The sequence below is a fragment of the Neoarius graeffei genome, chromosome 3, assembly GCF_027579695.1.
Source record: "Neoarius graeffei isolate fNeoGra1 chromosome 3, fNeoGra1.pri, whole genome shotgun sequence".
NCBI lineage: Eukaryota > Metazoa > Chordata > Actinopteri > Siluriformes > Ariidae > Neoarius > Neoarius graeffei.
The window spans coordinates 92,961,657-93,105,835 of record NC_083571.1 but is presented as its reverse complement, the minus strand read 5'-3'; the positions used below and the strand labels follow the sequence as shown (position 1 = coordinate 93,105,835).

Sequence of the window (144,179 nt, the reverse complement as noted above, 5' to 3'; positions counted from 1 at the left end):
GACAACATCATCCGCAAAAAGCAGAGATGAAATCCTGTGGTTCGCAAACAGGATTCCCTCCGGCCCCTGGCTGCACCTAGAAATTCTGTCCATAAAAATTATGAACAGAACCGGTGACAAAGAACAGCCCTGCCGGAGTCCAACATGCACTGGGAACAGGTCTGACTTACTGCCGGCAATGCGAACCAGACTCCTGCTCCGTTCGTACAGGGACCGGACAGCCCTTAGCAAAGAGCCCTGAACCCCATACTCCCGAAGCACCCCCCACGGGATACCACGAGGGGCACGGTCGAATGCCTTCTCCAGATCCACAAAGCACATGTGGACTGGTTGGGCAAACTCACATGAACCCTCAAGTACCCTACGGTATGAAGGGTATAGAGCTGGTCCAGTGTTCCACGACCAGGACAAAAACCGCATTGTTCTTCCTGGATCTGAGGTTCAACTATTGGCTGAATTCTCCTCTCCAGTACCCTGGAGTAAACCTTCCTGGGGAGGCTGAGAAGTGTGATTCCCCTATAATTGGAGCACACTCTCCGGTCCCCTTTCTTAAAAAGAGGGACCACCACCCCAGTCTGCTACTCCAGAGGCACTGTCCCCAACTGCCACACGATGTTGCAGAGGTGTGTCAGCCAAGACAGCCCCACAACATCCAGAGACTTGAGATACTCAGGGCGGATCTCATCCACCCCCGGTGCCTTGCCACCGAGGAGCTTGCAAACCACCTCAGTGACTTCGGCTTGTGTAATGGATGAGTCCACCTCTGAGTCATCAGCCTTCGCTTCCTCAATGGAAGATGTGATGGTGGGATTGAGGAGATCCTCGAAGTATTCCTTCCACCGCCTGACAATATCCCCAGTCGAGGTCAACAGCTCCCCACCCGCACTGTAAACAGTGTTGGCAGAGTACTGCTTCCCCCTCCTGAGGCGCTGGACTGTTTGCCAGAATTTCCTCAAGGCCGACTGATAGTCCTCCTCCATGGCCTCACCAAACTCCTCCCAGTTCTGAGTTTTTGCCTCCACAACTGCCCGAGCTGCGGCATGCCTGGCCTGCCGATACCCGTCAGCTGCCTCAGGAGTCCCGGAGGCCAACATGGCCTGATAGGACTCCTTCTTCAGCTTGACGGCATCTCTTACTTCCGGTGTCCACCACCGGGTTCGGGGATTGCCACCACGACAGGCACCGGAGACCTTGCGGCCACAGCTCCAAACAGCCATGTCAACAATGGAGGCAGTGAACATGGTCCACTCAGACTCAATGTCCCCCGCCTCCTTCGGAAGCTGGGAGAAGCTCTCCCAGAGGTGGGAGTTAAAGACCTCCCCGACAGAGTGCTCGGCCAGACGTTCCCAGCAGACCCTCACCATACGTTTGGGCCTGCCAGGTCTGTCCGGCTTCCTCCTCTGCCAGTGGATCCAACACACCACCAGGTGGTGATCAGTTGACAGTTCAGCCCCTCTCTTCACCTGAGTGTCCAAGACATAGGGCCGGAGATCAGATGAAACAACAACAAAGTCAATTATCGACCTCCGACCTAAGGTGTCCTGGTGCCACGTGCACTTATGGACACCCCTATGCTCGAACATGGTGTTTGTTTTGGACAAACCGTGACTAGCACAGAAGTCCAATAACAAAGCACCACTCGGGTTCAGATCGGGGAGGCCGTTCCTCCCAATCACGTCCCTCCAGGTGTCACTGTCATCACCCACATGAGCGTTAAAGTCCCCCAGTAGAACAATGGAGTCCCCAGTCTGAGCACCTCTCAGTACCTCTCCCAGGGACTCCAAGAAGGCTGGATATTCTATACTGCTATTCAGCCCGTCGGCACAAACAACAGCAAGAGCCCTCTCCCGACCCAAAGGCGCAGAGAGGCGACCCTCTCATTCACTGGGGTAAACTCCAACACATGGCAGCTGAGCTGGGGAGCTATAAGCAAGCCCACACCAGCCCGCTGCCGCTCACCGTGGGCGACTCCAGACAAGTGGAGAGTCCAGCCTCTCTTGAGGAGCTGGGTTCCAGAGCCCAAGCTGTGTGTGGAGGTGAGCCCAACCATCTCTAGCCGGTACCTCTCAACCTCCCGCACAAGCTCAGGCTCTTTCCCCCCCAGCGAAGTGACATTCCATGTCCCAACAGCTAGCCGCTGTGTTTGGGGATCAGGTCATCGAGGCCCCTGCCTTCGACTGCCGCCCAATCCACACTGCACTGGCCCCCTACAGCTACCTCTGTGGGTGGTGAACCCACAGGAGGTCGGGCCCACGTCACCGCTTCGGGCTGAGCCCGGCCGGGCCCCGTGGGCAAAGCCCCAGCCACAGGCGCTCACATACGAGCCCCAACCCCGGGCCTGGCTCCAGGGTGGGGGCCCGGCTGCGCCATACCGGGTGACGTCACGGTCCTTGATTTTTTTATTTCCATAAGAGGTTTTGGTGAACTGCTCTTGGTCTGGCCTGTCACCTAGGACCAGTCTGCCTTGAGAAACCCTAACAGGGGTGTAATGCCCCCGACAACATAGCTCCTAGGATCATTCAAGCACACAAACCCCTCCACCACAATAAGGTGGCAGTTCTAGGAGGGGCAATCTACAAGATGATGAGTGTAATTGATGATGGTATGAACATCAAATTTCAAGCTTTGGAACCTTATCTGTTTGAGCGCAGTGTACAGATGACATTGTCAGAGAGCTCGGCAGACTCGCTTTAGGTAGAAATGAAACAAGCTAAATTCCTGCTCAGCAGGCAGTTATATGGCATTGTGGGTAATATAAGGAACCGCTAACCAAAATAAAAATAGACCAACATGTCAATGAAACTAGTGACACCCTTGGACATCATGAAAATCGTGTTAATTATAAAGATCAATATGCAAGTTGTTCAGGGTTAATTTTTTCCTGTAGGAAGACTGTTTTATACTATGACACAATAAATCTGTGTGATTCCTAAAAAATAAATAAATTAATTAAATCAGAAGTGCCCAGAATTGCAGATTGATTGATTATTTAGTAACATGCACCAGTCATCATTCCCATTATTTACACTGAGCTGAGATATTACACTCATGACAGGTACAGTTGTGGTCAGAAGTTTACATTCAGTGATGTGAATGTCATCTTGGATATGAATGTCATGGCAATATTTGGGTTTTCAGTAATTTCTTTGAACTGTTCTTTTTCTGTGGCAGAATGATTGTACAGTATACAGCTTTAATTAAAAACAACACTAGAATTTGGTGAACAAGTTTTAATTTTCTTTGGGTTTTCTGAAATCAACACAGGGTCAAAATTATACATACATGGTCAAAAATATCCATACAGCACACCTAATATTTGGGTAAAATGTCTCTTTGCAAGGTTCACCTTGACCAAACATTTTTGTTGACCATGAACAAGCTTCTGGCAGAATTCTGGTTGGATATTTCATGACTCTTCATGGTAGAATTAGTAGAGTTCAATTAATTTTTTTTCTTGGCATGGACTCGACTTATAAGCACGATCCATATATTTTCAATAGGGTTAAAGTCAGGACTTGTTTTAAGTTTAAATATTAGCCTGCTTTATCCTCCACAACCAGCTCTGATGCGTGTTTGGGTTCATTGTCCTGTTGTAAGTCTCAAGTCGTGTTCAAGTTTCTGATGGTTTATGCTGAAGAATTCTGAGGTAGTCTTCCTTCTTCATTATTCCATCCACTTCATGCAATGAACCAGTTCCACTGGCAGCAAAACAGCCCCAGAGCATGATGATACTACCACCACCACCACCACCAGATGGTACAGTGTCCCCCTGTACGTGGTGTTCATTGTGGCCAAGCAACTCAATCTTTGTCTCATCTGACCATACAGCTATCCTCCAGAAGGTTTTTTCTTTGTCCATGTGGTCAGCTTCAAACTTCAGTTAAGCTTGAAGATGTCAATTTTGGAGAAGGGGGTTATTTCTTGGATAGCAGCCTCTTAGTCCATGGTGATCTGAACTGTAGACAGTGATCCATCAGCTTCCAGTTCATGGCAGGGCTGTGCCATGGTGGTTCCCAGGTTGTTCCTGACCATTCAAACCAATTTCCTTTCCGCTGAGGGTGACAGTTTGGGTTTTCTTGAAGCAAAGTGGCTTGGCAAGGTGACTACACCTCACAATAATTTGGATACAATTGTTTGAACTGATCTTGGAATTTGCAGATGTTTAGAAATGGCTCCAAGAGATATTCCGGAGTTGTGTAGATCTGTGATCCTCTTTCTCAGATCTGCACTGAGCTCCTTGGACTTTCCCATTTTACTGTGTGTTGGTCAATCCAATGAGTGCTGTAATCAAAACCCTTTTTATGAAGGCACAGAGAAGCTACCAGCTATAGTCAATCATGATCACTAACAGGAAGTTAAGAGACCTCGGCCTTGGCAAGATACCGTAAGAGACGTTTTGGAAGTTTCAGTACCTCGGAATTAATAATCTAAGTGAGCATATGTAATTTTTTGACCCTGTATGTATCAGAGGTGGACAGTAACGAAGTACATTTACTTGAGTACTGTACTTAAGTACACTTTTTGAGTATCTGTTCTTTACTTGAGTATTTTTTTAAACTTATGACTTTAACTTCACTACATTTGAAAGGCAAATATCGTACTTTTCACTCCACTACATTTCTATCAAGGTCCTCGTTACTTGTTACTATGAAGCAGCTTTGAAAGTGGATGATTTTTTCTTTTCTAAAACGTGATTGGTTTTTTCACAGATGACACTGAGACAGACTATCAGTAATCACTAGGGTCACATCACGTCCATAGACTGGATAAAATCAAGTTCAAGGATTTCTCAGCAGCATTATTTGAACAGGATCAGTTGATGACAGAATGGAAGAAGGCGGTTCTTCTGGAGAATGCACACACCCATGGCTATAGCTATAACCCATGTTTCAGTTTTCTGAAAGGATTAAAGATTTGTTTTGTTTTAAATGTTTGCCGAAAACAATCCACATCACGGCCTACAAAAACTCACCATCCAACCTGCAGAAACATATTGAAGAATATAAACATTTTATTCCAAGAGAAAGCTTGCAACGAAGTTGTCTGTGCTTTTAGAGCTAGCGATAACATTGCAATAGCTATGCAGTCTGGTTAGTCAAATGACTTTCTATGGATTTGCCCGCCAAGTTGCCATAGCCTTGTCCACGGTTAACTTTTACACATAGCTAGTTATCTTGGACACTGTTAGTTAGCACGTAAAAACAGAGTTATGCTAACATGAATAACGTTAACTTATCTGAAGTCCTTTCAGAAATATGTTTTAGCATAATCTTGCCAAATAAACAGAATGTAGAAATCTCTCTTTTCTAGTAGCTTTAGCTACCCCATATGATTGAGTTTGAAAAGAGTTTGCTAGCATGTCAGATGGAGTTTCACTGACTAGCTAGCTTAACATTAAACCACCATGATGGCACAGCATGTGTTCATTTTGTGAATTCACATTTCTGTCTTTGGTCACGGCGTTCGGTTTTGTAAGCATTGTGGCAATAATACAACGATGCGTTGACAGAAAATGTACTTTTAATACTTAAGTATTTTTAAAAGCTAGTACTTCAGTACTTTAACTTAAGTAAAAAATTGACTGGAGAACTTTCACTTGTATCGGAGTAACATTTGACCAGTGGGATCTGTACTTTGACTTAAGTAATGAAGTTGGGTACAATGTCCACCTCTGGTAGCTATGTATAATTTTGACCCAGTTTTGATTTCAGAAAACCCAAAGAAAATTAAAACTTGTGCACCAAATTCTAGTGTTTTTTTTTTTAATTAAAGATGTATGCTGTACAATCATTCTGCCACAGAAAAAGAACAGTTCAAAGAAATTACTGAAAGCCCAAATATTGCCATGACATTCATATTCAAGATGACATTCGTGTCACTGTATATAAACTTCTGACCACAACTGTATCTTCAGTAAATCACTTCCTTAAGTTCCAGACTTCCTTTAATACCCGCACTGTATGATGTTTATCATACTCATTTCCAGACAAGGCCCCATGCTACCATTCAGTTTTTCTCCACACCCAAGCAGGCATGGAAATCAGAGCCCAGGCCAGTGTGTCTCTAGTCGGGATGTCATTAAGCATGATCGCCTCTCCCTGAGGATACTTAATATTTTAGCCAGATGCGTTCACCAGGGCCTCCCACACACTGTCACAGCATCATGTACCTGCAAAGGTCACCCTGTTTATTTGCTTGGTGATGTGACGTCACCATGGGGGAAACAGGAAATAGTTGAGACTACCTGACAGTCTGTGACCTGACATTGGACCTGATCCAGGGAGCAATCATGGAGAAAAAAACAAGAAAAGGTCATTAGAAAAGGGAAATTTGTTTACTCAGCCTATTTCCTGCAGACACAAATGCGGCACATCTTAAGGAGTTTAAAATAAATATGAACGTGAATATATATTATATATATATAAACAAGTAAAATGTAAATATGAAAATAAAGGTATGTGAAGAATTATACAGTATGTTGTAATAATTTACAGTTTAAAAATATTTTCTTTAAAAGAAGAAAAAGAGAGACTAACGACAGTGGATATACAGTACCAGTCAAAAGTTTGGACACACCTTCTAATTCAATGATTTTTCTTTATTTTTATGAATTAAAAGACACGTCGTGTCTTAAAGTAATGATGGATGTCGTTTCTCTTTACTTAGTTGAGCGTTTCTTGACATAACATGGATTACTACAGTTGTGGAATACACTCTTAAAACACATGTGTTGAAAATAACACAACTTGCGTTGTTTTTTAACACATCTCTATGTCCAGATTGGGACAACAGAACTTTTGTTCATTTTAACACATTATTTGTTATTTGTGCAATTTTGGTGTTAAATATTTCTGAAATATAACACAACTCTTGTTGAAATTAAACTTGCACAAAAGATGTGTTGATTTCCAACACATTCGTTTTAAGAGTGATAGGGCTATTTACTGTATATTTATTATTTACTGTTTGATCTGAAACGCATTAAGGCAAGAAATTGCACTAATTAACTTTTGACGAGCCACAGCTGTTAACTGAAAAGCATTCCAGGTGACTACCTCCTGAAGCTGGTTAAGATAATGCCAATAGTGTGCAAAGTGTCATCAAGGTAAACAGTGGCTACTTTGAAGGATCTAAAATATGAAACACTTTGTTTTTTAACACTTGTTTACCACATAATTCCATATATGTTCCATATGTTATTTCATAGTTTTGATGTCTTCAGTATTGTTCTATAATGTAGAAAATAGTACAGAATAATATAGAAAAAGCTATGAATGAATAGGGGTGTACAAACGTTTGACTGGTGCAGAATATATTAAGGTGTTGCAAATTATTGTTCAATATTGTTATTCAGATCACTTTGAGGATGTGCTTAAATTATTCAAACCCACTGACAAGTTATTGTTCTGCATTACAGTAATTTGTAACATTTACTGTTCTCAGTGGTGGCATGGTGGTGTAGTGGTTAGCACTGTCACCTCACAGCAAGAAGGTTCTGGGTTCGAGCCCCGGGGCTGACAGGGGCCTTTCTGTGTGGAGTTTGCATGTTCTCCCCATGTTCGCGTGGGTTTCCTCCGGTTGCTCCAGTTTCCTCCACAGTCCAAAGACATGCAGGTTAGGCTAATTGGTGGCTCTAAAGTGACCGTAGGTGTGAGTGTGAATGGTTGAGAGGAGAATACCTTCATAATAAACCAATACTGTAATGTTCCCTAGAGACTTTGATGGCTGAAACCGTCAGAGTGGCCACATCACTGTAGTGATATGCCAAAATGGATGGATGGACTGTTCTAATCAGTATCTATCTGTATGTAATCTATAGGTATCTAATCAGTAACATCCATGCCACGATCAAACTCACAGAGAGCACACTTTTTCTTCATGCTGATGTTTGATGTGAACATTAAATGAAGTTCTTGAACTGTTTCTACATGATTTTTTTTGCATTGCACGGCTGCCACATGATTGGCTGATTAGAGAACTGCATGAATATTCAGGTGTGTAAGTGTTCCTAATAAAGTGGACGCTGAGCATATATACAGTGGATATAAAAAGTGCACACACCCCATTAAAATGACAGGTTTTTCTGATGTAAAAAAAAAAATGACCATGATAAATTATTTCAAAACTTTTCCCACCTTTAACGTGACCTATAATCTGTACAATTCAACTGAAAAACAAACAAATCTGTTTGGGGGAAAAACATAAAAAATAAAAAATGTACAATAAGCTGGTTGCATAAGTGTGCACACCCTTAAACTAATACTTTGTTGAAGCACCTTTTGATTTAATTACAGCATTCAGTCTTTTTGGGTCGGAGTCTATCAGCCTGCCACATCTAGACTTGGCAATATTTGCCCACTCTTCCTTGCAAAAGCGCTCCAAATCTGTCAGATTGCGAGGGCATCTCTTGTGCACAGCCCTCTTCAGGTCACCCCACAGATTTTCAATTGGATTTAGGTCTGGGCTCTGGCTGGGCCATTCCAAATCTTTTTTGGGGTCATCGTCGTGCTGAAAGATGAAATTCCTCTTCATCTTCAGCTTTCTAGCAGACACCTGAAGGTTTTGGGCCAAAACTGACTGGTATTTAGAACTGTTTATAATTCCCTCCACCTTGACTAAAGCCCCTGTTCCAGCTGAAGAAAAACAACCCCAAAACATGATGCTGCCACCACCATGCTTCACCGTGGGTATGGTGTTCTTTTGGTGATGTGCAGCGTTGTTTTTGCGCCAAACATACATTTTGGAATTGTGGCCAAAAAGTTCAACCTTGGTTTCATCAGACCATAACACATTTTCCCACGTGCTTTTGGGAGAGTTGATGTATTTTTTTTGCACAATTTAGCCGGACCTGGATGTTTTTCTTTGACCCTACCTCATAGTCCAGACATATGGAGAATACGCGAGATTGTTGTCACATGTAGTACACAACCAGTACTTGCCAGAAATTCCTGCAGCTCCTTCAGTGTTGCTGTCGGCCTCTCGGCAGCCTCCCTGACCAGTTTTCATCTTGTCTTTTCATCAGTTTTGGAGGGACGTCCAGTTCTCAGTAATGTCACTGTTGTCCCATAGTTTCTCCACTTCTTGATGACTGTCTTCACTGTGCTCCATGGTATATCTAATGCCGTGGAAATGTTTTTGTACCCTTCTCCTGACTGATACCTTTCAACAATGAGATCCCTTTGATGCTTTGTAAGCTCTCTGTGAACTCTGGCTTTTGCTGGAGGATGCAACTGAGTAAATGTCTGAACTTTATTTGGGGTTAATCAGAGTCATTTTAATTGACGGCAGGTGTGAACCCAAAAAGACTGAATGCTGTAATTAAATCAAAAGGTGCTTCAACAAAGTATTAGTTTAAGGGTGTGCACACTTATGCAACCAGCTTATTGTATGTTTTGTTGTTGTTGTTGTTGTTGTTGTTATGTTTTTCCTCCTAACAGATTTGTTTGTTTTTCAGTTGAATTGTACAGATTATAGGTCACATTAAAGGTGAGAAAAGTTTTGAAAATATTTATCATGGTCTCATTTTTTTTACATCAGGAAAACCTATCATTTTAACGGGGTGTGTACACTTTTTATATCCACTGTATACTTCATTAACCAGTGCTTTTCTTATTTTGAAAACCATCATCTGGTACTATTGGATCAAAAATTGCCATGATCAATAATACCACCACGCAGACACTGCTTAAGACAGGCTGTCCTCAAAACTCAGCATCCAACGAAGACCTGGACTTAGGAAGGAAGTGACAGACAGATAGGCCATCAATCACTTTCATGTTGGAAACATCTTAACTTTGTGGTCAGTTCAGACCAAAATAAAGATTTCTGCATTCTGTCAGGCTGCATTTCGTCTGAAAGGACAAGCAATCTTTGTAAAATGAAAATGAAGAGTGGACAGATAAACTACAATGATATACTGCAAGAGATCTTATCTTCTAATAAAGTCAAACCTGAGTAAAGGTCCACCATTAAGCATGTAAAAATGCTGATGTGGACAATTCCAAGGTCAGTGCAAGTGTCACAAAAATAAGAAAGTGAATGTCCAACAGTCTTATCTGACCTCAGTTGCCCTAAGGGTCTATTCTAAATTATCGTCCACAAGCATCATCCAAACAACCTGCACAGCTTTCTGCAAATCTACCTAGTGAAGGTGGTGTACATTCACTCCCAGTCAGTGCAGAAAGTCATATATCTGTTAAATATTAATAAGTGAGGTTTGAATACTCATGCAAGTTGAATATTTCTTTACTATTAAAAGACAAAAAATATTTAATGCTATTAAATTCAAAATTAGTATACTGATTGGAAAATACTGTCCCCCATTTGTATTCTAGAAAATGATCATACTTTATGTTAATATATAAAAAATGTTAGCTTTTATTATTATTATTATTATTATTATTATTAGCTATTTTTAGCCTATATAAAGGATGTGGAAATAGGGGCCATTCTTAAGGTGACACTGTGAATAGTGTATTCTCGGTCCATGTTGTACTGAGCCAAGTCTGACAAAGACTAAAGCAGATGAGCTGAACGTTTGCCCTCATTTCCTGAGAATAAGCAGGCTCCTTGATATCCTCTATACGATTTATGCATCAGTGGCTTGGTCATGAGTACCAAGCAGAATTCTTAGTCATTTCAACAGAAAACCTATTATTTGAAAAATTAAAGCTTTAAGTCGTAATTACTGTTTATACATTTCCTATTAGTTGCACTAGTTTCTGAATAATTGATACCGAATGCTTTATGATCAACAACTGAAAAATAAGATGCAAGTTTAAGGGATAGATAGATAGATAGATAGATAGATAGATAGATAGATAGATAGATAGATAGATAGATAGATAGATAGATATTTCTTATTTAGTGTTTAAAAGTGAATTATACTGTCCATTTATAATAATACCTATAAAAATCCATTTATAATAACTACTATGTAATTTAAAAATAATATACAGATGCATGTGTTGTCAAGAAAAAAAGTATGTCCCTGGTCATTAGATTGTGAAAATATTTGCTGCTTAGTATATCGCAAGGCCTTACCCCCCGAGGCAGTGAGCGCCTATGAGATGTCTAGGTTTTTAAGCCATGAGTGCGATGCAAGCCTGAGGCTCCCTGACCCAAAGTCCGCTTTGCCCCAAACACCATCTTCTTTTAAGCATGTAGCCACAGGCAAGAGGGATAGCTATCTTTCTCGGCTGAAATAATTTTCCTATGTTGGCATGTGAATGTCATTTAATGTACTGTAATCGGAATGACCAATCGTGATCAGAAACTTACAGTGAAAAATGTGAATATTCTTCACCATATTAAACTGTCTTTGATTGGAAGAAATTAGGAGAATCTGTGCTGAGTCCACAGTGCATGGCCAGGCCACAGAAGGGTCAAATAAGAACCCTAAAAAAAACACCACAGTGTAAGATATTAATCAGTGAGAGCCATGTTTCCTCCCAGCTAAAATGAACAGCAGGTTCCCTTTCCCTTGCCATGGGCTCTTTTAATGCATGGACCAGCCAGGGCCCAAACATCCTGACGGAGAGAGGCTTTACTCTTATCAGGCAGGAAACACTGCTCCTCCGCTACATCCTCTTTACAAGGAACGCGACTCAACCATTCCCAAAAAATGCAGGAAGACCAAGCCAGACTCCAGGATTTGTCAAACGCCCGCCACCACCCGCTTCTCTCCCCCCTCCAGATTCCTTTTATCGAAAAAGAAGAGGAATTTTTTGGGGAAAAAAAGGCAAGGAGAATAAGAAAAACGATGAACGTGTAAAACAGTCAATGGGGCTGAGGTGCATTTATTTATTTCATGGAGATTATGAAAGTCTGCATCAGCAAGATAGTAAGTGGGGAGCGATGTGTTGAGGGGGGTTGAGTGGGCGAGGGTGGGGGGTGGAGTAGAAGGGGAGTTTCTGCTTATGAAAGACACCCCGACTAAGACACAGTGAACAAAAGCCAGTGGAAATGGAGTCGGCAAGGCAGACAGAGCCGAGACTGTTCTACACCAATCCTCTGAAAGTGTGGAGGAGTGAAACTGACCAGGTGACATGTTAGTCATACCAAACTGGGAACAAAGGGTGGGTACCATCAGCTCCATGATGCATACGCCATCAAAACTCCAAGCAAAGCTCGATCTCAGACAAGGCAAATTCTACCAAGGAAGGAACCAAATGTACAGTTAAATTGCTAGAAGAGCGGGGGGAAAAAAGACGGCTGAATTTGTGTGAGAAAGAAAGAAAATTTCTTATGAACTATTGTAAACTCAGTTCACACAATTAACTGATTTCCCATGCACAAACAAAATGTATGTGGGTTTCGAACATGGAAAAGAATGAAACAAGGTGTAAAATATGGAAGACGTAGCAGTGATAAAGAAGACTGGCCTATATGACAACCAAAACAAGAGTCTTTGTTATACCTGTGTTTAAATGTTGTTTTTATTTGCTGGAGCCTGTTTTGTCTGGCTTCTCAGAACATTCATTTGAACATTTCACAAAACGCTAGAGTATCTACAAAGCATTATTTTTTCAGGTCGTCCAAAACAATAGGCATTGTCAGTGTGCTGGGTTTACTTCGACATACACAATGCAGTTTGTCAAGGAAAAATGCCAATGCCCAATCCTTCATAACGATCATACAAGCATCCCAATCTTTAATATACATCATCCTTCTTTGTGAACTACAGTCTTAGATATCGCACTGATATCTGTGCAGATATGAAATTAGAGATTTGGTATTTTATTCAAATTAAATTAATGCCACAAACCTAAATCAGCATACAGTAATATTCATTATTATTATTTTCTTGGTAACAATTTATGAGTATAATATATATTCATATGGATGTGGATAGAAAAGGGAGACTACAGAATTTCCTTCATGAAACACCAAATTCAATGGAAAAGAATTGCAGAAGAGTCCAGGCTCATTTAAATATGGTGTCTTGAGGTAAAAAATGAGGTTTGTATTAAAGATATGATTATTAGAAAAGAAACAGCAATACAATATGGATTAATGCAAAATACTTAGATACATAAATAAGCTGTAGAGCAAATATACAAGCATCTCTGGCAAAGTCTGAGAACACTTCAATACGACTAACAGTTAGTCCAGTCACTTTATTCTCATTCTCTCTCTTTTTGGAAACAAAGAAGGGAATGAACGTTAGAGCATTTATCTATGCATCCCTGAGGTGTCCAGTGACTTCCTGCAGCTTCTCCTTTCCTCTCTCCATCACTCCTCCTTTGTTCACCTGCCAATCACATTGCTGACCCATTTGAAGTCCATGGGCTTTGTCTGTATTGACTTTTATATTATTGTCTATTGGTTTGTTTCACTCTTTAAGAAATGCTGTAATTGTTGTAGTAGGCGGCCGTTGCATCGGCCAGTACAGAGATGAGACTGGTTTCTGTGGTGCTGCTGGGGCAAGTAGATGCTGGTGTTACCTGGATGTGTCCTGTGACGGTCATGCTGCCCTGTTCGGCATGATAGTTGGTGGAGTTCAGGTACTGGTCAAACTCATCGCGGTCCACCTCACCCAGTAGTTCAGCCTGGCTCAGCTGGTCCAAATTCTCCAAGTGACCCTGCTCAGGTGGGGGTGAGAGTTGCCCTAAGTGACCCTGGAGGCCATGGTGCACTGAGACTTGAGGGAAAGAAGGGCTGTAGTAGGACATTGGAGGAGTGGGGATAAGGGTAGTTCCACTACATTGGTGTGGCATGGGGATGTGATTCAGATGTGTGCTACCACAGTGGAGAGAAGACTGATGGGAATACTCAGGGTGGTAAGGAGGAGGGCTACCCATGTGAGCTGGGGTGGGACGCTGCTCCTCTGGAGCCGAAGCAGAGGATGAGCAGGAGCTGGTGGGGGGGACAGAGCTGGACGCTGGGTAGTAGGACGGGTGATCATGATCTACCACATCGAGAGGGGACATCTCAGGTGGAGTGGGAAGGCCATAAGGATAAGTGTCAAAATTGCTGCTGGAGTTTGCAGGGTCCCTGAAGACCCTCACACCAGGCAAAGTTGCACTGGGGGAAGAGAATCCATTGCTCGCACTGACAGTACTCTCTTCTTCTTTGTCCAGGGGGTGACAGCAACCTCGCAGATCTGACAGTGAGCTCTGGTCAGGGCCAATGCCGGGAAGGAGGAAGCCTGGGTCGACACGCTTACAAATTCGCTTCAGCTGCTTCTTCCTACGAGGACGGTACTTGTAGTTGGGGTAGTCCTGCATATGCTGCACCCGCAGCCTCTCAGCCTCCTCCACATACGGCCTTTTCTGCAAAGGAGTCAGGGCTTTCCATGACTTACCTATCACAAACCGGACAAAAGTACAAATATTAGACACATTGTTATTTCACTCGCATAAAGAACTGTACTTGGTATTATCACACTAGAATTCTAACATCTTGGAAATATATTTCATGACCTGTCTTATAGTCGTATTTAATTTTAAAAAAATATATATTGCTTTTAGAAAGATATTGAAATACAGTGTTAGAAAAAACATATCCATGTAGTCAGAACAAAAGATCCAAATGTCTTGTAAATCACTAAAATGAAAGGAATTCTCACCTTTTACTTTAGTGATTTACAAGATAATTGGATCTTTTGTATTTGAGGGAGTATGAAATGTTGCTCCGTATCTTTCAACCTATATATATATATATATATATATATATATATATATATATATATATATATATAATTTTTACTATTGTTAGTTATAGTAATATTGTTACTATAAGTAATCCATATTGGGGAGGTTTGTTTGTTTGTTTGTTTGTTTTATATTTTCTGTTCAGTGATATATTACAGGGTAAATACAATTGCTGTTACAAGACAAGTTTAATTTATATTAATACCGACTACAAAGCAACATCTTTAAACCATATTCAAAAGTAAAAACCTAAATAGACGGGAGTGAGAATAGAAACAGGCCTACAATATAATAATAATAATAATAATAATAATAATCTTCTAGTTTCTCTGATTTAAACTGATGATCCTGAAACCCCGCCGTAAACTTCACATCATCAACATCATCATCATCATCATCTCAGGAGCAATAACATACCATCTGATCATAGGGTTGATTCAGGTTCAGTTACAGCTGCAAATAAATTAGAAAGTTTTGTCCAACAGACAAAGAGGTGTTTGTTTGTTTTTTTTTAAAGCTTCAAAACTTTGCATTTTAACCAAAACTCTTGGAGGGGTTGTTATTGGGTTGGTTTTTTTTCGCAAATCCGACTGAATTTAGTTCACCACATGGGCGATTTATTACAGATTCAGGCCTTTATATACACCGTTAAAACTGTAATAATAATAATAATAATAATAATAATAATAATAATAATAATAATAACAACAACAAAATATGTTGTTTTAAATACAGAATTTTTTATTTATATAAACTGTGACATTAACTTAAAAGAGGCCAGTATTAAAACTTTGATCAATGTCATCATGTGAGTGGAAGAAAATTTCTTGGAAAACGTATCGGAAAATATTATTATTATTATTATTATTATTATTATTATTATTATCAGTAGTAGTAGTAGTAGTAGTAATAATAATAATAATAATAATAATAATAATACAAGATTTTATAGACAATTAAGAAGAATAAGTAAAAGATTATTATTATTATTATTATTATTATTATTATTATTATTATTTTAAAAATAAATCAATCTTACCCAGCATTTTGCTGAGCTCTGCATTGTGAAGGTCCGGGTTTTGCACCGCCAGTCTTTTGCGCTCGTCTTTAGCCCACACCATGAATGCGTTCATGGGTCTGCGGATGCGGGGTTCGGGGGTTTTATCCGCCGCTCCTCGGTGGCTCGTGCGGCCGTCGGCTGCGTCTCCATCCGCAGATGTGCACTCGAAGCTCTCCGGCCATGACGAGTAGGCGCTAATCAGGGCGGCCATGTGCGCACTCCGCTCTCTCACTCTGCCCAATCTCAAAACTTTACCTGCGGTAATTAGTCTCAAACTCTCTCTCTCTCTCTCTGTCTCTCACTGAAACTTTCTAATGCTTGGGTTTCACCTACAGATGCGTTGATGAGGGGAAAAGCCCCAGTAAGAGCTGCCTGTCAGTGCGCTGCTCTGCTCTGCTCTGTATCTGTCCTTCAGTGTCCTCAGTGATGAGTCTGTGGACTGGGTGAGAACGGTGTGCTCGGTGCGACTCCTCCTCGAAAGCAGTGATTCACTCTTTCCCTGTGCATGGGGAAGCGCTTTATATTCGAGCTGCAGGTTCCAGCACAGGCCCCGCAGGACACACAGCTCCTCCTTGATTGCAACTTGAGACATGCAGGGAAAAGGATGGCGGAAACTACAGAAGAAAAAAAAACCACCCTTTGCTCCAACATGAGTTTGTGCTTGTGGTGGTGGTGGTGTTGTGGCACATTATTAGGATTATTGAGGTGTAATGACAGAGCTCATGTTCCATTCAGCGTTCCAGTGAATTAATTCATCTCAACACATCAGTGTTTTCTATCACTGGGGTAAAGTTTAGGATCTCATCACTTATTCACTGGAACTTTTTTTTTTTTAGGATTTTTATGGCCAGATAACAGGCATGCAAACAATCTCAGAAAAGGGGTACTAGATTGTACTTTGCAATAGAAAGCACAAACCTAGAAAGTTTTGAAACATGTATGTTTCAAAGCTTTATTCGACAAATACCCCTTGAACTTTTTCACATTTTTCCACCTTACAACCACGAACTTAAAAGTTTTTTATTGAGATTTTATATGATAAACCAACACAGAGTAGCACATAATTGTGAAGTGAAACGAAAATGATAAATGGTCTTCAAAATTTTAAACAAATAAAAATCTGAAAAATGTGGTGTGCATTAGTATTCAGCCCCCTGTACTCTGATACCTCTAAATACAATCCAGTGCAATCAATTGCCTTCAGAAGTCATCTAATTAGTTAATAGAGTCCTAATGTGTGTAATTTACTCTCAGCATAAATACACTTGTTCTGTGAAGGCCTCAGTGGTTTGTTAGAGAACACTGAAGAACAAACAGCATCATGAAGACCAAAGAACTCATCAGACAGGTCAGGGATAAAGTTCTGGAGAAGTTTAAAGCAGGGTTAGGTTATAAAAAAATATCCCAAGCTCTGAACATCTCAAGAAGCACTGTTCAATCCATCATTCAAAAATGGAAAAAGTGTGGCACAATTGCAAACCTACCAAGACATGGCCGTCCACCTAAACTGACAGAGCGAGCAAGGAGAGCACTGGTCAGAGAAGCAGCCGAGAGGCCCATGATCACTCTGGAGGAGCTGCAGAAATCCACAGCTCAGGTGGGAGAATCTGTGCACAGGACAACTATAAGTCATACACTCCACAAATCTGGCTTTTTTTGGAAGAGTGGCAAGAAGAAAGCCATTGTTGAAAGACAGGCATAAGAAATGTAGGGGACACAGCAAACATGTGGAACAAGGTGCTTTGGTCAGATGAAACCAAAGTTGAACTTTCTGGTCTAAATGCAAAGCGCTATGTGTGGCAGAAAACTAACACTGCTCATCACCCTGCACACACCATCCCCACTGTGAAACATGGTGGTGGCAGCATCATGCTGTGGGGATGCTTTTCTTCAGCAGGGACAGGGAAGCTGGTCAGAGTTGATGGGAAGATGGATGGAGCTAAATACAGGGCAATCCTGGAAGAAAACCTGTTGGAGGCTACAAAAGACTTGAGACTGGGAAGGAGATTCACCTTCCAGCAAGACAACAACCCTAAACATACAGCCAGAGCTACAATGGAATGGTTTAGATCAAAGAATATTCATGTGTTAGAATGGCCCAGTCAAAGTCCAGACCTAAATCCCATTGAGCATCTGTGGCAAAACTTGAAAATTGCTGTTCACAGATGCTCTCCATCCAATCTGGCTGAGCTTGAGCTATTTTGCAAAGAAGAATGGGCAAAAATTTCAGTGTCTAGATGTGCAAAGCTGGTAGAGACATACCACAAAAGACTTGCAGCTGTAATTGCAGCAAAAGGTGGCTCTACAAAGTATTGACGCATGGGGGCTGAATACTAATGCACACCACATTTTTCAGATTTTTATTTGTTTAAAATTTTGAAGACCATTTATCATTTTCGTTTCACTTCACAATTACGTGCTACTCTGTGTTGGTCGATCACATAAAATCTCAATAAAAAACTTTTAAGTTCGTGGTTGTAAGGTGGAAAAATGTGAAAAAGTTCAAGGGGTATGAATACTTTTGCAAGGCACTGTATGTTCTTTAATCCACTCTATATCCAGGTGAAATATATAGAGCAAAGATACAGTGATAAAGTACTGTATATAGTTTAAAAATTAAAGGTGCAACATTCAATATTTTTCCATCCATCCATTATCTGTAGCTGCTTATCCTGTCCTACAGGGTCGCAGGCAAGCTGGAGCCTATTCCAGCTGACTACGGGCGAAAGGCGGGGTACACCCTGGACAAGTCGCCAGGTTATCGCAGGTTCTGACACATAGAGACAAACAACCATTCATGCTCACATTCACACCTACGGTCAATTTAGAGTCACCAGTTAACCTAACCTGCATGTCTTTGAACCGTGGGGGAAACCGGAGCACCCGGAGGAAACCCACGCAGACACGGGGAGAACATGCAAACTCCGCACAGAGAGGCCCCCCATCGGCCGCTGGGCTCAAACCTAGGACCTTCTTGCTGTGAGGCAACAGTGCTAACCATTACACCACCGTGCCACCTCAATATTTTTCCTTTCTTCGTATTATGGAAAATTATGTAGAAATGCAAAAATAATATTGTAGTAATAATAATAATAATAATAATAATAATAATAATTCAAACTGTTCTCTCAGACCAAGTGTATTACACAGCTGGGGGAAAAATACAATTTCAAAACCTGCCTCCCAGACCGGAATGTTTGTATTTGGATTGTCATCTTGTCAGTCTTTTTTTTTTTTATTAGATACGCCCTTTACGCCCCTTCACTTCCTCTAAAATCATGATAAGTTGCACGTTTATAGAGTTACTCAGTTTTCAAGTAGGTGTGTGCTTGAAAGTGACGGTCCTTGCTAATGTTAAATCTTGTTGAACCATCATAAGTTTTGGAGTGGAGCTTTGTGTATGGAAACGGGTGGGCTGAGTGAGTGAAAAAAAATTATTCAAATCTCATTCAATTCCACCCATTTAACCATTAGAGACCTATTTGTTTTCTACAAATCTCCCTTAATGCACCCTTAAAGCTGGAACTCAGACAGTCTTATCTGATTTTAGAGTCTTGCGAGCTGCTTGGTGTATTAAAAGCATGAAGTCAAAGATTTGAGGTTAGTTACCAAACCTGTTCTTGAATACATTCACAACTGGTACTGTTGTGTAAGACTCAGCGGTGTAGTGACGTCAACCAGTCCCATCAGCGTCATCATTCCTTCAGCTGTCAATTCAGCATTACATGAAACTGGCTTTTTTTTTTTTATCTCATCTCATCTCATTATCTCTAGCCGCTTTATCCTGTTCTACAGGGTCGCAGGCAAGCTGTAGCCTATCCCAGCTGACTACGGGCGAGAGGCGGGGTACACCCTAGACAAGTCGCCAGGTCATCACAGGGCTGACACATAGACACAGACAACCATTCACACTCACATTCACACCTACGGTCAATTTAGAGTCACCAGTTAACCTAACCTGCATGTCTTTGGACTGTGGGGGAAACCGGAGCACCCGGAGGAAACCCACGCGGACACGGGGAGAACATGCAAACTCCGCACAGAAAGGCCCTCGCCGACCACGGGGCTCGAACCCGGACCTTCTTGCTGTGAGGCGACAGCGCTAACCACTACACCACTGTGCCGCCTGGCTTTTTTTATAACAAGTTTATTCGTAGCTCTTATAGGCAGCTAATATCTTACAAGATATCTTCAAAGTAGCTACTTTAGAAGTCCACATCAAATGCTTCTTATACGTTTAGATAGAATATGTAAATACTGAGCAAAGGAACGATCAGCTCAGCTTGTGCTCGCAAAATCAAAACGAGCTACAATAATTATCTAAAAATGGTGAACTCAAAAATGTATTAGACTGACCTTGTTGCTGAAATACTACCTTCAAGGGTATTGTATCTTTAAAGCTTTACATTTAAAAAAAACCTTTATGTGAAGACAACACAGTGGTCCTTAATGTTCAATTACATATATTAAATCACTTTTAAAGGTACACTACATTCATATTTCCAGGTAAACTAAAATATATACTTTTACAGTGACATAGAAAGGTACCCTTTTCTTCTGAGAGTGTAGAACCCTGAACAGCTTTTCAAGCTGTCTTTTAAAAACCCTTATGGAACCTGATTTCCGAGAATGCATCACCGGTTACTGAAATGTTTACAAGTAGCATAGACACTGTAAAATCTGAAGCTGGAATGAAGTCAGTTTCCTCACTGTCAGCAAAGCTCTTCTTATCAAACAGAGGGTTCCTGCTGACAGAATCTTGAAGTAATGGCCACCCCATGGAAGCTGTGGAGCAGACAGGAAGTGATGGGTGAAAAGTGCAGACCACGCTTACACCCATGAATTCTGGTACTCGAGGAAGGTTCCAGTTGTCGCCAATCCAAGATATGTTCAAGATTTTAACATGTTCTTTATCCAAACAAGATCAACTGTGAACTACTGCTCACTTACGTATCCCCCCGGTCTCACTTATATCAGAATGCAGGCAATCGAAGGAATAGGACGCTTAATGTATTATGAATGTTGGCTTTAGCAAATAATTAAACCTGAAACAAGTAAGTAAAGAGCAGTGTTCTCCCCAGGGATTTCAAATAGCATCCTGGTAAACTGTCATTTTGAAATAGCATTTTGCTTCTTGAAACAGCGTCAAAATCCACCTTATATGTTTCGTAAATACAGTCAGTCAGTAAACAGGAAGTCGATGTGCGACAGACCTGAAAACGGTATACATGGTATAGAACATCAAGCTGAAGTTTGGTACCAAGTGGCTATGATTTGTGGTTGCTGAGAAAAAGGGTGTTTCGGATGGACGGAGATACCGACGGATGGACGGACAGAGGTAAACCAGTATTACCCTCCCCCCCCCCTTGGAGCGGGGGTATAAAAAGTTTGAAAAATAAGCTAATATGTATATAGTGGACCCTTAAAGTGTAGTCTTTGTAAAGCCTGTGCTCTAACCACACACAGGAACAGGAAGTCTGTGTAAATTTGCCACAGAATAAGGTCCTTCACTTCCTGTTCTCACCCCTCTGAACAGAGATGACAGTCAGGACATCTGTTTGGGTGTTGAAAGATGCGCATAGGTAATTCCACTTTTTTCCTTTTTGCTATTTTGGTATTGATTTCCTCTGAAGGAAACTCAAGGTGATCACAAACCTTTTCTTGATGGGAAGTACAGGCATCTTCAAGCTCTACTATCATTTCAACTGAGGTACAATTTAGCATTCACTTGTAAATTGGGTTTACTGTAGTTCAACAAAATCTGGACTCGCCTGTCTTTAGGTGCACAGTTACAGAACTACGAGGCAGCAAACTGTGGTATGACTAATTATCTGATCACAAGAGCTCTGTGCAAACTACTTTAGGGTTCTAAAATAAAGAGAAAAACCCAGAGGAAGACCTTGCATTTTGTTAAAACTTTTTGCCAAGATAAAACTCTTACACTAGAACTATGATCCTCGTCTTGTCGTCATCGTCGTAGGAGTAACTGCTCACATGAGTCGTGGAACTGGTTGCGAAATCCAGAACCATGTGGACTTGGCCTTGAGATCTCTGACCCCATGGCACAGATGGGTACTGCGACAACGGAGAGGTCCTTTGGTTGCAATGGAGTTGCTGAGTCATTCAAGGATGATGAACATTGCCATTCAGCCAGTACAACAGTCTAACGTTGCCCACCATCCTGACCCACCATGGGACAGGGTCATGTAGCCATGAGGTTTGTACAACCATCGGCAGCATCAGTCTTGCCATTTAAGCCATGACTGGTCCAACAGTTGCCTCACCCCCAGGGCATGTCTACACATTGATGGACCATTCAGGGTGAGATTTAAAGGAGCTGTTGGTCTTCCCTCACCAGAGCCTCATTAGCACCAGTTTAGCAACCGGAGGTCCCAGGATGCCCCATGTGGAGGTGTGGTTGACTTGATGTAGAGCTGGTCAGGGTACTATAATTTCCCTTTTCTGCCCTGCTTGCACAGACCCTAGACCACATGCAATGATCCGCGATGTGACAGGCTGGAAGTGAGAGGTGAGAACCGCCACCGCAGGCACCACCATAGTCGATCCTCATCTATTCCATACACAAGATGTACAAGGAAGACATGCATCACTGGCTTTTCTCTGTACCGGTACTCAGGAGCTGGATGAACTTCTGCATGCTGAATGAGTAGCTGAGACACTGGCTGACTCATGAAGAGTGACAACTTACCTCTTCATGAAGTACTCAAGCAAGGATTAAAAAACCAAAAAGAATGAACTTGTACTGTTTTTGTTGCTATACAAACACTGACAACAGTATAAACTGCTGTGAAAAAAGGAGGGTTTAAGTCAGTCAACATGGCTCAGATTTACTTTAAGAAGTAAATATCGCCATCAAAGGTGTTCTTGAGGCATAATGACTAAGTCCTGTCAGTCAGTCATTCACAGCGATACAACAAACATACTGTATCCATCCATCCATCATCTGTAGCCGCTTATCCTGTTCTACAGGGTCGCAGGCAAGCTGGAGCCTATCCCAGCTGACTGTGGGCGAAAGGCGGGGTACACCCTGGACAAGTTGCCAGGTTATCGCAGGGCTGACACATAGAGACAAACAACCATTCACACTCACATTCACACCTATGGTCAATTTAGAGTCACCAGTTAACCTAACCTGCATGTCTTTGGACTGGAGGGGAAACCGGAGCACCCGGAGGAAACCCACGCGGACACAGGGACAACATGCAAACTCCACACAGAAAGGGCTTCATCGGCCGCTGGGCTCGAACCCAGGACCTTTTCACTGTGAGGCGACAGTGCTAACCACTACACCACTGCGCTGCCAACATACTGTATTTTTTTTTTTACCAATTTATTTTCCTCAATATTTTCAATGGAATAAAATTATCTATTCCCTTCTAGCAGATTTAATTCCTTTGGTTTGATAGCATACGATATTGTTAGCATATCGCTTATCCTACGTGTATTACGCCACTCTAGCATTGAATATAGTTTACGATATTGCATGGTTGTTAAGACGTGATGTCACATGTCGGAAACGTAAAACTTCCGCGCTAGGAAGCAACTGTGACAATATGCAAACAAACATGGCCGCCAGGTTTGCTTCGTTAAGCACAGAAGATTTTGAGAGAATTTTGAAAAAGACGTGTTGAACACCTGAAAGGAATGTATAATAATAATAATAATAATAATAGCTGGCTTTTTTTCATGGTTTGATAGCATGCAATATTATCATATCGCTTATACTACGTGTATTACATCACTCTACCCAATGGCGAATGAGCGTTGAATATGGTTTACAATACTGCATGGTTGTCAAGACAACATGGCATCACGTCGGAGATGTAAAACTTCCATGCTAGCAAGCGGCTGTGACAATTTGTAAACAAACATGGCCAGCAAGTTTGCTTCATTAAATACAGAAGATTTTGAGAGAATTGTGAAAGATGCGTTAAACACCCGAAAGTAATGTGTTTGTATAATAATAATAATATTGGCTGACTTTTTTTTTGGTGATAAATCAGATATATTCCATTCAACTAGCATGATATTGAACTTGTCTTCTACTCGTTCCATATCATGCTAGCTGAATGGAATATATCTGATATACCATTCAACGCTAGCCAATTTTATTAATTATATTTATTTTAGTCCTGAAAAATTATTCACCTAGCCTTAGACAAGCCGAATAAGTGTCTCAGTGAGATATATTAGAGTTGACTTATGCTATAGGAGAATTTTCAGAATAACCCTGTAAGTAGGCAGTTGAAGGTCAACAACAGAGTCATCCGACATACAGTCCAGTTGCACTTTTCACACGTTGAAATTTATGGATCTGGTCAAATTCAGAACAGCACAAATAATGTATAAAGCGAGAAATAATCTATTGCCAAAAAAATATACAAGGAATGTTTAGAGAGAGAGAGGGGGGATATAATCTAAGGGGAGACCTAAATTTTAAAAAACCAAAGGTTTGAACAAATATGAAAAACATGTGCGTATCGAGCTGTGGGGTGACTTTATGGAACAGACTGGAGACAGAAATAAAACAAAGTGCAAATATAAATCTGTTTAAAAGAAGGTACAAAAAAATATTTTTAAACAAGTATATAGAAGAGGAAGTGTGTCAATGGAGGATGATGAGGGATTAATAGAATAGAGTTGATTGTTATATTAGAACTAATTTAGTATATGGTATATATGGTATGTATTTATTTATGGGGATAGTTTATATATTCATATTTACAGGGATAGGTATGTAGTAGATATTTATTTTTGTAATTATATATTTATATAGATATTTATGAAGTGTATATATGGTATATAGTATATATATTTTTTGTAATTATATATTTATATAGATATTTGTGAAGTGTATATATGGAATGTAGCATATATTTATTTTGTAATTAAATATTTATATAGATATTTAGGAAGTGTGTATATATATGGTGTGTAGTATATATCTATTTTTGTAATTATATAGATATTCATGAAGTGTATATATGGTATATATTTTTTTAGGTGTATTAATGAAGTTTGGATTTCGGGGTAGTTAAAAAGGGGTGGGAAATTAAAAAAAAGTATTGTACTTCTTCCCACTCCTTTTTCGAACAATGTGCGGTGTATTGTAATGTCTGAGCTCTTTATGTATTTTATTTATTAATTTTTTTGTCACTTTCTCGTGTTCTTTCTTTTTGTAAAAAAAAACTTTTCTCAACTGTGTTTGATACAGTAGGTGTTTTTCCGCCCATCTTCAATGAAGCACACAGAAGAGTGAATAATATCATTGACCAGGGTAACCAAGATTCAGCAAAAAGGCCTTAAACCACCCCAAGAAAAATTTGGGTACCGGAAAAAGGAGACGTTATTTGCCGCCTTTTCCTCAGCATTTGCATGGGAAATTAACAAATTCTCTGCATTTACAATTTGCCTTGTCTGTAGAAATGTATTGGATTTACTTCGATTACCTACTATAAGCCAAGACCTTGGAGGCCATGAAGTGTTTTAAAATTAGACCAATTTAGCCTAAAAACATGACTCTGGCAGCCCTCTTACAGGCTTTTCCTCTGCTGCTCCACTGTACACGGGGTAGCGCGATTCCTGCCCCAGTGGGCCTCTGTTCGCGCTCAGTGCAGTTTCCATTTTTGACCACTAGGTGCAATAATATGTCTATGGAATCTAGAAATGAGAGCAAATCAATGAAACACTAGCTCATATCTATCAAATAGGAACTTATATATTTAACAGTTATTCCACGAAATCGAGTTGTACACGGCTTATAGTGCCTCGTCGGCTATAAGCCGTGTACGACTCTATTTCATGGAATAACTTTTTTTCTCCTATCCACTTTCACTGGATTTTGAAAAACCGAGCATTTTTCTTATTTTTTGCAAATTTGATAAATAAAAACTTTATACAAAGCATCCACAAAATCATTTCCGCTTAGAATGTAAACAAACCGGTGAAATGACAGTAGCAATTTGTGAAAAAATACTATAAAATAATTCTTGATTTAAAAAAAAAAAAAGATACATTCTTACCATCAAATACTTTCATTCCATATTTTGTTGCTTTTTTTTGGAGTTTTGTTTTTGACTAGTTTTTATTTCGTCCTCGGATGGCTCAGCAACACGCGCCGCCATTTTGTTTTTCTCTACTTACGGTACATGAGCTGATAGCCTAGTAGTAGAGTAGCCAATCAGAGCATGCGATTGCTCATATCCAGTGAATGTGGATAGAATAAATGAATGAAATTTTATATACATGTCGCTGATCAGTCAAGACAGTTACTCAGTATTCCAACAGAATTTAAAAAGTGCAGAGGTTGTTAAAGCGGGTTTTATTCACATGTTGAACAGCTGATATGGACAGATAATCATTGCCACTGGGACGATCACTACTAGTTAGTTAACAAACAAGTAAGGCCGCAAGATCCTGAGATACTTTCTTGACTATTTGAGAGCAATCAAGGCTGCATGTACACTATAAATATCTTACACTATATAAAGCAAATAATTTGACATGCTTTGCAATGTCAGTGAAAACTCTTTTTAGCCACAGTGAACAATAAAAAGGCAAACAAACATTCTCCACTGAAGAATCAGCCAGTGAGAAAGAAATCATGTTCAGCACTCTTTAAAATGGTAAGACTCCAAATTAAATTCCACGGTATAATTTTCAAACTGGTTGACATTTTATTTTATTAGTCCATGTGTAAAATTCATAAAACCTAAAATCATAGCACCGTAGCATAGCAGAATTCATGGTCTTGGTATCTAGTATCCAGTCCCTTCACTAATGGGCAACCAGGAAATTAGTCCTAGACCCAGGGGATCCACTGACGTGTGAAACGGGTCCATTTCATCACTGGACAAATCAGTGATGTTAAGCTGGACATTATAACAGTGGGCCTGGAAGTACAGTAACATAACTGTTCAACATAATTCAAAGAAACTCCCATTTTGAAAGTCAAATTAAGGAAAGACATTTGAATTTAGCATCACACTTATGCTGTCCATCAGAGGTGCAAATCTCACATTAAAGGAGAACTGAAGACAAATTTTTTATCATCAAAATTCTATTCCTCTCATTTTATTAAATATCGGAATGCATTTTTGATAGCCATTTTGTCACTACTATAGCAAGTTATGAGTGTTTGAAATATGCTATGGAATATACAGTATATATCAGTCCATATGTCAAAGCAATGGCCGTAAACGAGATTCGCTGAGACCTGTGCGAGTCATCGTAGGACGGAAGTAAAACGTACAGCGAAAATCAAAGTGACCAACATCTGCCAACGTTGTCAAAAGACGCGCGCGCCCTCTTTCGAATGCTGATGTAATCAAGCCGGAAGTTTTGTTTGTTTGGATAGCAATCAGGAAAGTTTGAAAAAAGTAGGCAGTAATCGTCATTTAAACTTGTTTTTGTGCAATATTTCGTTTGGAAAACAGTTTTCAAAATGGTGGCACTGACACCTGGCTGACACTTCACGTTTTGAAGTCTCGCACAAGCCTTGTGAAGATCGCGCGGATAAGCGACGCCTGCCGTGGACCAAACGAACTAAATTCAACATGGCTAAAAACCAAATAGGCCGATAAGTATAATATTTAATTTCAATTAGTTGCCAATACGAGTCACGATACAAGGTTACTAAAACTGAAAACGTAATTGAATAACACGTTAATTAAGAAATAAAGCAAGTTTAAAAATGACTTCAGTTCTCCTTTAAGGCAAAAAAAAAAGGATTGTAGTTTAAAACACCAAATATTACATTTGAAGTTGACTGCTCGTCAGCTTCTCATGGGTGAGATATGTTTTAACACTTAAGTGTGAGCTGCAATCCATCAGCAGCTTCATACATCACACCAGGAAAGCTGACAGTAAGAGAGGATTCAGGACTATTTTAAAAACAAGACAACTGAAAAATTGATTCAGATTGCTGCACTGGTATGACACGCTTCCCATATGCCTATAGACATTCAATAACACATAGGCAGTGAGATTTATGGTTTTTAAAAACCTTTAACAGAGGTTGCATAGATTTTTTTTTTTTTGGGGGGGGGGTTGTTACATTTGGGATTACTCTTGGAGCAAATACACAACTGAGACGTATAACGCGACTTAAAATTAAAAAAATAAGTAGCGTTGATCAAATAGTGTAATTTTATGTTCATATATAATAGTGGAATATGTGGCATGTACACAGATTCATAAAATTAGTTTTTGCTGTACAAATTGATTTCCATGGCGAGACATCCAATCAGATAGACAGAATGAGGTTAAAAAATCATAAACTTTAAAAAAAAAAAAAAAAAGTCAATTGCTGCTGTTCAGTTTATTGAGGAAAAAATCAGATACATCTACCCCAATCAAGTATAAAGCCCTAATTTTCATTTTTCTTCTTTCTCTTGTCCTTTTTGGATTTCTTTTCTACTACTACTTCTTCTGTGTGCGCTTCCTGTTGTTCTCGCCGCTTCCTCTTCTTTCTCTTTTTATCCAAAACCTCGGCGTCTGCGAGGTCACCTGCTTTATCGTCTTCGTTAGCGGAATGTGTAGGTGTGCGAAGAGGCGTTTCTTTGTTTTTCCTTTTCTTCTTTCTCTCTGTAGAAAGGGCCACTAGATCCCCAGCTGTGTCTTGTTTTGCTACTGGGACACAGCACTCCTCCACTGAAACCTCCTCTCTAGCCTGTCGCTCTTTCTTCTTTTTCTTCTTCTTCTTGCTGTCCGAGTCAGCCTGCTCTACAACAGTAACCTCTTCTGTCACTGGGGCTTCCTCGATTTCTTCCACCTTTTCCTCATCGTCGTGTTGGTCATTCTTTCGGTCCTTTTTCTTCTTTTTCTTTCTTTTTTTGCTCTCCTCTATGTCGCTGGTGTTGGGAGAGTCGTCGGTGGATTTGGGTGTCGCTGACTGGGATTGTGGGTTGCCGTTGGTTTCAGGAGTGGAAGCAGAGGACTGGATCTCAGCACGGCCTTTCTTTAACTGAGCCATCCGCTGCGCAAAGTACTCCTGCATGGTCAGCGCACTGGTCACGGTGTTGAGCTCCACGTCTGGGTTTGATGGACCGTTCTTGTCATCACGGTCCTGTTCTTGCTCCTCCTGAGAATCAGTACTGTTGCTTGCCTGTGAAACAATGAAATAAATCCTCAGGTTAAGCATGGCATTATGGATGGAGGTGTTCTCCTGGATCTGATGCAAGAATTTCTACCACTGTAACCATAACCACAATCTTTATTTAGAGCATGTTTCATTTTCAGCCTGAAGTGCTTATTTTTACACACACACACACACACACACACACACACACACACATATATATATATATATATATATATATATATATATATATATATATATATGGAAGGAGTCAAAAGTATTTAGAATCATTAATGAACCAACTATGAGATTTACTACAAATAATATGCATATTTATCGAGATTATAAAGCTGGTGTCCTTAATGTTCTCTGGAACACTGTTCAGTGTGTTTAGGGGTGATTAATTAAAAAAATAAAAATTAAAAAAAACAACACACACCACATCTTGCACCACTTGAGCTGCAACTGCCTGCTTCATTTAAATTACGCTCATCCCAGTCACTTTAATTTTGTTGAGGAAAACTACAAAAAAAAAAAAAAATCAGCTTTTTTCTCCCCATGATGAGAAATAATTCACCCTTCTACTCAAAATCTCAAACAAAATATTCTCATCTTCCTCAGTAAAAACTAAACAAAAATGTCAGACCGGACAAAAGTTAAAATCCACATCTTTATACACTCACTACACTGGAGATTTTAGAGGGGAACGCTTTCAGACTCCAGGCTCCTTCCGTTAGACAACTTTATTAAACACAAGATCCACTCAGTTGACGCTGGTTCCCATTGGAGACGTGTATAAACTTATGCTAATAATCAGACTTGTAGTATTCAAGTCAGACTCATGCCCTAATTTTAAGGACTCATGACTTGACTTGGACTTGAGCACTGAGGACTCAGACTCATAAATTGGAGACGAGGACTCGGATTTTTTCTTTATTTTTTGTAACATGCCATAAAAATTTGGCAAGAGATATTTATATTTATATCTACATTCATTTTTATTCTAATTTCGTGCAAGAGAATGCACAGTCACCTGTTCATACGTCATGTTCAGGACCAAACTAACGTTAATGGCGCTAAAATGCCTGGAGAGAAGCCCCTAGGATTGTCTGCTTTGCTTATACAGACTTCTCGTGCAGTCAGAAAAAAAAAATGCACTGCTACAGTATGTGTTCCATATGTAGAAGAACTATCAAGGAGATGACAGAGACAACCTCGAACTTCAATCGTCATTTGGTAAGACTCCACCCAGAGAAGGAAGTGACACGCTATGTTCATTGCTCTGTTGATAGCGGGGCTTGCTTGGTGACTGATGAACTAGTGAGTGTTAAAGGAACAGTCCACCGTACTTCCATAATGAAATATGTTCTTCTCTGAATTGAGACGAGCTGCTCCGTACCTCTCCAAGCTTTGCGCGACCTCCCAGTCAGTCAGACGCGCTGTCACTCCTGTTAGCAATGTAGCTAGGCTCAGCATGGCCAATGGTATTTTTGGGGGCTGTAGTTAGATGCGACCAAACTCTTCCACGTTTTTCCTGTTTACATAGGTTTACATGACCAGTGACATGAAACAAAGTTCAGTTACACAAATTGAAACGTGGCGATTTTCTATGCTATGGAAAGTCCGCACTATAATGACAGGCGAAGGTGTTAGTACGCCTGTCATTATAGTGCGGACTTTCCATAGCATAGAAAATCGCCACATTTCAATTTGTGTAACTGAACTTTGTTTCATGTCACTGGTCATATAAACCTATGTAAACAGGAAAAACGTGGAAGAGTTTGGTCGCATCTAACTACAGCCCCAAAAAATACCATTGGCCATGCTGAGCCTAGCTACATTGCTAACAGGAGTGACAGCGCGTCTGACTGACTGGGAGGTCGCACAAAGCTCGGAGAGGTACGGATCAGCTCGTCTCAATTCAGAGAAGAACATATTTCATTATGGAAGTACGGTGGACTGTTCCTTTAACCCTCTCTCATGTTATTTGCCCTGTTCATAGCGGGGCTTGTGTTGGACTTGACTCAAAATTTTCTTTAATGACTTGGACTCTGGGGACTCAAGACTGGACTCGGACTCGAGGTTTAGGGACTCGGCCACAACACTGCTAATAATCTACATCTACATTATAAAATTCATAAAATATATCAGATAAATAAAAAATAAGTAATATATAATATAGTGAGACAAACATATTATTAAAATTTATAAAGTGTATCTAAATACCAGAAAAGTGTTTCCGATAGTTAATTCTAAATTTATTTATTTTTGTTAGTGTTGTAGTCAAGACCACCTAAACTGAGACCAAGTCATGACCAAGACCAGAGTGTATCGAGACTGAGACAAATCCAAGACTCTGAGGGGTTTGAGACCAAGTCAACACCAAGACCGAGGCAGGGCGAGACCGAGTCAAGACCAGGACCAGACCAGTGTGTGTGAAGGGGGTGGGGGAGGGGTGACACTGTTAACAGTAATGAAAATTTCGAATTTGCAAAGATTCACGATATTGGTCGCATTTGAACCAGAAATTTTACATCCAATCACAGTAACGATGTAAACAAATAAATCAGACAATGCAAAGGCAAGTTAGTGAAATAACCACAGTTGTGGTCTTGAAATAAAATCCAGAGTCCTGGACGTCCGAGTCCGAGACAAGACTGAGTAAAAATGCCGTCGAGTCCAAGACGAGACCAAGACATTCAAGAAGTGGTCTTGAGGCCAGTCTCAAGTACTACAACACTACCTTCTGTGTTTGTAGAAACATGCTGTCATACTCCCAGCATAGGGTTAGACAATATAATGATCCACAATCTGTTTTTGCAGAGAACTCATGAGTACTGCGATGCACACATTTTTTAGCCGCGCTGAAAACACTCGTAGTGTCTTATTACAAGCAGATTTAAAACCAAACAAGTGCTAGGCTTTCATCAGAGGTTAAGAGATGGAAAACGGTTAATAAAGGGGAACTGAAGGCAAATTTTTTATTCTCAAAATTTTATTTCTCATTTTATTAAATATAGGAATGCATTTTTGATTGCTATTTTGTCACTGCTATAGCAAGTTATGAGTGTTTGAAATATGCTATGGAATACATCAGTCCATATGTCAAAGCAATGGCCGTAAACGAGATTCGCTGAGACCTGTGCGAGACATCGTAGGACGGAAGTAAAACGTACAGCAGAAATCAAAGTGGCCAACATTGTCAAAAGACGCGCGCACCCTCTTTCGAATGCTGACGTAATCAAGCCAGAAGATTTCCCTGTGTCCAAAATCGCTCCCCACTCACTACATAGGCCACTATATAGTGGGGACGTGGTGGCACGGTGGTGTAGTGGTTAGCGCTGTCGCCTCACAGCAAGAAGGTCTGGGTTCGAGCCCCGTGGCCGACGAGGGCCTTTCTGTGCGGAGTTTGCATGTTCTCCCCGTGTCCGCGTGGGTTTCCTCCGGGTGCACCAGGTTAGGTTAACTGGTGACTCTAAATTGACCGTAGGTGTGAATGTGAGTGTGAATGGTTGTCTGTGTCTATGTGTCAGCCCTGTGATGACCTGGCGACTTGTCCAGGGTGTACCCCGCCTTTCACCCGTAGTCAGCTGGGATAGGCTCCAGCTTGCCTGCAACCCTGTAGAACAGGATAAAGCGGCTAAAGATAATGAGATGAGATGAGATGAGATAGTGGGGACGCCATTTTGTAGTGCTGTCCGAAACCTTAGTGAGGATTATGTGGGAAATGCGCTCAGTATAATAGGTATTGATCACAAAAATACATGCATGTATTTATTATTTTGAAAACCCACCAGCCGCCTGATCTGGCATGTTTTAATTGTGCGACAGTAATGACGCAAATACCAGCGCGACGAACCAGTCGTCTTTCCAACTCTTCTCTACTCCACGTTGGTTCGAAGTCGTATGGAATAATCTCCATCACTGATGAAGCTGGCATATCTCGAAATTAATCTAAATTGGAATGATATGGCGATCTGGCCGCTGTGTAAACAGTTTTCAAAATGGCGGCGCTGACACTTCACATCTGAAGTCTCGCACAAGTCTCGTGAAGATCGCGAGGATAAGCAACGCCTGCCGTGGACCAAACGAACTACATTCAACACGGCTAAGAACCGAAAAGGCCGATAAGTGTAATATAATACACCAATACGAGTCAAGCTATAAGGTTAATAAAACTGAAAACGTTATTGAATAACATGTTAATTAAGAAATAAAGCACGTTTAAAAAATGACTTCAGGTCCTCTTTAAGATACAATTTTGAAGCTTACGGTCTTTCTTTGGTAGACGGAAATATTAGCAAAGGCTACGACAGACCACTAAACATCTCTGCAGCGCACCATGTAGGAGGAGTCCTGTTCTTTTCTCTTGCGTGAACTATTCTAAAAACCCACAAACACATTCAACATGGTAACATTTCACTGGCTACATGTTTTAATCATAAGGCCTGTGTGTCTGCTAAAAATATAGAGAGACCATGACTCCATATGATATGAGCTTTCTATACAGAAAAAGATTGACAGCCAAGCAGAAATTAAGTTGTAATTTGAGACAAATGTACCCATCATCACTCGCTGTCACAGGATACACAGGGTCCTGCAGAACTCGAGCTAGCGCGTGAGGGAGAATGACAGTTAACAACAGGATTAACCTGTCTCACACACACCCACGTTACCACTCCCAAAGAAGACATGGCACAGTTTAGGGGACATTAAAAGTTCGTTTGCTGCTAGGACTGGGTTGAAGTTTTAAAAACTGATGACACAATGCTTATAAATGAACTTTTATAAAATCAGTAAGCTCAAGAGAACGCATCCAAAATGAATCAAACTGGAGGTAATTACAGTTGTCAGAAGTTTACATACAGTGACGTGAATGTCATCTTGGATATGAAGGTCATGGCAATATTTGGGCTTTCAGTAATTTCTTTGAACTGTTCTTCTGTGGCAGAATGATTGTACAGCATACATCTTTAATTTAAAAACAAAAAAGAAAATAAAAAACATGAGAATTTGGTTCACAAGTTTTAATTTTCTTTGGGTCAAAATTATACATACAGCACACCTAACATTTGGGTAAAATGTCTTTTCGCAAGATTCACCTTGACCAAACATTTCTGTTTGCCATGAACAAGTTTCTGGCAGAATTCTGGTTGGATATTTCATGACTCTTTATGGTAGAATTGGTAGAGATCAATTATTTATTTATTTATTTCTATAGGGTCGCAGGCAAGCTGGAGCCTATCCCAGCTGACTACGGGCGAAAGGCCCTTGTAGAACAGGATAAAGCGGCTAGAGATGATGAGATGAGATTTTTTTTTCCCCCCTTGGCATGGACTCGACTTATAAGCACGATCCATATATTTTCAATAGGGTTGAAGTCAGGACTTGTTTTAAGCTTAAAGTTAGCCTGCTTTATCCTCCACAACCAGCTCTGATGCGTTTTTGGGTTCATTGTCCTGTTGTAACTCCCAAATCCCAAGTCGTGTTCAAGCTTCTGATAGTTTATGCTGAAGAATTCTGACGTAGTCCTCCTTCATTATTCCATCCACTTTGTGCTATGAACCAGTTCCACTGGCTGTAAAACATCCCAAGAGCATGATGACCCTACCACCACCACCAGCTGGTACAGTGTCCCTCTGCACATGGTGGTCATTGTGGCCAAGCAACTCAATCTTTGTCTCATCTGACCATACAGCTTTCCTCCAGAAGCCTTTTTCTTTGTCCGTGTGGTCAGCTTCAAACTTTAGTTAAGCGTGAAGGTGTCAATTTTGGAGAAGGGGATTATTTCTTGGATAGTAGCCTCTTAGTCCATAGCAATCTGAACTGTAGACAGTGATCCATCAGCTTCCAGTTCATGGCAGGGCTGTGCCATGGTGGTTCCCAGGTTGTTCCTGACCATCCAAACCAATTTCCTTTCAGCTGAGGGTGACAGTTTGGGTTTTCTTGAAGCAAAGTGGCTTGGCAAAGTGGCTACACCTCACAATAACTTGCATACAATTGTTTGAACTGATCTTGGAATTTGCAGTTGTTTAGAAATGGCTCCAAGAGATATTCCGGAGTTGTGTACATCTGCAATCCTCTTTCTCAGATCTGCACTGAGCTCCTTGGACTTTCCCATTTTACTGTGTGTTGGTCAATCCAATGAGTGCTGTAATCAAACCCTTTTTATGAAGGCACAGAGAAGCTACCAGCTGTAGTCAATCATGATCACTAACAGGAAGTTAAGAGACCTTGGCCTTGGCAAGATAAGATACATTTTGGAAGTTTCAGCACCTCTGAATTAATAATCTAAGTGACTATATGTAAATTTTTTTTTACTCTGTATGTATAATTTTGACCCTGTGTTGATTTCAGACATAAGAAAAAACCTCACCATGTAAATTCAAGTATGGTGCAAAACATGAGAAATGAGGAAGAAAATGGGAAACTGGAGCATTTGGTTCCTCTGATTAATCTTGGAGGACTTTTGCATTATCTGTGATTCTAATCTAATCTACACTGATCATGTTTTTGTTTCCATCTTCAAATAGGCATATCAGACGCTCGCTGGCCATGCTGTGAAAACTGTGCATGCAGACGCTCATCTAAGTTTCCAAATCTGTCATTGCTTAACTCTTGAATATTTTCTGTCATGAACACTATCATTAAAAGGCTTATAAATCTCTGTTTTCGAAAGAAATTTATCTCATTAAGATCTGTTCAGTACTCTGGGAGTAATGACAGGTTGAAGTTGGTACAACAGAATACACTCTCTGCTCGCGTGATGTCAGGAAACCGTTGGTGCTTTTTGAGTCACAGGAAAGTGCTCAGCCTCTCTCATGATCCGTTTCTGACTGGATTACTCATGAATATCACTCAGATAACTTTTATAGGGATGTTCTCTCGCTCTCACTTTCTGAGCAAAATTTTCCATCTGCTAGTTTTGATGTTATGATTTACAGGAGACCTTGAAGTGAGTTTTCATAGCTTTACCTACTTATTTTTTCAAATCAGACTGATTCATGTAAATAAATAAGAATATAACTGTAGTTGTTTTAATGAAAAATATCGAGATTTTAGTGGTCGGAATGATATTAAAAAAAAACAGAAGTCAGAAACGCGAATGTCAATTTCAATTCATCTCATCTCATTATCTCTAGCCGCTTTATCCTTCTACAGGGTCGCAGGCAAGCTGGAGCCTATCCCAGCTGACTACGGGCGAAAGGCGGGGTACACCCTGGACAAGTCGCCAGGTCATCACAGGGCTGACACATAGACACAGACAACCATTCACACCCACATTCACACCTACGGTCAATTTAGAGTCACCAGTTAACCTAACCTGCATGTCTTTGGACTGTGGGGGAAACCGGAGCACCCGGAGGAAACCCACGCGGACACGGGGAGAACATGCAAACTCCGCACAGAAAGGCCCTCGCCGGCCTCGGGGCTCGAACCCGGACCTTCTTGCTGTGAGGCGACAGCGCTAACCACTACACCACCGTGCCGCCCTTCCATGTAAATATCTTGGAAAAATAGGAAAGTTATTAAGAAAAAACATTTGATCTCATTGGTTAATGAGGCCCATTTTGGACCATGTGATCCTCATACAGAATATTTGGGCAGTTTTCTAAAAATTATGCCGTTTTTTCAATCTTTGATTTGTAATATCTCAACAACAGATAAACATTTTATTTCTGTAAAAAGTACGTTGTTCTGCATTCAAGTCCGAATTCAACGAGAGCAGTTTCAAGCCATTTGAATTGAATTTTCATCTGATATGCCTACTTTGAAATATTAACAACCTCAATGTTACCCTTTCTAGAACAGACAATATGTACATATTTGAGTAGCACACGGCAGGTTATTTGATTTTCAATTTTTTTTTATTAATAATTAATGACAAATTTGTTTACTTGAAAATACAATACCACAACTTCACATGAGCTGGCTCCCAAGATATTTCTCCTTTTTAGTCTTTATAATCGTTTTATAGAAAAAAAAGAGAAAGAAAGAAAGAAAGAAAGAAAGAAAGAAAGAAAGAAAGAAAGAAAGAAAAAGACTTTATTCATCACACACTTGTGAAATTTCCTCTCTGCATTTAACCCATCTGAAGCAGTGAACACACACACAGAGCAGTGGGCAGCCATGCTAACAGCGCCCGGGGAGCAGTTGGGAGTTAGGTGCCTCGCTCAAGGGCATCTCAGCCCAAGGCCGTCCCATATTAACCTAACCGCATGTCTTTGGACTGTGGGGGAAACCGGAGCACCCGGAGGAAACCCACGCGGACACGGGGAGAGCATGCAAACTCCATACAGAAAGGCCCTTGCCGGCCACTGGGTTCGAACCCAGAACCTTCTTGCTGTGAGGCAACCGTGCCTCTAACCTAATTTTTTTTAAATAGCTGTATGAGAAAACTCTTAGCTAATTTAATATGGATAATTAGTATTCTGACATACAATTGCGAAAGACCAACATTACAAAAGGTCACGTTTCGAGACCTTTACATGCAGATGTATGGAATTTGAGCAAATGATGATGATCCTGGAAAAAAGTGTCCACAGAAAGTCAGTGTGTTAGCATTCAAGTTAAAATAAATAAATAAAAACTAAAAGGGGGCGGCGATCCGGCAGCAGTGTTCGAGCGAAACCTTTTTATTTAGCGCTACAAGCTGCCGAGTCACAGCAGGTCACAAAGCGGTAGACACAATGACTATGTTGAAAAGACCACAGGAGTGCGCTTCAGATTAAACTGTACCCAGCCAACACTTAGTCACTGCAGCACCTCGGGCCCATTCGTCTTCATTTCGCTAATGGGCTGCTCAATGCATAATGATTTGGGGTGAAGAATACCCACTCTGAAGCTTGTGCTAAACAACAGCAGAGCTCTACATTATGTCACAGGCAGCCATGAAAACGGCATTTTTCAAAATTCCCATCAAGGGACCAAGGTTGTTTATGTGCTCCTACTGTAAAAAGAGCAACAAACGTAACAAATGGAAACACTTTTTCTTGCCTTACAGACTCGCACTTCTACATGGGCTGTGGCAGATTAAAGCATGTACACTAATTCCAGGAGACAAAACATATGGTAGTCATGTGTGGTATTTATGCTCGCTCAAACCTAGCAAACTCATAGCTCATGCTCGATGTACAAAGTTTTCTAGACTAGCCGTGATCTCTAACGTCTGGAAGAAGGGAAAAAAAACCCCGAACACAAACAACGCCATACCCACAAGCTTTCCCACTAAATCCAGCCTCATGGCAATTTTGCTTCCCTTTTCCTTTCTCTCTTTTATTTCTCCACTGCTATGCTTGCATTATTTTTTTCTCTCTTCGTTCTTTTAATATTGAAAATATTAAGTGGACAAATGGGAAAATTATGAGCCTAATGGTTACACTGCAAAAAATAAAAATCTTAGGAGGTTTATTTGTCTATTTTCAAGTCAAAACATCGAGCCACCCTTATTATAAGACATAATTGCCCAACAAGCAAAACCTCATTTAGCTAGAAAGGCTAGTTTTTAGACAGTCCATCTTGAAAATCTTGTACAGACAAAATGTCTTGAAAAAGTCTTATTTGGAGCACCTTTGAAAATAAAACAAGTTTTTTTTTAAAACAAGTAAGTACTAGGGCTGTAACGATATGCGTATCGAAATCGCGATACGCAGAGCCACGATCCGTATCGCGATACAAGAAGGCAGAATCGCGGTACACCCTTTCAAACTTCTCCTCAGCCCAAAAACAGAGGCGCTTCCAAACTTCAATTTATGAATACTTTACTTTTTATTTAAATTACATTTTAAACTTACTTAAATTACTTTTATTTTTTTATATCTATTAGTAAGTCGTTTTTTCGCCGACCTGCGACAACCTTCTGCGAGTCACGCAACGTCCACACTCGCCACTGGCAGAGCATTCATTTCTTTTAAGCGGTCGCCATTCTGGTTGCGACGCGGGGAGCGAATCTGTAAACAAGCAGCTCATTGGCTGGCTAGGTGTGCCACAAGCCAATCACAATCACTTGACCGGAAAGGCATGCAGTGTTGCCAGATTGGGCGGGTTTAGGTGCTTTTTGGCTGGTTTTGAACATATTTTGGGGTGGAAAACGTTAGCAATATCTGGCAACACTGAAGGCATGTCTGCTTGGGCGGAAGCCTTCTGTGGTAGTTACATTTTGACACGCGAGCAATGTTTCACCATAAAAATTCCGTAATTTCCATCTGTTTTCCGCGATCACAGAAAATCATTGGCCCTATGAGAGTGAGACAGTGAGAGAGCCACCCCCCCAAAAAAAAAATAAAAAAATTAACGGATTTACACGATTTGGAAAAATGACTTTCAGAACCGAAAAAAACAGAGCTTCCGGCTCAACAGTATTATTTTGAGAAATAAAACAATCTTTGGATATACATTTGTTCATTTTTGCATACATATTACTCATTCTCTGCAGTGGTCTGAATTATTTGTTATTAAATAGTTAATGTAAGTAAGTAAATGTTAATAAGTCAAATTTACTACTTTAAAAAAACATTTTTTTAAAAATCGTGGGCGTATCGAATCGTGGGTCAAAAATCGCGATACGAATCGAATCGTGAGTTGGGTGTATCGTTACAGCCCTAGTAAGTACATTTTGGACATTTGTCAAATGCGGTTCGTCTTGTTTCAAGAAAAAAAAAAACAAAGTATGCTTGTTTTGGGAATTAATGAACTTTACTGAAATCTTTGAATCTTTCATTACAATTCAACTCCACCTTACATATCCTAAGTTTACTGCGACTGTTTTCTCAGTCATTCAGAGTGAGCTCCTTCGAGATGCTGTACAGACTCTAGACCAGACAAGTGCCTTCAAAAAGGCTAGGAGTGAGTGGAGGGCGTTTTAGGGTGTATTCAGACCAGGATAGTTCGATAGTTCACTTGCTTTGGTCCGAACCAAATGGTTTTTTTTATTTTTTCATTTTGGTGCGGTTCGCTTTCACACTGTACATTTTAGTAAGCGGACCAAAATCTGTCAACAAAGCCACGCGCCCTGAGGTCGTTCAGCTATTGGTCAGAGACGACACGCGCACAAAGCGTTAAGTTCAAAAGTAGTCATGGAGGCTTTCCGTGCTGTTATTCTTTTTAATGTCATCAAAGCTATATGTTTTTCCAGTTTTTACTGTTTTCACAATTGTGCGATTACTATGCTGTTGTACAAGTAATTTATCAACAACGACTTCAAAGGGCAAGGCGGCTACGGAGGATAGCGCTGATGAGCGCACATCATGTTGTGACAGTTCTGGCTCTTCACACAATAGATGAATTTCTTTTTTGCGTCGCTAGTACCGCCACTTTTTGAAAGAATGTCCCTGATTTTAATGTAGGTCTGACGGAGTTTCTTCACTTTTAGCCGACATTGTTCTGGGGAGCGCGTGAACCCCTTCTCCTTCATTTTCTCACTGAATACAGCAAACACGTTGGCATTTTTGTGTGTTCTCTCCAAAAGCTCAGATATGTGGACATCTGCCCAGATATCCACAAGGGTACGCGTTTCTTCTTCGGCCCACGTTTGCCCCCTACTCATTTTTTGTACTCTGTAGTCTAGCCTACCACTGGTCTGAATGACTGAACGACTGTTGTAAGGTTCCCTTGACAACCGAAACACTGTTTGCACTTTGCGGTGGAATGTCAAGACTCTGTTTCCCATAATGCTCGACAAACGACGGAAGCTCCCGAGGTACAAAAAAGCAAAACTGTCAGATTAGGTCCGGTCTGCTTTCACACCTCCAAAAGATCCGCACCAGAGTTCCTTTGGTCCGGACCGAGTCCGACCTTGCAGCTCGGTCTCGGTCCGCTTGTTTGGTCCGGACCAGAGTTCGGTGGTTTGTATTCAGACCAACCCAAAAGGTCCGGACCAAGGGAAAATTGGTTCGTTTAGTCGTTTGGTCCGGACCATACAACGTAGGTGTGAATACGCCCTTAGTGAGGTCTTTTTGGAATGCTGTGAGTTAAGTTCAGTGTTCTTTCTTTTTTTTGTTTGTTTGTTTTTTTTTTGTGCCTGATCTTGTAAACCCCTCGTACACATGAATAGTCAGTGCCCCCAAAATGCACTGTTGCTTTGGCGTTGTGTAAGCACTGTAAGTCAAAATGCGTAGACTTTTTTTTTTATTATTATTTTTTTGGTGCCTGAGGTCCTGGGGAAGTAGCCTGGCAAGCCAGACTAAATGTGAATATTTAGTCTGGCCTCGATCCGTAGACATTTCCGAAGCGGGTAGGAGGAACAAACCGCTGTCTTTCAAACTGTCTCTGTGCGTATAGGCCAACGCTCTGACCAATCAGCGCAACAGTGACTGTGACGTAGTCAGAGCGACAGAAAGCAGTGGGGGAGGCCTTGAAATAAATAATTTTTCAAAATGCGTATTAATTAATAAACAGGTTCTAGATATTAAGAAGTTTGGAGATAATGACCACAAGTTTGGAGTCTGTACCACATATACATTTTTTCCCAAGTGTTTTTCAAGGGTTTGCTTAAACTGTTTTTGAGAGTTTTTATTTTTATTTAGTGGTGTTTGGTGAAATAATTTCCCTTAAATTTAAAATAACGGGAAAATAAGAAACAATCAAAAAGTAATGTTTCAAAGCTGTTTATTAATTCTTCGTACTGCACAAACTAGCCCCATCCTTTTGGCTACGAGCAGAGCCAGCTGGTAGATCAGACTTTTGCCATAGCCGGTCGGCAAAACAGCGAAAACGTCCTTCTTGAAAAGGAATGAGCGGAGAGCCTCTTCCTGCTCATGTTTCAATGAAAACCCCAAGTCTAATTCTTCTAAAACTGATTCCAAAGCGGAGTCAAACGCGCGCTGTTCACTAGCCCGTAGCCATATTTCCTGTTGCGCTTTCTCCAGCGTCGCGCAGCTTTGTCGTCACTCCTGCAAAAGCCCGCCCAAAGAATCCAAACAAAACCTTGCGTTGTGATTGGCGGGCACGATTTGATGCCCGGGGTGTTTTTGTTTATATGGTGCGAGGCTAGACCCATTCGCTAGGCAAAAAATATTTTTGGCCGCTAGGCGGTTGGGTCTAGTTTACTAGGCTACTGGGGAAATGGAATCTTAAGAGATGTTTTAATGTTTGAATGTTGAAATGGGAAAAAAAAAATAAACTTGTTGCAATGCTACACGTGTCGTCAACTTGATTCAAGATAGTCTCTGGTCTCATATCTAGAGTATTTTACTAATTACAGGTCACAAAAGGAGAATCTTTTAAGCTAGCAATGCTGAGTTGTAGAATTTAACAATCCTAATTAGTATATTTATCTTAAATTCAGTTTTTACTGCTAAGACTTTGTCATGAATTTAAGTGAAATACCCTTAAAATGAAATAAATAAAAATGACTTGAATGGCTAAATGTAAGAAGTACGATCTTGTTAGAAGAACTATTTTGAGTTAATCAGATCTCGCATAATAAGTTCCCCAATCTTATTTTGGAATTATTTCATCGAAAAACAGGTTAGATTTTTCATCTTACTTTAAGAAATCTTACCAAGTCAAATTTGACTAGTTCCATTGGCAGATTTTTTTCACCTGATTCAAGCAAATATGCTTTGTTTTAATCTTTTATTTCTTATTTTTGAAAGGCCATTTTTTGCAGTGTAGAGAAGCAGCTTTGGGACCAAAAGGTTGCTGGTTCAATTCCCTGGACCAGTAGGAATAGCTGAAGTGCCCTTGAGCAAGGCACCTAACCCCTAACTACTCCCCAGGCTGCTCTGGGTACTGTATGTTGTACGTCGCTCTGGATAAGAGCATCTGCTAAATGCCATTAATGTAATGTAATGTAATGAGTATACTACATCTTTGAGAGAAAGCCTGAAAATAAATAATGTCAATAAAACACTACATCTAATAGCTATGTGGTACATCATTAAAGGTAGATCTGAAAAAACGTAGAGGTGAAAATGAGTACAAGCAAGTAACACCACGCCCACAGACTTTCTCTCTAAAGCCCGCCCTAAGTTAACTTATGTTTGTTGTCGACAGTGTTGACCATCGCACCTCTTTCAATCACCACCCCTGATTTGAGCTCTGCCTTAAAAAGGCATTCGACTGGCTTTGGCATTTAATTAAAGCTGAGGTTATTCCCCCTTACATCCTACACACCCTTAAAGCTAGACGGCCTTTCGATTTCATAAAAATGGGTGAAATTTAGTTCCCTCTGAAATTTGGTCATTGTGATACATGTTTATTTCTGTAATATCTCAAAAAAAGGCCATTCTGTGGCTGGGAAGTTATTTAATTTGAGGGGATTCTCTAGCAAATAATGTGCATGAAACTGGTCACTTCAGGCAGTCAAGCAGACAGAGGAAATCCGTGTGCGCGCATGCGCAGGTTTACCTTATTATTATTTTTGGGGGGGTTTTACAGCAGCTGGCATCCACAGTGTTGCATTACTGCCATCTACAGGTTTACCTTTGACCGTGCACTGACAGTTACATCATTGTCGCTAAACGAACAGCTGATCACACCGAGGTGCTCGCTGAGCGCCGATATTTATTAGTTTGGTCCTGCGTTTCCTTTCCTTCGCAACATAACGTCTTTTCTTCTCGCTTTCCATTACTGTAATCGGTCGTACACGTTTCATTCGCGCACACGCGTCCTCCATTTTTCTCTCCTGTTTAAAATTTGTATCCCACAATGCCTTGCGTGAACGGGGAAAGCCCACCACGTGATGCATGACGTAGTATCTTGAATCGGGTCATGGTGAAGCAGGAAAAAATAGCGGAGAATTTAGGGCCATGTGGCCCTAAATTCATTAATTGTTCTATTTTTAAAAAACTAATAAAATTGGAAGTCTGTGATTCGAATTCAGTAGCTTTTGGTCCACTAAACAAAAATAACTGTGCGTCGGGGAAAATTCTTTTTATGACCTACACTTGAAAAATCTGAAAGGCAGTTTACCTTTAATTCAAACTTTCACACTGACCCCATGAGACCATAATTTACGCAGGCTCTACGAAACACCTGTAATAATGTATTTTCCAAGTCCTAGACCCTTGAGTCATTTCGGCTAAAAAGCTATCGCTTTAGATTTTTCCTTTATATTTAAAAGTGCTCCAGTAGGGTAGAAAGTTTAAAAAAAACAAACTCCACAGTTTTAGATTCATTAAAAGAAAAGTTCTAACTTCACCCAATATTTCTTCTGGAAAAAAATCTATAATTCCCAGTTTGTGTGAAAGAGAAGTGAAAATAAGAGTGCTGAAGAAGTGATTGGGCTTGGTGAAATGCCTGGGGGCCGTTTGAAGAGTTTGAACTGTGAAATTACTCTCAGGAGGAAGAGGAAGGATGGAGAGAGGCAGAAGAAGAAGAAGAAGAAGAAGAGGGATGGACTGAGCAGGGAAATCCTCTTCATCAGAGAGCTGTGTGTGGTTGCGCGTTTGGGCCCGCTTGGGGACCGCCATTAGCCTTATCTCTCTAATGTGGCGAGAGAAGTGCTGCTAGTAGTATTCCTTCAGGGATTTGTGGTGCACACGCGTGCACACACACACATGCACACAGGGTGTCTTGGCACAAACAAACAAAAGCAGAAACACGGACGCATGCTGACATACAGACAGTGTAAGCCCACCTTACATGACTGCGCTTAAGTGTCTAAGAGGTCCCAGTTGACAAAGAAACAACTATCGGGGGGGAGGGGAGTGAGGGGGAGCCATCCTCCACTCAGTCTCGTCCTTCTCCCTCCATTTCTCCTCCCTTTCCCTCTCCTTGACGCTCCTTTTGGCAACAGGGAGGCCCCAGGAAGAGGATGCGTTCTCTAGACTGTGTGCAGCGCTCAGATAAGGGCCCAGCAGCTCGAGCCACTAGCTCTTTCCTGCTCAGCACTCCCCAAGCACATGCTGCTCTGAGGAGGAGGAGGACGAGGAGCAGGCCCAGGAGGGAAGCAAAAGCGATCTGGGACCGACATGGGGTTGAGAGCTGTTTAAAAGCCTCACAAAAACTAACTTATTAAAAAAAAAAAAAAACCACACACCACACAACACGCAGCGACAGAGAGACCCAGACGACAAAGCAAAATGCCATCATCTTGCAAAGTAACTGGCTGTTTTCTTTTTCATGATACCGTCCAAATTCAGTCTTACAGTCCTCTAATTTCCTGCTGAAAACGGCAACAAAAATCTCCAACTCCGTGCTATGTCACAGTCTCCCTAATTTATAAACGAGAAGCGATATCCCTCGCTGCATAAAGACTAGCATTGCGAATGCTGTGTCAGCAATGAGAACTTCTACTGTCCAGGGACTAAAGACTGCATATGGTGGCGAGCTACTGCAAAGATATAGTGCTATATTTAAGAGAAAGGAAATTGCCAAGTTGAAAGAGGTGTCCGTATTTAAAATCGGGCACGTCGCAAGATGTCGCTTCAAAAGACCTTCAGAAACGTACAGAAGTCTAATAATATACTGAGCATCGATGTAACGTGATGAGCAAAGATCAACGTTTTTTTGCGCGTGATACTAGCTTTTGAAAGGACCGACGTGTTCGGGTGTATCCTTGAGATCTTTAAGAGACGCATAGTGTTCTTTACTCAGCCCAGATACTTAGAGCGAATCCTAAAACCAGACTATTTATAAACAGTCCCTGAATGTCACTCTGTTTGTTCGGGCTTTTACTTCCCTGAGCTGTTCTACTCACTCAATCAGGCGCTATATAGGGAAAAAATAAATAAAATATGGGAGCGTTTACGTCCTCTGAGAGTTGCACTAGGTGTACGCCGAATAAACCTGAAACTGGCCCATTATGGGCACAAGCCGATAGATACTATCAGGGCAATATTGGGAAGGAAGCTGATTGTGTGAGCATGCTCTCATTGTCCTGCCAGTATTATAAATTTGGTGGTGGTCTGGGTGTATGGATCGGCCCCAGATTACCCAGACTACCCTCCCTGATGAGGAGAGAGAGGCTGGCGCGCCATCCTTCATACCACTCATGTGGGTGGACAGCAAAACAGGTGGCGCCCTCGCGATACACAGCTCCGTCCGGCTTAATTGGGACCTTAACACCACATATTACAAGACACTAAAATGACCCTGAAATTATTTGGAACGCACCAACTGACTCCTTTATCCGACGCCGGTATTTATCCGATACATGTTTTCCTCACCGAGGAAAACAGCACGTGACTGATGTAAAAGCCTTCGTACATCTTTCTTTGGAAATTAATCAAGATTCAGATGAAAGGATATTATAATAATAAGCTCAGACAAGCTCGCCAGGGCGCCATCAAACACTACCGAGGATGAAAATGAAGGATAAGCGATTCAATTTTACATTAAAATGGCATGACAGTGAGACAAGATTCCCAACGAGGAGCTCAGCTCAAGCCTTGGTAAATATTTAAAAAAGTTTTTTTTTTTTTTTTTTCACAAAACCTGGAATTAAATACTTAAAATCGACTGGGGTATAAATATTTAGCGCCTAATTAAACTCAATAGGCTGAAATATTTAGCATTCAATTCAATCAAAGAGGTAAAAATAAAAATAAAAAAAAATAGAAATTAAAATAAAATAGAAATTAAACAAGACAAGACAAAAGAGCTTAAAGCTACGTCTCCTGAGGCCTGGATTAACTTCCCACCAGAAACAAATGACCACAACACTCTGCATAGGGCATCATCACTAAATTCTGCTTGCTTTACATTGTAAAGTGCTTGCCTTTCCATGCCCCCCAAGGAGCTGGTGTGTCAGCCCCAAGATGGAGGAGGCGCTGTTTTACTCTCCACGCTGCTGTGATTTATTCGATTAAAAAAGGGCAGTGATTAAACATGAGCCAGGGCCTCCGGAACAGCAGCAGCTCGGAGGAGTGGCAGGCAGTTAGCTTCCTCTGCTGCTCTGTAATCACCCTGCCAGGGCAGTCCTGCCCAGGCATGCAGCTACCGCGCCACACGGCTATTCCTGTTACCGCGCACCGCCTTTTGTTTTCCTCCACAGCAGCACTAATCTATAATCGGTACATGTCAACGGATTGGCACAGCCGGACGGCCACAGAATGAGCCATCGGTGGAGGTGGGGGTGGGGATCAGGGGCATGGAGAGGAGGGAAGGGGAGGACAGGGCGGTTGTCAGTTTACCTTGTTTCTCTATTATTCCATGGTGGCAGAAACCGAGCCCTGTCAACAGCCACGAGGGAGGCCATACTTTTGTTTAAGGCAATTAGATGTTAGCGGATATGAATTAACGCTCCCTGACTTCAAACAAAAACACAGCGTTTGAGGTTAAGTGGTCAGACAGCAATCGCTGAACGTGCCGGCTCACATGGCTGTGCAAGTTTACCTTAGAGTCTGCTCATCGGCACAGACTGTAACTGAACGGGCATCGATTTCCACTGAACGCTATCTGTCTTTTGATATCGGCATACCATGCGTCCTTTTATTTACACATAAAAGGATTATTTACAGAAAAAAAGACAGACAATTTACTAGGGACACTGAATTCCTGGGAAATCCAAATGAGCCAAAAAAGAAAGCTGTAAACTGAAAATGAAGCTCCCGACAAATTTCACTTTTGATACTGCTCAGTGTTTATGAGCAGCTGAGCAAAGCTTTCGGAAATTTCTGACAGCAGATGACAAACGGTCTCCTAACTCCCAGAATATCTGTACCAAACAGTCTATGAACACTGAATGGTGTGTGAAAGAAACCTAGGCGGCACGGTGGTGTAGTGGTTAGCGCTGTCGCCTCACAGCAAGAAGGTCCGGGTTCGAGCCCCGTGGCCGACGAGGGCCTTTCTGTGTGGAGTTTGCATGTTCTCCCCGTGTCCGCATGGGTTTCCTCCGGGTGCCTCCGGTTTCCCCCACAGTCCAAAGACATGCAGGTTAGGTTAACTGGTGACTCTAAATTGACCGTAGGTGTGAATGTGAGTGTGAATGGTTGTCTGTGTCTGTGTGTCAGCCCTGTGATGACCTGGCAACTTGTCCAGGGTGTACCCCGCCTTTCGCCCGTAGTCAGCTGGGATAGGCTCCAGCTCACCTGCGACCCTGTAGAACAGGATAAAGCGGCTACAGATAATGAGATGAGATGAGAAACCTAGGTTTGGGGAACTGTAATTTAAAAATGTATAAAACTTGAAAGAAATGTACTAGGATGTTTACATGATATGAAATATGCAATATTTGAAATATCAAATTTTAGGGCTGAACAAAAACACGAAAATTCGCAACCTCATTTGTTTCTCAATGCAATCCGATTCGAGAACAGTGGCAATTCTGCAGCTTTTGCAGTGTCAATGTTCCCCCATAAATCACTGTAACCAATGGCCATAGACATGGGAGCACATGACCTCATGCATACTCCTGAAAGAGAGGCGAAACTACAGAAAAAAAAAAAGAGGAGGAGAAAAATTGTGGAACAGCCATGAGGGATTTTTAAATTGATCCAAATTCCTGCTCATATTGAGATGGAACAAAAAATGTTTCGTATTATGTACTGAATATTAATTAATCCACAAAATGTATGAAATGATAAAAGGGACGAGTGAGTCATGGTGTACGTGCCTTCTTGCTCAAAGCTTGCCAGTGACATTAGGAAAAGAACGCATTTATCGAGACCCTTTGCACCATGTGACTACATAGCAGTGCAGGTGATTGTAGCACACGTGCAAGTAAATCAAAATACAACCAAGCCATCGTCCACTAGAAAAACGTTAGCAGTCCACCAACGTAAGCGTTTAATAATATTATTCCTTACAAATTTGGTCAAAAAAAAAAAAAAATCATGAGTGAGCATCATCACTCACTCATTGGTGATTGGTTTTTGGTGATGAGCGCACCACTGGTTTAAAGTTTAGCCTCGTCAGCAAAAGCACAGTGGGCATCTCTCTGGCGGCCAGTGATGCTGCTGCCCCTCGTCGCTTTGCCACATCTGCCATGCGGCGATGCTGATGCGATCGTGCCTCATTTGGGGAAGCAGCTGCGTCAGGGGAATAGATGAGTGAGTTGTTGGACAATTCTTCAAGAGGACGGGCGTGGGTGGACCATGAGGGGATACAGGTGCCACCCGCTGGTCCTGCTGCTTTGTGTCAGCATTGGCGTGGGAGTGAGAGAGGTCGCCAAGGGTTACCGCAAACCCCTGGACACAAGCTCAATGGAGATATCAAACTGCCTCAAAGGAAAGGAAAAGCCAGGTACAGAAACATTAAAAAGTCCTACGTCGAAATGAGGTATTTGAGGCAAACTTTATTTTCAACCAATGGCTGTGAGAATATCAGGATTATAAAAAAAAAAACCCACACACACACGTCTTAATGAATCTGCATTGGCTAATCCAGTGCTAATGCATAACCCTACCAACGTAATCTTAAAACACGGTTTAAATCTTGCGCACTGTGTACATCAGTGTTTATCTGGATGCCAGCAACAGGTAGCCAAGCGCACAATCTGAAACAAAAAGATCTCAATATGCTGATCAAAATACCTCACGTCATTATTTGAATATAAACATGGTCCAACTACTGGAGATCTGATGGCAAAGTGTGCAAAATGTTTTTTTTTTTTTAATTATTATATGCATACTCTATTAATATTCAAGAAATGAAGTGACATTTGAGCAGTTTTCTTAAAAAAAAAAATCAACAACTCGCTTTCACATCGTTACCTTATAAAGCCAGACAACTATTTTATATACACAAATAAAGTGACAAAAAAATTCCACAAACAGATGAAATTGCAGGAGAAAAAAGAAACCAAAAGTGTAGGCCTCGGTGATGCAGCTTTGACGCACGCAGCAGTGGTAAAAAATGACTAAGTTTGGTTGATGTATGAAGCAGGCGGGAGTCCATTTATCAGCAGGCCCTCAGCGGTCGCCCGCTAGGGTCCCTCAAGTCACAGGCCGCAACGCTCTCCTTTTGACTGATTAATTAGCCAATCACGGGACATTTTTCACCAGCGGCAGTAGGGTTTTATTTCAGCTAATGCTGGGGCTTGGCTAACCGCACCACGTTCAAGCAAACTCGGCTCTTTCTTTCAGGCCTGCTGGAGTGGAGGGGGTGCGAGAGGGCTGCGGGAGATAAATCAAACCCACTCCTACATCCCTACACCCCATGCTGCAGCCTAACTAAACCCCCCAAGGGAGTGGGAGCGCATGCACGAGAGAGAGAGAGAGAGAGAGAGAGAGAGAGAGAGAGAGAAAATCAAAGAAAGAAACATGGTTAAAAAGATATGATGACTGAGAGGTAGCTTCTGTCGCTCCCTGCTTATCTGTAACTGAACTTTTATTCCTATAAACATCCTCACAAACAATGCCTGTTTGAAAATCCATCAACTTGTTTCGCTTCAAACACGCTGAGCATTCAGCATTACTTAGTGTCTTACCGAGATGAGCAGAGACCCCTAGTGAGAAATGTTCAAATCTCTGTGTTGTGCCTGTGCAATAGCACCAAAAACGTATTCACCATACAAATAAATACGAAGGACAAAATGTTGTTCGACCCACCCGGGTGGGGGGGGATCAAAATCCCTAAAGCAGAGCTCAACATTTAAGATCATGAGCTTTCTGACAAAGTTTACAGCATCAAAGTTATTCCAGAGCTCTGTTTGTAAAGCTCGGAACTTTGTCACCTTTTACAGTTTGACGATCACAGGCTGAGTCAAACTCCAATCCTATATGTGGCCTCATGAATGGAGTTACTGAGAATATCCTTCGGAAAAGTAGGCACTTTATCCGTGACACGTTTTTTTTTTGGATGAATAAAGTGTAAGAAGCGACCTACAGATTAATTCAGCAGGTTTACCTTGCTAAAAGCTCTATTTATTCAAAGCTCTAGTTTTGTTTTTTGCAGATACAGGCGGAGTTAATGTTCACATCAAACAGCAGAAAGAAGAAAATGTGATCTCAGTGATTTTAACTGTGGCATGGTTCTTGGTGCGTTTCAGAAACTGCTGATCTCCTGGGAATTTTACACACAGCAGTCTCTAGAGTTTATCGAGAACTGAGCAATATTGGTGGAAATACTTTTATGATGAGGCCAGCGTTGTAGTCAAATCACTAAACCTCGACGCCGAGTCCTCAGTGTTCAAGTCCGAGTCATTAAAGAAAATTTCGAGTCGAGTCCGAGAACAAGACTCTAACCGCACCATTTGATGCTGGCTGTTGCTACCTTTATGTGAAAGCGTCTCTGCTACTGCGTTGGACTAAAGGCCTCTGCATGTTCTTGTGACAAGGCTTTCGCAGATAGCTTTTCGCAGACAGTTGTAATTTATCGTTGAGCGGGGAGTAATAGGCGTGCGCGATGTTATTCACCGGCACAACGCAAGGGGGCGCGAAGTCGCTAGGAGTAGTTGGTGGCTGTGGTTAGTGGAGTGTTTATCCTCCGGTTACTTATAATGACTAGAACTTTTTTTTTTTATAATGACTAGAACTAGAGTCGTATAGATGTACGTACTTCCTCACTTCCTCAATCAACCGCTCTTCGTGCTGCTCCATCTTCGCTCGTGTTTTTAAAAATGCCAGTTGTGAAAACAAACCAAACCGGGAAAGTAGGGAAGCGGAAGTGCGTGTACAGCGGATGTAGAGTGGACCAATCAGAGCCCTCTTGTCTGCGAGGCTTCTGCGGTGGTCACAATTTTTGGGAGGTGCGCGCAAAGCGTCTGCGAAGGTGGGGGGGCTACGCAGACACTGTCTGCGACGCTATCTGCGAGGACTGGGTTGTCAGCATAAATTGGCCTTAACATTACTGCTCGACTACCGTATTTTAGTTAATAGGCTACAGATAAAAAGCTTGTTCATCGCTCAGCAAGCCCCGCCCACTATCAACAGGGCAAATAACATGAGAGAGGGTTAACACTAGCTAGTTCATCGGTCAGTAAGCAAGCCCCGCTATCAACAGACCAATGAACATAGCGTGTCACTTCCTTCTCTGGGTGGAGTCTTGCCAAATGATGATTGAAGTTCGAGGTCGTCCCCGTCGTCTCCTTGATAGTTCTTCTACATATGGAACACATAGCAGTGCATTTTTTCCCCACTGCACGAGAAGTCCGTATAAGCAAAGCAGTCAATCCTAGGGGCTTCTCTCCAGGCATTTTAGCGCCATAAACGTTAGTTTGTTCCTGAACATGACGCATGAACAGGTGAATGTGCATTCTCTTGCATGAAATTAGTATAAAAATTAATGCAGATATAAATATCTTATGCCAAATTATTATGGCATGTTACAAAAAATAAAGAAAAAATCCGAGTCCTCGTCTCCAATTTACGAGTCCGAATGCAGTTAATGCACGAGTCCGAGTCAAGTCCGAGATGAGTCCTTAAAATTAGGGCATGAGTCAGACTCGAGTAATACAAGCCTCGATGAGGCCAGAGGAGAATTGCCAAGAAGGCTACAGTAACTCTCATAACTACTCTTTACAACCGTGATGAGCAGGAAAGCATCCCAGAATACACAACATGTCAAACCTTGAGGTGGATGAGCAACAACAGCAGAAAACCACATCAGATTCCACTTCTGTCAGCTACGAAAAGGAAGCCTAGGCTGCAGTGGACACAGGCTCCCCGAAACAATTGAAGATCAGAAAAACATTTCCTGGCTTTTTTTTCACCCAAAAAATTTAACAGCCACTATATGCATTACACTGCTGCAACATCATTGGTGGATTGTATAACAGCATAAATGAGCAGATGTTCCTATTAAAAGTTTCTATAGAGGATTTGTACCATCACATGACCCCTATAGCAACGGTAACTACGCCACCATGACGGGGCATGCCTGTAGTGCTTCATTCAGCCAAATTAGTTGTTATTGATCAGTATGGGAAGGTTTTGCTGAGTTTTTGGATGTGCAAATCGTTTTGAACGAAACAAAGATATCAGATTTTTTAAATTTACCAAAAGTAATTCATCATCGGGGGGAAAACTACAGAAATTTCTAAATGTAGAAGGGAAAAACGGGAAAAAACATTCAGCAGAACTCGGTGTCGAACAGAGAGGTCAAAACCCCTATGGCATGCTCACTTCTTTTCCACAAAGGTAAGAATTAAAAAAAAATAATTTCACAACTGCAGTGGGGTGCTCATTCTTATACAGCAGGGGTGGGCAATTATTTTTTCCATAGGGCCACATGAGAAACAGAAAATTTTGTGGAGGGCTGGACCATAAGGCTGAACTAAATTCTGCATAATATTAATTGTATTTCTTTATATAAAGCAATAAATATCATTGTTTTTACAAGCTGCTAAGACTGGTAAGAGTATGGAAAAAACGAGCTTGCCTTACAAAAAATGTCATTTATTCAATCAAATTTCCCAAAACAATGGTTAACAAAATGTGAACGTTTGTACCATTTTTTTTCAGTCACATTCACCCCAAAACACAATAAAGACATCACAATATTGTCTTTCTACTCCAAATATCAAGCAAGATACATCATATTATAATAATGATGCCCACATTTGTAGTCTAATCACCTCATTTGGTGCTTTTTATTTGTTCAGTGAGAGAAATCTAGTCTCTGTTGGTCTTTAACGAGTGCATCAAAGTCAGGTTGAATGTCTGAGGTGGAGATGCGAAGCACAGCTGACAGATGATCATCAGTCGATTCGGTGTAGGTATCAGATCTACAGATCGGCTCGGGCTCCGGCGCCTGCTGGTGACGTCACACTATGTGATTGGCTGGACCGTTTGAAGGATGACGTACAAGTCTGGACAAATTACGGAAGTAGTTATCGCGGGATTAGGTTTCGTGGGATTTCATGTCATGTTCATGTCGCGCGCATTGCGTTTTTGTTGAACACAACTTCAAAATAAAAGCAGTGCATATTCAGTCCATGCATGAGGTAAAATTAGAAAATACATTTATTTTGTAATTTCTAATTAACCTTACGCGGGCCGGTCAGAATGAACCAAAGAGCCGGAAAATGCCCAGGTCTGTTATACAGTGAAGTGAACATGAGTAACACAGCAGCTCAGCACGGTCTAACCTTCACCGAGACTTAAAGTGCATTTACGTTTGGGGATCATTCGGAGCACGTTGCGTGCGCACTTGGGACCCAGTCATTATGGGAAACACTTGATACTGATTTGAGCACAATCAGCACGTGCATGTAAGGACACAGGCTTTGTAAAGTATTATCATAAATCACCATCACGTTTGTTTCTAGCCATGTTTATGACTCTTTCAGTTTTGTTTGTGTTCTGCTTTTGTAACTATCACTCCTGCTAATAAACACTCTTCCTGAACTTAGATCCGTCGACTGCCGCATACGAATACTTCACAAAGGCTCTGTGAAAACAGCGTGCTGACTGCGCTCAAATCAGCATCAGGTGTTTCCCATAATGACTGGCTCCCAAGCGTGCGCACAATGCACTCCGAAAGATCCCCGAATGTAAACGCACTGTTTAACTCTCTGTGAAGGTTAGGCTGGGCCAAATCGCTGTGTTGATGCTCATGTTCACTTCACTGTATAAGAATGAGCACCTTGCTGCAGTTGTGAAATTTTTTTTTTTTTTTTAAATTCTTACCTTCGTGGAAATGAAGTGAGCATACCACAGGGGTTTTGACCTCTCCGTTCAACATGGAGGCCCACTGAATGCCCCCCCCCCCCATTTTTTCCTTCTGCATTTAGAAATCTCTCTAGTTTTTCACCCCAATGATAAATTACTTTTGGTAAATGGAAAAAATCTGATGTCTTTGTTTCGTTCAAAACGATTTGCACGTCCAAAAACTCAGCAAAACCTTCCCATACCAATCAATAACAAGCACTACAAGCGTGCCCCCATCGTGGTGGCATAGTTACCGTTGCTATGGAGTCACGTGATGGTGCAAAGCCTCTATTAAAAAGTGGCCCTCATGGAGGGCTGTCGGTGAGTAGAGAAGAAAGAATACATCCAAAAACAATTTCATAAAATATTTTCCTTCTGCAACTTGACACAATTCCAAGTGAAACAGCCCAGTGTTTTCACTGTTTCACTATTGTGATGATTACACGGAGTGAAGGATGATGACGTGAGATGACACTGGTTACCAGTATTTTCCCTCCACCAATCCATGTATAATGAAGTTAAAAACGAAAGATGACAGAAAAACAAGATACTGATGGGTTCTGGATTAGGGGCGAGTTATATGGGAAAAAAAATAATTACAATATGTAAAAATATTAAATAACATTTAATAATAATAAAAATATCACAATACTTGAAATTTCCATGACTAAAGATATGTATTGTAGTATACAGGTTCATAATTATAACTATAAAATAAATGCTTTAACACTGAAAAGGGAAAAAAAAAAACACGTAAAAATTCAATCATCAAATTAGCTGCTTCCAAACTAATTGTTAGTGGCTAGAATTGTTGAAGAAAAAAAAAAACTTTAAAAACTCAGAGCAGAGTGTTGTGACGATAATAGGATACACCGATACATCAGCCATAACATTATGACCAGTAACAGGTGAAATGAAGAACATTGATTATCTCATAACAATGGCGCCTGTGAAGGGGTGGGATACACTAGGCAGCTAAAGAACAGTGAGTTCTTGAAGTTGATGTGTTGGAAGCAGGAAAAATGGGCAAGCGTAAGGATCCGAGTGACTTTGACAAGGACCAGCTCATGATGGCGAGATGACTGGGTCCGAGCATCTCCAAAATGACACATCTTGTGGGGTGTTCCTGGTATGCAGTGGTTAGTACCTACCGAAAGTGGTCCACAGAAGGACAACCGGTGAACCGGCGACAGGGTCATTGATTCACATGGGGTACGAAGGCTCGCCCATATGGTCCAATCCCACAGAGAGCTACTGTACCACAAACTGCTGAAAAAGTTAATGAAACAGAAAAGTATCAGCATTAACTTTTTTAGAAGTTTGTGCTACAGTAGCTCTTCTGTCGGCCATCACGATCTGGTCCTTGTTAAAGTCGCTCAGATCCTTACACTTGCCCATTTTTCCTGCTTCCAACACATCAGCTTCGAGAACTTGACTGTTCTCTTGCTGCCTAATATATCCCACCCCTTGACAGGTACCACTGTAATGAGATAATCAGTGTTATTCTATCCACATTCACTGGATATGAGCAATCACACGTTCTGGTTGGCTACTCTACTACAAGGCTAATCAGCTCATATACTGTGAGGAGAGAAAAACAAAATGGTGAAGCATGTTGCTGAACCAACCGAGGACGAAATAAAAACTCTACTTGAAAACAAAACCCCAAAAAATAAAAAAATGGAAAAAAAATTTAAAAAAGCAACAAAATATGGAATGAAACTATTTGATGGCAAAAAGGCATCTTTTTTTTTCAAGAATTATTATTATCGCATTTTTTCACAACTTGCTACTTTCATTTCACCAGTTTGTTTACATTCTAGGCGGAAACGATTTTGTCAGACATTTTGTGTAAAGTTTTTATTTATCGAATTTGCAAAATATATTAAAAAAATGCTCTGTTTCTCAAAATCCAGTGAATGTGGATAAAATAAAACCGTTATTCCACTCAATCTCGCCATACATGGCTTATAGCTGACTTGGTGCTATGCACCTTGTCAGCTATCAGCTCATGTACGACGAGACTGAGTGGAATAACTGCTAATTTTTTTTCGCAGTCCAGTTTCCATCAAATCCCGCGCTTTGATTGGCTGGCAAGCGGGTCCGTATCCTACGATACGGACCCCAGTTATGGACCTCTGGCGACTTGCTCGTTCACAACAACAACAAACATAGTAGCATTTTTTGTCAACATTTATCTTTTTTATAAGATTTATTTATAAGATTATCAAAAATCTTATAATTTTTTGCCAGCATTTCTCAGAATAGCATTAATTTCACAGCGAAAGCGAGTTTTACTACCCTGAGGAAGAAGAAATAAAAGAAAACATTTCAGGAGAAAGCTAAAAACCTCTAACTTGCTAACGCCGAGCAAAAACATGGCTGAATCCTGAATAACTCAATTTTATATAAATAGGGAACTACATAGGCAGCAAAACGTAGTTTTTTTCCTGCCATGGAAGTGCACTTGTATACCGAGGAGGAAGCAATTTGCATTACAGCCATGAATGAGGATTCAAAATGGCGGCTCGCCTCGGTTTTCCCTTTTGGGCGCTCTCATTTTCTGTTAGAATTTGGTAAAGAAAAAATAAATATATTATTTACCAGCTTAAGGTCGGTCCGTATGGTGAAATACCGTGACCTCGGCCTTAAATACTGACCTCAGCCCAGAGGGCCTTGGTCAGTACTTTCAAGACCTCAGTCACGGTATTTCATGATACGGACCTCCCAGCTGGTAAATAACATTTATTTACTTCACCTGTCAGTGGTTTTAATGTTATGTTATCGGTGTATCTTCGTATTGCTCAGCTGTATTATACACAATATGAACATGATCCAACAAGGTACAGTGCCTTGCAAAAGTATTCATCCCCCTTGGTGTTTGTCCTGTTTTGTTGCATTACAAGCTGGAATTAAATGGATTTTTGGAGGGTTAGCACCATTTGATTTACACAACATGCCTACCATTTTAAAGGTGCACATTTTTTTTTTTTTATTGTGACACAAACAATTAAAATGAAAAAAAAAAAACAGAAATCTGGAGTGTGCATAAGTATCCCCCCCCCAAAAAAAGAAAAAAAAAATCTATACTTTGTAGAGCCACCTTCTGCTACAATTACAGCTGCAAGTCTCTTGGGGTATGTCTCTATTAGCTTAGCATATGTAGCCACTGGGATGTTTGCCTATTCCTCAAGGCAAAACTGCTCCAACTCCGTCAAGTTAGATGAGTTGCATGGGTGTACAGCAATCTTCAAGTTATGCTAGTTAAAATTCTCAATTGTACTGAGGTCTGGGCTTTGATTAGGCCATTCCAAGACATTTAAATGTTTCCCTTTAAACCACTCCAGTGTAGCTTTAGCAGTATTTTTAGGGTCATTGTCCTGCTGGAATGTGAACCTTCATCCCAGTCTCAACCCTCTGGCCGACTCAAACAGATTTTCCTCCAGAATTGCCCTGTATTTAATGCCATCTATCTTTCCTTCAGTCCTGACCAGCTTTCATGTCCCTGCGGATGAAAAACATCCCCACAGCATGATGCTGCCACCACCATGCTTCACTGTAGGAATGGTGTTCTCAGGGTGTTGGGTTTGCGCCACACATGGCATTTCCCATGATGGCCAAAAAGTTCAATTTTTGTCTCATTTGACCAGAGAATCTTCTTCCATGTGCTTAAGAGCAGTGACTTTTTTTCTGGCCACTCTTCCATCAAGCCCCACTCTGTGCGGCGTACGGCTTAAAGTGGTCCTATGGACAGATACTCCCATCTCCGCTGTGGATCTTTGCAGCTCCCTTGGCGTTATCGTTGGTGTCTTTGTTGCATCTCTGATTAATGCCCTCCTTGCCCAGTCTGTGAGTTTTGGTGAGCAGCCTTCTCGTGTCAGGTTTGTAGTGGTGCCATATTCTTTCCATTTTGCTATAATGGATTTAATGGTGCTCCGTGGGATATTCAAAGTTTGAGATATTTATGACCCACCCTGATCTATACTTCTCCACAACTTTGTCTCTGACCTGTTTGGAGGCTCCTTGGTTCTCATGTTGCTTGCTTAGCAGTGTTGTAGACTCAGGGTCCTTCCAGAACAGGTTGATTTATACAGACATGTGACAGATCATGTGACACTGATTGCACACAGGTGGATCTTAATCAACTAACCATGTGACTTATGAAGTGAATTGGTTGGACCAGCCAGGGTTTCATATTTAGGGGTTTCACACGAAAGGGGGTGAATACTTATGTACACTCCAGATTTCTGTTTTTCCATCTTAATTATTGTTTGGGTCACAATAAAAACAAAAACAATGTGCACCTTAAAAGTGGTAGGCATGTTGTGTAAATCAAATGATGCTAACCCTCATTTAAAAATCCATTTTAATTCCAGCTTGTAATGGGACAAAACAGGACAAACACCAACGGGGATGAATACTTTTGCAAAGCACTGTAAAATGGTCAGGTTTGATTTCAGCTTGTCCTTAAAAATGAATGCTCACCAAAACGATGCTGACTGTGGTCCATACTCATGGAAGTATGACCAGGAGACTCCACTTATGCTAAAACTGCTACACACACACACAAAAAAAGAAGTTTACATGACCTGCTCCTTTACTATTACCCCTTTTCCACCAAATCAGTTCCAGGGCTGGTTCGGGGCCAGTGCTGGTGCACAACTCGTTCAACTTGCGAGCCAGCTGAGAACCAGTTTGCTTTTCCATAGCTTGCAGTGCTAAGGGAAGCCACGTCATTACGTCGCTCTATACGTCATTATGTCGCTGTATACATCAGTTACGTCGCTATGTTTGCATAAACCTTGGCGCGAATATCGAAGCAAAAGCAACACGGAAGAAGCAGCAGCAGCAACAACAATAATAATAATGGATGACTTCGCGTTTGTACAGCTGCTGCTTCTCGGCGCTTAAAAATGGCAATCTTTCGCAGTCTTGTTATTGTTGTTGGTCTTAACAACTCCGCCCCCCTGCTGACGTAAGCAGTTCTTTCCTCCGGCCCAGCAGAGAGTTGGTGCTAGCCTGGAACCGGTTTTTCTGGCTCCAGAGCCAGTTCTTTGTCAGTGGAAACAGAAAACCCGGTTCCAAACTAAGCACTGGCCCCGAACCAGCCCTGGAACTGCTTTGGTGGAAAAGGGGCATATGAGGGAATGCACTTAGGCATCATTCAAGTTGATACCAAAGTGACACAGAAGTAAAAGAACAGAATCTTTAAGGTATTGTACATGCTGCTCCTTTCCCTACTGGCTCAGTTAAGTCTGGCTACGGGGCATCCGGTGAGCAGGGGTGTGCTGGGACAGCCTTTTGTGAGTGTGTACGTGTGCGCGCGTGTGTAGTGTGTGTGTTTGTCAGGGAGCATTGTGAAACGAGATAAGGACCTGGCAGGAAGCTGAATGAAGAAGGAAAACCCCTGGTGCAAGAGGTGGGATAGATCGCTGCCAAGTCTAGGACCAAGCGATCTCACAGTCCCATAAACTGCACCAAGACTGGAAAGAAGTCCTCGGACTGCGTTGACCTCAGAGGTGCGAGATGAGGCATAAACATGATACATACATGTTTATCATCAGCCACACATGACGTCAAAGAAAACAACCTGGCCAGAAATGTGACTCACAGCCTTATGAAGCTTTTCCCGCTCAACAATCTGTAACTGCTAGCTCCGAAGTTAGTCATAAAATGATACAGTTCCTGTGTACTGTAGCTCCTGTATATAAAAAACATCCTCCTGTGCCCTGAACGCAGCCAGCGATTTGTGCGTTTACAAGGCACACACACATGCACACTACTTCCTCCACAGGCCTAACCGCTCGCTCTTTTCCCGGGCTTGTCACCAGCCCTCACAGCAAAGCCTCATGGGATGCCATTGTGCCCATGTTCAGATTGGTTTTCGATCTGGTCAATGAAGTCCCTCCTGACCCGCACAATAGCGAACCAGAACAAAACGACTGCTGAGGAAAAAAACAACACGCTGCCAACATTTCCAATTTTGGGCAAAGCAGGAACGGTGGCCATTGTGTGTCACCTGCTGGGTGAGGAGAAGGAATTATTCATGCTGAAAGGACTATCAGATGTGCCTCCGTGAAGTATCCACATCCTTCTTTCTTATGATGATGTAGGACTGAGTGAGATGACGATATAATATTGATAGCCTGATAAATTATGGCAAAGTACGCTTTTCTGAGATATTATAGACACGAGATCTTTTTTGATTTTTAATTACAAACTGACTGAAAGCAGTTGATCTGGTGTTTGCTGCTAATCTTTAAAGGTGCCCTATGGAGGATTTAAAGGGATCTAGTCGCAGAAATGGTATATAGTATTCATAAGTATGTTTTTATTCACATATTATGACCTGCAACTACAAATCGTTGTGTTTTATGAAGCTTAGAATGAGCTGTTTATATCTACGTAGGGTGCGGGTTCACTTCCACAGAGCTGCCATGCTGCGCCGCTACAGGAGCTCAAAACAGACAAAGCTTTGGTGAGCGTATTCTGCATTTCGTATGTTTATAAGTGGCATCATCAATCCAGAAGGACGATGACAAAGAAGAAGAAGAAGAAGCAAGTGTTTGCTGGTGCTGGCTAACAGGTTTGAGAACCCAAGTTTTGAGGGAGGGGGAAAAAAAAAAAAAAAAGAGAGAGAAAATCATACATAGTGGACTTTAAAATTGTAAAAATGGTTTTTAAAAAATTCTCCTTTTCAGTGTTAAATTTTTTTAATGAATAAAAAGTGCCTTAGATATGAAAAAATCTATATATACACAGTATATAAAGCATCAAACATTTTTTAATGCAAAATTACTGTATTGCTGGCATAGATCATAGAAATGCCTTCAAGTATCGTGATACAAGGAAAATATCACCTTGACCTTTAAATTTAAGTTTATAATGAAATGAAAATGTAAGATATTCTATCCACATTCACTGGATATGAGCAATTGCGCGCTCTGATTGGCTACTCTACTACTAGGCTATCAGCTCATATACCAAGAGTAGAGAAAAACAAAATGGTGGCGCACATCAAGTCAGATATATATCACTTTGTTATCAAGTATTTAAAAGAAACAGAAATAGCTCAAAGAATATAGTTTCCCCCCCAAATATCGCCTGTTCCACACTCCAGCCCAGTTGGTGGCAGTAATGCACCTTTAAGTTGGTTTGCCAACCGGCAAAAAACCCTAAAGAAGAAGAAGAAAATGGCGGAGCGTGTTACTGAACCAACTAAGGACGAAATAAAAACTACTCGAAAACAAAACCCCAAAAAATACAAAACGTAACAAAATATGGAATAAAAGTACCTTTTTTATTTTTCAAGAATTATCATCGCATTTTTCACAAATTGCTGCTGTCATTTCACTGGTTTGTGTACATTCTAAGCGGAAGTGATTTTGTCGGATGTTTTGTATAAAGTTATCATCAACTGAATTTGCAAAAATTAAAACTAAAAAATGCTTCGGTTGTCAAAATCCAGTGAATGTGGATAGAATAAAACAGTTATTCCACTCAATCTCATCATAAATGGCTTATAGCCAACTCGGAGCTACGCGTCTCGTCGACTATCAGCTCATGTACGACTTGATTTTGTGGAATAACTGTTAAATAAACCACATGCATCTCTAAAGAATGTAATATACAGCAAGCTAAACGACTATACGAGTTTACTTGTATATACTGAGGCAATGTTTTGTATTTTTATTCATTAAAAACTGGTGCAAAGCAACACTACAAATCTCAAAAAACAGACCAGGTCAAAGGACCGGAGATAGATCGTTTTCTCCCCCCCCACCAACGGCCGACTGTAGGAGCTGTATATTTAAATCTAAATGAAGAAATACTTCAAAAAGAGGTAAAACCACAAGAAAAATATGCACAATGCTATTATTAAAGGTCTGTGCTAAAACTAAAGGGTAAACATGCTGACATGTTCGTAATACATGACCAGGTCATACATCAACCTCTACAGAAGGACCTCTACTGGTTACATGCCAAATCAGCAACAGCAGACCGAGTTAACTCGAAAAGTCTTTGTAAGCCCCAAAACAACTTAATCTTCCCAACTTCAAACTAACTTCCAAGGGATTTGAAGGAGCTCTGAGAATTTATTTGTTCATTTCATCACTTCCTGTGCCCTGTAGGACAGCCGCTAACGTTCTCCCAGTGATGGCGCTCAGTCACATGCTGACTGCAGTAGTGTACCTGATGTGACCGTGGTGGACGAGGTGGAACACAGAGAGTAGGGATGTTAATCCGTTAATGGGATTTCTGCACTTTCTCATGAAGCGTATGCCATGACACGGCTAATAATCAGCTCATGGCCTGCCGCAAGCAACTCATCACCCAGAGCAAGCCAGCAGTGCTTACAGGGAGACTAAACTGGAGTGAACAGGTATCAGGAATATTCCCCAACAATCATTCGGGCTTCAGTTTACGGCCAAAAGTTTGACTTTGATATCTCTCAACCACTGTTTCCACAGGACAAACTTTAAGAGTGGTACCTCTTCTTGCTAGACAGAACATTAAAGACCGAAAGCTTATTTTTTGATAAATAAATAAATGAGGCATGATCATCTTACCTCATCCTGATTTCTCATCTGTTTGGCTCTTTTCCCGAAGATGCAAGCAAGGTCTGTTTCACTGCGACTGGACAGATCCTTTCCTATGAGAAAAGGGTATAAAAACAGAGGTGATATTTGTGGAACTCTAATATTATAGCAGAACTCTCCACGTGCAAAGTGCACACAGCGACGCTCCAGACTTAACAGAACGTAGTAATGCATTGACCTGATTTTTGATGGCTTCTATGAACGTACAATGTCCATACCAACATTACAGCACATGGCATTTAGCAGATGCGCTTATCCAGAGCGACGTACAAGAAGAGACAAGAAAGTTCTAGTACTAGCTGAACAAGTGACAGAATAATACTTATTATTCTATCCACACTCACCGGATATGAGCAATCGCGTGCTCTAATTGGCTACTCTAATACTAGGATATCGGCTCATATACCGTGAGTAGAGAAAAACAAAATGGCGGCGTGTGTTGCTGAACCAACCGAGGACGAAATAAAAACTCTACTCGAAAACAAAACCCCAAAAATTATCAAGTATTTTAAAGAAACAGAAATGGCCCAGTCAGTGGCAGTAATGCACCTTTAAGTTGGTTTAAACTGCCAAAAAACCTGTCTCGTCTCTCGTCATCTTCTTCCGCTTTATCCGGGTCCGGGTCGCGGAGGCAGCAGTCTAAGCATGGAAGCCCAAACTTCCCTTTCCCCAGACACCTCAGCCAGCTCCCCGGGAAGAACACCGAGGCGTTCCCAGGCCAGCTGAGAGACATAGTCCCTCCAGCGTGTCCTGGGTCTTCACCTGGGGCCTCCTCCCGGGGGGGACATGCCTGGAACATCTCCCCAGGGAGGCGTCCAGGAGGCATCCGAAAAAGATGCCCGAGCCACCTCAGCTGATTCCTCTCGATGTGGAGGAGCAGCGGCTCTACTCCGAGCTCCTCCCGCCCAGCCACCCTGCGAAGGAAACTCATTTCGGCCGCTTGTATCCGTGATCTTGTCCTTTCGGTCTTTACCCAAAGCTCAAGAAAAAAAAAAAAAGCAACAAAATATGGAATAAAAGTATCTGATGGTAAGAACATATTTTTTATTTTTCAAGAATTATCATCGCATTTTTCACAAATTTGCTACCATCATTTCGCCAGTTTGTTTATATTCTAAGCGGAAATGATTTTGTCAGATGTTTTGTATAAAGGTTTTTTTTGCAGATTCGATAAATAAGTTCTGTTTCTCAAAATCCAGTGAATGTGGATAGAATAAAACAGTTATTCCACTCAATCTCGTCGTACACGGCTTATAGCCAAATCGGCGCTACGCACCTCGTCAGCTATCAGCTCATGTACAGCTCGATTTCGTGGAATAACTGTTAAGTGTAATATTGTGTGGAAGTATCAATACTCAACAAACAGCCAAGGAAGCAAAGCAACCATACAAATGAACTGATGATAAGGGGGGGAAAAAAAAAAAAAGACATGTTTACCACCACAGGGAACCTGATCGTAAGTGCAAGGCAACATCTCAAACACTTGACCACTGGATAATGAAATCTGTATCTTTATTTACATAAGGTAGATGGAGTTTTATTCAGCACTTATTTTTAATTTGCTTTTTAAAAAATAACTTTGGATTATTTATTAACACATTTTACGCTCATTGGGAGCTCTGCTTTTAGGCAGAACATACACACACATATATATACACACACACACACACACACACACACACACACACAGTTAGGTCTATATATATTTGGACACTGACACAAATTTTGTTTTTTTACCTGTTTACTGAAACATATTCAGGTTATAGTTATATAATGGACATGGACATAAAGTCCAGACTTTCAGCTTTCACTTGAGGGTATCCACATTAAAATTGGATGAAGGGTTTAGGAGTTTCAGCTCCTTAACATGTGCCACCCTGTTTTTAAAGGGACCAAAAGTAATTGGACAATTGACTCAAAGGCTATTTCATGGGCAGGTGTGGGAAATTCCTTCGTTATGTCATTCTCAATTAAGCAGATAAAAGGCCTGGAGTTGAATTGAGGTGTGGTGCTTGCATTTGGAAGATTTTGCTGTGAAGAAAACATGCAGTCAAAGGAGCTCTCCATGCAGGTGAAACAAGCCATCCTTAAGCTGCGAAAACAGAAAAAAACCCATCCAAGAAATTGCTGCAATATTAGGAGTGGCAAAATCTACAGTTTGGTACATCCTGAGAAAGAAAGAAAGCACTGGTGAACTCATCAATGCAAAAAGACCTAGACACCCACAGAAGACAACAGTAGTGGATGATCGCAGAATAATTTCCATGGTGAAGAGAAACCCCTTCACAACAGCCAACCAAGTGAACAACACTCTCCAGGAAGTAGGCGCATCAATATCCAAATCTACCATAAAGAGAAGACTGCATGAAAGTAAATACAGAGGGTTCACTGCACGGTGCAAGCCACTCATAAGCCTCAAGAATAAAAAGGCTAGATTGGACTTTGCTAAAAAACATCTAAAAAAGCCAGCACAGTTCTGGAAGAACATTCTTTGGACAGATGAAACCAAGATCAACCTCTACCAGAATGATGGAAAGAAAAAAGTATGGTGAAGGCGTGGTACAGCTCATGATCCAAAGCATACCACATCATCTGTAAAACACGGCGGAGGCAGTGTGATGGCTTGGGCATGCATGGCTGCCAGTGGCACTGGGTCACTAGTGTTTATTGATGATGTGACACAGGACAGAAGCAGCCGGATGAATTTTGAGGTATTCAGAGACATACTGTGTGCTCAAATCCAGCCAAACTGATTGGTCGGCATTTCATAATACAGATGGACAATGACCCAAAACATAAAGCCAAAGCAACCCAGGAGCTTATTAAAGCAAAGAAGTGGAATATTCTTGAATGGCCAAGTCAGTCACCTGATCTCAACCCAATTGAGCATGCATTTCACTTGTTAAAGACTAAACTTCAGACAGAAAGGCCCACAAACAAACAGCAACTGAAAACCGCTGCAGTAAAGGCCTGGCAGAGCATTAAAAAGGAGGAAACACAGCGTCTGGTGATGTCCATGAGTTCAAGACTTCAGGCAGTCATTGCCAACAAAGGGTTTTCAACCAAGTATTAGAAATGAGCATTTTATTTACAATTATTTAATTTGTCCAATTACTTTTGAGCCCCTGAAATGAAGGGATTGTGTTTAAAAAATGCTTTTAGTTCCTCACATTTTTATGCAATCATTTTGTTCAACCCACTGAATTAAAGCTGAAAGTCTGAACTTCAACTGCATCTGAATTGTTTTGTTCAAAATTCATTGTGGTTATGTACAGAACCAAAATTAGAAAAATGTTGTCTCTGTGCAAATATTTATGGACCTAACAGTAGTACCTGTATGTTATTGTACTTTGTGTTTTTTTTTTTTTAATCCATTGCTAATATTAGACACACGGCAAATGCTTTGCCTTCTTTATGGGTGACAGAACCTGACTCATGAAAAGGCATCCTGAGATGGGCACAGAAAACACTGGTGGCAGCTGTAGCAGAACAAATAAACCTGTTCTACTTAAAAGTCTTTTGTTTATCATAGACATCGTGAACTTTCTGTAACATGAAAAGAAAGCGTCTGTCTGGAAGCTGTTGACAAATGACTATTTTTTTTTAAAGGAGGTTCGACTGGGTAAATTATTGATTTAAATGGATAAGGGTCGAGGGACAGTTTTGAACTCGTGCCCAGAGGAAAGGTTTTAAAGGCAAAAGAGGGCTCGCTACGTGGTCACAGAGGATGGAGCGGACGAAGAAAAACAAACGGTGCATGGGCGGCCCCCGCCTCACGCCTCCCGCTATCCAGCAGCTCAAAGGCTCCAGGAGAGTGCAGGCGCCCGTCTCGGCCTGCAGGCCTGTTCGTCCAGCTGCATCCTTTTCCTTAAAGCAGCTCCTGATAAGACTGCGTTATTTATTGCTCTAAGCGCTTTTGCTCTCTGCCTTTCAAAGGCGAGACCTTGCCTCCCTGTAACCAAGTTATTCTGTAAGCAAGCTAAACAAAAGTCCAAGCTCACATAAGCTGCCTCTTGATCCAGTACAAATCGAATAAAACCCAAAAATTAACTCTTTCCATTTCCCACTGATATCCATTAACATGCTGAAGCCCTTGCTGACTAGTGTGTTGGCAGTCAACGTGCTATGATGTGCGGTTCTCTCAAGGTCAAAGTTGAGTTGGTGATGAGTGCTGAATCAGATTAGCAAAATCACACGAGCCTTTAAGGATGGACTCGCAAATCTGACGACCAACTGCCTGTCTCAAAAGACACCAAGATGATAACTGGGCTTTGCTCTCACATTTAAAACAAGAGTCATCAGGAGAGGACATATATCCCCCCCCCGGCTCCCACATGAAACCCCACTCCAAATTTTCCGAAGTTGAATTGGTTGCCATGGAAATATGGAAAAAACAAGATCAAATGCGAGCTACTGCTCACTTACGTATCCCCCCCCCCCCCCCCCGTTCTCGCTTATATCAGAATGCAAACAATCGATGGAACAGGACACTGATTATGAACGTTGACCTCAACAAATAATGAACCCTGAAACAAGTAAGTAAAGAGCAGTGTCTCTCCCCAGGGATTTCAAATAACATCCTGGTAAACTGGCATTTTGAAACAGCATTCTGCTTCCTGAAAAAGCGTCAAAATCCACCCTGTGTGTTTCGTAAATACATTCAGTCAGTAAACAGGAAGTCGATGTGCGACAGACCTGAAAACAGTATAGAACCCCAAGCTGAAGTTTGGTACCAAGTGGCTATGATTTGTAGTTGCTGATAAAAATATTACAAACATTTTGTAAATCCACACTGTGTGTTTCGTAAATACATTCAGTCGGTAAAACAGGAAGTCGATGTGCGACAGACCTGAAAACGGTATACACGGTATAGAACCCCAAGCTGAAGTTCAGTACCAAATATCAAGCAGTTGTGATTTGTAGTTGCTGAGAAAAATATTACGAAAATTTTGTAAATCCACGGTATGCGTTTCATAAATACATTCAGTCGGTAAACAAGAAGTTGATGTGCGACAGACCTGAAAACGGTACACACGGTATAGAACCCCAAGCTGAAGTTTGATGCCAAGTGGCTATGATTTGTGGTTGCTGAGAAAAATGGTGTTTCGGATGGACGGAAACACGGCGAAACGGACAGACAAAGGTAAACCGGTATAACACCCTCCCCCCCTTTGAACGGGGGTATAAATAATAAAAAAATTATATTATTTTTACACAACACACAGCTATTAGCCAGTCATTTCAGTTTAATGTTAGAAATTGGTTGCTAGGGAACTACATTATATGCTGGGGGGAATTAAATTTTTTTTTTAAAAATGAAAAAAGACGTAGGGCGGCACGGTGGTGTAGTGGTTAGCGCTGTCGCCTCACAGCGAGAAGGTCCGGGTTCGAGGGCCTCTCTGTGCGGAGTTTGCATGTTCTCCCCGTGTCCGCGTGGGTTTCCTCCAGGTGCTCCGGTTTCCCCCACAGTCCAAAGACATGCAGGTTAGGTTAACTGGTGACTCTAAATTGACCGTAGGTGTGAATGTGAGTGTGAATGGTTGTCTGTGTCTATGTGTCAGCCCTGTGATGACCTGGCGACTTGTCCAGGGTGTACCCCGCCTTTCGCCCGTAGTCAGCTGGGATAGGCTCCAGCTCGCCTGCGACCCTGTAGAACAGGATAAAGCGGCTACAGATAATGAGATGAGATGAGATGAGAAAAAAGACGTTCTGAAACAAATTGTTTCTTTTGCAAGCGTGGAACATTCTTGAACTGACAGAAAACGATCCTTGGAAAATGAGGGGTATTTCTTTAACTGAAAGAGTAGTCAATATAAATAGCATTTGCCACATATGATGTGAAGGTTTACTAAGCCCTTTGAGGGGCGGGTGAAAAAAAATAAAGAAAAAAGCAAAATCAGGCCAATTATTTGGCTAACAGTCCAAAACTGGTTTATGCATCTACTCTGTAATGGATTGGCCTACTGAGTCACATGGATGATAAAGTGCTGTAGTTCAGCGTGCATCAAGAACTCCCAGATCTCTTGATAAATGGACGGCCAATTAAATCTGGGTTACTGGTTTACACTGCTCGTGCCTTTGGTGAGCAGCGGAGATGCCAGTGCCTTTCCCCAGAGCTCAAATACATCACCTGCAAGAGATCCAGGTGGAGCCGGATATGACGGGCATGATGAAAATGGCAGCTTGTCCGCGATAAACACCTGCGTCTTATTCGTGAACGTTTAAGCGATCAGATATGTTTTTAACACATCGTGACTCAAATTCAGCTCTGACTGCCAGTCTGAACACTGCTCTGGGTTTCTTCAGGATGGTGATGGGCAGGAGATTACTGCTCCTCCTGGTTCCTATTTGTGCTTGAACCAAAACATGTTTATGCATGGCAGAAAAGCACTAAGCCTCAGCAGATACAGCATCGCATAAGCACCTGCTGAATACTGCCTGCCTGCATATGTAACAGGTTTATCTCTGCTAAATCCTTGACCTGACGGTACACAACACACTGCAACCCAAACCGTGCCAGGAGACTTGGGCATGATCCTGGTGCCTTTTCAAAGAGTGAAATCCAATGACAAATCCGATCTAACAAGCCAAGTAACGCTGCTTGAGGATAAGACGCTTCTTAAAGCAGTGGACACTTAAACATTTAAAAAAAAAAAAAAAACACAACACACAGCTATTAGCCAGTCATTTCAGTTTAATGTTAGAAATTGGTTGCTAGGGAACTACATTTGCATTGATGGTAACCAGGACACAAAAAGCTCAAGTTCTTGTTCTGCTCTGTAGTTTTAATCCCAACAGCAGGAAAAGGTGTGACATCATGTCATGAGAGACAGGGGCAACGACGGCAACAGAAAAATGATCGCGCCCAAACCCAATAACAAGGAAGGGACTTGAAACCTGAGCATTAGCTCTTTCAGGGGGGTAAACTCTTCAACGTGTATCAGTTAAGCTTTAAAAAAAAAATTAGACCCATTACTTTGTTTTTTAAATTCAGCAGTGCACTCTAGCCTTCAAAACACACTGTGACAAAAGTTTCCACTCGGTGATCACTAAGAGTTCAGATGCACAGAGGTCAGCGAAGTTGTCCCGAGCCCGAGGCTCAGGAAGGTGCTTTGTCTCAGGACATGTGCTCTTATAAAACTGATCCACCTTTGGGAACATCCACTCTCATCCTGTCTGTAAGGACAACAAACGTCCGTCTCGAGGCTAAATAAAGTGCCTGAAATCACGACGACGACAGCAGCATGCTCCCAGTCTCGCTGCTGTCTGCGACGCTCGTTAGGCGCTGATTGAGGCCATTTTGAGCCGCAAATGCATCAGCCAGTGCTCTTCACAGGAAACAGGAAACCGTGCTTTTAAGCTGTGCGCAACGGTGACTTGTAGGTGATAAATGATGAGCCCTTTCATCCACATTCCTGGCATTCTTCAAAAAACATCAAGGCGGAGGGGAATTTTTTTGGTTTTCTCGTCAAAAACATAAGCGTGACCACTGACGAGGTCAGGAGCACAAACGCTCTTTTCTCATACGGACCCTTGGCATTTGAACGTTCCAATTTAACGTCAGGTTCAAGAAAAGATTTAGTGCTTTGCAAATGAAGCTGGTGAGGTCAGGAAAGTCCGAGAACGTTCCAAAGCTAATTGCGCAGGTGGGTTTAAGCCCCTCCCTGGTTAAGTTGACCTCAGCGTCCCGGCAGACTGATCGACTGCAGCACTGATCCATGAGCGCTGCTGCTACTCCTGCCAAAGGTAGCAGGGGAGAAAACAGCTTCACATCGGAGGAACACGTTAATAAATACACAGGCATGAAAGTTATTTCACATCCAAGTCAAGGGTATGAAGGCGTCTAGTCGAGGTTTAGAGCATCTAATAAAACACAGAGAAGTGGATAAAAGCAGCGTGAAAATTCTTCACATTTTGCCACACACTTGACGAGCGCAGGTTTCCCTGAACTCAGATATGTTTCCCTTTTGCATGCAATCCATCGAAAAATCCACCTAGCTTTTTCCATTGCGAAATGAGTAATCACCACCTCATCCACATCAGTTTTGGTCTCGCTGCCTGAGCAAAAAGTCATTCAACACAAACCTCATCGTCGTCTCTTCACTCCGTATCCTCATTAAAGCTGTACTGCCTTTCAGATTTTTCAAGTGTAGGTCATAAAAAGAATTTTCCCCGACACCCAATTATTTTTGTTTAGTGGACGGAAAGCTGCTGAATTTGAATCGCAGACTTCCAATTTTATTAGTTTTTTTAAAAATAGAACAATTAATGAATTTAGGGCCATGTGGCCCTAAATTCTCCGCTATTTTTTCCTGCTTCACCATGACCCAATTCAAGATACTACGTCATGCATCACGTGGTGGGCTTTCCCCGTTCGCGCAAGGCATTGTGGGATACAATTTTCAAACAGGAGAGAAAAATGGAGGACGTGAGTGTGTGAATGAAACGTGAAAGACCGACTACAGTAACGGAAAGCGAGATGATGTTATGCTGCGACGGAAAGGAAACGCAGGACCAAACTAATAAATATCGGCACTCAGCAAGCACCTCGGTGTGATCAGCTGTTCGTTTAGCAACAGAATGATGTAACGGTCACTGTACGGTCAAGATAAACCTGCGCATACACACACGGACTTCCTCTGTCTGCTTGACTGCACGAAGCGAGCGATTTCATGCACATTATTTGCTCGGGAATCCCCTCAAATTAAACAACTTCCCAGCCACAGAATGGCCTGATATTTTGTAAGCTGTTACAGAAATAAACATACATCACAATGACCAAATTTCAGATGGAACTACACTACCGTTCAAAAGTTTGGGGTCACTTTGAAATGTCCTTATTTTTGAAAGAAAATCACTGTTCTTTTCAATGAAGCTCACTTTAAACTAATCAGAAATACACTCTATACATTGCTAATGTGCTAAATGACTATTCTAGCTGCAAATGTCTGGTTTTTGGTGCAATATCTCCATGGGTGTATAGAGGCCCATTTCCAGCAACTCTCACTCCAGTGTTCTAATGGTACAATGTGTTTGCTCATTGCCTCAGAAGGCTAATGGATGATTAGAAAACCCTTGTACAATCATGTTAGCACAGCTGAAAACAGTTGAGCTCTTTAGAGAAGCTATAAAACTGACCTTCCTTTGAGCAGATGGACTTTCTGGAGCATCACATTTGTGGGGTCGATTAAATGCTCAAAATGGCCAGAAAAATGTCTTGACTATATTTTCTATTCATTTTACAACTTATGGTGGGAAATAAAAGTGTGACTTTTCATGGAAAACACAAAATTGTCTGGGTGACCCCAAACTTTTGAACGCTAGTGTAAATTTCACTGATTTTATGAAATCGGAAGGCCGTCTAACTTTAACATCAGTGGTTAAATAACCATCGAGTTATTCAGCCAGTTCTGCTGCCTAGATTTCTTGTTACGAGGTCACTTAAAAGATTTTTTAAAAACTTTGTCCAGGTTCATCTGTACAGTGTGTGTAAGTGCTCTTCTCCATTTTATTATTAATGACTTTATTTCCAGAAGGTTAATAACCAGTTTAGCGAACACTCATCTCGCACTGGGCCTTCAAATCTATCCGGGCTTGGAACCAGCACTAAGGTGGTGTTTACATTAGACCGTATCCGTCTCGTTTTCGTCGCGGATGCACTGTCCGTTCACATTAAAACGCCGGGAAACGACTCCACAGGCGGAACAACTTGAATCTGCCAGGGCCCACGTATTCAATCCATTACGTATCTGATCCGGTGCTGTGTAAACATTGAGGAACAAGGATACGCTGTGCTGAGCTCTAGCTGACATCGTCATTGGACAACGTCACTGTGACATCCACCTTCCTGATTCGCTGGCGTTGGTCATGCCACGTTGGTCATGTGACGCGACTGCTGAAAAACTGCGCGGACTTTCACTTCCTGCTATTTGTCCCGAATCACTGCTTGTGCGCTTCACTCGCGCGCTCTGTGAGCTGCGCAGGGCCGGAGTGCGCACCCTCCAGAGGGCACTCGCTGTTCAGGGCGGAGTGATTTGGAGCACAGGATGCCTGCGGAGCCGAGCGTATCCGTGTATTGGCGTTGCTGTGTGCACGCGAATCGTGTATTGGCGTTGCTGTGTGCACGCGAATCGTTTTAAAAACGTTAATCTGATGATCCGCTGATACGGTCTAATGTAAACACCACCTAAGTATGCACTGTCTTGTACAACCCCAGTGGCTGGGTATTAGTACCTAACCTGCATGTCTTTGGACTGTGGAGGAAACCGGAGCACCCGGAGGAAGCCCACGCAGACACGGGGAGAACATGCAAACTCCACACAGAAAGGAACCCCGTCGGCCATAGGGTTCAAGCCCAGAGCTTTCTAGTTGTGAAGCGATAGTGCTAACCACTACACCACCATGTGGGCAGCACGGTGATGATGATGATGATGATGATGTAACAGCGCCAGAAAAGAAACATCGGATTTCAAACTGAATTTATTACACTTATGTCCATTTCACTATAGCACATAATTCTCCAGTAACCTAACATGGCTTTCACTGTGTGAGCGAATCGCACTGCCACATTGTAGAGATCTTTAGGCAGACTAACAGGAAAATTTAACTTGTCTCTCCTGCTCCCTATTTAACAATCCCGTTTTTAGATTTTCTAGAAATACAACTCGCATCACTGAAACCACAAAGCCTTTTCCTATAATTGTAGAGTATAAATCATAGATTTAGGAAATGTGACGGCAACTAAAATTGCTTTTATTGATAAGAACCATCAGTTCCACTGACTATTTCACCTTTCTTCTTCTCAGCTCAAACACTATCTGCGAAATATACACAGAATTCTTAAAACGACTTCGTATTCGTTCGTCGTAAACTGAATCAACGGTGTAAAGCTCCATTTTCATAATTACTCGTGTTGAACTTCGTCAGATCAGTTAGCGCTGAACGGATCACGAGAGTGAACTGATATAGGGCACACACACTGTGGGAGTCTCACCTTTGGTGAACTTCATGTAATGGACCCTTTTTTTCGACGTCTTGGATTTCTCCTCCAAACTGAAACCTTGGGTCAGTTCTGGGGACGGCTCTGCAGAGACAAAAGAACTCCTGAATAAACTGCGATCGACGTCAAAGCTGGATGCTGACGAGAAATACATGCGTTAAAGACTACAGTGATATTCCGGTCCTCAAAAGGAACCGGACTGTTCATTTCAGCTGTGCATCTCTTAAAGCAAATAGGTTCTACATGGTTTGGAAAAACGGTTAATTAACACACATATTTACGAGCTCTTTCTATAAGTTAGAAGTGTTTAAAAGCAAACTCCACAATGTGCCTGCTGAGCTTGTCCACCGTGTCCCGTCATACAACAGCACCACCAAGTGGAATTAAAAATAACAGAGAACCGTGCAGCAAAAGTTCATCCCTGTTAATCATAAAACCTTAAAGGTAGACTGCCTTTCAGATCTTTCAAGTGTACATCATAAAAAGAAGTTTCCCTGACACCCAATTATTTTTGTTTAGTGGACCGAAAGCTACAGAATTCAAATCACAGACTTCCAATTTTATTAGTTTTTTTTTTTTTTAAATAGAGCAATTAATGGATTTAGAGCCACGTGGCCCTAAATTCTCCGCTATTTTTTCCTGTTTCACCATGACCCAATTCAAGATACTACATCATGCATCACGTGGTGGGCTTTCCCCGTTCACGCAAAGCATTGTGGGATACAAATTTGAAACAGGAGAGAAAAATGGAGGACGCGAGTGTGCGAATGAAACATGAAAGACCGACTACAGTAACGGAAAGCGAGAAGAAAAGACGTTCTGTTGCGAAGGAAAGGAAACGCGCTCCCTACTCACTATATAGGGCACTATATAGTGGGGACGCCATTTTGTAGTGCTGTCCGAAACCTTAGTGAGGATTATTTACACCCTATATAGTGCACTCAAAGTATCCCACAATACATCATGAAAAGCAGTGTACAACGATGGTCACTAACCAAGCAATATATCTCATCATGCATTGCGGTCACGCTGAAAGAAATCAAATTAAAAGTCTCAAATTTGATTTAATAAAAGGCAGTGGCAAAGAAGAAAGTATTCAGCCTTGATTTAAAAAAACAAAGACGTAGCCGACACAAATTAATGTGGGAAATACGCTCACTATAATATGTATTTATTATTTTGAAAACCCACCAGCCGACTGATCTGGCATGTTTTAATTGTGCGACAGTAATGACGTAAACACCAGCGTGACGGACTAGTGTCCCAAAGTGTTTTTTCTAGTGCTGTCAAAAATGTCGCGTTATTAACGCGTTAACTTGACTCAATTTTAACGGCAATAATTTTTTTATCGTGAGATTAACGCTCTGTGACATGATGCCACGCCCTGCACAGCCAGAGTCCTCTGCCCTCCCCCGAAGAGCCACGGTGCTCGGCTTAAGTTTCGTTTTCCCATCGGCGGCTCCAGCCCCACTTTGCAGTGGCTGTGACAAGACGTGTTATGCTCTGCAATAAAAAAAAAAAAAAACATTGGTACAACCAGTGTTCGAACTATGCCGATATTTTCGGGGGGGGGGTGCTTGCGCTTGTCTCAGAGCGCGGCTCTCCATCGCGCACTCACTTCGGATATGCAAATGCTTCCCGTTACACACGATTGCTATGTCAATAAACATCATTTTGCCAATATTTTAGAGACCCCCCAACATTTCCCAAATCATGTTTTCAAGGGATCTCATGTCTGTTTCAGGGGATCTCGGATCCCCCGAGTACCCCCGTAGTTCGAACGGTGAGCAAGCCCACTTTTTTATGCTGATAAGAGAATTACAATGGTTTTTCATGTGACAAAAATGTGCGATTAAATTGCGATTAATCGCGAGTTAACTATGACAGTCGCGACATTAATCGCAATTAAATATTTTAATCGCTTGACAGCACTAGTTTTTTCATTTTACCAATGAGCTCACTATATAGTCCTCTATATAGTAATTCCCCATATAGGGAGTAGGGAGGAGTGAACGAGTGAGCGATTTGACACAGCGATGGACTTCCTCTGTCTGCTTGACTGCACGAACCGAGCGATTTCATGCACATTATTTGCTCGGGAATCTCCTCAAATTAAATAACTTCCCAGCCACAGAACGGCCTGATAGATATATATATATATATATATATATATATATATATATATATATATATATACACACACACACACACACACACACACACACACATACAGTGGTGCTTGAAAGTTTGTGAACCCTTTAGAATTTTCTATATTTCTGTATAAATATGACCTAAAACATCATCAGATTTTCACACAAGTCCTAAAAGTAGATAAAGAGAACCCAGTTAAACAAATGAGACAAAAATAAAATATTATACTTGGTCATTTATTGATTGAGGAAAATGATCCAATATTACATATCTGTAAGTGGCAAAAGTATGTAAACCTCTAGGATTAGCAGTTAATTTGAAGGTGAAATTAGAGTCAGGTGTTTGCAATCAATGGGATGACAATCAGGTGTGAGTGGGCACCCTGTTTTATTTAAAGAACAGGGATCTATCAAAGTCTGATCTTCACAACACGTTTGTGGAAATGTATCATGGCACGAACAAAGGAGATTTCTGAGGACCTCAGAAAAAGCATTGTTGATGCTCATCCGACTGGAAAAGGTTACAAAACCATATCTAAAGAGTTTGGACTCCACCAATCCACAGTCAGACAGATTGCATACACATGGAGGAAAGACCATTGTTACCCTCCCCAGGAGTGGTCGACCAACAAAGATCACTCCAAGAGCAAGGTGTGTAATAGTCGGCGAGGTCAGAAAGGACCCCAGGGCAACTTCTAAGCAACTGAAGGCCTCTTTCACGTTGGCTAATGTTAATGTTCATGAGTCCACCATCAGGAGAACACTGAACAACAATGGTGTGCATGGCAGTGTTGCAAGGAGAAAGCCACTGCTCTCCAAAAAGAACATTGCTGTTCATTTGCAGTTTGCTAAAGATCACGTGGACAAGTCAGAAGGCTATTGGAAAATGTTTTGTGGACGGATGAGACCAAAATAGAACTTTTTGGTTTAAATGAGACACGTTATGTTTGGAGAAAGGAAAACACTGCATTCCAGCACAAGAACCTTATCCCATCTGTGAAACATGGTGGTGGTAGTATCATGGTTTGGGCCTGTTTTGCTGCATCTGGGCCAGGACGGCTTGCCATCATTGATGGAACAATTAATTCTGAATTATACCAGCAAATTCTAAAGGAAAATGTCAGGACATCTGTCCATGAACTGAATCTCAAGAGAAGGTGGGTCATGCAGCAAGACGACGACCCTAAGCATACAAGTTGTTCTACCAAAGAATGGTTACAGAAGAATAAAGTTAATGTTTTGGAATGGCCAAGTCAAAGTCCTGACCTTAATCCAATGGAAATGTTGTGGAAGGACCTGAAGCGAACAGTTCATGTGAGGAAACCCACCAACATCCCAGAGTTGAAGCTGTTCTGTACGGAGGAATGAGCTAAAATTCCTCCAAGCTGGTGTGCAGGACTGATCAACAGTTACCGGAAACATTTAGTTGCAGTTATTGCTGCACAAGGGGGTCACAGCAAATACTGAAAGCAAAGGTTCACATACTTTTGCCACTCACAGGTATGTAATACTGGATCATTTTCCTCAATAAATAAATGACCAAGTATAATATTTTTGTCTAATTTGTTTAACTGGGTTTTCTTTATGTACTTTTAGGACTTGTGTGAAAATCTGATGTTGTTTTAGGTCATATTTATGCAGAAATATAGAAAATTCTAAAGGGTTCACAAACTTTCAAGCACCACTGTGTGTGTGTGTGTGTGTGTGTGTATATATATATATATATATATATATATATATATATATATATTTTTTTTTTTTTTTTGAGAGATATTACAGAAATAAACATACATCACAATGACCAAATTTCAGAGAGAACTAAATTTCACTGATTTTATGAAATCGAAAGGCCGTCTACTTTTAATTATTCATTTATTTCAATTGACATTAACCACCAGAAGCAGACTAACCCTTATTATTCTATCCACATTTACTGGATATGAGCAATCGCGTGCTCTGATTGGCTACTCTACTACAAGGCTAATCAACTCATATATTGTGAGTAGAAAAAAACCAAATGGCGGTCTGCGTTACTCAAACAACCGAGGACGAAATAAAAACTACTCAAAAACAAAACCCCAAAAAATACAAAAAAAAAAGCAACAAAACATGGAATGAAAGTATTTGATGGTACTGTAAGAACGTATCTTTATTTTTTCCATTTTTCAAGAATTATTATTATTAGCATTTTTCACAAATTGCTCCTGTCATTTCTTTACATTCTTCATCTTTAAGCATTAAAATTTGTTGAATTTTTTTTAGACTGAAGGCTCAAAGAAGTTTGAAAATTATATCACTGAAATGTTTAAGGAAGAATTAAATAAACGGCTAAAGCTATTCTATACCTCGGCACGACAGCAAGACGGCACTTTCTACAAAAAAAAAAAAACAACACTAAAGTCAACTCGTGCAGCCATCGATAGGTTTTTAAGAAGTCCACCGAAGCGGAAATGATTTTGCATAAAGTTTTTATTTATCGAATTTGCTAAAAATAAAAATGCTCTGTTTCTCAAAATCCAGTAAATGTGGATAGAAGAAAACAGTTATTCTACTCAATCTCGTCGTACATGGCCTATAGCCGACTCAGTGCTCTGTGCCTCGTTGGCTATCAGCTCATGTACGACTCGATTTCGTGGAATAACCGTTAAATAGGCATTACAGCATATCAGCAAGCATGTGTTACCTTCAGTGTTGTTCTGGCCATGGCAGTTGTTCAGTTCAGCGAGAAGTTGATTAAAATCATCCTGATGAGCAATCCAGTTATCCTGGAAAATCCCAATCGCACCAATTCTAATGATTCAGTAATTCAAACAATGAAAACAAAAGTAATAGAATTAAAAGGTACAGAAGATCAGTGCAGTCTCTCACCTCGTTGTTGACTAGGTTGCCTAAACCCAAGCTGTTGTTCTTCACTTTAACCCTGATGTGCTCTGTAGCACCCTGTTCACTTTTGCCAAGACCCTAAGAGTAAGCAAGTTAGTTTTATTAATAAAGCACATTTTAAACAACAATATTTGCCCAAAGCACTGTACAAACAGTACCAGTGCACAAGTTTGGACATGCTTTCTAATTCAGCGTTTTTTTCTTTATTTTTATGAATTAAAAGACACTTCATGTCTTAAAGTAACGATGGATGTCATTTCTCTTTACTTAGTTGAGCGGTTCTTAATATAATATGGATTACTACAGTTGTGTAATAGGGCTATTTACTGTATTTTTATTATTTACTATTTGATCTCAAATGCATTAAGAAGGCAAGAAATTGCACTAATTACCTTTTGACGAGATACATTTGTTAACTGAAAAGCATGCCAGGTGACTACCTCATGAAGCTCGTTAATGCCGATAGTGTACAAAGCGTCATCAAGGTAAACGCTGCCTACTGTTTAGAATCAAAAATATGAAATGTTTTTTGTTCATCACATAATTCCATTTATTTTTTTCACAGTCCAAATCCTGCACTCTGATTGGCTGGCGAGCAGGTCTGTATCCTATGATACTGACCCTGGTTACGGACCTCTGGCGACTCGCTCGTTCACAACAACAAACATCGTAGCATTTTTTATCAACATTTATCTTTTTTTTTTTATAAGATTTATTTATAAGATTATCAAAAATCTTATAAATTTTTGCCAGCATTTCTCAGGAGAATAGCATTAATTTTACAGCACGGATAGCGATAACGACAGCATTCACAGCAAAAGCGAGTTTTACTACCCTGAGGAAGAAGAAATAAAAGAAAACATTTCAGGAGAAAGCTAAAAACCTGTCCTTTGCTAACGCCGAGCAAAAACATGGCTGAATCCTGAATGACTCCTATTTGTATAGATAGGGGACTACATAGGCGGCAAAATGTAGTTTTTTTCCTGCCATGGAAGCGCACTTGTATACCGAGGAGGAAGCCATTTGCATTACAGCCGTGAATGAGGATTCAAAATAGCATTAATTTTACATCATGGATAGTGATAACGACAGTGTTCACAGCGAAAGCGAGTTTTACTACCCTGAGGAAGACGAAATAAAAGAAAACATTTCAGGAGAAAGCTAAAAACCTCTAACTTGCTAACAGTTTGATCGCATTAGTTAATGAGGCCCAGTTTGGACCATGTTATCCTAATACATAATATTATGTTAGGTAAAAACTTTAAACCAGTACAATCTCTTCTTCAAAGTTTCACCAAATCGCTTTATTTATGCAATATAAAGGTCATAATACTGTATAACTTTGGTCGAGCAAAAACATGGCTGAATCCTGAATGACTCCTATTTGTATAAATAGGGGACTACATAGGCGGCAAAATGTAGTTTTTTTCCCTGCCATGGAAGTGCACTTGTATACCGAGGAGGAAGCCATTTGCATTACAGCCGTGAATGAGGATTCAAAATAGCGGCTCGGCTCGGTTTTCCCTTTCGGGGGCTCTCGTTTTCTGTTAGAATTTGGTAAAGAAAAAAATAAATATATTATTTACCAGCTTAAGGTCGGTCCCTATGGTGAAATACCGTGACCTCGGCCTCAGTCAGTACTTTCAAGACCTCGGTCACGGTATTTCACAATACAGACCTCCCAGCTGGTAAATAACACGTATATACGTTCCATTTGTTATTGCATAGTTCTGATGTGTTCAGCATTGTTCTACACCGTGAGCTGGCCTAGTGGTTAGTGTGTCTGCGTCTTAGTCAGGAGATCATGAGTTCTACTTGTGGTCGGGTCGTACCGAAGACCATCATAAAAATGTTTTTCTCTCTCTCTCTCCTGCCAAATCTGTCCCTCTGAGTTACAAGTCAGTCCTGGGATCGAGATGTTGACCTCTTCTGCTCCTCGGACCTGCCTGATCCATCCTGGTGCCCTGTGTCTGGTTGGAGTCTCATCACATCGCTCCTGTGGAGGGCGGCCCCATGTGGCCAGTCTGGACTCTTGCAGTGGTGCTTTTGTGGCTGGGGACTGCAGCTGACTTGCTGACTTTGGGACTGCGGTTGTCGTGAACAGTTTTGCGCTCGGGTTTCCGTCGGTGGGGGGTTTATAGCATCAATGAAGCTGACTTTATGTTAAAACTGTTAATATTACAGTCAGGCTGTCTGTTGTTGCCCAAATGAGGATGGGTTCCCTTTAGAGTCTGGTTCCTCTTGAGGTTTCTTCCTCATGTCGTCTGAGGGAGTTTTTCCTTGCCACCGTCGCGCTCATTGGGGATAGATTAGGGATAAAATTAGCTCATATTTTAAGTCGTTCAAATTCAGTAAAGCTGCTTTGCGACAATGTTTATTGTTAAAAGCGCGACACAAATAAACTTGACTTGACTGTCTGGGGATATATTAAACCAGGCACAACTTTGGAAGCAGAAGGTTACACAAACCGTTTAAGATGCCGACTAAAACATGAACATCTGCTTAATATGTAAGAGGGGGAAAACTGTGAGATAAGCTGTTACAGGAAATCAATCAATCAATGAGGCTGTCTTGTGTTGTGAAGTTCCCACCCCCAGAGTTGATTATTTTTCTATGAAAGCATGTCCAGAAGTGTTTTGACTCCTCTCATATGAGGGCAATTATAACCAATGCTGAATAACATTTCATTTATTAATGAACAATCCATAATGCTTTTAAAGCATTTAATGTCTTGCCTGTAATAACAGAACTAACCTGTCTCACACTACAGCAGCTAATTCACAGTTACTCCACAAAATCGAGTCATACATGAGCCGACAGCTGACGAAGCGCGTAGCAACCAGTCGGCTATAAGCCATGTACGACAAGATTGAGTGGAATAACTGTTTTATTCCATCCACGTTGACTGGATTTTGAGAACCAGAGAATTTTTATTGTTATTTTTGGCAAATTTGATAAATAAAAACTTTATACAAAATGTCCAACAAAATAATTTCCGCTGAGAGTGTACAGTAAACAAACCGGCAAAATGACAGTAGCAATTTGTGAAAATTTCTATAATAATAACTAGAAAAGCACTTGGAGAGCGCAGACCTCCGCCAAGAATATTTTGAAAAAATCCGGGATCCAGAAGGTGATCCGGATCACCGCCAAAATTTAATGGATTGTTACTTGTGCCCAGTCACACCTCTGGAAAAAATTTCAGAGCAATCCGTTCATAACTTTTTCCGTAATGTTGCTAACAGACAAACCAACAAAAAACAAAAACAAAAAAAACAACGCTACCGAAAACATAACCTACTTGGCGAAGGTAATAATTCTTGAAAAATAATTTAAAAAAAAAAAGAAACATTCTTACCATCAAATAAACAAACAAATAAACAAACTTTTTTTTTGTATTTTTGGGGGTTTTGTTTTCAGTCAAGAGTTTTTATTTCATCCTCAGTTTGATCAGCAACACGCTCCACCATTTTGTTTTTCTCTACTCACGGTATATGAGCTGATAGCCTAGTAGTAGCTTTTTTATTTTATTTCTTTTTCAATTTTCATTTTATTTATTTGTTTTTTTCTGTGTGTTTGTGTAGTTTGATGTTTGAGTGTGTTGTCCGTGGGTTGTGGTGTAGCTCCGGACCCAGTTTTGGGCGTTGGTTCCCTCCAGGCCTTGGTTCGCTGTGGGTGATGCCTGCGCTCCCAGCTGTGGACTGCAGTGAGCTCGCTGCTCATTTAACATTCGTGGTTGTCCAGCGCTCTGCGCTTTGACGCTTGGCGTGATGTTCCGAGCGATGTTGCTCGGTGGCGTCGCGGCGGCTGTCCAGGCGGTTTGGGACACACCAGCGCTCTGCGTGGCGGAGCTTCTGTGCTCGCTTTGTGGATCCACGGCGTGGTGTTCGAGCGATGTGGCTGACGGCGTCACTGCTGGAGATGTGGGACTCGTTTTCATGCGCCTTTTGGTGGGACTGTGGCTGCTACACCACTGGAATTACATCCTGACTCCTACTTGGTGGACTTTTTATTTTTTATTATTTATTCATTTATTTTATTATTTTTTATTGTTATTTTTTTCTTCGTCTATAATTGTAAAGCGTCCTTGGGTTTCTTGAAAGGCGCTATACAAGTTGAACTTATTATTATTATTAGAGTAGGCAATCAGAGCGCACGATTGCTCATATCCAGTGAATGTGGATAGAATAAAAGCAGCTGTTCCGTCACCATTCCACAAATCATACACAACTAGAGACAAATAGATTCTTTGCCTACGGTATAGTGTTGTGCGCAAAATTGCCTGTGATAATCATTGGCGCCCTGGAGTAACTAGTATTACTGCGACTAGTATTGAAGTAGCTATAGTTTTCCGTTTCCGGTTGAGAGTACATTGTGCGCATTCTGGCTGCTGCTTCTCACTGAAGCTTTTTATTTTATTTTCTCTTTTGTGTTTTTGTTTGAGTGTTTTGTCAGCCGGTTGTGGCATAGCTCCGGACCCAGTTTTGGGCACCGGTTCCCTCCAGGCCTTGGTGCGCCGTGGGTGATGCCTGTGCTCCTCGCTATGGACTGCAGTGAGCTTTTTGCTCATTTTAACACCATGGTTGTCCAGCGCTCTGTGCAGCAGTGCTTTTGTGCTTGGCGTGGTGTTCCGAGTGATGTTGCTCAGTGGCATTGCGGCAGCTGTGCAGGCAGTTTGGGACACACCAGCGCACTGCGTGGCGATGCTTCTGTGCTCGCTTTGTGGATCCATGGCGTGGTGTTACCCAGCAGCATCGTGGCGGCTGTGTTGGCAGTGTGGGGCTTGTTTTCGTGCGCCTTTTGGTGGGACTGTGGCTGCTACACCATTGGAATGACATCCTGACCTTTATTTGGTGGACTTTTTCCCCCCCTCCCTTTCCTTATAATTGTAAAGCGACCTTGGGTATTGAGAAAGGCACTATATAAATTTAACTTATTATTATTTATTAGTAGTGTGTAAATCTATAGCAGCAGCTCTGACAGTAGTCTTAGCAGTGTTGACAACTCTTTTCAGGGGAAAGTAGCTAAAGCATGCTCAACTTGCTTTAGCTACTTTCCCCTGAAAAGAGTTGTCAACACTGCTAACACGACTTAGTCAGGGAACATTTGTAACCTACTTTGCAAAATTTGCCAAGTCTGGTTTCTCAGTATTAACCCTTTATTTACATCCCAAACAAATTATTTTTACTTGTTATAATGTCAGTGGGCGGCACGGTGGTGTAGTGGTTAGTGCTGTCGCCTCACAGCAAGAAGGTCTGGGTTCGAGCCCCATGGCCGGCGAGGGCCTTTCTGTGTGGAGTTTGCATGTTCTCCCCGTGTCTGCGTGGGTTTCCTCCGGGTGCTCCGGTTTCCCCCACAGTCCAAAGACATGCAGGTTAGGTTAATTGGTGACTCTAAATTGACCGTAGGTGTGAATGTGAGTGTGAATGGTTGTCTGTGTCTGTCAGCCCTGTGATGACCTGGCGACTTGTCCAGGGTGTACCCTGCCTTTCGCCCGTAGTCAGCTGGGACTCCAGCTTGCCTGCGACCCTGTGGAACAGGATAAAGCGGCTAGAGATAATGAGAGGAGATGTCAGCAATCACCATTTTCACCAAAAAAAGGAAATGCTAAATATCGCATGTAAAAACGTAAAAAACAATACACATATCCGTATCACTTAATATAGGTAATCGTATGGGGCCGAGTAAAATTAAGGATTAATCTCACGAGTGATTTCAAAACTTCGAAATCACGAGTGAAATTGATCCTTAATTTTATGAGGAACCATACGATTACTTGTTTAGAATATACAGGGCCAAATTCATACTTCGGAAGCCATTCAAGTTCACAACATTTGTCATTCACGTTTTCTGAACCAATCAGGGTGCGAGACTATCTTGCACGTTTGAATCAGTTTCTAAAGCGTCTTTCATCATGACACGGCGACACGACACGAGGATTTTGAAAGTGGTTTACAAAATTTTATTGGAACTTCTTTACCAAAGAATAGAATAGAATAGAATAGAAAGCCTTTATTGTCATTATACAAGTACAATGAGATTTAAAGCTTCACCATACAGTGCACACATAAATATGTACAATAAAACTAATATAAAACTACTACTACTAAAAAAAAAAAAACTACTGACAACTATACATAAACTATACATAAACTATACATAAACTATACATAAACTTGTGCAAGTCCCTGAAGGAACACAGGTGCATAACAGTAACAGGGTTGAGAATAAAGTGACTAGCTGCATCAAGTGATAGAGGTAGCATTGGCATGTACAGACGCCTATTTTCAGTATGTAGGCAACTAAAAAAAAAAATAATAAAAAAATAAAAAAAGATGATCTGACTTGATATGATAGTGCAATAAGAGTTTACAGATAGCTATGATATCAATAGTGCAAATATGACAGTTTACAGTACTTAAAATGACAAAGAAAGTGGATGTCTAAGAACAGATGAACTGACTTGATATGATGGTGCAATATGACAGTCTTGTGGCATTTACAGTGCAAATATGACAGTTTACAGTCTGACAAGGAGAGACTAGGTTGAGATCAAGTGGTTAGCAGCATTGTGGTGATGGTGACCTTGTCAGTGGTGTTCAAGCATGACAGTTCCTCAGTGCAAACTTGAGTTGAGTATTGTGACAGCTCTTGGAAAGAAACTGTCCCTGAGTGTTTGTTTTGGCTGGTATGGCCCTGTAGCGCCTGCCAGAGGGCAACAGGTCGAAGAGGTGGAAGCCAGGGTGTGTATAGTCTTTTATGATGCTCTTTGCCCTACCTAGGCACCAGGAGTTGTAGATGGTGGACAAAGGAGGTAAAGGGCATCTTTTGTGCTGTGTTAGTCACCCTCTGCAGTCTTCTTCTGTCCGCTTCTGTGCGGCTTGAATGCCACACTGACACAGCATAGGTCAGCAGGCTCTCAATGGCTGACCGGTAGAAGGTCACCAGCAGGTTGGTGTCAAGTTGCTCCTTCCTGAGCACTCTCAGGAAGCTTAGTCTCTGCTGCGCCTTTTTAACCAGTGCGGTGGTGTTGGCTGCCCAGGAGAGGTCAGCAGAGATGTGGACCCCAAGGAATTTGAAGGATTCCACTCGCTCCACGCTTTCGCCGTTGATGTACAGGGGGGGCAGGGGCGGCTTTGTTCCGTCGGAAGTCCAGGATGAGTTCCTTAGTTTTGGAGATGTTCAGCGCCAGGTTGTTGGAGGCACACCATTCGCTGAGTCTAAGGACCTCATCTCTGTAGGCCGCCTCGTTCCCCTCTGTGATCATCCCCACCACCGTTGTGTCATCTGCAAATTTCACAATGATGTTCTCAGGGTGGGTGGGTCTGCAGTCATGCGTGTAGAGTGAGTAGAGTAGTGGGCTCAGCACACAGCCTTGGGCCGAGCCGGTGCTGAGCGTGCGGGCGGATGAGAGGTGGGGACCCAGCTTCACATGCTGGGGTCGGTTGACCAGAAAGTCCTTAATCCAGGAGCAGGTGGAGGGTGGGAGCCCTAGGTTGGCCAACTTGGGGATAAGAATGTCCGGTATTGTGTTAAAGGCTGAGCTGTAGTCAATGAAGAGCATCCTGACATAGCTCCCCTTTTTCTCGAGGTGGCTCAGTGTAGCGTGGAGGGCGGTGGTTATTGCATCTTCAGTGGATCTGTTTGGCCGGTATACAAACTGTTGTGGGTCGGGGGGGAGACAGGCTTTGATGTGTCTCATCACCAATTTTTCAAAGCACTTTGTGATGACTGGAATGAGTGCTACTGGGCGGAAGTCGTTGAGGTTGGTTGTGGGTGACTTTTTGGGGACTGGGATAATGGTGGCCGATTTTAGGCAGGCTGGGATGTTGGCTTGTTCCAGTGACAGATTGAAAATGTCAGTGAAGACTGGAGCCTGGAGCCATTTTGTTGATAAAATTTGCTAATTTTTGTAACCGTAACCAAGCAACGAACTAGCCAATAGCATTTCGGAAATACAGCCCTCCTTGATTGACCAATCAGGATTGAGTAATTTGGCCCTATGTATTATAAAGTCCATTATAACATCTGTATTTTTTTAAATGACCCGTTTACTAACTTTATGTGAACAGAAATCATATATTTACATGATATTATCAAGTTTAAAATGAGACATTTAAGTACATAGAGAACATAAAAAAGCCAGAAATATTTTACACTATTGCTACAGAACTTGAGAATATTTCCAGCTTATCTACATTCCAGAACTCAGCTCACAATCTCTCATTTCAGAAATTTCTGTGATACGTTTATTACTAAGCTGCTAGCGGTTTCTGGGGTTTTTTATGTCCAAACTACATCAAGTAGTAACACTTTGCCTAAGGATTCAAACACAAAACACGAAGATAAAAGCAGTTATTGGTAACACGCATTATGACCAGAACAGCCACTGGACTATTTTCAAAAGTAAACAAATGTCACTTTCACAACTAGACAAATGTCAGTTTCCTCCGTATCTGCTGGACTGTCTGTTGTTCTGTATGGAGAGTGCATGGACAGATAAGCATCAGACATTTCAGTAACTCTATAACTAACAGGTTTGCTAGTTATCTACAATTTGTAAGAAAGAGTTATATGCTTAATTATGGCTGAGACAAGCATGCAAACATACAGAAAGGCAAAGGTAGAAACATAAAGAAGCGACTAACTTGCTGAAATATTTTTGCAACAGAGTTATGGGACCCCAACAGAAACTCAATCACCTTGTTAAACACTTTTTTTTCATCAATCTTGAAACAAACATACTTTTAGATAAAGAATCTATAGAGTAACAAACTCCTAAAAGCAAAAAGTGATGTCAGTTGAACAGACTGAGCAGCACGCCACACCACCTCTGAGGTTCGAACTGATCCCACTCAGTAGTTTAGGTCCTTTTAGGGTTAAATGGGTATCTAATGTATGAACCATGCTTTTGACCTGAGTAAAAAGGTCATGTGCTACAAATAACACCTATTATGGATATAATAATTGCATATTAATGATGTAATACTTTTATACCAATTTCCTAGATGTGGTTTCAGGGCTCTTTTTATGTGCAAAGTTCCCCTGCAGAATTAACTTTGAAACAGCAGCCTACAAACATTACAACAAGTCCAGATTTATGAATTTATATCTGAACTTGTATATTATTACCAAAAATAAAACTTGGCAGATTTTGCAAAGTAGCCTCCAAATTAGGGCTGCACGATTATGGAAAAAATGATAATCACGATTATCTTGATCAAAATTGTAATCGCGATTATTAATCACGATTATTCTTGATGTTCGGGAAATCACTTAAATTTTATTTCACTATATTCAAACAAACAATATGAACAGCTTTCAGTGCAGAATGAAATTTAAAAGAGAAATTCTGATTTCCAAATGACAAATAAATGAAATTACCATTATTATCCAAGAAATTACCAAAGGATGAAGGAACTGAAAACTCAATTGCAACAATTACATAGCATTATACTGAGGCTCACAAGTTTTTAGCTAGAAAGACCAGCCTATCAACATGCTCTGGCTTTAAACATGAGCGAAGGCAGGTCACAACATTGCCTCCAGTGCTAAATAGTCTGTTGTTCCGACATAGTTAGCTTTTCTCTCTCACCTCAATCTGCTACCTACTCTCACGCTATCACCCCTTGAAGAAGATACCGCTGCACTGAAGCTCTGTGCACTTGACTTGGCTTGCTTGCTTATTTAGGCGGAGTAATGAAACCTTACATGTGGCGGTTCGCCCCCTAATGGTTTGGCGGAGTACTGGTCAAAAAGTGCTTGATCAGATATACAGCAGAGCTCGCATTTTAAATGGAAATAAATCGCGATTTTCATTTAATTTAATCATGGCAGCCAAAATCGCGATTTTCGATTAATTTCGATTAATTGTGCAGCCCTACTCCAAATAAAATATAAACAGACACTGTCTGACTAACTGTCAGAGCTGCTATTAGAGAAAATTAATCACCACCTTCTGACCAGAATGAAACATTCAGCAGTGCTGGGGTATAAATCCGATTTCAGATGCAGAAGTAAATTACCTTCCCTTTAGACCAGCCCATTCGCTCCAGCATCTTCTGGCCGAACTTGGAGTCATCATTACTCCAGGCGCTGTTCCTCGGGTCCACAGACCACTTCTGCTTTCGACGAGCTGAATCAATCAATCAACAGGACAAGACACACAGCTATCAGTCAGTATGTGCTTTAATAAACATGAGTTTGATTTTATTCTAAAGTCAGTTTCCACTGATTCTTCATATCCCGCTATTTGACCATCACTGATAATAATAATAATAAGTTCAATTTATATAGCGCCTTTCACAAACCCAAGGACGCTTTACACAGGAGCTACAAAAAAAAAGCCATACTAGGAAGAGTAGTGTGAGGTAAAGAGAAAAGTTTTCAAGTTAGCTTTGAAGGAAGAGAGAGTGGAACAGTCACGAAGCGATTGTGGTAACGAGTTCCAAAGTTTAGGAGCAGCAACACTGAAAGATCTGCCACCCATAGGCTACGTTCACACTGCAGGCTGAAGTGACTCAAATCCGATCTTTTCGCCCATATGTGACCTGTATCCGATCTTTTATTGACAATATGAACGACACAGATCCGATTTTTTCAAATCTGACCCAGGCCGTTTGGATATGTGGTCCTAATTCCGATCCCTATCCGCTCTTTTCATATGCGACTTCAGTCTGAACCGCCAAGTCGCATTCATCCGACTTACACGTCATCAACAAGCCACAAACGTCACTATTCTGCGCTGAAGTAGGCGGCGGGTCTCTCAAAAAAAGTTACAACAACATGGCGCATAATCACGGGCGCAGACAGAGGGTGGGACTCGTCCCACCCAGATTTAAATTCACCTCGTTCGGTCCCCCCCCCCACTTATAGGGAGGAAAAAACGTCTATGCTGTCTTTTTTTGCATAAGGCAAACCTCACGGAAAAATCAAAAGACTAATTACCATTCGGTTTATTGAGGTGCACGGCAGTGTATACATAGTTGCAACAACTCACATAAAACAAAACAAAGACTGATATTTGGTTGGTTGAGCTGCGCAGACTGCACAGGTTGCGAGCTCGAGCTTGGTTGCTATGGTTACTAACAACAAGTTTGACAGGCATATCGGGGTTGGTTTGCTGGCAGCTTTGTCCCCCCCCAGTTTTTTGTCCCCCCCAGTTCAAAAAACATATCTGCGCCCCTGCGCATGACATCAATGCGAGGGACGCTTCGGGCTGTGAAGGTTCTGAATCTTCTCAATGGAAGGACGCAGAGGTTAGGGAGCTGATTTCCATTTGGGGGGATGCAGCTATTCAAGCTAGATTGGATGGGTCATACCGCAACCGGGCGGTTTTACTTCCGTAAACACTGGCCATGCTCACTGCGTGTGACGTTGTCGTATCCTGCAATGCGCATGCGGAACACTTTTAGGTCGCTTTTTGTTCATACTGAGGATCACATACAAGTCGCATATATTTGTTAATGTGAACGACCTCACAAAAAATCGGATTTCACAAAAAAATCGGAATTGAGCATTAAGCCTTGCAGTGTGAACGTAGCGATAGATGCCAGTTTAAAACGTGGAACAGTCAGAAGTCCACAGACAGAAGATCTGAGGGAGCGGGAGGGACAGTACAAATGAATTAGCTCACAGAGATAGGAAGGGGCGAAACCATGAAGAGCTTTATAGGTTAAAAGCAAGATTTTGTATTTAATCCGAGAAATAACTGGCAACCAATGCAGTTGCTGTAAAACAGGAGTGATGTGAGCAGTGCGCTTGGTGTGTGTGAGGACTCTAGCTGCTGAGTTTGGGATGCACTGCAGGCGACTGAGCAATGTAGCAGGGAGACCATAAAAGAGAGAATTGCAATAGTCAAGACGAGAAAAAATAAACGCGTTGACCAACATTTTGGCATCAGTTTCCAAGAGAAAAGGGTGGAGACGTGCAATATTGCGGAGGTGAAAGAAAGCATTCTTAGTAATTAGTTTAAGATGGAGTTCAAACGTAAGGGTGGAGTCAAAGAGAACGCCAAGGTTTTTTATAACTTGGGAAGGACTAATAGACACACCATCAATATCAATAGTAAAACTGGAGAAGTTCAGAACCTGTCTTTTGGTACCTACTAACAGAACCTTCGTTTTGCTAGCATTAAGTTTAAGGCAGTTCTTATGCAGCCATTGCTTAAGGTCAGTGATGCAAGTCCTTAGCAGCTGAACAGAGGCTATGGAAGGGGTGATAGTGATGTAGATTTGAACGTCATCAGTATAACAATGAAAGTTAAGGCCATGGTTACGAATAATCTGGGCTATAGGAGAAACATATAATATAAAAAGAAGGGGACCAAGGACAGAACCCTGAGGCACACCTTGAGCAACAGTAGCAGTGGATGATTTATGAACACCAATAGATATAAACTGTTGCCTGTTTGCTAGATATGACTAAAACCAGGCTAAAGCTAAGCCAGTAATACCAAAAGAAGATACTCATTTCCAGACTCTCTCATGATGTACAGTGTCAAAGGCAGCTGTGAGGTCCAAGAGAACAAGGACATTGAGACGACCAGCATCAGTTGAGAGCAGGAGGTCATTAACAACTCATTTTTTTTGCAGTCCAAATCCTGCGCTCTGATTGGCTGGCGAGCGGGTCCGCATCCTACGGTACGGACCTCCGGTGACTCGCTCGTTCACAACAACAACAAACATAGTAGCATTTTTTGTCAACATTTATCTTTTTTTTTTATAAGATTTATTTATAAGATTATCAAAAATCTTATACATTTTTGCCAGCATTTCTCAGTATAATAGCATTAATTTTACAGCATGGATAGCGATAACGACAGTCTTCACAGTCAAAGTGAGTTTTACTACCCTGAGGAAGAAGAAATAAAAGAAAACATTTCAGGAGAAAGCTAAAAACCTGTCATTTGCTAGCGCCGAGCAAAAACATGGCTGAATCCTGAATGACTCCTATTTGTATAAATAGGGGACTACATAGGCAGCAAAATGTAGTTTTTTTCCTGCCATGGAAGTGCACTTGTACACTGAGGAGGAAGCCATTTGCATTACAGCCGTGAATGAGGATTCAAAATAGCATTAATTTTACAGCATGGATAGAGATAACGACAGTGTTCACAGCGAAAGCGAGTTTTACTACCCTGAGGAAGACAAAATAAGAGAAAACATTTCAGGAGAAAGCTAAAAACCTCTAACTTGCTAACAGTTTGATCTCATTAGTTAATGAGGCCCAGTTTGGACCATGTTATCCTAATACATAATATTACATTAGGTAAAAACTTTAAACCAGTACAATCTCTTCTTCAAAGTTTCACCAAATCGCTTTATTTATGCAATATAAAGGTCATAATACTGTATAACTTTGGTCGAGCAAAAACACCGAGCAAAAACATGGCTGAATCCTGAATGACTCAATTTTGTATAAATAGGGGACTACATAGGCAGCAAAATGTAGTTTTTTTTTCCTGCCATGGAAGTGCACTTGTATACCGAGGAGGAAGCAATTTGCATTACAGCCGTGAATGAGGATTCAAAATGGCGGCTCGCCTTGGTTTTCCCTTTCGGGCGCTCTCGTTTTCTGTGAGAATTTGGTAAAAAAATAAATAAATATATTATTTACCAGCTTAACCTCCTAAGGCCCAAGCTGTTTTTTACATGCATTTTTTATTTCTCTTTGCTATTTGGGCTTATTAGAACCTGATTAGAATAAAAACTAAGCATCATCTTTTGATAAGATGTACTTTTAGAGAAAAAGTATGTCCACATATGTGGATTCTTGTTCCGAATTTCCATAAAGTGCTGTCCACGCATGTGACCGCTAAGCCCTAGGAGGTTAAGTCCGTATGGTGAAATACCGTGACCTCGGCCCAGAGGGCCTCAAGCAGTACTTTCAAGACCTCGGTCACGGTATTTCACGATACGGACCTCCCAGCTGGTAAACAACGTATATTTAAGACAGCAGATTCAGTGCTGTGCAGATTGCGAAAGCCTGACTGAAAGGGTTCATAGAGATCATTACAAGCAAGGAAAGTATGAAGCTGAGAGGCTACAACTCGCTCCATTACCTTAGCTAGGAAAGGGAGATTTGAAATGGGTCTGTAATTGGACAGTGAAAAAGAATCTAGACCAGGTTTCTTTATATTGGTGTAACAGAAGCAATTTTGAGGGAGATGGGAACAGTGCCTCAAGCAAAACACTGATTAATCATATGAGCGATATAAGGGGAGATAGCAGATACACAGGATTTAAGAAGTGCAGTGGGTGCAGGGTCCAACAGACATGAGGAGGAGGACTTGGTCATAATTTCTGATACTTTAGAAGAATCAACAGGAGAGAAACCAGAGAGACAGCAGTCAGCTTTATGAGAAAGAGCTACTTGCGAGACAGAAGAATGAATTTCAGAATGAAAAGTGTGAAAGCCAGTTTTCTTATAAAGGCGCTCTAGCCGCCTTCCCTTGGCCTTCATGGCCCTAAGCTCAGAGATTGTTTTTCATGATCCTGTGAATATCTGGCTTTGAAAACCTCCACTCCCACACCGATGTTGCTGCTCTTAATCTATCGACCTCCCAAATCATCGCCATCTCTTTTTCTGTCCGAACTGAATGAACTGCTAACTGTAGCCTCATCTGTAACTACTTCTTTTGGCTGCTCCCAATTAGGGGTCGCCACAGCGGATCTTTCGTCTCCATTGCTCCCTGTCTTCAGCATCCTTCTCTACCACACCTGCCACTTTCATGTCCTCTCTCACCACATCCATGTATCTCCTCTTTGGCCTTCCTCGTTTTAGTGTGCCTGGCAGCTCCATCCTCAACATTCTCCTTCCCACATGCTCTGCATCTCTTCTCAGGATGTGCCCATACCATCTCAGTCTCATCTCTCTTAGCTTCATTCCCAAGCTCTCCACATGTGCTGTCCGTCTGATGTGCTCGTTCCTTATCCTGTCCAACCTCCCATCGCAAACCTTAACATCCTCAACTCCACCACCTCCAACTTTGCCTCCTGTCTCTTCGTTAAGGGTACGGTCTCCAATCCGTACATCACAGCTGGTCTCACTACTGTCTTATACGGCTTACCTTTCACTTTTGCTGGGACTTTCCTATCACAAACGACTCCTGAAATCCTTCTCCAACTGCTCCACCCTGCCTGCACTCTCTTTCTCACCTCACTATCGCAGCCCCCATTTTCCTGCACAGTTGACCCCAGGTACTTGAATTCACCAACTTTCTTTACGTCTACTCCTTGCATCTTCACTACACTCTCACTGATGAATATGCATTCTGGGCAGCACGGTGGTATAGTGGTTAGCACTGTCGCCTCACAGCAAGAAGGTTCCGGGTTAGCAGCCGGCGAGGGCCTTTCTGTGTGGAGTTTGCATGTTCTCCCCGTGTCTGTGTGGGTTTCCCCTACAATCCAAAGACATGCAGTTAGGTCGACGTGGGGCGGTCTTGGGCTGAGGTGCCCTTGAGCAAGGTACCGGACCCCTGACTGCTCCCCAGGTGCTCTGGTGTGGCTGCCCACTGTTCTGAGTGTGTGTTCACTGCTTCAGATGGGTTAAATGCAGAGGATGAATTTCACTGTGCTTGAAGTGTGCATGTGACGAATAAAGGTTTCTTCTTCTTCGTCCCAATGCATACCTCCATCCCCAACTCAACCTACTTTCACTACATATCACATCATCATCATCCGCAAACATCATGTTCCATGGTGACTCTTGCCTCACTTCATTCTTCAAGCTATCCATCACTATGGCAAACAAGAAAGGACTCAGAGCAGATCCTTGATGGAGTCCCACCTTCACCTTGAACCATTCAGTTGTGCCAATTGCACACCTCACTGCTGTTTCACTGTTCTCATACATGTCTTGTACCACTCTGATATACTTCTCATTCACTCCACTCTTTCTCATACAATACCATAACTCATCTCTCGGCACTCCAGGCACGTGCACACATAGGGCTTTAGGGGTGCTTGAGCCCCTGCCCTTTCTGCCTCGAATTAAATGTTGCCCTTTTAAAATAATAATAATAATAATAATAATAATAATCCTAATAATAAATAATACAGTCCTGTTAGAAATTTAAAACAACGACGGTACAAAAACTCCACGGCAATCTACCAATTTTCTTGTAGTATGGGGTCGTTGTGTGCGTTGAGCCTGCCGCTTCTCTTACCCCTTTTCCACCAAATCAGTTCCAGGGCTGGTTCGGGGCCAGTGCTGGTGCTGGTTCACAACTCGTTCAACTTGCGAGCCAGCTGAGAACCAGTTTGCTTTTCCATAGCTCGCGGTGCTAAGGGAAGTCACGTCATTACGTCGCTGTATACGTCAGTTACGTCGCTGTATACGTCAGTTACGTCGCTACGTTTGCATAAACCTTGGCGCGAACATCGAAGCAAAAACACGGAAGAAGCAGCAGCAACAACAATAATAATAAATGACTTCGCGTTTGTACAGCTGCTGCTTCTCGTCGCTTAAAAATGGCAATCTTTCGCGGTCTTGTTATTGTTGTTGGTCTTAACAACTCCGCCTCCCCACTGACGTAAGCGGTTCTTTCCTCTGGCCCAGCAGAGAGTTGGTGCTAGCCTGGAACCAGTTTTTCTGGCCCCAGAGCCAGTTCTTCGTCAGTGGAAACAGAAAACCCAGTTCCAAACTAAGCACTGGCCCCGAACCAGCCCTGGAACTGCTTTGGTGGAAAAGGAGCATCAGTCCATTGCTGCTCCGCTCGAGTGCAGCCAGAGAGAGGGCGTGCAGACGTGAGTGAGAGGGAAGAAGCCGCTGCGCTGCCACAATGATAACAGAGGAGACGGACAGTGAGGCAGCTTGAACATGTGAGTTATGGTCTAACAGTTAGCCCTTTCAAACTGTATGTACATGACATTTGTGTGAGTAATTTAAGTCTCTGTAGTTTAATAATCTGCTTGTTAACTGACGTGACCTGACCCGTTACTGTTCACAATCGATTGCCTCGGCCGTGCTTCGGTCTACATGCAAGTATCATATATCATCGGGAAGCTCACATTCTCCTCTTGTATATATAACCAGTCGTCGACCTCTTCCACAACGTGCTCAAATCAAATGTGTGTTATGTTTCAGAAAAAAACAAAAACTTGTGAAAAATGTACTCAGAAGCCTATGCAAAGAAGAGAGGCTCTCTGATCTCCTTCTCCTCTCGATTGAAAAAGACATACCCATAAATCACAATGAGGTCATTAATATCTACAGGGACATGGCCCCCAGAAGGTTACTGCTTTAAGGCCCCTGGAATGTTAGGCTTCTACCTTATGAGAAGAAGGACTGATTTTTATCATTTTGTCCATTAGGCTATTTACTTATTTGTTCAAAGTTCAGGTTTCACTGTTCAATGTTAAATCTTTAACAATCAAAAAGCCTAATAATGCACCAGTGTTCTATTGCTTTGCATGTCTTCCAAGCCTATGATAATGTGTGACAATTTTGCTGACACAAAAGAAATGGCAATTGCATATCACTTTCACCAACACAGGACACATAGCTAAGTACTTACCTTCCTATTAGTACGTTAATTTTAATTCTACATTTCCATATTTTGGAAAGGACCGGGGGGGAAAAAAATCATGCACTTGCTGCCCTTTTTCTGACTTTGAGCCCCTGCCCCTCTATAATCCTGTGCACGTCCCTGCGGCACTCTATCGTATGCCTTCTCCAGGTCTACAAACACACAATGTAGCTTTCTCTGTACTTCTCCATTAACATTCTTAAATCAAAAATTGCATCCGATGTGCTCTTCCTTGGCATAAACCCGCAGCCTCATCTCTAACTGGCATTATGAAACCATATTGGAGAAAAGCAGATACATGCTAACAGCTAACACATGAGCAGAACGTTTTTTGTTTTTTTTTATAAGGAAAACTATTTATTTGTGATTACAAATAAGGCCACAAATGCCTCTGTATATCATACACCAATTCTCATTCCATACAAAGATGATAATAATAATACAACAATACATGGAAATTAAACTATGAACTCACGTTCAGCAAGCATGGACATCTTGGGGTCCTAGAACACATGGGCTGAATCCGGGAAGCTGTCCTGAAAGTGCCTGATCGGAAAAGCAACATTAAATTCTGCTTGTTTTTCTATTTCCCATTTATGTAACTACACAAACTATTTAAGATATGAATTATGGCTTATTTTAAAATGTCTTGCATACGAAATACTCAGTGTTTTTATATAACTCAGACAGGCATATTAGACATTTTATTTTATCGCCCGGTTTTCAACACTAGATGGCGGAAAGGTTTTATTTTTATTTTATTATTTAGCTTTCCAAATAAATAAACAATAAACAAATAAACAATGCATGGAAATTAAACTATGGACATCTTGGGGTCCTAGAACACATGGGCTGAATCCAGGAAGCTGTCCTGAAAGTGCCTGATCGGAAAAGCAACATTAAATTTTGCTTGTTTTTCTATTTCCCATTTATGTAACTACACAAACTATTTAAGATATGAATTATGGCTTATTTTAAAATGTCTTGCATACAAAATACTCAGTGTTTTTATATAACTCAGACAGGCATGTTAGACATTTTATTTTATCGCCCGGTTTTCAACACTAGATGGCGGAAAGGTTTTATTTTTATTTTATTATTTAGCTTTCCAACTATTTCATGGTCACATTGTAAAGTAGTACTTTTATATCAAGGGATTCTGTATTCCACAGACTCTCTCAGAAGAATACAGGTTATGGCTTAAATATTATTCAGATGTGTACATTATATACTACCGTTCAAAAGTTTGGGGTCACTTTGAAATGTCCTTATTTTTGAAAGAAAAGCACTGTTCTTTTCAATGAAGATCACTTTAAACTAATCAGAAATCCACTCTATACATTGCTAATGTGGTAAATGACTATTCTAGCTGCAAATGTCTGGTTTTTGGTGCAATATCTCCATAGGTGTATAGAGGCCCATTTCCAGCAACTCTCACTCCAGTGTTCTAATGGTACAATGTGTTTGCTCATTGCCTCAGAAGGCTAATGGATGATTAGAAAACCCTTGTGCAATCATGTTAGCACAGCTGAAAACAGTTGAGCTCTTTAGAGAAGCTATAAAACTGACATTCCTTTGAGCAGATTGAGTTTCTGGAGCATCACATTATTTTGTGGGGTCGATTAAATGCTCAAAATGGCCAGAAAAATGTCTCGACTATATTTTCTATTCATTTTACAACTTATGGTGGGAAATAAAAGTGTGACTTTTCATGGAAAACACACAATTGTCCGGGTGACCCCAAACTTTTGAACGGTAGTGTATTTTGTTTATTTGCTGAAGATATAGAGCTTTTATTCCTGAACTTTCCTCAGACAAAGTATATCGGGTACAAGCAGGCACAGAGGCCTATTTGCTTTTTGTTTTTTTTTAGTTACTTAGGTTTGGATTAAACTATATAACTTTAAATAATATATATTTGGTGGTATAATGGTGGTTGTAAATTAATTTAAAAAAACAAACAAACATGGGCTCCCTACTTCACAGTCCCCTGTATTGTATAAACTGTGGAATTTTCCGTTTATTTGCAATGACGATTAACAGAGTTTTGTTTTAATGATTTATAGATTATGATTTTAAAAGATAATTGTGGTCAACTGTGCAGGAAAATGGGGGCTGCGATAGTGAGGTGAGAAAGAGAGTGCAGGCAGGGTGGAGCAGTTGGAGAAGGATTTCGGGAGTCGTTTGTGATAGGAAAGTCCCAGCAAAAGTGAACGGGAAGATGTATAAGACAGTAGTGAGACCAGCTGTGATGTATGGATTGGAGACCGTACCCTTAACGAAGAGACAGGAGGCAAAGTTGGAGGTGGTGGAGTTGCGGATGTTAAGGTTTGCGATGGGAGGTTGGACAGGATAAGGAACGAGCACATCAGGGACAGCACATGTGGAGAGCTTGGGAATGAAGCTAAGAGAGATGAGACTGAGATGGTATGGACACATCCTGAGAAGAGATGCAGAGCATGTGGGAAGGAGAATGTTGAGGATGGAGCTGCCAGGCACACGAAAACGAGGAAGGCCAAAGAGGAGATACATGGATGTGGTGAGAGAGGACATGAAAGTGGCAGGTGTGGAAGAGAAGGATGCTGAAGACAGGGAGCAATGGAGACGAAAGATCCGCTGTGGCGACCCCTAATCGGGAGCAGCCAAAAGAAGAAGATTTTAAAACATAATTGAAGAGTAATTTCCTTGTTTTGCTTGGGTGGCACTGTGATGTAAGTTGTTAGCACAGTCGCCTCACAGCAAGAAGGTTCGAGCCCCGTGGCTGGCAAGGGCCTTTCTGTGTGGAGTTTGCATGTTCTCCCCGTGTCTGCGTGGGTTTCCTCCGGGTGCTCCGGTTTTCCCCGCAGTCCAAAGACATGCGGTTAGGTTAATATGGGACGGCCTTGGGCTGAGGTGCCCTTGAGTGAGGCACCTAACTCCCAACTGCTCACGTGTGTGTTCACTGCTTCAGATGGGTTAAATGCAGAGAGGAATTTCACAAGTGTGTGATGGATAAAGTTGTGCTTTCTTTATATCCATCCATCCATTATCTATAGCCGCTTATCCTGTCCTACAGGGTCGCGAGCAAGCTGGAGCCTATCCCAGCTGACTACGGGCGAGAGGCGGGGTACACCCTGGACAAGTCGCCAGGTCATCACAGGGCTGACAGACACAGACAACCATTCACACTCACAGCCACCAGTTAGCCTAAACTGCATGTCTTTGGACTATGGGGGAAACCCGGAGCACACCCACACAGACACGGAGAGAACATGCAAACTCCGCACAGAAAGGCCCTCACCAGCCGCTGGGCTCGAACCCAGGACCTTCTTGCTGTGAGGCGACAGTGCTAACCACTACACCACCGTGCCGCCCTTGCTCTTTATATCTGATTTTAAATCTCTAAAATAATTTGTCATCATTTAAATTGGAACATGTACAGGGCCAGATACAGTAATAATAATAAAAATATGTAGTATTGAAGTGATTTATGAATCCCACTGGAGCCTGTACTATCCATCCATCCATTATCCGTAGCTGCTTATCCTGTGCAGGGTTGCGGGCAAGCTGGAGCCTATCCCAGCTGACTACGGGCGAAAGGCGGGGTACACCCTGGACAAGTCGCCAGATCATCGCAGGGCTGACACATAGACACAGACAACCATTCACATTCACACCTACGGTCAATTTAGAGTCACCAATTAGCCTAACTTGCATGTCTTTGGACTGTAGGGGAAATCAGAGCACCCGGAGGAAACCCATGCAGACACGTGGAGAACATGCAAACTCCACACTGAAAGGCCTCTGTCAGCCAATGGGCTCGAACCCAGAACCTTCTTGCTGTGAGCTGACAGTATTATAATGTGTATTTTACAAAAACACAAACATGCTGAATTTTTATTTTATCCTACACTTCTGTCTTAAGGTGTGTACTTGTGTATAATTCAATATTTGTTTTCGGTTCATGTATCTCATCTCATTTCATTATCTCTAGCTGCTTTATCCTGTTCTACAGGGTCGCAGGCAAGCTGGAGCCTATCCCAGCTGACTACGGGCGAGAGGCGGGGTACACCCTGGACAAGTCGCCAGGTCATCACAGGGCTGACACATAGACACAGACAACCATTCACACTCACATTCACACCTACGGTCAATTTAGAGTCACCAGTTAACCTAACCTGCATGTCTTTGGACTGTGGGGGAAACCAGAGCACCCGGAGGAAACCCACGCGGACACGGGGAGAACATGCAAACTCCGCACAGAAAGGCCCTCGCCGGCCACGGGGCTCAAACCTAGGACCTTCTTGCTGTGAGGCGACAGCACTAACCACTACACCACCGTGCCGCCCTGATGTGATAAGTTTTGTATCTAAATCTGTACTACAGATATTTTAGCTGGAAAGTTGAGTCCTATACCTGTTACAGTAGGCTTGAGAGAGAACTACGGAATGATAAGTTTTATTTGCCTTGTGTTGATAAAATCTTAATCAGTCAAGAACAAAGGGTTTATTTATGACTATACAAATATAAAATACAGTCGCTGAGCCTGTAAGAAAAAAAACAATGTCACAAAATAACATGCATTTGAATGTTAAATGATAGAAGTTGAGGATGTAGTAATGTTCCTTTTATATGGATACATTTTCATTAAATAAGAGTTTTACAGTCATCACACCTTGCAACATTACATATGAAAATCTGGGTGTTTTTGTATTTCATTAGTTCGGAACATCCCCTGCAGCAAAACCGCTGTGTCAGATGAAGGTCACCAAAAGGTCACCATCAGCAGTCAGCATTTTATCCATTTCCAGGAAATAGATACTGTTTGCAGTCTTTGCGAATGAACCGTTAAGGAAAGGTTTTGCAATCAGATACTGAACATGTACTGAAATTAAGCTCATCTAAAAGAACATCTTTATACGACGGTGGAGGATGGTCACTTTGGGTTGCCATAGCAACAGTTCACCATGATTTAAAAAAAAAAAAAACAACAGCTGCACCACAGAGTGTTTTAACATTTCCCACTCAGACGAATCATGAGACTGAACCAGTTATCTCACTGCATGCCCAGCTTCTGTGTCATAGAAGTCTCGAGTGGCAGAAAACTCTCACTCTTGGCTCTGGCTGTCCTATTGGGCAGAACAGAGGGTGTGACCATCTTGCATAACACTTCATGTCAAATCAGGAAACACTTTGGAAATATAGATAGATTAGATTACATTACATTCACTTTATTCATCCCACATCGAAGAAATTCACGTGTTACAGTAGCAAGAAAATGTCATACAGATAACAAATAAAACAAATAAAAATTAGACAAACAAAAGATTAAATACAGAGGGCTATTTGCATTATCTACCATGAAAAAGTATAGAAAGGGCCTTATTGAGAGGCTCAGAAAAATATAATAGCTTGGTATTTTAATTCCAGTCATCCATCCATTACTTACACCCATGTCCCAGTCAAGGAGAAGACTGTAGCACAACTATTAGAAGTGTTTAACACTTTCATCTGTGTTGGTTTTCCACCATCACAGAATTGAATAGAGTATATGAAGCATGACTGTGTGTATGTGCGTCGGACGTCATATCGATGACACTGTCTGGCATGATTTAAAATGCTTCTTAAAATAGACACGTTTATTTCTAATGACTGAGCTCTGAATTCATTCTGGGATCAAGGACAGAGCAATGGTCCATAATACACACAATACTTGTATTTTTTTAAAAATCATTTAAAAAGCTTACAAATGAAAATAATTCAAATATTATTTGTTGTCTTCATGTTCAAAATGGGTGGCGCATTAGTGTAGTGGTTAGCACTGTCGCCTCACAGCAAGAAGGTTCTGGGTTCGAGCCCAGCGGCCGTCGAGGGCCTTTCTGTGCGGAGTTTGCATGTTCTCCCCGTGTCTGCGTGGGTTTCATCTGGGTTCTCCGGTTTCCCCTACAGTCCAAAGACATGCAGGTTAGGCTAATTGGTGGCTCTAAATTGACCGTAGGTGTGAATGTGAGTGTGAATGGTTGTGTGTCTCTGTGTCAGCCCTGCGATGATCTGGTGACTTGTCCAGGGTGTACCCCACCTCTCGCCCATAGTCAGCTGGGATAGGCTCCAGCTTGCCTGCGACCCTGTAGAACAGGATAAGCGGCTAGAGATAATACAACCCCGATTCCAAAAAAGTTGGGACAAAGTACAAATTGTAAATAAAAACGGAATGCAATCATTTACAAATCTCAAAAACTGATCTTGTATTCACAATAGAACATAGACAACATATCAAATATCGAAAGTGAGACATTTTGAAATTTCATGCCAAATATTGGCTCATTTGAAATTTCATGACAGCAACACATCTCAAAAAAGTTGGGACAGGGGCAATAAGAGGCTGGAAAAGTTAAAGGTACAAAAAAGGAACAGCTGGAGGACCAAATTGCAACTCATTAGGTCAATTGGCAATAGGTCATTAACATGACTGGGTATAAAAAGAGCATCTTGGAGTGGCAGCGGCTCTCAGAAGTAAAGATGGGAAGAGGATCACCAATCCCCCTAATTCTGTGCCGACAAATAGTGGAGCAATATCAGAAAGGAGTTCGACAGTGTAAAATTGCAAAGAGTTTGAACATATCATCTACAGTGCATAATATCATCAAAAGATTCAGTGAATCTGGAAGAATCTCTGTGCGTAAGGGTCAAGGCCGGAAAACCATACTGGGTGCCCGTGATCTTCGGGCCCTTAGACGGCACTGCATCACATACAGGCATGCTTCTGTATTGGAAATCACAAAATGGGCTCAGGAATATTTCCAGAGAACATTATCTGTGAACACAATTCACCGTGCCATCCGCTGTTACCAGCTAAAACTCTATAGTTCAAAGAAGAAGCTGTATCTAAATATGATCCAGAAGCGCAGACGTCTTCTCTGGGCCAAGGCTCATTTAAAATGGACAGTGGCAAAGTGGAAAACTGTTCTGTGGTCAGACGAATCAAAATTTGAAGTTCTTTATGGAAATCAGGGACGCTGTGTCATTCGGACTAAAGAGGAGAAGGACGACCCAAGTTGTTATCAGCACTCAGTTCAGAAGCCTGCATCTCTGATGGTATGGGGTTGCATTAGTGCATGTGGCATGGGCAGCTTACACATCTGGAAAGACGCCATCAATGCTGAAAGGTATATCCAGGTTCTAGAGCAACATATGCTCCCATCCAGACGACGTCTCTTTCAGGGAAGACCTTGCATTTTCCAACATGACAATGCCAAACCACACACTGCATCAATTACAGCATCATGGCTGCGTAGAAGAAGGGTCCGGGTTCTTGAAACAAAGAACTGGCCAGCCTGCAGTCCAGATCTTTCACCCATAGAAAACATTTGGCGCATCATAAAACGGAAGATACGACAAAAAAAAGACCTAAGACAGTTGAGCAACGGGAGAGAAGATGGTGGCATGAGTGGTCGCATGGTTAGCCAGCTCCCCCCAGTTGGAAAGAAAAAGACAAATATACAACTTGATGGCCTAAAGGCAAACTATGAGTAAAGGAATCTCAACAAGAAGTTGCAAGAGTAAAAATCACAAGGAGAAGAAACGTGAAACAACCCCTAAAGAAGCCAAAGCGGACTACCCCGAGGACATTAAAATGGCGAATCTCACAGAGGAGCTAAAAGATGGGCTCGCAGACATCAAAAAAGAAACAAAGGAGCTAAAAAGTGAGTTTCACAAAGACCTAACCACGTTCAAAAGCAAGATAAAGAATGAGATCAGAACCATATGGGAAGAAATGGACCGCAAGCACTCTGAAAACCGACAGGAACTACAAACACAGGGCGCTAGCATTGAAGATGCGCAGGCCCGTATCGCTGAACTTGAAGAGTGGCAGGCGGACTCGTGTGCTCTTATGAGGGAGATGTCCCAACAGACACACCATCTACAAGAGAAGTTAACCAATTTAGAAGGCAGATCACGGAGGAACAATCTATGTATTTATGGAGTACCGGAAGACTCAGAAAGAGACTTTGAATCGGTAAACAAATATGTGGAGCACCTGCTAATCACTGAACTCGGTCTACCAGAAAGAACGGAGCTCCACATCCAACGCTGCCACCGAGCCCTCACGAAAAAACTGGCCCAGATGCGACGCCCCGGTCTATTGTCGTCAATTTCTTGCAATTCGAGACTAAGGAAATGATCCTGCAAAAGGTATGGGGCAAAGAAAAGAAAGCAATAATTATAGGAAACAAAAAAGTTTTCTTTGACCATGATTACGCGACTGAAGTTGTGCAGAAACGGAAAACTTATGCGAACCTCAAAAAAAGACTGAAACAAGAAGGAATCAGATTTCAAACTCCGCTCGCAAAAATGAGAATATTCTGGGATGATGGCGTGAAAACATACGAAGATGCTAAAGAGGCAGCGCGAGCGATGAGGGTAAAGGGTTACACGGTAGAAGAACCAGACGAGGAGAGGGACCCGATGGCTGCAGGGGAGAGCAGCGGTGCATCGGCTCCGGAGCGGGGCAGAACTCGGGACCGAGGTGAAGTGGATACAGCGGGATGGCAACGAGCTGGTGACAGGAGGACGCGACAAAAGGCAACACAACGCTTTAAGGAGAGGTTACAAGAATTTAAGAGAATGTGAAACTTATTTCATTTGCAATAGTGAAATCAATGATAACACTTAAAATCGCTTGGAATAGCCTTTACAACGATGTCCGATGGGGGGCGGGGGGTTGACTATGTGAATGGAGTTGGACATGTCTAGACTAAATAGCCATAGTGGTACTAAGTCTAGGGAGAGGCCCTCTAACCAGAGGACTTCCTCTCCACCCAGTAACAGGGGCACTGGGATAAAGAGAAAACCACCCCGCAGGTTGAAACCCTCTTTGTTTTGGGGTTTTATTTTTGTTGCGTTATATGTACATAGTTACCTAGTTCATATTTGTTGGGGTACACTTGAGAATACAACTGAGACTGTAATATGACTAACAACATCAAGATAATGTCGATGAATGTAAACGGTTTGAGTACGCCAGCAAAAAGAGGGAGGGTTATAACAAAACTAAGAAAGGAAAAGCCAGAAATTGTGTTCTTGCAAGAGACCCATTTATCACAGTTAGAGCATGAAAAACTCAGAACATTTGGCTACAAAACCCTATATTACAGTACATACAGGCAAGGGCGTAAAAGAGGGGTGATAATACTGCTGGCGAACTCAATCCAACTGGAATGTGAAAGAGAATACAAAGATAAAGAGGGGAGATTTGTTATTGTAAGGGGAAAGCTAATGAATGAACCAATAACATTGATTAATGTGTATGCACCTCCAGGAAGCGATAAGCCTTTTTTTAAGTATCTATTCGATACCATCGCTGTGGAATCAAAAGGTATTATAATCTGTGGGGGTGACATAAATGTAGCATTATGCCATAAAAACGATACAACAAGTCTTAGGCCAAGTTTACATTAGACCGTATCTGTCTCGTTTTCTTCGCGGCTGCACTGTCCGTTTACATTAAAACGCCGGGAAACGGGAATCCGCCAGGGTCCACGTATTCAATCCAGATCGTGTCTGGTCCGGTGCTGTGTAAACATTGAGAATATGTGGATACGCTGTGCTGAGCTCTAGCTGGCGTCGTCATTGGACAACGTCACTGTGATATTCACCTTCCTGATTCGCTGGCATTGGTCATATGACGCGACTGCTGAAAAACGGCGCGGACTTCCGCCTTGTATCACCTTTCATTAAAGAGTATAAAAGTATGAAAATACTGCAAATACTGATGCAAATACTGCCCATTGTGTAGTTATGATTGTCTTTAGGCTTGCCATCCTTCCACTTGCAAGTGGTAAGTGACGCGCATACCCAACATGCACTGAGATCACACACACAGCGGCTCAGTCCCGAATCACTGCTCGTGCACTCCACTCGCGCGCTCTGTGAGCTGCGCAGAGCCGGAGTGCGCACCCTCCAGAGGGCACTCGCTGGTCAGGGCGGAGTGATTTGGAGCGCAGGATGCCTGCGGAGCCGAGCGTATCCGTGTATTGGCGTTGCTGTGTGCACGCGAATCGTGTATTGGCGTTGCTGTGTGCACGCTAATCGTTTTAAAAACGTTAATCTGATGATCCGCTGATACGGTCTAATGTAAACCCCACCTTAAAGGGATAGTTCGGGATTTTTGACATGAATCTGTATGGCATCCCCATCAACAGTGTCGTGCAAACACACTGACTTACCCCTGACAGCATCCTGTGAGTCCAGTTCTTGTCCAGTTTTGGTCCAGACGAAAGTAGTCCGGCAAGTTTGTTGGGGTCACGAAAGTAAAACGTTTTTCGTCTCAAAACAGTATGTGTTCAAAAGAGTGATATATTTGCATCACAAAACCGTTGCTAAATAAAAAGTCAGACCTCGAAATCGCTTGGCACTATTTTCTCTCCCTTCTTATCACTGCGCGCTGCCGCCAGGTGACAGCCACGGCTGTTTCATTCATTGTTTACTGCTAGCAAAGTTAGCGACAACATGTCTGACTACGACAGCGACGTTGAAAACATTGACTTCATCTCACAGCCAAAGGGATATCTTTATGAACCCGAATATACAGATGAAGAAATTCGCCAGATGGAGTTAGAACAGGCAGAGAGAGAAAGGGTGGACAGAGAAGTGGAAGAAGGTGAAGCTGGAGCCGCAGCTTGTTAGCGCCGCTGATCTGAACTCCTAATCACTGCCAAACAATGGGAAAGGTGTTGATTCCTGCGCAGATGTCAACATGACAGCGCGCAGTGATACCAAGGGAGACAAAATATAGCGCCAAATAATTGCGAGGTCTGACTTTTTATTTGGCAACAGTTTTGTGATGCAAATATATCACTCTTTTGAACACATACTGTTTTGAGAAGAAAAACGTTTTACTTTCGTGACCCCAACAAACTTGCCGGACTACTTTCGTCTAGACCAAAACTAGACAAGAACTGGACTCACAGGATGTTGTCGGGGGTAAGTCAGTGTATTTGCACGACACTGTTGACGGGGATGCCATACAGATTCATGTCAAAAATCCCAAACTATTGCTTTAAAAGAAGCAAAAAGCGAATATCAAAATTTGTTAATATGTCACTGGAGGAGATGGGCCTGATCGATGTGTGGAGAATCTTACATCCACTAGGGAGAGAATATACACACTACTCGGCTACCCATAATGTGCATTCGAGGATAGACTACTTTTTTATGAGTGTTGGGGACTGTCATCTAGTGGAGGAATGCAGTATCGGAGGGGCAGCTGTGTCGGACCACAATCCACTTTATTTAAAAATTGGTTTAAATAAAAGAAAACAGCAAACAGTATGGAGACTGAACACAGGTTTGCTGAATAATAAACAGAGACAGGAAAGGATTAAAGGAGAAATCAAAACATATGTTGAGGAAAATAATGGTGAAGTGGACCCAACAGTACTCTGGGATGCCATGAAAGCTGTCATTAGGGGGAAATTAATAGCGGAAGCTGCACTAATCAAAAAGACTAGAACAGAAACATACAAAAAGAGCACGAAGAAATTAAGGGAATTAGAAATAGACTTTCAAAAAACAAAATATATACCAAGAAATCAAGAACTTAAAGGCTAAAATAAATGACGTGTTAATGGACGAGGTCGAGAAAAAGCAACAGTATTTGAAACAGAGTTACTATGAAACCGGACCACGAGCTACAAAATTATTGGCAAAGCGCATAAGAAAACAGCAAACAATTAATAATATATACAAAATAAGAAATCCCAACACTCAGATGCAAGTAAGTTCACCAGAGGCTATAGAGAAGGTCTTTCAGCGATATTATAGTGAATTATATGCACAACCAACATCAGCAAGTGAGGAAGAGATGGAGGTGGTCTTGAGTTCCCTGGACCTACCCTCAATTGGCCTTGAACAGAACGAAATACTGACGGCTGAAATTACAATGGAGGAAGTGCTGGATACAATTAATAAGCTAAAAAATAAAAAGAGCCCGGGCAGTGACGGCTATCCTGCTGAGTGGTATAAGGTATTTAAAGACGAATTGGCACCACTGCTTCTGGCATCTTTTAACTGGGCCCTGAAGGAAAATAAAATCCCACCCTCTTGGGATGAAGCAATAATTACCATACTTCCAAAACCTGGCAAGGATAAAGGGTATGACCACGAGAGTGGGTTGGCCCCTGTACATGTTGTACTAGGTTGAAGTTGTCAATAAGTGCAAGTAGTTCTCTGGCATAAGTGTTTTCAGGATTATCTACATGCAAGTTAAAATCCCCAGATATAATAAGACAGTCAAACTCTAAGCAAATGACTGACAACAGTTCACCAAACTCTTCTAGAAAAACTTTGGCTGAATGTCTCGGAGGCCTGTAAATAGTTAATAACAATATGTTAGGAGAGCATGTAACAGGTGCACATAGGTGTTCAAAGGATGTAAAATCACCAAGTGAGGATTGTTTACATTGAAAAGAGGCTTTGAATATATTTGCGATCCCTCCACCTTTCCCCTGTCGGGTAGCATTCATAAAATTAAAATTTGGGGGAGCTGCTTCAATAAGGGTGGTAGCACTATTTGCTTGATCAGTTAAAAGCAAAAAATCAAGATTGTGTTTGCAGATAAGATCATTAATTAAAAATGACTTGTTTGAAAGTGATCTAACGTTCAGAAGAGCTAGCTTTACAGAAAGTCTAGAAGTAATATCTGCTTGGGCACTCTGATGTTGTTTTGAAACAGGAAGGAGACTAGACTGGTTTACCCCCTGGGTTAAATATGCTCTATGTTTTCTATTTCTTATCAACACAGGAATAGAGAATGGCATAGGCATACTGGGTCCCAGCTTGTTTTCAAAACTACACCCAATGCAGGGACCCACAGCACATCATCATTAGACAAGAACGGGTTAACATTCCTATCCCTAAACTTGAGCAACTTGTCTCCTCAGTCTCCAGACATTTACAGACTGTTGTAAAGAGAAAAAGGGGATGTCTCACAGTGGTAAACATGGCCTTGTCCCCCTAATTTTTCTCTTTAAATGATACATTTTCTCAGTTTAAACGTTTGATATGTCATCTATTAGACTAGGTCGATTTTCAGATAATGTGACACCCCCAGGCATTTTTGAGTAAAAGTTGGCAAACAAACTTTTCTAAAAGTATTTTTTGTGCTGAATCCATTTTTGCTGTTTGCCAAGCTGTATCTCTTATGTGGAAGTCTGTAGAGCACAAAATCTAAGACAACCTCTAAAATTTCAGTAAATTCCGTTTTTTTTTATTTTACATCATGTACAACAATAATGATCAAGTCTAGGAGGTTTATTTGTAGTGAGAATTATGGTACTTGTATGTGACAAGGACAATTGCACTTTCATTTCTTATTGTTGTCCTGAATATGTCTTCTTTTATCCCTATATTTCAAGCAGACAAATAGAAAATCTTACATTCCTGAGTCATTTCATTGAGGATGCAAGGAAACTGTTGCCATCACATCAGAGTTTGTAAATTAACTTCAAACTTATCCACAAGAACTTTAATTCAAAATAAAATCACTTTTTGCCATCATTTCTATTTCCATACAGTGTTTAAATATTGCTAATCATAGGGCTGGGCAATATATTGATATTTAAGATGTATCGAGATGGACAAGTATCTCGATATGGATTTTGAGATGTCGAATTAATCGAGAAAAAAAATTACTTTTTGGAATTACAGAGGTTTGGTCACCCTATCACTCTGTAACACCTCAAAACACTGTTAGTTGAAAGATAAGTAGCATTTAATATTGTGCAGTAGCATTTACTTGATTGCGTTTTCACATATTTCCACTGCATGCTTTCAGTTGGCTACTCCAGCGACTTCACTCAGACTGCCCGTGCTTCGATCGCCCATGCTGCAGTAGGCAAACATCTTACTGCGGAGCAGCAGCACAGACAGTTTTGTCCCACAGCAGTTTAAAAACTGATACAGTTCTGTCCCTACTAGCAGAAGTTTTACTTATTTTTTATTTATTTAGGGGGATTTGAAAATATCGAGATATATATCGTATATCGAGATATAGAAGAAATCAAGATATGTTTTTCCTCCATATCGCCCAGCCCTAGTTCATCACCATAAAACTCTATCCAAAGAGCTATATAAGCCAACATTTCTGGTAGCATTTGAAATATTTCTGTCGGTAAGATCATCCATGAAGTCTGTCAGATTGTAAGAACATCATTATGGAAGCTGTGTGTAGCTTGAAGCTAGACCAGTAAATACCATTGGATACCTGTATTATATGCAAAGAGTCCAAGAGAGATCAGGTATTCAAAGCAACTGAACAGGGCCTTCTCACATTAAAAGCAGCTGCAGAAGACAGAAAAAGGCTTCACGACACTAATTACAGAGATGCTATCCAAAGAGTGCTTCTTGTTCAGAACATACAGAATGTCTTCTGGCACCGTATGTGCTATGCTTCGTTTACCAGTAAAAACCACATTTCTAGGCTGTATTTTAAATATTAGCCTATGTTTGTTTTCTGTACCCAATAAATCTTCTGTCGCAATTTAAGATTTTATTTTTGAGCCAGAGCTGAGAAATTTGTTTATTTTTTTAGCCTATGAGACTGCCACTCTACTGAGTTACAAATGAAAAGACTGCCTAAATGGATTCAGCAGAAAGAATTACCCTTTATATAGTCTATTATATAGTCTATAAACTCAAGACCACGAATTTTATAATTTAATATGGTAATTTGGACCACACACACTACCTAAAGTCTGTTTCTGAGAGTTCCTTTCACCCAATTGAAGCCAAATTCGGTACTTATTTAGCCAAGAGGTATATGCAACTTTCTGCTATTTTACTTTTTTCATACTGTACAACATTGAAGAGTTTTATATTGAAATACTCGAAATATGCAAATTATATGCAAATGTGCCCTCTACTGGGCTCCACGTATGAGATACAGCTTGGCAAACAGCAAAAATGGATTCAGCGCAAAAAATACCTTTAGAAAAGTTTATTTGCCAACTTTTACTCACAAATGCCTGCAACTCCCTATTTAAGCCCCTTTTTGCAATTCTGACCTAGTCTCTGAATAAAATACGGAATTTTGAAACTTCCACATCATTGCATTCCGTTTTTATTTACAATTTGTACTTTGTCCCAACTTTTTTGGAATTGGGGTCATAGATGGATGTTCAAAATCTAGCTGCTTATCTTGTCCTACAGGGTCACAGGCAAGCTGGAGCCTATCCCAGCTGACTATGGGTGAGAGGTGGGGTACACCCTGGACAAGTCACCAGGTTATTGCAGGGCTGACATAGAGACACAGACAACCATTCACACTCACATTCACACCTACGGTCATACGTGGTACTGCATTTGGAGCAGGTTATTTAAGACTGTTTGCTTGCCTTATCTTGCTCACAGTGTGCATGCTGCAGACATTCTCTGGATGCTGTGCCAAGTGGCCTGACTATTATCATGCAGGAAACAACTACTGTGTTCTCACTCATCTGATAACAATTTGCTGCAACTGAACACGAAGAACATTACAAATAGTACCTTTAAGGGAACAGCAGTATGTTGTACACACAAAAAAAGCAGCCTGCTATGTAAGACAATACGTGACAGTACTGGTTTGGTAGGTTTGTAGTGCACTTATCACTACAGAGGCTGTGTTAATCTTGGATATCATGATGGGGTGGGAAAAGGCTTTAAGTGTATAGACTGAAGATAAAATCATTATGTAACCAAGTAGTGCAAATGAAAGCACAATAACACATTTAGCCCTTGCTCTTGGGAACAATAACTTTATACCGATGGAAACAATTTCATATCCTGTTTGAGCCTAAAAACAGCATGTGCTGTTATTGTCTGCTTATGTCATTTTATCTATTTTTTTTAAATTAACAAATGTACGCAATACATATCCAAAAATGGGTTGTCATCATCCTAATGCACTATTCTGACTATTAATGCAGGAATTCAGATTTGAAATGAGATTTTATCAAATTTATTAGGATGTTCGTTTCTTAAAGGTGCCCTTCCACCAAAAACGTTTAATACTGGCTCTTTTTGAAATACCATAGTTCACTCCGAGTTGCATATGCATGCTGCATGTGAAAATGTAATTCTACCCCCATTCCCTGTATTAGCTTATGAAAGAAAATAGTCGGAAAAATGAGCAGATCAGAAAAAGCCATACGAAGTTACGTCACTTCGAAAATTAATATTCATGGCCTCGCCCACCTTGGCTTGCGACCACCCACAGGAAGAAAGCGCGAGGAGAGAGACATAATTCGCCCCGAGGCGCGGCGCAGTGCTCCGCATCAGTTTCGTTTCAACGGTGGCTCCAGCTCAACTTTGCACGCTCGTAACTCGGGCAGGGGAGGTCCCACCCTCCCCAGACTTGGCAGCCAGCGGCCTCTGCCCTCTCCCGAACGAAAGAGTGCTCCCTGGGCGGGCTAGCTCAGCGCCTCGGGACGTAATTCACCTAACCCTAACCCTAGGTTCCAGCCTCCCCAGACTTGGCGGCCAGTGACCCCTGCCCTCTCCCGAACGAACCAGCGCTGCCAGGGCCCATCAGCTCCCAGCCAGGGGACATTATTCCCCCCACAACCCCCGAGGCGAGCTCCGCTCCGTGCCTCGTGCCTTGATGAGAGCCGCTGCCGCAGGGAGTATTCAATTAAATAAATAAATAAATAAATGAGAGAGATGAATGAATGAATGAATGAATGAATGAATGAATCCCTCCCAGTCACACACACACACAAGCGTTCTGGTTGGGGAGAGCGCTCCCTTCCTCTGCTTTCCCTCTCCTCTTATAGGGTGTGATCACTGGGGAAGACACACAAACACACGTTAATTCCCGTCAGGTGCAGTGATTCTGCCACTTACCTTCCCTGACTCCGCCCTCCATTCACAGACCGACGCTCGGCCACGCCCCCGCTGCCACATCTACATTGTTATTGGTCAAAACATCGATGTCGAGACCATAATAGCCAATCGAAACAGTTTTTACAAAGACACCCACATCCGCTTGTTCTGATCCACTGGAGGTAGCGTCACAGTGGTGTTAGCCAATCAGAGGTAACACGTTTACTGATTGCTGTTAGCCAATCAGAGGTAGCACGTTTACATGTCATGAATATTAATGAGTAAGAGCTGAAATCCTGTCGTTCTCCCGCCACCCACTCCTCCACCAAACTAGAACAGCCTGAAACCAGAGTGCGAATTACCCCACCATAATTGGGGGGTACCATCATGGTCCACTGTCATATCAGTCGCCCTCCCTGGTCCCGTCCCGTCTCGTCTATGGAAGTCAGTGTCAGTAACTCAACACAATAACTCTGAACAATAATTTTTAATGTCATTAAGAAGCATGACAAACCATACAGTACTACCACAGAAGAAAAACAGCAGTACAACCTGATAACCTTCTTTGTCAGAACAAACTGGGTATCAACACTACAAATGAGTCACATACAGTTTATACACACATGCAGAACAGTCCTGCTGAATATCTTGCTCTTTCTCGTCCTGTTGTGCCTCTCCTGTCTGCTGGGAACCCATTTTCTTTATTCACATGAACAGTGTATAAAACCTAACTGCACCTACACTTGTACTGTAATTGTCTGTAGATCTTAGTGCTAATATTTACTACTTACTCTTTTAGCACCAAAAAAATGCCTGATGTCTGGCCCTTTTCTTTTCCTCATATTTGGCCTACTGTCTCTGTGAATAAAATCAAACAGGGTACTCAGATGAAACTATGAATATCTTAAAAATAATACAAAAGGAATGTAAGTAAAAACAATAGAAAACAAATTCAAATACTAGCATATGTACTAGGCTAGCCTACTACCTGGCTCTTTTTATGTTGCCCCCAGTCCCCAGAGGTTCTGATTGTAATTTTACATAGGCTTAGCTAGGCCTACATCAGAACTTCTTGTGCCTAATCACACACACAGGATGGGCCTGTGTGCCAAATGAATTTCAGAAGGGCACAATTTATTCATGATAAAATGAGAATGGAAACATACGGAGTTCTTCTCCTTTGAAATGAGAATCGTTTCTATACCACACTGTAATAAGCTTGATTTAAATAGAGACTTAGCTTATCTTGCTAACTAACATTGGTAACTAACGTTAACGTCCGTCCACTGTAGCCTTCTGGCCTCAGTGGGTAAGTAATTCAACGTATAAAGACGTGACATGAGCTGAAAGAAGAACAAATCACTTAAATGAAAGTTGTAAAATAACACATTTTCAACAGGCTAAAAGTTGGTTAGCAACTAACATTACCAATGCACGTCTTCTGCTGCAAACCATAGACTGTAAATTGCTGCAAACCCATGGACTGTATCTGATGAATCAACTGAATATGGTGTGGACTACTGTAGAAGCTGTTGCTTCTAGTGCGTTCTAGCGCTGCGGTGACTAAAAATGGTACGGTCCACAATGGGGGTGTCTGTCTGAAATCGATTTACATTAAAATGTTCCTACAATAAGAATGCCGAATGGGAGTTGGTTTGAATTATATATTCCTTTTCACAATATCAGAAAAAATATCAGACCCCCCCCCAACTTATATTTTTGTCTCTTTGGGGGGTACTGGGTCTTCATTGGGGGGTATAGAGTGCTTCGAGATCAGCGCGAACCCAGCGGCGACCATATTGGAAGTCAAACGTCGCTGTGTCAGTGCATTGTTGTTGCTCAGCAAAGCAAAATGCCGAATACATGTGTCATTGTTGGCTGTAGTAGCCGGGGGGAAAAGGGTGGCAAAAGCTTCCACAGACTCCCTAAAGTCGTGACAAACCCGGGAATTGCAGCACAGGAGAAAAGCGAGCGGAGGAGACGACAGTGGCTGGCTGCCATTAACCGCTCAAATTTAGGACAACTTGACTGTATCCGGATTTGTTCTGATCACTTTGTGACGGGTAGGTTAAATTGTCTTGAATTTCATAGTTACTAAAATAAATGTGATACAAACTCTTATCTTTTCTATGTACTTTCAGCAATGATTAATGGATATATTTGTCACATTAGGTAGCTTATGTCTACTGCAGTGCATTGTTGCATCAAATGGCATTTAAGATCTAGGCCTAGTAATGTTTATGTACACATGCTGTTAGTACAAGTTACATACTAGGCCTACATTTTATTCACTGACTAAAATAATTGATAATTATGCGGCAACAAGCTGGGGTCAGCTTTCCATTCCTTCTCACTAACAGTGTATGGATCTACATTCCCAATGAAACGTAACTTCTCAGCATAACGCTCCCGTGCCTGCTTATCCAAACTTTCACAGTAGTGCTCCATCAGATGTCTAAATTCTTAAAGAATCCAAGCTTCTAAGTCCTCTAACGCGGAAACGAATCGGTGAATGTGTACTCTATGATGTGTACTCTATGCGCGCTCTGGAGCGAGTGACTTCCAAGATGGCCGTGCCGACCACATGGTTACTATTTTTAGCATCATCTCGGAGCACTCTATAGTACCCCCCAGTACCCCCCGTAATTCGAACTATGCCAGGAGAACCACAGCATTTTTTTCACCAAAACCGGCTCACAGGGCATTCATTCATACTAGAGACCACTGCACAATTAATGAAAACACGATGCAAGGGGACCTTTAAAGGAGAACTGAAGGCAAATTTTTGATTATCAAAATTCTATTTCTCATTTTATTAAATATAGGAATGCATTTTTGATAGCTATTTTGTCACTGCTATAGCAAGTTATGAGTGTTTGAAATATGCTATGGAATATAATCAGTCCATATGTCAAAGCAATGGCCGTAAACCAGATTCGCTGAGACCTGTGCGAGACATCATAGGACGGAAGTAAAACGTACAGCGGAAATCAAAGTGACCAACATCTGCCAATGTTGTCAAAAGACGTGTGCGCCGTCTTTCGAATGCTGACGTCATTAAGCCGGAAGTTGTTTGTTTTGATAGCAATCAGGAAAGTTTGAAAAAAGTAGGCAGTAATCGTCATTTAAACTCGTTTTTATGCAGTATTTCGTTTGGAGAACAGTTTTCAAAATGGCGGCACTGACACCTGGCTGACACTTCACGTTTCGAAGTCTCGCACAAGTCTCGTGAAGATCGCACGGGTAAGCGACGCCTGCTATGGACCAAACGGACTAAATTCGACATGGCTAAAAACCGAATAGGCCGATAAGTATAATATTTAATTGCGATTAGTTGCCAATGCGAGTCACGATATAAGGTTACTGAAACCAAAAATGTAATTGAATAACACGTTAATTAAGAAATAACGCAAGTTTTAAAATGACTTCAATTCTCCTTTAAATTAATATTCCTTCATTGTCTATGCCACTTATCTATTGCAGGTTGTTGATAAGCTGTTGACAAACCCAGCTGGCTTCAAGCGAGAGGTAGAGTATATCCTGGACAGGTCGTCAATCTACTGCAAGGCTAACACAGACAGCCATTCACACCAATAGGCAATTTAGAAGGAAGCCAAGCCAAGAAAGAAGCCAAGAAGCCTTTATTTATCACACATACACTCAAGCACAAACTTAAGCACACAGTGAAATTTAACCTCTGCATTTAGCCCATCTGAAGCAGTGAACACACATATGCACACACAAGTGAGCAAAGAGCACACACACATACCCAGAGCAGTGGGCAGCTATGCTACAGCACCCGGGGAGCAGTTGTGGGTTAGGTGCCTTGCTCAAAGGCACTTCCAGGCTTGTAGTACTCGAGTCCGAATCATGCCCTAATTTTAAGGACTTGTAACTTGACTAGAACTTGAGCATTGATGACTCAGACTTGGATTCCATCCATCCATTATCTGTAGCCGCTTTATCCTGTTCTACAGGGTCGCAGGCAAGCTGGAGCCTATCCTAGCTGACTATGGGCGAGAGGCGGGATACACCCTGGACAAGTCGCCAGGTCATCACAGGGTCAGACTTGGACTCGTAAATTGGGGACGAGGACTCATATTTTTTCTTTATTTTTTGTAACATGCCATAATAATTTGGTATATTTATCTCATCTCATTATCTCTAGCCGCTTTATCCTGTTCTACAGGGTCGCAGGCAAGCTGGAGCCTATCCCAGCTGACTATGGGCAAGAGGCAGGATACACCCTGGACAAGTCGCCAGGTCATCGCAGGGTCAGACTTGGACTCGGACTCGTAAATTGGGGACAAGGACTCATATTTTTTCTTTATTTTTTGTAACATGCCATAATTTGGTATATTTAGATTTACATTAATTTTTGTACTAATTTTGTGCAAGAGTGTCACACCTGTGTGCCTTGGCGCGTGGATCAGACATCTCGGGCGTGCTCCGGACAGCACGCACGCCAAGCGGACTCTCGTGCGCGTGCCATAAACGACTCACACATGCAGAGGATTAAGGCACAAACAGCACGCCTATATAAAAACTGAGAAAAAACACTTACTTTACGAAGTATTGAGTAGTGTTGCTGACACATTACTGAGCCTTATTTCCTTGTTTGGTTTCCTGATCCCTGATTTCCTGTTCCTCATCTTTGATTCTGCTGAGTCTACAATAGCCTGTTTGTGCCTCGCTTGACGTATTGCCTGTTTCACCGTTTTATGATTTTGCCTGCCGTTCTGGATTGCTGACCTGCCTTAACTTGTATTAATAAACACACCTTCTGCACTTACATCCGTCTCCCAACCATCTCTGACAGAATACTTCACACTCCCTGACAAAGAGAACGCACATTCACCTGCTCATATGCCATGTTCAGGAACAAACTAATGTTAATGGCGCTAAAACAGCCACCGTCAAACGGTGCAGTTTGAGTCTTGTGGACTTGACTCGAAATTTTCTTTAATGACTTGACCGCTGGGGACTCAAACTCAAGGATTAGTGACTCAACTACAACTCTGGGCACTTCAGCCCAACCTCAGGCCATGGCTGCCCCATGTTAACCTCACTGCATGTCTTTGGACTGTGGGGGAAACCGGAGCAAACCCACACAGACAGGGGAAGAACATGCAAACTCTACACATAAAGGCCCCCATCGGCTGCTGGGCTCGAACCCAGAACCTTCTTGCTGTGAGGCAACAGTGCTAACCACTGTACCACCCAGTTCTTTAGCCAGGTGACCTAATTCACGTCTTTGTACTATGGAAGGAAAACAGCACACTTGGAGGAAACCCACACAGGGACGAGACAAACATATAACTCCACACAGAAAGGCCCCCGTCAACCAACAACTACAAAGCAGGAACGAGTGTGCAACAGTGCTAACCACTGCATCACTGTGCTGCACCTTAAAATATCATCTCATCTCATTATCTCTAGCCACTTTATCCTGTTCTACAGGGTCGCAGTCAAGCTGGAGCCTATCCCAGCTGACTACGGGCGAAAGGCGGGGTACACCCTGGACAAGTCGCCAGGTCATCACAGGGCCGACACATAGACACAGACAACCATTCACACTCACATTCACACCTACGGTCAATTTAGAGTCATCAGTTAACCTAACCTGCATGTCTTTGGACTGTGGGGGAAACCGGATCACCCGGAGGAAACCCACGCAGACACGGGGAGAACATGCAAACTCCACACAGAAAGGCCCTCGCCGGCCACGGGGCTCGAACCCGGACCTTCTTGCTGTGAGGCGACAGCGCTAACCACTACACTACCGTGCCGCCCCCCTTAAAATATCACATACTAGTAAACTAAATTAGAAGGTAATTTTGACAACCTAATAAAAAAAGGGGAAACCAGACAATGAATCATAAAATATCTTTATTATTGCTGTCGTTGCAAACAAAATGTGTTTTGTGAATGTTAACACAAAAGCTCTAGCACACATTTCTCACAAGTATTAAGATTTCATATTACTTGATCCTCTTGAAACACTGATGATTAAAAATAATCTAGCAGCACCTCAGGCAGCTGTCATTCATCGACATATTCAAAGCAGGTGCTGAAATTTGCCTATCTGCAAATATGAGGAGTCAAGATATAATTAACTTATTCCAGCATAACTGGTGAAAAGGATTTGATCAAAGACGCTTTATGATCACAAAAATGTATTGTGAAGTAAAGAGGTTACCATAAGATTTGAAGTACAAAAAGGCATGATTAACATAGCAAGATCATATGGAGAACACAAAAGATAAGCGTTTATGTGGAAAACAAATGTCCATATCATAATAATAATAATAATAATAATAATATAAAAAATACAAATGCATTACTTTATGTAGCTATTGATGCAAGAGAGCAAAGACAAATGAGCTCATTTGCTTATCAGCAAAAGCTAAATAAATAGATAAATAGTGCACAAGAGATGGAGGAAAGAAAAAAAATCTAAATGCTAGTATTATTTGTAGGGGGGCTGCCATGCCGTAACCATAGTAACCATCTTCCCCCTTTCACCGTACAGCATTGAACACACCAATCCCTGTACTCGATGCAATGTTCTATCTCCGCCCGTTCTTCTGACTCCCTGTAATGGTATTGGATACGGAGATGATACCAGATACCAAATACAGTGACGTCACGACTGTGCTTTAAACCCCTGGCGGAATCAAAATTCTTTCTCTCTGTCGGTGGGTTTCCACACGTGAAAGAGAGACGTCGTTGCATCTGTGCTACAGGAGAACAAAGGACAAAGAACGAACTATTGATGCCGGACCTTTAGCCAAAGTTCAATGTATTTGATCTTCGCATAGTTGCAATAATAACTGAACCGGTTAGTTACTGCAGCCCACGCAGTATTTTAAAGAGGAAAGGCGACCGGACCCCTTTACCCTTTCGCAACGTTGATGAACTACAAACAAGATTCCTTCCAGATCATCGGACGACCAATGGGACACTGAAGATGTTCAGCTGACGAGCTGTAAAAGTGAAAGGAACAGAACTGTTTTCTCCCTGGACCTGCGCTGTCTTCGGATAACAGACGACACACTTTTAGTCGCCAAGCAAGAGCAATCTCAAGTAAGGCTGGCATCTGGGCAATTGTTAGTCTTAGTTGTGGCTAGTTAATGTGAGGAGTGTTGTTTATTTGAATTCATTTATGGTTTAAATGTACGCATTTTGATTCACATGAAAGTCAGTCTTAGACCGCGTGTTGGTTGATTTACTTTATTTACTATCTGCATTTAGTTAGATCGTGCATGCGCTCTCTCTCTCTCACTCTCTTTTTAACTCCCTCGTGCGCTCTCCTTGTTGACCATCCCCCTCTAGGCGAGGGCTAGCACAAGGCTCGCGCATTCCATACACACACGCTCTCACATAAGCACGTGATTTCCCTCTCACATTTTAACATCCACTCGCCCCTACACTGTAAACTTGCATATAGCTTATTACTTCTGATCACCATTAGTGCCTTAGTTATCATCATATACACTACTGATTCTTATTTGTATACATTGTATCACCATTTATATTGAATTATTCCTTGGCTGCTATTGTTGCTATATCTGATCAGTATTAGTTTGCTAATTCATGTCAGCTATTTCAATAAATGGTATCTTTGGAATAAACTCTGTCCTGTTTATTGCTACAACATTCACTGAGTGCCAACCTCTGCCAAACAGGTATTCTAATTACCTTCGCCCATTTGGTTGTTATATGAATGTTATAGGTCTAGAGTAAACGTATTACATTAGAGCTGCAATACTCAATAAACTATAGCAACATCACCACCAAGTCTCATCATCTCTAGCCGCTTTATCCTGTCCTACAGGGTCGCAGGCAAGCTGGAGCCTATCCCAGCTGACTACGGGCGAAAGGCGGGGTACACCCTGGACAAGTCGCCAGGTCATCACAGGGCTGACACATAGACACAGACAACCATTCACATTCACACCTACGGTCAATTTAGAGTCACCAGTTAACCTAACTGCATGTCTTTGGACTGTGGGGGAAACCAGAGCACCCGGAGGAAACCCACAGGGAGAACATGCAAACTCTCCACAGAAAGGCCCTCGCCAGCCACGCGGCTCGAACCCAGACCTTCTTGCTGTGAGGCGACAGCGCTAACCACTATGCCACCGTGCTGCCCACCAAGTATTCCATTGATTTTAATAGTTTAGCTATAAACTATTAGACACTTGAATTAATGATTAATGAGTTTATGAGACTGATCCCTTTTTACATCAGACTGATTTGATAAGCCTATTGCACCTACATATTTATGCTGGCCCCTGCTTCCATTTATTTCTCTCGCTTTTGCTTGTGCTAGCTCTCTCTTTCACACACACACAAAGCATTATAATGGTGGCTCAGTGGTTAAGGCATTTGACTACTGATCTTAAGGCTGTGAGTTCAAACCCCAGCACTGCCCCTCTGCTTCCGCTGGGCCCCTGAGCAAGGCCCTCAACTGCTCCGTTGCATAAAAAGAGATAAGTGTAATGTCTTTCACTTATTTACATTGCTCTGGATAAATGTAAAAGACATAATTTTATTATGATGGCCAATTTATGGAAAAATAACTACACAATATCCAATAACAATTTTTTTAATTAACTTAATTCTATGGTAATCAATTTGGTTATCAGTTGGATAAGCTACCATTTTCTGGTATTTGTTATGAACACTTGTTTAAGCAGCTTAACATGTTAACTTCCTATTACTGATGTAGTCCATGAATCCATTACTTATCAGAAAGGACAGTTTTAGGACTATGATCATGTTTCCATTAAAAAGTCTACACTGTCCGGCCAAAAAAGTTGCACGCGCTAATATTTTGTTTCTATACAATATCACAGCATTTATTTCCATCCAGAGCTGCAGTAATTTTTCGCCAAGATCTTGGATTGATGATGGGAGAGTCGAACCACTGTGTGGTGGCCAATTCATGCGTGTAAATGTTTCCTCATCCTTCCTGAACTACTCTTTCAAAATTTGAGCCCTAATTTTATACGCATGCCATCAGGGAAGAAAAATCCATTGATGTAATAACCTGGTCATTCAGTACATTCAAGTCATCAGCTGACTTCATTTGCCCCATAACGTTCCTGAGCCTCGACCTGACCCACTGAAACAACTACAGATCATAACTCTGCCTCCAGAGGCTTGTACAGTGGCCAAGTGATGATGGGTGCATCGCTTCATGAGCTTCCCTTCTTACTTTGATGCACCCATTGCTTTGGAAAAGAGTAAATCTGAACTCCTCAGACCACATGACCTTTTTCCATTGCTCCAGTGTCCAATCTTTATGCTCCTGAGCAAATTGAAGCCTTTTCTTCTGATTAGTCTCACTAACAAATGGTTTTCTTATGGAAACACAGCTGTTTAGTCCCAATCCTGTGACGTTTTGTTGTACTGTGCATGTACACAGCAAATTCCTCAGTGTTGAATTAACACGTTCAGAGTTAATTTGTGTCCAACTGGACCTATATAAACACAGTAGGGTGTTAAATCAACACTCTGGGTGTTAATTCAACACTGGGGATTTTGCTGTGTAGAAATGCTCTTATTTTCATGGTGGTGTAGTGGTTAGCACGGTCGCCTCACAGCAAGAAGGTTCCGGGTTCAAACCCAGCAGCCGGCGAGGGCCTTTCTGTGTGGAGTTTGCATGTTTTCCCCGTGTCTGCGTGGGTTTCCTCCGGGTCCTCCGGTTTCCCCCACAGTCCAAAGACATGCAGTTAGGTTGACGTGGGGTGGCCTTGGGCTGAGGTGCCCTTGAGCAAGGTACCGAACCCCTGACTGCTCCCCGGGCGCTGTGTGTGGCTGCCCACTGCTCTGGGTGTGTGTGTATGGGTTCACTGCTTCAGATGGGTTAAATGCAGAGGATGAATTTCACTGTGCTTGAAGTGTGCATGTGACGAATAAAGGTTTTTTCTTCTTCTTCTTCTTCTATTAAACACAGCTGTGAGTTCCATGATTGAATTTTTTTTTACAATTCAACTTCACCAAGTGTTTCAGTGATCTCCGATCACGGAGAGTCAAGATTTTTTTTTTCTGACCACATTTCTTCCACAAAGTTGATGGTTCACCACTATCCTTCCAGGTTTTGATCATGAGTTGGCCAGGTCTTAACCCAATTCCAGTCATTTCAGTAATCTCCACAGTTGTTTTCTTGCTTAATGCAAGCCAATAATTTGACTCTTCTGAAACACAGGGACATCTTTTCCACGACCACAGGATACGTCTTCCGACATGGTCGTTTAAGAAATGAGAAGCTACTCACTGCATCAGTTAGAGTGAAAACAATAGTTGCCAGCTGAAACGCATTAATCACTGCAGTAATTATCCAATCAAAGGCTCTTAAATATTTACTCATTTAAATCCAAATGGTCACTTTTTTTTGGCCAGGCAGTGTATTTCCTAATAATATTATCGAATAAAATACACTTAGCTAGATTTTTCTTAGCTATGTTAGTTGCTTCCGTTATAAATATTTGTGACATCTGACAATGGTTTGACTACTGATGCTTTATTACCTTGCCCGAGACGGAGTCCACCAGTATTGTTTTCAGTGAGGTTTTTTTGTTTTGTTAGCAACATTACGGGAAGACGGCTGGACCAATCTTCATGAAACTTTCAGGATAGATGAGCATTGGTCTCAAATAGAACCTCCAACTTTTTGAGGGTCATCCAGTCAAGGTCACCAAAAAGGTCAAAATCGTTTTTTTTCGTTCTGATTCTATTTCTCTTTCTCACAAACACATGTGATTCTGGTTCTGACTGTAATGCTCTCTTTCATGAACATACGATTCTGATTCAAAATCTAAATCTGAGAGATACTAGATAGAAAATAAGTGCTGCCGGGCGAGGTTTATTTTGCTTGGCAACACTTGTTTGTAATTTGTAAAAAAATTTTTACCACATGGTTAACGATTAGCTTGCAGGACATTATTTGTTCAGTTGGTTATGTGTGCTTTTTTATTTAATTCCCAGGAGGCATTTCTTAGTTAGTTAAAGTAGCCGAACAGTATTATCGTCAGACCCATCAAATGGTTGTAAATGACTAACATAAATCTAACTTAATCATTTAAGCAGTCCAGCAAGGCAACGTTTACTCAATAACTGGGGTAATCTTGGGTAGCAATTTCCACTCCAAGCCAGCCCTTAGCCTCAACACTGAACATTATTCCACCTTTTGTTTTTTTTTGTTTTTTTAATTTCCTTTCCTAATTAAAGAAAATTGAGCGTCTTAGCTTCTGTGATATTGGAGCCTAACCAATGTCTGATTCTAATCTTTTCACTTTTATTATTACATCAATGAAAAATAATAAAATATAAATAAAAACGATCTTGGGGGTGTTACATGTTCTGGGTACTTAAGAATTGACCGTCACTGGTGATCTGAGTGACGTATGTCTCTAGATTTGTTTTCCTCCAGATAATCCAGGCACAGAAGAGACAGAGAGCAAATTATTTACAGACCAGAAATCTCTGTTCTCTAAGGCTAGCAGTCCTTAATATATGCATGTACAAGCTCCAGTTTCTTAGACTGGATTCAGTTGGCTTGGGCAACTTTGGACTCTGAACCAATGAAGTTAAGCATCGTCTGAACCAATTCCGGCAGGTCGTAGTCATGCTTCCAGCTCCAGTCATTGCGGGCATTCGAGTCATCAAAGTTCATGGGCCAACTGTCAGCTGTACAACGAAATCACACATTAAGAACATTAATATACATTGATCCCTCAGATGAAGAAGATCTTAATAATTGTAAGAACTCAATTCAGGCTTCACATTTGAAATATGTCACACTTGAAGGGAATACTGTATGAAGTATGGGTATGTTGGCAAGCTTGACTCTTACCGATTGCCTGCCGTACAGGGTCAATTTTATATGTGACTTGCAGGTCGGGTAACTGTTTCTGGACCTCCTGTGCCAGTTCATCAGGTGTGAAGCTCATGGCATTGATGTTGTAAGTGCGCATGGACAGCGTTTCAGCTGGGGCTTCCATGAGCTCGAGCGTAGCCCGCAAACAGTCGTCAATGTACATCATAGGGAGTCGTGTGTCTGGTTTCAAGTTGCACTCAAACTTGCCAGTCTTGATAGCATCGTGGAATATCTGCACAGCGTAATCTGAAGAACGAAGACAGACTAAGAGTTAAAATTTGATTTATGATTATTTTTAATGAATTACAATTCTGCCATAATACATTCTCTGCCATTTGTACAATGGAATTCCCATGCTTGGTAATGGTACTCAGCAAATTTGAGGATGCACATATAAGGTAAAAGGTATAGGTTGAATGCTTGGGCTAATATTTTATAAGCCCAGCTAAAAATACTTGCAGGGAGCAGCAGTGTGTGAGACATACTGTACATCACATGAGCCATAAGCAATATCCTGAAGCACACATATAGCACAGAAGTGCCTGGGGGTATAAACTTAAACCCTCCATGTGATATGTTTTCTATTTTGATTTACGATGTAGCAATTCCATATTTGACGATGCCACTGAACCTACTATGATACAAAACAGTATAATTTAGTGGCCTCTGGTCAATATGTGACCAGCTTTGTTTTGGGTACACCTACAGTTAATTCATACAGGACAATTTTACAAGTATCAGAATTACACAGGGCGGCACGGTGGTGTAGTGGTTAGCGCTGTCGCCTCACAGCAAGAAGGCTCTGGGTTCGAGCCCCGTGGCCGGCGAGGGCCTTTCTGTGCGGAGTTTGCATGTTCTCCCCGTGTCCGCGTGGGTTTCCTCCGGGTGCTCCGGTTTCCCCCACAGTCCAAAGACATGCAGGTTAGGTTAACTGGTGACTCTAAATTGACCGTAGGTGTGAATGTGAGTGTGAATGGTTGTCTGTGTCTATGTGTCAGCCCTGTGATGACCTGGCGACTTGTCCAGGGTGTACCCCGCCTTTCGCCCGTAGTCAGCTGGGATAGGCTCCAGCTTGCCTGCGACCCTGTAGAAGGATAAAGCGGCTAGAGATAATGAGATGAGAATTACACACTTATTTTTTAATTCAGCCTAATAAAGTATTTACACATCAGTTTAAAAATATGATTTTTTTTTTAACACAACAGCAGTTTGTCCTTTTTGATAATTGATATGTTAAAGCAAGACGGCCTTTCGATTTCATAAAATCCGTGAAATGTAGTTCCCTCTGAAATTTGGTCATTGTGATATGTTTATTTCTGTAATATCTCACAAAAAAAATATATCAGGCCATTCTGTAGCTGGGAAGTTATTTAATTTGAAGGGATTCCTTCGCAAATAATATGCATGAAATCGCTCGCTTCACGCAGTCAAGCAGACAGAGGAAGTCCACATGTGCATGCACAGGTTTACCTTCTTCTTCTTTTTGGTTTTATGGCAGCTGGCATCCACAGTGTTGGATGCATTACTGCCATCTACAGGTTTACCTTTGACCGTGCACTGACAGTTCCATCATTCTGTCGCTAAACGAACAGCTGATCACACCGAGGTGCTCGCTGAGCGCCGATATTTATTAGTTTGGTCCTGCGTTTCCTTTCCTTCGCAGCATAACGTCTTTTCTTCTCGCTTTCCGTTACTGTAGTCGGTCTTTCACGTTTCATTCGCACACTCACGTCCCCCATTTTTCACTCCTGTTTCAAATTTGTATCCCACAATGCCTTGCGCGAACGGGGAAACCCACCACGTGATGCATGACATGGTATCTTGAATAGGGTCATGGTGAAGCGGGAAAAAATAGCGGAGAATTTAGGGCCACATGGCCCTAAATTCATTAATTGTTCTATTTTTAAAAAACTAAAAATTGGAAGTCTGCGATTCGAATTCAGTCGCTTTTGGTCCACTAAACAAAAATAATTGGGCGTCGGGGAAAATTCTTTTTATGACCTACACTTGAAAAATCTGAAAGGCAGTCTACCTTTAATGTTGTATTGATACATTTCAATTACTGCTTTTTAAATGATGATTTGGCTCGATGCATCCATATCATTACACTTCTAGTTGTGACTAAGGATGCTGTACCTGTCGTACCACCGCCAGGCTGGGAATCTGCGGAGATGATACCAGGGTACCGGAGACAGCGGAAGTCAAGACCATACCGGTGATGGTAGTACTATGGATGAAAGAAAGAATGGTTGAGAAGAAATGAAGGTTGACTGTGACCAGTATTGTGAGCTATGGTGACTGGATGAATACAGAACGCATGAGATTTACCTCGCCCATTAGCTCAGCATGGACCTTGGAGACACCATATATGGTACGAGGTCGTTGCACGCAAAGATCAGGAGTCGGGTTACGGGGCGAAGTTGGACCGAAGGCACCAATTGTGCTGGGAACAAACAGTCGAAGCCCATGCTCAGCAGCAATGTCCAGGATGTTGTGAAGACCTGAGAACATCACCAGTGGTTAACGGCACATCAGAATCAAGTTTATTGCCAAGTACGTTCTCACATACAAGGAATTTACTTTGGTGATTGGTGCTTGAACAGTTAAGATAGAAGAATTTAGCAAAGACAAAAAGTAAAAAGTAGCTATATACATAGAATAAGAAATTGAAGAGTGTGAAATATACAAACTGGAAAAAGTGGACATATTTAAGAGGTATATGCATGAGTTGCTGGAGTCCAAGCTGTACAGTGTGTCCGGAATGTGCAAAAAATAGGTCACATGGTGACATTGAAGATGGAGAAGAGACACAATAAGAGTGCGTGAAAAATAGAGACTATCTATAGTGGGCAAGTAAAAAAAAATCATGCCACTTACAGTGGTGCTTGAAAGTTTGTGAACCCTTTAGAATTTTCTATATTTCTGCATAAATATGACCCAAAACATCACATTTTCACATAAGTCCTAAAAGTAGATAAAGAGAACCCAGTTAAACAAATGAGACAAAAAAAATTATACTTGGGCATTTATTTATTGAGGAAAATGATCCAATATTACATATCTGTGAGTGGCAAAAGTATGTGAACCTTGAGGATTAGCAGTTAATTTGAAGGTGAAATTAGAGTCAGGTGTTTTCAATCAATGGGATGACAATCAGGTGTGAGTGGGCACCCTGTTTTATTTAAAGAACAGGGATCTATCAAAGTCTGATCTTCACAACACATGTTTGTGGAAGTGTATCATGGCACGAACAAAGGAGATTTCTGAGGACCTCAGAAAAGGATGGAAAAGCTTACAAAACCTTACAAAACCATCTCTAAAGAGTTTGGACTCCACCAATCCACAGTCAGACAGATTGTGTACAAATGGAGGAAATTCAAGACCATGGTTACCCTCCCCAGGAGTGGTCGACCAGCAAAGATCACTCCAAGAGCAAGGCGTGTAATAGTCGGCCAGGTCACAAAGGACCCCTGGCTAATGTTCATGAGTCCACCATCAGGACAACACTGAACAACAGTGGTGTGCATGGCAGGGTTGCAAGGAGAAAGCCACTGCTCTCCAAAAAGAACATTGCTGCTCATCTGCAGTTTGCTAAAGATCACGTGGACAAGCCAGAAGGCTATTGGAAAAAAAATGGATGGATGAGACCAAAATCGAACTTTTTGATTTAAATGAGAAGCGTTATGTTCGGAGAAAGGAAAACACTGCATTCCAGCATAAGAACCTTATCCCATCTGTGAAACATGGTGGTGGTAGTATCATGGTTTGGGCCTGTTTTGGTGCATCTGGGCCAGGATGGCTTGCCATCATTGATGGAACAATGAATTCTGAATCATACCAGCGAATTCTAAAGGAAAATGTCAGGACATCTGTCCATGAACTGAATCTCAAGAGAAGGTGGGTCATGCAGCAAGACAACGACCCTAAGCACACAAGTTGTTCTACCAAAGAATGGTTAAAGAAGAATAAAGTTAATGTTTTGGAATGGCCAAGTCAAAGTCCTGACTTTAATCCAATGGAAATGTTGTGGAAGGACCTGAAGCGAGCAGTTCATGTGAGGAAACCCACCAACATCCCAGAGTTGAAGCTGTTCTGTACGGAGGAATGGGCTAAAATTCCTCCAAGCCGGTGTGCAGGACTGATCAACAGTTACCGGAAATGTTTAGTTGCAGTTATTGCTGCACAAGGGGGTCACACCAGATACTGAAAGCAAAGATTCACATACTTTTGCCACTCACAAATATGTAATATTGGATCATTTTCCTCAATAAATAAATGACCAAGTATAATATTTTTGTCTCAATTGTTTAACTGGGTTCTCTTTATCTACTTTTAGGACTTGTGCGAAAATCTGATGATGTTTTAGGTCATATTTATGCAGAAATATAGAAAATTCTAAAGGGTTCACAAACTTTCAAGCACCACTGTAGCAGGACAGGATATAACTTATAAAATGTTAAAAATGTAAACTGTATGTAAAATAACCATTATTATTATTATGAATCATATCAATGGCAAGTGTAAACATGCAGACATACCAGTTATGTTGACAGACCTGGCCAGGGCCACGTTAGCTTCCCCAACAGCACTCAGAAGAGCACTGTAATGCACCAACCAGGTGATCCGGTTGTTGACAACAATCTCTCGCAAGTTTTTATAGTCCAAGATGTCAGAGTAGATAAAGGGGCCTGTATTGAGGTCAAGAAATATGCCACAATTCAGAACACATCTTCTTGCTTTATTCTGAGTAGTCACACAGATGCCAGTGTAGCAAATTATCCAAATTGATTTTCTGACAAAAATACAATTCTCAGAAGTACAGAGGCAAGAGTTGGAATGATTAGCCGTTGGCAGTTTGGAGGAGGAAAAAAAAAAGCGAGTAACTTAGGCAATCTACATTGTGAATTAGACAAATGTGAAAAAACATTGAATAAACGTAACCCCCCCCCCAGTATTTTCACAGATTTGGACAGTTGTTCTATGACAAACTATCAAGAACTGTTACAAAGGCTGCTTTATTTATACTGGTAACTGTAGAAAGGCAGTGAAAGACCTGCTCTCTGAGCTTTGGGATGCTAGCAGACTCCAATTACATGAGCAAAGGAAACCGAAGACAGCACTCACCACTGTGAAAGACATGGGTGGGTGGTTTCCTGATATCTGAAAGAATCACGTTGTTCTTTCCAAACTGCTTCCTGTTAATCAAAATCAAATTTGACGTTCACTTTCCCAGAGAACACAAAACTGAGAACAATGCTTATGACCAGGAGAATTATACACCCGTCACTCATGCATATCAATCCTTACCTCAGCAGTTTGGCAAGCCCAACACCTAGCTGCCCAAGGCCACCTGCAAGGAAGTGAACCATGGATTAAAGCAAAAAAAAAAAAAATCTGACTGAAAAAAAAAGCTCCATGTCGTTGGCCCCTACCACGTCAGCGATGCGTCAAATTTTAAACGCCATGTTGTCCATTATCCCCTCGGCCCCTACTTATAGTACATTTACATAATTTTAACAATGACTAAAGCTAAGGCAAGACTTTACCATTGTCATTACTGGCTATAAATGATGAAACATCAAGTTTTCAGCACAAAGTGCAAATTTATTTCAACAATACTTTAGTAATGCACAACAGTGGTTCAGAGAAAAGTGAAAGTGCAGTCGAACTTGAACCATGCTTTCAGAAGAGTGGAACAGAAAGAAAAATAAGAAACTCTGTTGAAATAAAGCCAGGAAACAAGAAAAGTAAAGTGAAAGTTCACTTTTTCTGCTTCTTCGCAGTGAAGCCAAAGGCATCTAGTTTGGCAACACCTGATGCCTGTTTTTGTTTCTTTTTCCTTGGCACAGTAGCAGGAGCTTGCCATTATCGCCCATTTCATTTCGCCAAGCCCATCTCCACTTATTCTTTACCGTTTTGTCGATGTCTGACACATCTGTGCCTTCATTTAAAAGAAGCGCGTCCATGCTGGCAAAACCGAAAGTAATTTGACGCGCTCTAGTGATGGAAATCGAAGGGCCTATGTCAGGTGAAATATGGCCTTATACGCAGTATTCTAGTTGAGGGGGGATGTGGGGGGATGGCATCCCCCTTCTGAAATAAAATCTCAAATCATCCCCCTTATAAAACGGCCATCCCCCCCATCACATCCCTTGTGCCATTTTACCAATTAATGTGGAAATTAGCCTACTATTATTTTAACAAATATTACTACCATTTCAACATTAGAGGCTTTGCGCAGTGATAGCCTACATGTAGCTGGATAAAAAAAAGACGCATATTTATTTATTCAGTTGCACCTCTCATTCACACCTACAGTACCAATCAAAAGTGTGGAAACGCCTCTAATTCAGTGGTTTTTCATTATTTTAAAATTTTCTGAATTGTAGATTAATACTAAAGCCATCGACATTATGAAGAAATATCTCATCTCATTATCTGTAGCCGCTTTATCCTGTTCTACAGGGTCGCAGGCGAGCTGGAGCCTATCCCAGCTGACTACGGGCAAAAGGCAGGGTACACCCTGGACAAGTCGCCAGGTCATCACAGGGCTGACACATAGATACAGACAACCATTCACACCTACGGTCAATTTAGAGTCGCCAGTTAACCTAACCTGCATGTCTTTGGACTATGGGGGAAACCGGAGCACCCGGAGGAAACCCACGCAGACAACATGCAAACTCCACACAGAAAGGCCCTCACTGGCCACGGGGCTCGAACCTGGACCTTCTTGCTGTGAGGCGACAGCGCTAACCACTACACCACCGTGCCGCCCATGAAGAAATATATATGGAATTATTTGGTAAACAAAAAAATGTGTTAATTAAACCAGAATATGTTTTATATTTTAGATTCTTCAAAGTAGGCACCTTTTGCTTAGATGACAGCTTTGCACATCTTGGCATTTTCTCAGTCAGCTTTATGAGGTAGTCACCTGGAATGGCTTTCAGTTTACACTGTGCCTTGTCAAGAGTTAATTTCTTGAATTTCTTGACCTCTCAATGTGTTTGAGACCATCAGTTGTGTTGTGAAGAGGTAGAGTTGGTATACAGTGAATGGCCCTATTTGAGTACTGCTCTAATCCATATTATGCCAAGAACTACTCAACTAAGTAAAGAAAAACGACAGTCCATCATTACTTTAAGAAATGAAGGTCAGTCAGTCCGAAAAAGTTTGGGATGAGTTGGACCGCAGAGTGAAGGCAAAGCAGCCAACGAGTGCTCAGCACCTCTGGGAACTCCTTCAAGACTGTTGGAAAACTATTTCGAGTGATTACCTCATGAAGCTGATTGAGAGAATGTCAGGAGTGTGCAAAGCTGTAATAAATCAAAGCAAAAGGTGCCTACTTTAAGAATCTAAAATCTAAAACATATTTTGGTTTGATTAACATTTTAAAGTTTACTAAATGATTCCTTACGTGTTGCTGCATAGTCTGGATGACTTCAGTATTCATTTACAATGTAGGAAAAAATTTTTTAAAATAAAAACATCGAATTTGAAGGTGTTTCCAAACTTTTGACTGGTACTGTATACGGAGGTTTCAGTCACTGAAAACAGCTACTTTCGCAAACTCTGAGCAGAGTGGAGATTTCTGAAAACTCCATCTTCAGACACTCGTGTAAATCGGGAAAACGAAGCAACAGTGGGCGAGAGGGCGCGTGAATATAATGAGTCATAGGTGTGAATCTTTCACCGAATGCCAATTGTCGCGGTTCTTCATGAAATCGCACGCGCAAATTCATTAGGTTAACTTTCAAATAACTGTTCTTGTGCACTTGCGACACTGGAGCCACTTTCCTGAATTTTGAACTTCGGAGTATTCGCTTCCACTGTTTTCTGACTTTTTGTGCTTCGTGAATGAGTCACTGAACAGAGCAGAGCAATCAAATCATGGGAAAGAGCAAACAAATTGATTACGAGCCATGAAATTAGGCAATGGCAAATATAACGAGCGTTGGTCATACCTGTGATAAGGACCTTTGGGTGATCTGTTTCAGAAAAGGACACTAAGTGAAAGCTGGCATCTGATGCATTGGTCACTTGGCGGGGGGAGAAGCTGGCATGACGCACAGCCACTGCTGAAACTTGACAGCCACATCCAGGGGCCAGAAGGGCTTTCTTAGCCACCTTAGTCAAGGCACGGAAAACTGGCATCTTCAGTGACCAATGAATAAATTTCTGTTGAGAAATAAAATAATTATTTTATATCAAGCCTTGACAGTACTGGTTTACAGCAATTCATAAGTTTTCCTAATCACTCCCAAGGCCATATTACATTACAGGCATTTATCAGATGCTCTTATCCAGAGTGACGTACAATATACCCAGAGCAGCCCAGGGTTAGGTGCCTTGCTCAAAGGCACTTCAGCCATTCCTACTGGTCCAGGGAATCGAACTGGCAATCTTTCAGTCCTAAAGCTGCTTCTCTAACCATTAGGCCATGACTTCTGCATATTTGGCCATTAGGCCATGATGTCCCCATATTCTTGATCTTACTTGCTGTTCTGGTCGTACTCCTTTTAATTATATGGCATCTGACTTGTCCATATTTGACCACAAACTAGTTCACATCGCCACACCTTCCCATACCCTTACATTAGGGTTATGACTGTGAAAGTGTTTTCAAAATTTCTACTTTCCTGATGTTGCATTTGGTGAACTTTTACTCATATATTACTTTTTTGAAGTTATTTTTATTGGGTCATGCAGAAACCTCCCACACCCCAACATCACCTCACTCACATCATCTTTCAATGAATTTATTTCATAATCATGATTTATTTATTTAATATACATGTATTTATCAGAGCGGCACGGTGGTGTAGTGGTTAGCGCTGTCGCCTCACAGCAAGAAGGTCCCGGGCTCGAGCCCCGGGGCCGGCGAGGGCCTTTCTGTGTGGAGTTTGCATGCTCTCCCCGTGTCCGCGTGGGTTTCCTCCGGGTGCTCCGGTTTCCCCCACAGTCCAAAGACATGCAGGTTAGGTTAACTGGTGACTCTAAATTGACCGTAGGTGTGAATGTGAGTGTGAATGGTTGTCTGTGTCTATGTGTCAGCCCTGTGATGACCTGGCGACTTGTCCAGGGTGTACCCCGCCTTTCGCCCGTAGTCAGCTGGGATAGGCTCCAGCTTGCCTGCGACCCTGTAGAACAGGATAAAGCGGCTAGAGACAATGAGATGAGATGTATTTATCAAAAGTGAGGTGATGTTGGGGTGCGGGAGGTTTTTGCATGACCCAATAAAAATAACTTCAAAAAAGTAATATATGAGTAAAAGTTCACCAAATGCAACATCAGGAAAGTAGAAATTTTGAAAACACTTTCACAGTCATAACCCTACCTTACATCCTCCTCCTCCTGCATTAATCTCATTATACCTCCTGCCAGATTGACTACCACGGGGTTTAGAGCTTTCAGCCATGCTGCTCCTCGCCTCTGGAACTCTCTCTCTCACAAGATATCAATAATACTGACTCTTTCTACCTTCAAGTCCAATTGCTTCAAACTTACTTGTTCTGTTTGATTCTAGCTCTAACGGCTACAATCAAATTAATTTTTTTGTACTTGTGTTGTTTTGTAAGGTGTCCTTGAAAGGTGCCAATAAATAAAACTCATAATAATAATAATAATAATAATCTCATCTCATTATCTCTAGCCGCTTTATCCTTCTACAGGGTCGCAGGCAAGCTGGAGCCTATCCCAGCTGACTACGGGCGAAAGGCGGGGTACACCCTGGACAAGTCACCAGGTCATCACAGGGCTGACACACAGACACAGACAACCATTCACACTCACATTCACACCTACGGTCAATTTAGAGTCACCAGTTAACCTAACCTGCATGTCTTTGGACTGTGGGGGAAACCGGAGCACCCGGAGGAAACCCACACGGACACGGGGAGAACATGCAAACTCCACACAGAAAGGCCCTCGCCGGCCACGGGGCTCGAACCCGGACCTTCTTGCTGTGAGGCGACAGCGCTAACCACTACACCACCGTGCCGCCCTAATAATAATAATAAATTATTATTAGTAGTAGTAGTATGGCTCTGAAAAACATGTGTATAATCTCATCTCATCTCATTATCTCTAGCCGCTTTATCCTTCTACAGGGTCGCAGGCAAGCTGGAGCCTATCCCAGCTGACTACGGGCGAAAGGCGGGGTACACCCTGGACAAGTCACCAGGTCATCACAGGGCTGACACACAGACACAGACAACCATTCACACTCACATTCACACCTACGGTCAATTTAGAGTCACCAGTTAACCTAACCTGCATGTCTTTGGACTGTGGGGGAAACCGGAGCACCCGGAGGAAACCCACGCGGACACGGGGAGAACATGCAAACTCCACACACAAAGGCCCTCGCTGGCCACGGGGCTCGAACCCAGGACCTTCTTGCTGTGAGGCGACAGCGCTAACCACTACACCACCGTGCCGCCTACATGTGTATAATTTTATATACAATTCTGGAGAACAAGGAAAGCAGTCATCGCCAACTACTTGACTGGAAATCAAGTAAAGATAGTTACAGTCCTGCATCAGCAACAACAACAATCCTCTTTGGTCCGTGCAGCTGCCAAAGCACAAGCTGGTAGACCAGCTTTACCAGCTGGCTATTTTTTTAGCTTTTTTATAACATGAATAAACTTGATAGTAAATGTTTGAGATGTTCTAATTGCCTTACTGTTATGTTATTTTCTTCACAATAGCCTGACTAGAACATAAAACTATTTTAGTAGTGGTTTCCTTTCTACAGGAAATTACAAGCTGGCACAGTTACACAATGGCGACCTTCTCAACTACCTCAGCCGGAGCTTTGGCAGCTGGTATTCACTCAGACCATGCTGATTTGTTCCTGCAAGTCATACAAACAAAATAAATAAACTGCTGACTCAATGTGAAACATGGAGCATTTTGAAACCTTATTCCTACCAGTTGGAACATGGAGTGCTGAGGAATGGGGTGATTGAGTACTGCATTTGCCCTGCCTTCACGAGCGACCAATCAGCGTGCAAGAAGGACATGCATGTGAGGCAATGCAAACAACATCAAGTTTTCAACTCTGTCATGTGTGGCAATGATTTGCATATTGAACAACGGATGCTTCAGAAACCTGGCATCCCAAACACGCTACTACATCCATTATTATTCTTTAATTTTAAAATAGTTTATGAGTTTATGTTGCATTGTGTTTTCTGTCTCCTTTACTTTGGTAATTACCACCTTAGGCAATTTAGGAGCTTGTGTTCAAGTAGTCAAAATGATCCCGCTTAAGCCCTGGAATGAAAACTACAGCTTAGCTAAATAAAAACATGCAAGTAATTATGGAAATTATATACATTCATTTACAACGGTCTTGAGCAAAGAAAGAAAAAGTACACCTCTACAGAGGAATGTGATTCAAATAATGCAAATAGCGATACAGTATATATCCTAACCAAAGTGAATTCCTTGTATGCGAGAGTGTACTTGGCAATAAACTTGATTCTGATTCTAATTCTAACCTACTGTGTATGCTGTGTTAGCAGAACAGAGCTCGACAGTTACGGTAGTCCAACTGTCCGGGACAACCAAGTGTTTGGCCTGGGCAAGTCAAATTCCAACAAAACTAGTTCAACCCCTTCAGTGATCCAGCCATGTTACTGTTTATGAAATTCAGGGGAAGCAGAGTACCACAGGTGTGTGCGTAAAAATAACCACGTCGTAATATCTAATTATAGACTATTAGACTTTGAATTCATCGAAATGGGAGAAATGATGATTAAATACCTAAATAAAAATCTGTGGTGAATCTTCATTTCATTTGGACAGTCATTGTATTTTTCTTTCGTATGGTTCACATTAACAATCACAAATGTCGTAAAATATTTCACGGGAATTTTACGACAGTGCCAAACTCACGGTTTGTTTTCTTTCACAACGTGATTCTGTCCCGGCGGCGCGGTGGTGTAGTGGTTAGCGCTGTCGCCTCACAGCAAGAAGGTCCTGGGTTCGAGCCCCAGGGCCGGCGAGGGCCTTTCTGTGTGGAGTTTGCATGTTCTCCCCGTGTCCGCGTGGGTTTCCTCCGGGTGCTCCGGTTTCCCCCACAGTCCAAAGACATGCAGGTTAGGTTAACTGGTGACTCTAAATTGACCGTAGGTGTGAATGCGGGTGTGAATGGTTGTCTGTGTCTGTGTCGGCCCTGTGATGACCTGGCGACTTGTCCGGGGTGTACCCCGCCTTTCGCCCATAGTCAGCTGGGATGGGCTCCAGCTTGCCTGCGACCCTGTAGAGGGATGGAGCGGCTAGAGATAATGAGATGAGATGAGATTCTGTCCCTCTTATCATGTCCAACTTGCTTTCTTTCGGTTTCATTTATTTAAATTAAATTATACTTCCAGTTTTACTTTATTAATCCAGATTTAACTTTATTTCCTCCAGAAGCTTTGAATTTGGGTGAATTGAACTCTAAAAACTGCAGGTCACAGGTTATAACACACACACACCATAATGGGGCACTGGATAGTTTTTGTTTATTGTTGCAGTTAAAGTATGAGTTTTACTGAAAAATTATAAATCATTAAAGCCTAATGATTATCATAACTATACCTGCTTTTTGATAAACTTTGTTAACCACTTTCCTTTCACTGAACTAGTTAAATGCACGGTAATAAAAAGCTCATGGTCAGGATGAGTGAAAAATCTTGCTGCTTGTCTGACTGGACAAGTGGATTAAAAAGTTAAATATCGAGCTCTGCAGTGTTGGTGCATTCAAGTGGGATTTTAAATCCAAACATAGGTTCAAGACAGATATATTTGGGTGTGTGCGTGTGTTATATATTATTCGTGTTTGATTTGTTACATGATTATAACCTACTGCACAATTAGGTCCATATCCAACACCACAGGGTGTCATTTTCATCCTCATTCAAAATATTCAAGGTTACACTCAGACACCGAGACCTGAGACTCTCACTCTTATGCGATAAGAGCGTGCATGTCAAAATATGTCACATCCCAATTTTTGACAAAAAGCACATTTATTGTTGTAATTAAAGAGCATATTAAACACTTTAAATATCCCATACTTTAAATAATATTTTAAATATTGGCCCTTTGCATCTTATTGCTCTTTAAGAAGAAGAAACCTTTGTCACATGCACACTTCAAGCACAGTGAGATTCATCCTCTGCATTTAACCCATCTGAAGCAGTGAACACACGCGTACACCCAGAGCAGTGGGCAGCAACACCACAGCGCCCGGGGAGCAGTCAGGGGTTGCTCAAGGGCACCTCAGCCCAAGGCTTAACCTAACCGCATGTCTTTGAATTGTGGAGGAAACCCACGCAGGCATGGGGAGAACATGCAAACTCCACACAGAAAGGCCCTCGCCAGCCACTGGGCTCGAACCATGCCATTTTGCATTACATGTACATTCGACACTGCAAATACCTGAACCGTTTGCTGCTTTGTGTAATGCCCATATCCATCCATTATCTGTAGCCGCTTATCCTTTTCAATTGAACCTACGGTCAATTTAGAGCCACCAGTTAACCTAACCTGCAGGGGAAACCGGAGCACCCGGAGGAAACCCAGGCAGACACGGAGAGAACATGCAAACTCCATACAGAAAGGCCCTCGCCGGCAGCTGGGCTCGAACCCGGACCTTCTTGCTATGAGGCGACAGTGCTAACCACTACACCACCATGCCGCCCCATATCTTTACAGTTATTGCTCATTATGTACCGTAATATTTTACATATCTCATCTCATCTCATTATCTCTAGCCGCTTTATCCTTCTACAGGGTCGCAGGCAAGCTGGAGCCTATTCCAGCTGACTATGGGCGAAAGGCGGGGTACACCCTGGACAAGTCGCCAGGTCATCACAGGGCTGACACATAGACACAGACAACCATTCACACTCACATTCACACCTACGGTCAATTTAGAGCCACCAGTTAACCTAACCTGCAGGGGAAACCGGAGCACCCGGAGGAAACCCAGGCAGACACGGAGAGAACATGCAAACTCCACACAGAAAGGCCCTCGCTGGCAGCTGGGCTCGAACCCGGACCTTCTTGCTATGAGGCGACAGTGCTAACCACTACACCACCATGCCGCCCCATATCTTTACAGTTATTGCTCATTATGTACCGTAATAGTTTACATATTAGTCTCTTTATTATATTGTATTTCTACTTTTTCTCTTACCACTCACATGTGATGCACGTATGAAACAGTCTGCCACTCTGTCTGTACAGTAGTAGTAGTAGTCCTGCTGTATATTATTAGTATAAAAGCTAACCTCAAACCCTTATGGGTTTTGAACGCAGTGAAGTCTGGTGCACTAGTATAACTATCATGAAATGAATAGTAAAGGATGTAAAGCACACAGGCAACTCGAGAAATAGAAATAGTGTTAATAGCTACTGTAATAGAGCAACAAATTTCATTTATATGTAGCAATTCCTAGTTTACAAACAAACAAACAAACATTTCTACAAGCAGTATTTTGCTTACCAGTAAGCTAGATGAAATAATAAAGTATGTGTCGGCTCCTTTAACTGGGCTTCACTGAGCTCTTCCTACACAGTTGCATCAGACACTGAGAGGACAGCAGGTTATATATCAGCAGCCAGCTGGGTTCAAGAGAAGCCGGCGTTCATTCTGATTGGTCGCACAGCGAAGGTGCGGTCATCACTCCTGACCACGCCTACCTGACGTCACTGAAGCGGAAGCGCCCGCGTGCCTGCTGCAAGAAAAACCAGCAAGCAACGTGGTGCCACGTGATGTTGACTTTCAGCTTCCTGACATTAAATACCTGCAGGGGCGTAGCTGGGGGTTCCCATAACCCCTCCCCCTTCCCTTTGTTGGACCATACATTTTTTCAATAGCCGCATAAGAATTCGAAAAGCGCCCAGTGTAATTTTTCTAACATTATTGTTTTTAAAACTACATTGTCACCTCAGCCTCATTAGGGTTTCTATAACCTTGTATGGACTTCCTGTGGGTTGGGCGTGAAAACCCAGTTCTGCGCAAGCGCAATACGACCGCGCTAGAAAGCATGGTCGAGCAGCCAGAGAAGCTGCGGTCTTTTTAGTTGCGAATTATTTCTCTTGTGTTAATAATTCCCCATGTCAGTCAGAATCAGAATCACTTTATTAATCCCCGGAGGGAAATTCGAATTCGCAGCCAAGCTCCTGAATCAAAGTAGTAAACATGTCTAAAAATAGAAGATAAAATAGTCTTAAAAAAAGAATGAATAAAAATAAAATAAATTTAAAATGAAGTGATTTTATATACAATGATTCATATATATATATATATATATATATATATATATATATATATATATATACACACATTTTTTCAATAGCCGCATAAGAATATTCGAAAAGCGCAATTTTATATACAATGTGATTTTATATACAATGATTCAATAGTCGCATAAGAATATTCGAAAAGCGCCCAGTGTAATTTTCAAACATTATTGTTTTTAAAACTACATTGTCACCTCAGCCTCATTAGGGCTGAGAATTTATTAATCCCCGGGAATTATTAACACAAGAGGAATAATTCGCAACTAAAAAGACCGCAGCTTCACTGGCAGCTCGACCATGCTTTCTAGCGCGGTTGTATTGCGCTTGCGCAGAACTGGGTTTTCACGCCCAACCCACAGGAAGTCCATACAAGGTTATAGAAACCCTAATGAGGCTGAGGTGACAATGTAGTTTTAAAAACAATAATGTTAGAAAATTACACTGGGCGCTTTTCGAATTCTTATGCGGCTATTGAAAAAATGTATGGTTCACTTGTGTGTATATATATATATATATATATATATATATATATATATATATATATATATACCGTTCAAAAGTTTGGGGTCACTTTGAAATGTCCTTATTTTTGAAAGAAAAGCACTGTTCTTTTCAATGAAGATCACTTTAAACTAATCAGAAATGCACTCTATACATTGCTAATGTGGGAAATGACTATTCTAGCTGCAAATGTCTGGTTTTTGGTGCAATATCTCCATAGGTGTATAGAGGCCCATTTCCAGCAACTCTCACTCCAGTGTTCTAATGGTACAATGTGTTTGCTCATTGCCTCAGAAGGCTAATGGATGATTAGAAAACCCTTGTACAATCATGTTAGCACAGCTGAAAACAGTTGAGCTCTTTAGAGAAGCTATAAAACTGACCTTCCTTTGAGCAGATTGAGTTTCTGGAGCATCACATTATTTTGTGGGGTCGATTAAATGCTCAAAATGGCCAGAAAAATGTCTTGACTATATTTTCTATTCATTTTACAACTTATGGTGGGAAATAAAAGTGTGACTTTTCATGGAAAATACAAAATTGTCTGGGTGACCTCAAACTTTTGAACGGTAATATATATATATAAAATTTAGCAGCGGCACGGTGGTGTAGTGGTTAGCGCTGTCGCCTCACAGCAAGAAGGTCCGGGTTCGAGCCCTGTGGCTGGCGAGGGCCTTTCTGTGTGGAGTTTGCATGTTCTCCCCGTGTCTGTGTAGGTTTGCTCTGGTTTCCCTCACAGTCCAAAGACATGCGGGTTAGGTTAACTGGTGACTCTAAATTGACCGTAGGTGTGAATGGTTGTCTGTGTGTCAGCCCTGTGATGACCTGGCGACTTGTCCAGGGTGTACCCCGCCTTTCGCCCGTAGTCAGCTGGGATAGGCTCCAGCTTGCCTGCAACCCTGTAGAACAGGATAAAGTGGCTACAGATAATGAAATGAGATGAGATATTATTTACCAGCTGGGAGGTCCGTCTCGTGAAATACCGTGACCGAGGTCTTGAAAGTACTGAGCGAGGCCCTCTGGGCCGAGGTCAGTATTCAAGGCTGAGGTCACGGTATTTCACCATACGGACCAACCTTAAGCCGGTAAGTAATATATTTATTTTTTTCTTTACCAAATTCTAACAGAAAACAAGAGCACCCGAAAGGGAAAACCGAGGCAAGCTGCCATTTTGAATCCTTATTCACGGCTGTTATGCAAATTGCTTCCTCCTCGGTATACAAGTGCACTTCCATGGCAGGAAAAAAACTACATTTTGCCACCTATGTAGTCCCCTATTTATACAAAACTGAGTCATTCAGGATTCAGCCATGTTTTTACTTGGCGGTAGGAAGTTAGAGGTTTTCAGCTTTCTCCTGAAATGTTTTCTTTAATTTTGTCTTCCTCAGGGTAGTAAAACTCGCTTTCGCTGTGAAGACTGTCATTATCGCTATCCATGATGTAAAATTAATGCTATTTTGAATCCTCATTCACGGCTGTAATGCAAATGGCTTCCTCCTACAACTCGCTTTCGCTGTGAAGACTGTCGTTATCACTATCCATGATGTAAAATTAATGTTATTCTCCTGAAAAATGCTGGCAAAAATTTACAAGATTTTTGATAATTTTATAAATAAATCTTACTAAAAAAAAGATAAATGTTGACAAAAAAGGCTACTATGTTTGTTGTTGTTGTGAATGAGCGAGTCACCAGAGGTCCGTAACCGGGGTCCGTATCGTAGGATACAGACCTGCTTGCTAGCCAATCAGAGTGCAGTATTTGGACCGCGAAAAAAATAAATACATATATTGCACCTGACTTAAGGATACAGGGTAAGACAGTGTACCACAGTTATACAGTGGCATTGTACAGCTTGACAGCAACAGGTAGGAATGATTTCCTGTGTCTCTCAGTTGTGCAGCGTGGAAGAATCAGCCAGTTACTGAACGTGCTCCTGTGGCTGATCAGCTCCTCATGTAGAGGGTGGAAAGGGCAGTCTAAGATTGTTTTTATTTTGGACAGTGTCCTCTTCTCCAACACCACTGTCAGAGAGTCCAGTTCCACGCCTACAACATGGCCGGCCTTCCTGATGATCTTATTGAGTCTGTTAGTGTCCTTCACCTTCAAGCCACTGCCCCAGCAGACGACAGCGTATAGGATGGCACTAGCCACCACAGACTCATAGAACATCCGCAGCATCGTTCGGCAGATGTTGAAGGACCTCAGCCGTCTCAGAAAATAGAGACGGCGCTGGCCCTTTTTGTAAACAGTGTCCACGTTTTTGGACCAGTCCAGTTTATTGTCCAAGTACACCCCCAGGTACTTATACTTATAGTTCTTTCGTCTTCATCATGTTGAGCTGTAGGTGGTTCTTCCTGCTCCACGTGACAAAGTTGTCCACCACCATCCTGTACTCGCTCTCATCACCACTGGTAATGCATCCAACCACTGCAGAGTCATCAGAAAATTACTGGAGGTGGCAGGTCTCCGTGCAATAGTTAAAATCAGTGGTGTAGAGAGTGAAAAGAAAAGGAGAAAGGACAGTCTCTTGCGGAGCCCTGGTGTTGCTGATCACTCTGTCCGACACACAGCACTGCAAGCGCACGTACTGTGGTCTGCCAGTCAAATAATCTACAATCCAGGACACCAGCGGGGCATCCACCTGCATTACGGTCAACTTCTCACCCAGCAGAGCTGGCCGGATGGTGTCAAAAGCACTGGAGAAATCAAAAAACATGATCCTCACAGTGCTGGCTGACTTGTCCAGGTGGCCATAGACTTTGTTGAGCAGGTAGATGATTGCGTCCTCTCCTCCAAGACGGGGCTGGTAGGCGAACTGAAGGGGGGTCAAGAAGTGGTTGGACCATAGGCCAGATCTGCTCCAGGATGAGTCTCTCAAGGGTCTTCATAATGTGTGATGTCAATTGCCACAGGCCTGTAGTCTTTGAGGTCTAAAACAAGCGAAACTTTCCTCCTTCTTTTGACGTGAAGAGGCTCTTTTTTCCCCCCTATTTTTTTCCATCAAAGTTGCATTTTGTTGCTTCAAAGCTAAGTTTTAGTGTGCCGTTTCTAGAACACATCAAGAAGACATGGAAGAAACAGCAATAATGGAAGAGCCGGTTTCTAAGCTACCTAAAACTAGCAATTGTAATTATTTTTTGTTACATATTTTTCATAGTTCTATTCTAGTACTAAGTCAATTTTTTTATGATAAAACAG

At 41.7% G+C, this 144,179-nt stretch overlaps 3 protein-coding genes across 7 annotated transcripts; all 3 read right to left on the bottom strand.

Annotated features, from left to right (window-relative positions):
• Positions 1–12,423: 12,423 nt before the first annotated feature.
• Positions 12,424–16,193, bottom strand: sox7 (SRY-box transcription factor 7). The gene is made up of 2 exons (XM_060916086.1): positions 15,694–16,193; positions 12,424–14,305 (listed from the first exon to the last, which is right to left on the bottom strand). The coding sequence occupies exons 1-2, from the start codon at positions 15,923–15,925 to the stop codon at positions 13,341–13,343; spliced, it is 1,197 nt and encodes a 398-aa protein (XP_060772069.1). The 5' UTR covers positions 15,926–16,193; the 3' UTR covers positions 12,424–13,340.
• A 9,848-nt stretch (positions 16,194–26,041) lies between these two features.
• Positions 26,042–118,030, bottom strand: pinx1 (PIN2 (TERF1) interacting telomerase inhibitor 1). Of its 5 annotated transcripts, none has more exons than XM_060917655.1 (10): positions 117,851–118,030; positions 114,078–114,144; positions 101,105–101,558; positions 96,926–96,996; positions 88,946–89,055; positions 78,906–78,998; positions 78,721–78,802; positions 73,882–73,971; positions 62,859–62,941; positions 26,042–28,840 (listed from the first exon to the last, which is right to left on the bottom strand). In XM_060917655.1, the coding sequence occupies exons 4-10, from the start codon at positions 96,942–96,944 to the stop codon at positions 28,103–28,105; spliced, it is 1,215 nt and encodes a 404-aa protein (XP_060773638.1). In that variant the 5' UTR covers positions 96,945–96,996; positions 101,105–101,558; positions 114,078–114,144; positions 117,851–118,030; the 3' UTR covers positions 26,042–28,102. The 5 variants fall into 5 exon arrangements, with proteins under 5 accessions (XP_060773638.1, XP_060773639.1, XP_060773635.1 ...); XM_060917656.1 differs by lacking the exon at positions 117,851–118,030 and adding an exon at positions 116,794–117,685; XM_060917652.1 differs by lacking the exon at positions 114,078–114,144.
• Positions 118,031–124,569: 6,539 nt separating this feature from the next.
• Positions 124,570–139,767, bottom strand: tdh (L-threonine dehydrogenase). Its single transcript, XM_060917651.1, has 9 exons — positions 139,680–139,767; positions 133,141–133,354; positions 130,481–130,523; positions 130,298–130,368; positions 129,712–129,861; positions 127,502–127,674; positions 127,310–127,400; positions 125,150–125,419; positions 124,570–124,983 (listed from the first exon to the last, which is right to left on the bottom strand). The coding sequence occupies exons 2-9, from the start codon at positions 133,328–133,330 to the stop codon at positions 124,844–124,846; spliced, it is 1,128 nt and encodes a 375-aa protein (XP_060773634.1). The 5' UTR covers positions 133,331–133,354; positions 139,680–139,767; the 3' UTR covers positions 124,570–124,843.
• Between the last annotated feature and the right edge of the window lie 4,412 nt (positions 139,768–144,179).

Excerpts from the sequence above, each read along its gene's own strand:
- sox7 (XM_060916086.1), bottom strand. The coding sequence starts at position 15,925 with ATGGCCGCCCTGATTAGCGCCTACTCGTCATGGCCGGAGAGCTTCGAG. Across the intron at positions 14,306-15,693 it reads AGAGCTCAGCAAAATGCTGG|GTAAGTCATGGAAAGCCCTG; the intron begins GTAAGATTGATT and ends GGTTTGTGATAG.
- pinx1 (XM_060917655.1), bottom strand. Across the intron at positions 78,999-88,945 it reads TGGGCTGGTCTAAAGGGAAG|GGTCTTGGCAAAAGTGAACA; the intron begins GTAATTTACTTC and ends GCTTACTCTTAG. Across the intron at positions 78,803-78,905 it reads GCAACCTAGTCAACAACGAG|GATAACTGGATTGCTCATCA; the intron begins GTGAGAGACTGC and ends GGGATTTTCCAG.
- tdh (XM_060917651.1), bottom strand. The coding sequence starts at position 133,330 with ATGCCAGTTTTCCGTGCCTTGACTAAGGTGGCTAAGAAAGCCCTTCTG. Across the intron at positions 130,369-130,480 it reads GGGCTTGCCAAACTGCTGAG|GAAGCAGTTTGGAAAGAACA; the intron begins GTAAGGATTGAT and ends TTTGATTAACAG. Across the intron at positions 127,675-129,711 it reads CAGGTCTGTCAACATAACTG|GTCTTCACAACATCCTGGAC; the intron begins GTATGTCTGCAT and ends TGATGTTCTCAG.